This window comes from Ipomoea nil, unplaced genomic scaffold (genome assembly GCF_001879475.1).
Source record: "Ipomoea nil cultivar Tokyo-kokei standard unplaced genomic scaffold, Asagao_1.1 scaffold2283, whole genome shotgun sequence".
Lineage (NCBI taxonomy): Eukaryota > Viridiplantae > Streptophyta > Magnoliopsida > Solanales > Convolvulaceae > Ipomoea > Ipomoea nil.
Window position 1 is genome coordinate 1,801,186 of NW_017618711.1, and position 144,179 is coordinate 1,945,364.

The following is a 144,179-nucleotide window of genomic DNA, read 5'->3' on the forward strand; positions in this document are numbered from 1 at the left end:
ATTACTTTTTAAGTGTCTTGCATACTTTTTATTTTTTCTTAAATGAAAAATAATAATTATAAATTTGACTTGTATTTGTATATCTATGTTAGAGTATGGATCAAGTGGGATGGTCTCCACGAAATGTGATATTTACAGTTACGGCATAATGTTGATGGAAGTGTTTACCAAGAGGAAGCCAAATGATGAAATGTTCACCGGAGACCTTAGTCTAAGGAGTTGGGTTTCTAATTCACTTTCTCATACTCTTGACGAAATTGTGGACTCAACTTTAATGAGGCCCGAAGAATTGAAATTTAGACAAAAATTGCAATGCATATCATCTATTTTGGAGCTGGCTTTGAGTTGCACAACCGAGTCTCCCGAGGAGAGGATGGATGTTCAAGTTGTCCTGACAAAACTAAACAAGATCAAACGTGAATGTCTCACAATTTTCTGAATTTTGAGGTATGCTACTCACATTTGTTAAATTAAGTGCTTTCAATGTATATGGATTAATAGCGTTTAGTTTATGTTTGCAGGTTGGAAGAGGTGAAAGAAATATTTAAACACCATCTCAATTTAACAATATAATGTAGTAATAATGATTTCCTTTTCTTTTCTTTATATGTCTCGTTTGCATAATTGTGTTATTTCAATATGCATGATTTAATATTTGAGATGATTATGTACTCATCTTTTTAAAGAACTCTTAAATGGTTGTCTTGTTTTCTTATTAAATGGGTTATTTAAAGTCAATTCTTAATTAAAGTATACCCTAAACTTAAATATATATGATATGAATACCTATTTGTTGTGAAAATTTTTCGTATTCTTATGCATATATATTTCAGTCAATATATATATATTTTTGTAAATATTTATGAAAAAAATAAAATTGTTAGGGGTCGGAACATTCCGTTGTGTTTACAATGGCACATTTGGAAATGGATTATTCTTAGCAGTCAGGGTCTTTAATTTGCAAGTTGAAGATGCATTTAAGAGTTTTGCTATTGAATGTGAAGTTTTGCGCAATCTCCGTCACAGATATCTCAAGAAAGTGATAAGTGCTTGCTCTAACATGGATTTTAAAATACTCATACTTGAGTGCATGCCTAATGGTAGTTTAGATAGCTGGTTGCACTTTGATGGCAGGCAATCTTTGCACATCATGCAAAGATTAAACATAATGATCCATGCAGCATGTGCATTAGAATATTTGCACTATGGTTACTCAAGTCCAATTGCTCATTCTGATTTAAAGCCAACCAATGTTTTAATTGATGAAGATATGGTGGGACATGTAAGTGACTTGGCATTGCGAAGTTGCGTGGAGACGATGAATCGGTTGCTTATACCATATCCATGGCCACAATTGGATACATTCATGTAGGTGATGATTAGCCTACTATATTTTATTTTTGTTTATTGCTTTTTATGTGTCTTGCATACTTTTCAATATTTTGTCATATGAAAAATAATGATTATAATGGATTGCATAGCGGTGTAGAACGTTGACAGTGGGGTGGATGTCACAGTCAGAGGAGATGGCCTTGACGCAGCAGAGGAACCAACGGGAACGGATAAGAACGAGGTAAGCGAGCAAACTGGTCTGATAATAAACATTGGTATGAATGTGATATTGGGTTCAGTGCTAGAAATGTGCAATGATGTTCATTTCTATTATGTGATTAACGTGACTAGCAGCCTGCCGTTTTGTTTTGGTTACCTTGTTTTTTATTGGTTTATGTGCAAATTTAACTCAAGCAAGAAATAGTTATTGTGCCCCCACCTGAGCACCAACATAGCGAGAGAATGATTCAGACTATAGAACACCTCCGATCCACCCTAGCTACATTTGGTTGGTGGCATTTTTAAATTTGAATTGTGGAGGTGTATTGACTTGGTTATCATATCACACAGAGCCCTACCACTACTTTGTTGAGTGCATCAGAAGGAGTTGCACTACGCATGGCGCCTTTGAAGGAGTTGCGCGCGCGCGCACATATATATATATATATATATATATATATATATATATATATATATATAGAATCGCACTCAGGTGCGAATGCTTCGCCTAGGCGCGAAATAGGAATAATTCTGTTCGTCCACATGTCTAGATCTAATGGATGAGAAACACTGATTTTTTTAAAAAATGCGGTGGTATTTTCGTAAATAATTGAAGATCTAAGTGCAAGTAAAAATTTACACTAAGAATCAATACTTAGTTGCACCTATAGTTCTAAGTAGTTGCACCTATAGTTTTAAGTAGTTGCACACATAGTTATAAGTAGTTGCACATAAGTGTATGAATGTTTGCGAGTGGTTTTCAGGGGTATTACTACCCGCTGAACTCAGATCAATGAATGTTAACAAGGCAAAATTACATGCACTTATTGGTGAAAGTAGGTGCACCTATAGTTATAAGTAGTTGCACCTATAGTTATAAATAGTTGCACATATAGTTATAAGCACACCAGGTGCATGAATGTTTGCGGAAAGTGAATGCTAACAAGGCAAAATTACATGCACTTATAGGTGAAAGTATGTGCACTTGTAAGTGATTTTACTTGCACTTCGATGTTCAATTATTTACGAAAATGCCACCGCATTTTTTTTTAAGTTATTAGATCTGGACACGTGTCGAGCGCTGATTCGTTCGCATTTCCCTCCTGAGCACTTATTCGCACCTGAGTGCATCCCTATATATATATATATACATATATATATATATATATACATACATATATATATATATATATATATATATATATATATATATATATATATATATATATATATATATATAGGTAATTTTTTAATTAAACTTTTTTACAGGTTTAGAGGATTGAAATGAAACTTTTTTTACTTAGGGGATTCAATTGCACTATCGGCTTGATTTAGGGGGCCAATTTGACCCTTTTTCCAAAAAAAAAAAAAAAAAAAAAAAAAAGTAATGTTCTCTTCATCTCATTTTATTTGACTAACTTGTACAACGAAACTTCACTTAATTAATTTATAATTTAATTTTTTGTAAAATTTAATTCAGTATTAGTTAATACTCTCTGTGTGTTCAACAGTTCTATTAAACACAAAAAGTCAAATTTGATAATTATAAGAAATTTTTTAGAAAAATAAAAAGAAAGAAGATTTAGTTTCACCAATGCATATATACTTAATGAGTCATATAAAATGGGATTGGGGAGTATTTGATTATCTAGATAATTAAGAAGAAAAAAGAGACTCCTACATTTAAAAAACAATCAAAATGTAAGTAATTTGAACAGAAGTTGTCCAAAGGAAATCATCACTTGCAGGAATTGAACTCAAGTTATCCCAAAATTATCCCACACAAAGAAAGCTTATTTGCCACTTGAGCCACCCTATTGGTTATTTGAATAATTTTGTTTATAATTGAATTAGACTTCATAGTAATAATTTTAAAAATAATAACAACGCTACTATACATTTCATTCGTGAGTTTATCTTATATCGGTAACTCATTAACTCTATAAAAGTTTGAATAACCGGTAAACATTTAAAAAACTCTTTAAAAGTCTGGATCGAATACCGGAAAATTTTTAAAAAGTTTTTAAAAATTTAGATTGAATACAACTAAACATTTTAAGTCATTAAACATTTATAAAATTCTAGATTGAATACAACCCTTTTAAACATTAGGTTTGATAGATATTCACAATCCAATAGTCTTCTACGTGTGTCCAACAAACATGCTAATTTTCAATTGTTGATGTAGTCAAGTTGAAAGCTATTGGCTGAAGACTCACAAGTCAAGACTCGTGCTCTACGGATGACCAAGAAAAACTGAAGTCTTCCATTTGTGTTTGATGGGATGGGAAATAGTTGTAGGTGGTGAAATTTTCAATTGAATAAAGGGTTTGTGGTTAGGTAGAATGAGATGTGATGTAGCATTAGAGTTTACGCTTGATGAATATCCACAGCCCGTTTGGTTCACAGAATAGGCCGAGAATGACATAGCATTCCCAGTAAAAGGCCTATTCCTTTGTTTGGTAACCATTTCTATTATCAGGAATAATATTCCTGGTAATAGCCTATTACCTAAAATAAGGTAATAGCTATTACTAGGGGCCCCCCCTGGTATTAGCCTATTACTGAACGCTCAGGAATAGATTTTAGAATCTATTTTCTTTTTTACCCCTTTCTTTAACCTAATTTTTTTTATCCTATATATAAATTTATATCCTATTTCACCAATGTCGTCGCCACCACTACCATCACCGCCGCCACCACCACCACCACTGCCACCGCCACCACCACTACCACTACCACCCCAGCACCGCCGCCACCACCACCGCCGTCGCCGCCACCACCACTACCGCCACCAGAACCACCACACAGCAGCACCACCGCCACCACTTGCACAACCGTCGCCGTCCCCACCACCACTGCCACAACCGTCACCGCCCCCACCACCACCACCGCCCCCACCACTGCCACCGCCACCACCACCACTACCACCCCAGCACCACCACCGCCACCACCACCATCACTGCCACCACCATCGCCGTCGCCGCCGCCGCCACCAGAACCACCACCCAGCAGCACCACCGCCACAACCGTCGCCGCCCCCACCACCACTGCCACAACCGTCACCATCAACGTCACCACCGCCACCGTCGCCCCCACCACTGCCACCGCCACCGCCACAACCACCACTACCACCCCACCACCACCACCACCACCACCACCACCACCATCACTACCACAGCCACCACCATCACCACCACCGCCACCATCATATATTTTTATAAGGGTATTTATGTCTTTTAAAACATATTTCATTTCTATTCCTTAAATCAACTAAACACTGTAATATAATTCATAAAGTCTAGCGAACCAAACAATAAAATACAATTCATATTCTATTCCTTGTCTATTCCATTCCTTATGCAATAGCATTCCTATTACCTCAAAATTCATTCCGTAAACCAAACGTGTTGTTAAAGTCTTCTATGAGTGCCCAACAATTACAATATGCACTCAAATTTTCAATTTTTGATGTAGTCAAGTTGAAAGCTATTGGCTGAAGACTCATTACAATAAGCACTCAAATTTTTAATTCATTGAAGAAACACTAGTCTTCCATTAACGTATGGCATTTAATAATTCGTGTGGCTTTTTTTTTTTTTTTTTTTTTTTTTTTTTTTTTGCTGAGTTCAATAAATTAACTTAGAGTTAATATTGAATTGTCCGGTTGGGCAGCTCAACGCCTCAACTGATTATAGGGGTGAAATTTGGAAAAAATAATCAAAGATCGAGTCTCACCAGCGACAGTGTCACAGCAATCTCTAAAAGTGAGGGAGGTTTTGGTCACTCGATTAATAAAATTTTACCACTTTAATCCTTGACTATCAAAGTTGCTAAATTTAATCCCTAACTATTCAAGTCCTTTTGAGAAGAGTTAATACTGAATTTGATCACTCGATTAATAAAATTTTACCGCTTTAGTCATCGACTATCAAAGTTGCTCAATTTAATCCCTAACTATTCAAGTCCTTTTGAGAAGAGTTAATACTGAATTTGGTCACTCGATTAATAAAATTTTACCACTTTAGTCTTCGACTATCAAAGTTGCTCAATTTAATCCTTAACTATTCAAGTCCTTTTGAGAAGAGTTAATACTGAATTTGGTCACTCGATTAATAAAATTTTACCACTTTAGTCCTCAACTATCAAAGTTGCTCAATTTAATCCCTAACTATTCAATTTTACCTATAATGGTCTTTCAACTATTAAGATTTCACCACTTTGGTCATTGACTCTCTAAAATGCCAAAACTAGGGCTGGACATTTCAATTCGGGTTACCAGAACCAAACCAATTCGGTTCGGTCTCAAACCAAAGTACCGATCGGTTTGAGGAAACCAATCGGTTTTCTGTTTTTTTTTTTTTTTTTTTTTTTTTTTTTTTTTTTTTTTTTAATAATAGATATATAATGTATTAAATGTCCAAGGTGAGATTTAAACCCTTAACCATTTAATTATAAAGTAAGAGCTTTACCCATTAAGTTATAACCACATTTGTGTTAATACTTACATTTATATACTAATAAAGGTATACATTTTTCATTAAATGTTGTACACTTAAATTATAATGGACAAAATTGTCCCTACTACATTCTTGTTAGACAAAAGTACTCTTACACCGTTATAACGCCATTACTATTTAATTCTAACTCTCATAACTCTATCATTATTATCATACACATATATCTTTTTCCTATTATTTAATTATCATTTTTTTAAAATCATTATATAATTACTTTAATTGTTGATTATATTTTAATTAAATTTCTATGAATGGGAAATCATATGTGTGTGTGTGTGTGTGTGTGTGTGTGTGTGTATATATATATATATATATATATATATATATATATATATATATATATAGAGGCACATGCACACACCAATATATGCGACCGGGTACTAGATTAGTATTATAGATATTTTATTAATTTATTGTAAAAACAAAGTATAAATTATATCAAAATTGTTTATATTATTAATCAAAAATATAAATTTTGTTCATCTCTGTAGTTTTCAAATACGATAATTAAAATTTTCTACTTCAAGAAATTCTGAAATATAATTTGAACTATAGTTTGTAATTATTTGCATTTATCAACTTTTTAATGTTGGGCAAAAATTTTCGCGCACCGCGCGTACAAAATGCTAGTATTATATATAAATATTATAATAATTAATAATTTCAACTCCTCAAGTCCTTAAACCTCAACTCTAAGTCGTAAGTCTCAATATTTGGTGATTTAATAATTTTTATTTTTCAAATATTAACTATGTAGATAGATGATTCTTCATCTTGTCATCAACAAAACACTTCAAGTGGCATTCCAAGTGAGCCAATTGAACAATCGATCAGACAAAAAAGCAAACATTCAAATAGTGGACTTCTACCAAAATCGAACCGAATACCGAACCGAAATCGAAACCGAATCGAATCGAACTTTTTCAAACCGAACCGAACTCTATTGTTAAACCGAATGGTTTAATTTTTTTAAAACCGAAAAAACCGAACCGAAACCCAAATGCCCAGCCCTAGCCAAAACGGTCCCCAAATCCACACTAAACTTACATTTTAGGTTAATATTTGCATAGTTCGAGACTAAATTGAACAACTTTGGTAGTTGATAACTAAAGTGGTGAAATCATTATAGTCGAGGGACTATTTTAGGTAAAATTGCATATTTAGAGACTAAATTGAACACTTTTGTAGTTGATGATCAAAGTGGTGAAATCCTAATAGTCGAATGACCATTTTAAGTAAAAATTACATAATTAATGACTAAATTGAATAACTTTGATAGTCAAAAATCAAATTGATAAATTTAATAGTTGAGAGACTAAATTAGGTATTAACTCATTAACTTATTTACAAATAATAATTAGAAGACACGCAGAAGATGCATATATAGAGCCTCAAGAGTCAAGACTCCGAGTTGACATTAAACTTGAAAGCTACGACCCCATGCCTCAATTATGGAAAATTTTAATGTGGGCCACGGTCCACAGAGTTGTGTGGGCCATATTTCACACAGTTGCGTGGATCATGATTTAAAATCGTGCTGTTTTTTTTTTAATGAAAAGAAACAACACTCGTTCGATGATTTATTCAATTTTATTTTATATACTGATATACACTACTGTAGTTTTATTATAGCACAGCTAAATATAATAATCACAATTTCTTAGAGAAAGCTAAGGATGTAATTGTCAATTAATATGGAACTAAGAATAATAAATAGGCTTCATTACTGGGATCAATTGATTTTTACATCTCTATGAGGATCTTCCATATCACTACTCATCAATACGATACTATTGCTCTCAATTTGCATACGATGTTGAAGCTAAGTTTATCATTCTCTTCTCTGCTGTTATTGTTACTATACTCCATAATTGTTTGCTCGGGCATGAATATTACTACTGATGAATCCTCTCTTCTTGCTTTGAAATCAAGCATTAACATCAATTCTCATCTGATGACCAACTGGTCTAATGCTTCCTCTGTGTGTGAGTGGAAGGGAGTTACATGTGGCACTCGAAATCGACGAGTGGTTGCTTTAGACATCTCCGAAATGGGCCTTTCTGGAACCATTCCCCCACAATTTCGAAACCTCTCATTTCTTGTTTCTTTCAATGCAAGTGGCAATAATTTCAGTGGGAGTCTACCTTATGACTTAACTCATTTGCGTCGGTTGAGAGTCTTTGATATCAGTGTCAATAATTTCACTGCAGAAGTCCCTTCATGGATTGGGTTCTTATCCAATCTTCAAATATTGATTCTAAAACACAATCTCTTTACCGGATCTATTCCTCCTTCATTTCGAAACTTGTCAAAGCTAGAATTCATGGACTTGAGTTTTAATCAATTCAGTGGCTCTATCACATCTATAATCTTCAATAATGTTTCCACTTTTGATAGTTTAAGAATCATAGAAAACCATTTTTCTGGTACTATTCCCTCAGATTTGTGTCTTCGACTTATAAATCTGAGATATTTCGTAGTAACCAGTAACAGTTTAAGTGGGAAAGTGCCAAAGAGTTTATCCATATGTTCCAAATTAAGATATTTGGTATTGAATTACAACGGTTTTGTGGGAACAATACCGCCAGAACTTGGGAACTTAACAAGTCTTGAATTACTTCTTCTTGGGGGTAACAACCTTGGAGGTACGACATAATCCTTAATTCTTTGCTAACATAATTGCTATATCCCCTTTGAGTGTTCCATATATATATTGTTGATTGAATGGGACACAGAGGTTAATAAGCTTATTCCTACCAGTTATATCTTTATTGAATTTAAATTGTCTCATAATTATTTTGTCAAATAAAGTATTTGTTTTCTCAAAGAAAAAAAAATTCGGTATATTAAATTCTAAGCAAATATACACGTAGGGAACAAATACAGTGTCAATGTTCTATATTTATTAATTTCTACTAGTCATACTATTTGATGAACGTTGCTAATAGACCTGAACTTTTATAGAGAATAATGAGATTGTCTCACATTTTTGTTCAGAAACTCTAAATAATGATGACTTATATATATATATATATATATATATATATATATATATATATATATATATATATATATATATATATATATATATGTATGTATGTATGTGTAATTTTATACATTTATTTATTTTTATTTTTATTAATTATTTATTTGTTTGTTTTGATTCCAATTCATAGTTATTACCAAACAAATTATCCTTACTAAATATTTGATTTTCAGTACCATTTCGATTCTAATATTTGAACCAAACACACCCTAACTAATACTTGTAAATTTTTTACTCTCTCAAATTGCAATATAATTCTGGAATACCACTTTAGCTAGTTGAACAAGATATATTACCTTCAGTTACGTTCTACTTATCTTCAATCTCTTTTATTAAACAAGTGCTCTAATACCCAACCGTGTTGATGAAATTCAAATTTTTTATTATGAATATTAAAGAATGTTTCTACTAAAATTTCAAAACTGATATAATTTCTTTTCTCAGGAAGAATACCTAAAGAAATTGGTTGTCTGCATGACTTGAAGCAATTAGGAATGGAAAACAATCACTTAACGGGCTTACTACTACCACACATGTTTAACATGTCTTCACTGCAATGGTTAAACTTGAACACCAACAACATATCAGGTAATTAGCTATCCAATATTAACATTTTGCTCTTTTATTGGATAATTGGACTATGCTAATTCTCATTCTATATACGAAAAATGCGTATATTTTCCATTTCATATCTATATTTAGATCAGCTATATGGAAGGCATGATTGTTGTTTGAACCAAAACAATCGATTATGTCCAAACTAATTAGTATAAGAACGAAATTGATTCCTAGGTGATCTTCATTAGTTCAAGCTAAGTCCCTATAATTTTGGAAGCAAATTTTTAAAACAAGATAATTAAAAGTTGGGAAAAATATTTTCAAAAAAAAAAAAAAAAAGTTGGGAAAAATATATTACCTTGTTATAGTGTCGGGTCTACTTTAAAAGCTATGTGCACAAAAATATTGCTATTGAAAAATTGCATTGCATTGTTGAGCATATAACCATTAATGTGCAATCTAATTATTAGTTTAGGCTTTTAGTTGAGATGGAGCACATGTTTCAATTTGGTGCGACTACAGTTTACCGATCCACGTGTTGCTTGGAACCCACCGTACACGTGAGGGGGCGTGTTGAGCATATAGCCATTAATGTGTAATCCAACTATTAGCTTAGGCTTTTAGTTGAGATGGAGCACATGTTTCAATTTGCATAATGGATTGTCACTACTACTTCCCTCGCAAACTAGAAATTCATATATATACTCCTTGGCATAAGTACTTTGGTCTTGGTGCTAGAAAATATCTAAGACAACTATAGCACATATAGTATATATGATAACCTTCACTCTATGTCGACTTACTATACACCTTTCCACAATGTGTTTTCTCTAGCAAGTACCATAAAAAAATGACAATCATATTTGGTCAAAGTACTTGTAAAACTACCACATCAACATGATGTGTTGTCTCTAGCTTGTACAATAACAAATGTCAATTATATTTGGTCAAAGTATTGGTCCTGAGAGAGCAAAAAGTCTAGAGGGAAGTTGAATAAGACTTTTTTCAAAATTTTAATTTCAAGATTTTCAAAAACCATTTCAGTAAAAATTTGAAAAGGATAAGTTTTTAAACATAGCTTGCTACCTTGGTTAGCTAGTAACATGCAGCGGAAGACTTGGAAAACAATGTAGCATGTTTTTCTTTTCACTATGCTTACTTCCTTGTGATTGCTATAAGTTCACTACCGTTAACCATAGAGTTCTTTGGCTATTTAGTTGCCACATTCTACTTAAAACCAATTGGTTATAATTAGGTAGATATTAACTATTTAACCACATCCCTCCATGGTAAGCCATAACACCACGTCTCGAATCGATCAGGGGCTGAAATCTATTCTCCCATCCTTAACTTCCAACGAGGTTTACTAGTATTTTTATGCACAAAATACAAGTGATGACTACATAGTGTATCCACCAAACACAACTAATCAAGGATGATGCTCTCTATATCCGAATGTCCTCTCCTAACGATCTTCAACACCTGGGTTCCACTCCAAGGATTAGCCACAAAGTCACCTTGAGTAGAGAACCTTCAACACCAAACACAAAGGTAAGGGATTGTTGTTTTCCTTCACAAATTGATGGACGTGAAACTTGATTTTCACTCAATCGTGTTTTCGTTCGAGTCCTCTATTTATAGCATAGAAGAGATGTCAGATTTGAAAATCTTCTGAATCTTTGAATTTGACATTTGCCTCTTATTGTGATAGGTGCTCAATGTTGCCACAACACTCCAAATTGCCACAATTTACTATTTGTCTTCTTCCTTAACCACTCTTGTCCTTTTCTCCAAATTCAGCGTGAATTTGAAAACGAAACGTGGATCACTTGTCTTATCTTTACCAAAGGTTGGAAAAATGTCAAGTGTCATCTTCTCATAATTCTCCAAACTTCTGAAATACTTGATTTTCCTTTGATGAAGTGCCTTAGGACAATTTCCAAATTCCAATAAACAGCTTCCCGTCTCCACTTCTACTGATCATCAGCCTTCTGAGTCCGCTGATTTATTGTAGCAGCTTCTTCGGCAAGACCTCAACTAATACCTAGCAACTAATAAGCTCGAACAGACTCAACTGATTCAACAACGAAACTATGTCTTGATCGATCGACCTTAACTAAGAAGTAAGAAAGACAAAATTGGTGTGTCTAAAGTCCTAATACATTTCGTAACATCATCAAAATCCAAGTTACAATGATTCCTAACACAAAGTACTTGTAAAACTACATACCACATTAACTACTTGTATTACTCAACAAAATATAATAAGTAAAGACCATCTTAGAATGAGAGATTTAGCATTGAGTCTATAAGAGGCGGCTAGGGGGGGGGGGGGGGTGTTTAATATAGTTTTAAAAACTTTTATAAGTTTGCGAGTTTTACTACTAAAGTCTTAAACTAGCCAAATTTTGTTTCTTGCTAGATTTGATTTGAACAAGTGAGTGTAGTCGGACCCTTTTCTCTAGAGGAGTTATCAGACATAGTGGATTTAGGACCAACAGGAGCAGCAAGACGATGAACATCAGAGGTTAAAACAACTAGATTTGGCTCATCAATATCATCAGACTTTGGCACAATGTTCTTAGCTTCAATCACAACAACAGGTTTTACGAACTTAGATATTTCAACAGAAGACAACAGGGGTGGATTATCAGATGCATTAGACTCTGCAGGTACTAAGAGCTTTAGAGACTCCGGATTAATACTAGACTTCTCAGTGGGTAGAGCAGACTCAACATCAACAGATACAAACTCAGAAGGTTTATTAGGGGAAATTTCAATAGGATTATCAGATGTGTTTGACCTGTTTTGTAGAGACTCTCTGCGTCGCTAAGCTTCCTCCTGGGCTGCTTGAAGATACAGGGGATGTGCTTCTGCCCATCGTCGAGAAATTTCTTCCCATTCCAAGGCCCTCTGTGCAAAGTATTTGAGGAATGTCCCTGCACGATTCCCGTCTTCTGGTTCGTCAATAGAGGCTGGGCTTATGTCATCATCTGCTTCAGACGGCATCACCAAAAGATTGCTTGTATTCTCATCTGACCATTTTTCATAGAACTCAGGATAGTCAGATATCACCGTGACAAGGATTTCATCTCGAAGAACAGGGTCCAACTTCAGTTTCTTCTTCATCGCTAGCTGGAGAAGCGTATTTACATGCTTACGACCACTTTCTGGTGAGTGATTCTTCATCCCCAACTTGATTATTATGTTTCTTACTGCATCGGCCATATCTGCTAGATTTTGAGAGAGAGGGTGAGATAAACCCTAGGCAGAGATATTTGGGAGATGGTTGACGGAGAAAACAGAGTTGTGTTGAGGATTTCTTTTTCCACTAAGGCGATCATACAAGAGATATAATACTAAGGGTGAGGAATGATAATCAATGCGGCTGACAAGATGCATGCAGCTATGAAGTGATTGACACAACGGTATAGCTTCTTTTTAGGGATAAACGGAAGATTTGAATTTTGAAAAAAAAAGAGCAATTTAATTTAGGTAAACTAGGTTAAGATTTTACTTAACAAAACAGAAGAGGGTTAAATTAGGAAATCAAATTTTGAAATATGACTCGAGGCTGAGAAAACCAAAACCCTTATTCTGATTTACCGTTCTGACTTAACAATCCATCCTACAGATCCCCAGAGCAGGTCTGAGAATCTCAAACCGATTTGCGTCCAGAGGCTTAGTCAGTATGTCTACCAGTTGCTTATCTGTCTGAATATATTCCAATTCTATCTCTTTTGGTTCAACTAAATCTATGATAAAGTGATGCCTTATATCAATATGTTTGGTCATGGAGTGTTGAACTGGATTCTTTGAAATGTTTATGGCACTAATATTGTCACAATAAAGTGCCATAGAGTCTTGAGAGAGACCATAATCCAGCAGCATCTGCTTCATCCAGACAAGTTGAGTGCAACACCCTCCAGTTGCTATGTATTCTGCCTCTGCCGTACTCAGGGATATTGAGTTCTGTTTCTTACTTAGCCATGACACTAAGCTTTTCCGAACAAAGAAGCATCTTCCTGATGTGTTTTTCCTGTCATCAATGTTTCCTGCCCAATCAGCATCACAGTATGCAATCAGACTCAGTTCACTGTCCTTGGAATACCATAATCCATACTGAATTGTACCCTTGATGTATTTCAAGATCCGTTTTGCAGCTATTAGATGTGACTATTTGGGATCTGATTGATATCTTGCACACATGCCAACACTGAACATTATGTCTGGACGACTAGCTGTTAAATAAAGCAAACTCCAAATCAGACTTCGATAGACTGTGAAATCTACTGACTGTCCGGCATCATCTTTAGACAGCTTAGGTAGAGTTCCAGTGAGAACATGTGCTTAGGTGAGAACACATCATGTGCATCCATCTAATATTTTTTAATGGTCTAGATTAGATTAAGTGTGTGCGAACGCGCATTAAATGTGTGCAAACACACTAAATTACGTTTGCACACATTTAATGCACGTTCGCACACACTTAATCTAATCTAGACCATTAAAAAATATTAGATGGATGCACATGATGTGTTCTCACGTTCTCACATAAGCACTTTTTCTCAAATGATCTTAAATCTATATATATATATATATATATATATATATATATATATATATATATATATATATATATATATATATATATATATATATATATATATATATATATAGAATTCGGATCAGGTGAGGACCTAATCTTAGGTGAGGACGTGAGGACTAATCTTGTGCATTTGTTTTTTTATTTGGATGGTCCAGATTTGAGTTCTTGAGATGACATGGATTGATCTTTTTTGTTAAAGTGGGATAATAGTGTCTTTTTCTATTTTTTTAAGTGTGAACGCATGTATAATCCTTGGCCAAATTGGTTTCCTATTTTCTTGGATCATCACCGTTGCAATTTGGAGCCGCGATTTCTTCATCATTGATTGAGTGTTCGCCCATACAAACTAATCAGTATTTTTTTTATTTTTTTTCACTTGTTCTTTTGAGTATAATATTGTCTATATTTGAATTGTCGTGTATATGTATAAATGCCTGGGTAGAACGATTGTGCATTCGTGTGTGCTGATTGTGCAACCTAGTGTTGTAAGTTGTGCACTATAGGCTAGGGAGTTGTGCATTATAGCACATAGTTCAATGCATCGTAGAAAATTGGATGTTCACTGTATGATTTTTTGGCGGGGTTTGAATGCACAACAATGAAGTTATTGATGCACAACACTCAGTATAGGAATGCACAACACTCAGTATAGGAATGCACATCTTTTAATAAGACTAATTTACCCTAAATTTATATATTTTAATATTTTAAAGGGATTTGTTTTCTTAATCTGTGTGATTTGTTTCTTTTAATCTCAATCATACATCATTCTGATTTAATGGTCTAAATTAGTCCTCACGTCCTCACCTAAGATTAGGTCCGCACCGGATCCGGACCCTATATATATATATATATATATATATATATATATATATATATATATATATATATATATATATATATATATATAATCGTCTTATTATATTTGTCCCTACAAAGTTTTGGGCCCGAAACATAAACTATTGCTTTGACAATTTGAAATCCCTCCGCGCAATGTTTACATTCTTGCACCCTGGAACATAAGAGATAAGGATTCTGAAGCTAGAGGTAATGGCAAAAGTGGAGGGTTCTTTTGGCTTGCACCTTCTTGATTGTGTCCACTATCTCCTGGAGGATGTGTCTTTCCCAATTCGCTTTCTCCTTTCAGAAGATGATCTTCATTACTCTGGCCTTGATGGGAGTCATTTGGTCAACATTACCAGTCATCCCTTCGATGCAAGTTTTGATGATCTTGAAGAGAGTTTGAATATCCATATGCCAGTTCTTCTTCTTATAGGCAAAATCCATTTCTACACTAAACTCCTTGTTGATGATTTTCCTCCACGACCATTTAGGATCTGTGGGTGGACATTTTAAGTCAATCGGGTCTTCTTTAACCAACCCAACGTTCTCCAAATCCTCCGCCTAACCAACACCTCTTTCCCATTTACCACCGCCTTGATCACTTCTTCTTGCACCACTGCCGGATTGTAAAATTCTCCTACATATCTATGAGAATAAATACGCGAGGGCGTTGATGAAAAAGCTATGGAGTTCAGTCTCTTTTAGACAATCTACAATCTACCTAACGTACCAGCTTGTTTTCAACATTAGAGATGAAAGTTGAGGTCTACAAGCTTTCATGAAGTTATCTTCATCTATAAGCTTTCATGAAGTTATCTTCATCCACGTCTCATGAGAGTGCATAAAAGTGCATGGTAGAGGCCATTTCTAATAGATGTGGATGAAAAGAAATAGAATATAATATTGGTTTTTCTTTAAGAGAAATTAAGAGTCTTGTGAGAGTTTGATGAGAAAAAAACAAACCCTAAATGCCAAGAGATTGAAAGGAAATGAGACTTTGGTTGAATAGATCGACTTTAAAGGGATTGAGGGTTGAATAAACTATATATATATATATATATATATATATATATATATATATATATATATATATATATAAAATTTTGGAACTTTTTAAGATTGTGAGTTTTGTAGCGAAAGCTTTAGACTTGGCCAAGTTTTGTATTTAGCTAGATTTAATTTAATTTGAACGAGTGAGTGTAATGTATGTAGTATGGATCGTTAGATAGATAAAAAGAGTGTAAAGTAAAAAGAGTGAAATATTTATAGTGGTTCACGAAATTCGCAATTCTACTCTTCTCCTTATTAACACAATGGGGGATTTGACAAAGTATTGTAAGAACAAATAAAAGTGAATGATGTTTGTCACAACACAACGCTACTTGCTTCCTCCGATGACATTCCTTGAATGTAAGTCACGAGCTCCTCGTCGACCTAATCTTCACTATATATCTTATCAATCTTCACAAAGGGTCCGCTACCAAGTCGCCATGCTCAGATGATCTTCCAACACCTTTCAAAGAAATAGATAATTTTGATATGATGTTGGACTATTAGAATATAGATGATTCTTTTGGCTTAGAATATAGTCGCTTGAAAGCTTTTGAATCTCTCTTATAATCTTATGAACTTGTAAGATCAGCTATACATGTTGGACAAACACCTTCACTTTGTGTTGGACTTACACCTTCGCACAGTGCATGTTCTCTAGCTAGTACCATAACAAATGCCAGTCATATTTCACTCTAATCTATTGGCACTTGATTAGTTAAGATGCGTAGGGATAATGAATCTTACATGTAGGTTTTTTTTATGAAAACAAAAAAAAAAAAAAAAAACAAAAAATTCAGTGGATAATGTGAACAGTGATTTGCAGTATATCATATTTGTGAATGATTTAGATGGAAGGTTTCATATTTTAGTACTGTCTTCAATATATTAATATGTTTTCATGATGTATTTAAGAATTGTATTCTTTTTTCTTGTACAATTTGGTAGGTACAATACCTCAAGAAATGAGCAATCTTGAAAAGTTGGAGTGCCTTTTTTTGCAATTCAACTCTCTTAGTGGTTCCATACCGTGGGGTATATTCAATATCTCTAGCCTAATTCAGCTATCTCTTGGGTTCAATCTTCTTTCAGGTAGCCTTCCCCCTAAAATGGGATATAAACTTCAAAATATCATAGGAATTAACCTCATTCTTAATAACCTTGGTGGAGCAATTCCAAGCTATATCTCCAATTGTTCTAAACTAGAAGTCCTATACCTCCAAAGTAACAGTTTTAGTGGCCCAATTCCTAACTCTTTGGGAGAATTAGAATTTTTGGAAGTATTGAAGATATTTGAAAACAGGTTGACAAGTGAATCCTCTTCTACAGGGGTTAATTTCATGACTTCATTGGCAAATTGTAGATACTTGAAAACACTAGAAATATCTAAAAATCCTCTGAATATTGTCCTACCAAGTTCCTTTGGTAATCTTTCGAACTCCCTTGAGCTCTTTCTTGCATTTGGTTGTAATATAAAGGGCAAAATTTCAAACGAAGTTGGTAATTTAAGTAGTCTCATGGCACTAGAGTTATCCCTAAATGAATTGACCGGAGTTGTTCCTAGAGGTATAGGAGGTCTAAACCAACTTCAAAAGTTGAACCTTGGATACAATAAACTAAGTGGGTGTTTGCCAAATAGCATTTGTAATTTGAAATACTTGGATAGTTTGTATTTAAGTAAAAATCAGATTTGGGGTTCTATTCCTGAGTGCATGGGGAATGCTACTTCTTTAAGAGAGATCTATCTACCATCTAACAGATTGAGTTTTAACATACCATCAAGCATCTGGAAGCTTAAAGACCTTTTGAAACTTGACTTGTCGTCAAATTTCTTGAATGGCTCTTTACATCTTGAGATTGGAAACATGAAAGTTGCAATATACATCAATCTATCAAGGAATCATTTTTCTGGCTATATTCCAACTACCATTGGAGGTTTGCAAAGTTTGATCAATTTTTCCTTAGCTAGTAATCTTCTACAAGGATCTATCCCTGATTCTTTTGGAAGCATGATTAGTGTGGAATACTTGGATTTGTCAAATAACAATCTCACAGGAGGGATTCCTAGGTCCTTAGAGAAGCTCCACTATCTCAAAGGTTTCAATGTATCTTTCAATAGGTTAAGTGGAGAAATCCCCAGCAAAGGTCAATTTGTAAATTTCACTTATCGATCTTTTCTGTCCAATGAAGATTTGTGTGGTTCTCCAAGGCTAAAAGTGCCACCTTGCAAAGTTCATTCGAATTCTCACTCATTAATAAGGAGAGCACTTCGGATTGTATTCATCTCTGTGGCTATGTTGATAGTGGGAATCTTAGTGATTATACTTTTATTATGGAAATGTAAAAGAAAAAATTCCACAACCAATGAGGTTGACTCTTTAAAAAAAATAGTGCCATTGAGAATTTCATACTATGAACTTCAAAGAGCAACACAAGGGTTTAATAGTAATAACTTGCTAGGGGCCGGAAGCTTCGGTTCTGTTTACAAGGGCACAATTGGAAATGGATTACTCTTTGCCGTCAAGGTCTTTAATTTGCAAGTTGAAGATGCATTTAAGAGTTTTGCTACTGAATGTGAAGTTTTGCGCAATCTCCGTCACAGAAATCTCACGAAGGTGATAAGTGTTTGCTCAAATATGGATTTTAAAGCACTCATACTTGAGTACATGCCTAATGGTAGTTTAGACAGCTGGTTGTACTCTGACGACAGGCAATCTTTGCACATCATGCAGAGATTAAACATAATGATCGATGTGGCGAGTGCATTGGAGTATTTGCACCATGGTTACTCAAGTCCAATTGCTCATTGTGATTTAAAGCCAACCAATGTTTTAATTGATGAAGATATGGTGGGACATGTAAGTGACTTTGGCATTGCGAAATTGCTTGGAGATGATGAATCAGTCGCTTATACAATAACTATGGCCACAATTGGATACATTGCTCCAGGTGATGATTCGCCTACTATACATTCTATTTTTGTTTATTTCTTTTTAACTGTCTTGCATATTTTTTATTTTTTCTTAAATGAAAAATAATAATTATAAATTTGGCTTGTATTTGAATACCTATGTTAGAGTATGGATCAAGTGGGATGGTCTCTACGAAATGTGATATTTACAATTATGGCATAATGTTGATGGAAGTGTTTACCAAGAGGAAGCCAAATGATGAAATGTTCACGGGAGACCTTAGTCTAAGGAGTTGGGTTTCTAATTCACTTTCTCATACTCTCGATGAAATTTTGGACCCAACTTTAATGAGGCCCGAAGAATTGAAATTTAGACAAAAATTGCAATGCATATCATCTATTTTAGAGTTGGCTTTGAGTTGCACAATCAAGTCTCCCAGGGAGAGAATGGATATTCAAGTTGTCCTGGCAAAACTAAACAAGATCAAACGTGAATGTCTCACAATTTTCTAAAATTTGGGGTATGCTACTCACATTTGTTAAATTAATTGCTTTCAATGTATATGGATTAATAGCGTTAGTTTATGTTTGCAGGTTGGAGGAGGTGAAAGAAATATTTAAACACCATCTCAATTTAATAATATAATGTAGTAATAATGATTTCCTTTTCTTTTCTTTATATGCATGCCTAGCTCGTTTGTGTAATTGTGTTATTTCAATATGCATGATTTAATATTTGGGATGATTATGTACTTATCTTTTTAAAGAACTCTTAAATGGTTGTCCTGTTTTCTTATTAAAAACGTTATTTAAAGTCAACTCTTAATTAAAGTATACTCTAAACTTAAATATATATGATATGATTACCTATTTGTTGTGACAATTTTCCGTATTCTTATGCATATATAATATATATATATAATATATATATATATATATATATATATATATATATATATATATATATATATATATATATATCGGTCAATATATATTTTCATAAATATTTATGAAAAAAAATTGTTAAGAGCCGAAACCTTCAGTTTTGTTTACAATAGCACATTTGGAAATGGGTTACTCTTAGCAGCCAAGGTCTTTAATTTGCAAGTTGAAGATGCATTTAAGAGTTTTGCGCAATCCCTGTCAACAGAAACTTCACAAAGCTCGTGATAAGTGTTTGCTCTAATATGGATTTTAAAACACCCATACTTGAGTACATGTCTAATGGTAGTTTAGATGGTTTGTTGTACTCTGATGACAGACAATCTTTGCACTTCAAAAATTGGTCACTAATTTTATTAGTGACCAAAATTGATATTTTTGGTGACAACTTGTGTTGTCAATAAATGCAAAATTTCTTGTAATGATCTATTTGACATGTGCATTACAGTATTTTCACCATGGTTACTCAAATCCAGTTGCACATTGTGATTTAAAGCCAACCAATATTTTAATTGATGAAGATATGGTGGGACACATGAGTGCGGTAATTTGGGCTAAACAAATAATACCCGGAGTATTCGGGTTGTCGGGTACTAATCACTAGATACTAGGTTACTCATATGAAACTAGTTCGAACAAAACTTGAAGGTTGGGTAATTGCATAATAAAACAAGCAGAATAAAATAAATAACAAGGTTTTGTAGACAATAGAGCAAAACAGGATTCTTGGGATCACAATGTTTAATCACCTAGTGCCAATTATCGTTTGTAATATTTGGTTTGGAATTAAGATTTGTGTGGGAATGAAAGGTGGAACAGAATTACTCTTGTAATCTCTATTCCTAGTGAATTTCCACTCTCGTGGCTTAACCTGTTGAAGCACAAAAAGTCAATACCGCCTCTACTAGGGCTCGAGCCCATGACCTCCCATTTGGGAGAGTCACTTCACTTCATGTGAGTGTGTGTGTATAGGAAAAAATTCAAATGCGGCGAGACCTTCCCGTGCGGTTGTGCGACGATTTTCAGAATACACCAACAGTGTTAACAATATGCACCAATAGTGTAAGAGAAACACACAACAATGAAATGAAAAAATACACCAAAAAATACACAACACACCATAAAAAATACACCATATAACTCCCTACCATTAACGGTGTATTTCCGAACATTGTGTGATGCATTTAGTCATACCTAATGGTGTGTTTTTTGTAATGTGTACCTAATTTGTGTATACTTTTGTGGTGCATTTCTTAACGTTGATAGTATATATTTGTCTAACTATTGGTGTATTTTGAAAATCGCCGCACGGGAGGTTCTCGCCGCACTTAAACTAAATGCGCACAAACAATAATCTATGGATCTAAGGTAAATTTTGATCTCAGTGATTGATTGCGAGGAGATAGCCGGTAGCATGGTTGTAATTAAGTTGAACATTAGGTTATTGTTTGTTTTTTCAAATGCACATTAGGTAATTAAAATTGCTTAAAAAAAAGCTTTTTTTTTAAAAATCAATTTGTAATTGATACGCGAGGTAACTGAAACTTGTTTGATCAAATGCTAAATAGAGATTTGAAAGGTAAACAGAGCTTTGAAAATGAACCAATGGCAAAGTCTTTGTTGATTAGAATATATGATTAACAAAAGCAGTTATAAAAAGTAAGGGAAAAACCATAAAGCACTTATTCGCATTTTAAAAATAAAACAAGCGCTACATCTAAATAGACATTTTCGTGCGATGGCAATACGTGAGGCTCTCTCATGGCTACAGAATCACAATCATCACAATATTGTCATCTTGACGGATTGCGCAGTTCTTGTGGATAGTTTTCGAGGCAGCAGGTCTTATCGTTCGTATCTTGGCATTGTTTTAGATTCATGTTTGCGTTTGTTTAATTCATTCCCAGTTCATTCAATTCAGTTTGTTCGCAGAGGCACCAATTTGGTAGCTCATGCCTTAGCTAAACATGTAAGGGCGGTTCACGAACGTTCAGTATGGACCGAGTCCCTACCATCTTTTATTCCTTTCGAGTTAAGTTAATGCAATATATGAAGTTTTTGGCTTTCAAAAAATATGATTAACAAAAGCAGTTATAAAAAGTAAGGGAAAAACCATAAAGCACTTATTCGCATTTTAAAAATAAAACAAGCGCTACATCTAAATAGACATTTTCGTGCGGTCATGTCACCACCAGGTATGCAAGAATGCATCACTAAATGTTTATAAATGGCGCACCTGATAGGCTTAGCTTATTTTAATTAATTTTGCTTAGTTTATCTAAGTAAGTCGATGTTGGTTTTAGATTTCTTGTTTTGCGGTTATTATTTATGCTTTTTATGTAATCAGAGGTATGCTCCGGTATCACATGTATTTGGATTTTGATTTATATTTACATCTCCGATTTGATGTTTAGAAATGCTTCAAGGTGTGGTACATTTATGCATTTTACCATGGTACATTTCTGAACACGTAGTATATTTATGTATACCTAGTGGCAGTGGCGGATCTAGCATGGGGACAACTGCTCCCACCTTCACCCTATATATAACCCTTGTATATATATATGTATATATAGTACAGGTTTTACTATAAGTATAAAAAAAAAAAAAAAGATAAAAGTTAATAATAGATGATTAGAGTAAGTGGCAAAGCATGATATTAGCCTTAAGAATGGCCAAGTTTTGAATCTTATTATATAGTTTTATTCAACACAGCTTATTATGACTTTTCTTTTCAACACACAATTTCTTAATGACTTAAAAATATTAATTAATGACGAGATGCACACACACACACACATATATATATATATATAATGTGTTTTCTATTCCAATTATTTTATCAAATTAATTATGTTTCATATTTTGTTATGAATATTTTTATAAAATTTTGATGTGTTTTATTTTTCGCACATATCCAACAATATTTATGACTATACTTCTTAAATGTTTTTTTTTTCTTCACATTATCTCGATCTTTTATTATGTTTCACCCCCACTGGAAAAAGTTTATGGATTCGCCCCTACCTAATGGTGCCGCATGACTGCACGTTCCAAGGTTGTGCATTTTTGTGGTGCATTTGTGCATTGCCACCCATGTGTGCACAAATGATATGCCTACTTAAAACATAATCCCTATACTATGACTACAAAATTTCGAACATTGATCTCTTCTCCAAAATAATGTCTACTAACAATTTTAACTTCTTCGTTTGTGTCAATCTGGACCATGTGATTCCTTTTTGTCCAATGCTTTGTGTCTTTCCTAAGCATACTAGGAATAATTGCCTTCCAAAACTGATTACAAATTAAACATGTTTATGCAAAATAATTTAGCCAATTTAGTTTAAACATGCATTTACCATCTTCCAGGCCACTTTGAATTTTTTGGCAAGAACTATTTAAGCTCCCCCTAAATTTTAGAAATGCTCCCCCTAAATATATTAAGATAATTAAAATAAATTTTACCACATAAGTTACATATGAAAAATCCCTTAGAGTTTACAACCAATTTTTTTAGGGGCTACCCACTGTCTGACCAAGTATTCTAAGAAGGATTTCAACCATTCTTCAGCAAACTTAAATTTTATTCATTCTTCAAAAATTTTTAGGCTTCATTATCTAAATATTCTTCCAAGCACGTTCGATTTCATTCTTACCGTCCGATTGTTGAGGCTAAAGGACAAGGCTACCAGTCTACAATAGTTATTGCGTGGATTGTGTGTAGTGTGGACCACGGTCCAAAAACGACGTCATTTTGTTTAATTTTATTTTTTTGCGCGCCCAGTTGCAACATGCATTTTTATAACTCATAAGGTAATACATTATTTTAAAAGATAATGTACATTATTTTAAAACATCATGTACTCATTATATTCTAAATACGTAATGTAAATTATTCTAACGCATAATATATACAATGATATTTTGAACTGTGGTCCACACAGATGTGTGGACCGTGATTTGCCATAAGTGTATATATGCCGGTAGCAATTCGAGGTTTTTAAAAAAAAATAATAATAATAATATTACTGACTCTATTACATTGTAGTATTTGTTCATTTATACTTTCTCAACCTGTTGAAGCACAAAGAGTCAACAATAATTCAATTGAGTCTCGATCTCATAATTTTTTATATGAGACAATCATTACATGTCATCTGAGTATAAGGTGCTTCTAACATTTCCATTATGTCACCATTAAGTGGTGCAAGTTAATAGGTCATTTATCGCCATAATGTTGTGGTTTGAAACGGAAGTAACAGTTTCTATTACTTAACCTATAATGATGGCACGTAGGTTATATATATGTGTATGGTCCTCCCACTGCTCCTGTGACTTGAGACAGGACACCATCTAGTTTCTCTGGAGATCAAGTGGTAGACAAAACCTAGTTCTTCACTATTATTCAAGCAATGCAATAGGAGATCACAACTATCGCTGGAGATGCTCGATCATAAGCTTCCGCTATCAAGGTTAGATTTCATGTAATATAGTATATTTCTAACAGTGCTTGGCAGTAGCAAGTTGAGTTATGACTTAGAATGCCGTGTAAAATATGATTTTAATTAATACTGTAATGCTGCTAGAACACTCTCGCTAAGACATAAAATTTGGACTCTCTCAAAGTGCAATAATATAATTCTAGAATAGTCATTTAGCTAGCTGAATTCTAGAATAGTCATTTAGCTAGCTAGCTTGACAAGCTAGATATATTTCACTTATTTCTACGTCTCTTTAATCTCATTTATTAAACAAGTACTTAATATGGAACCATACACCACATAAAAATTATAGACAAATCTAGACTTTCCATTTAGATTATGTATGTGGCTATGATATTTATTTTTATTTTTTAATTTCAGTAATTTGCTCTCTAGCTTAGCTTTCTTCCTGTAGAGTTCTTTCTCCATTTTTCTTTGGAGATTTTCTTGTCCGACCTTTCTTTTATTCAACTATGAACTCAATTCATTTTTGTATTTTTAATTCTCCATCGTTTGAGTATATGGTATATTGTCTATATTTGTGATTGACCTATATGTGATTTTCACGGGCCAATTGTTAAAAAAAAAAATACGTGACAGGATAATAGGGCTGGCATCCGACCCGGATCATAAGTGGGCATCTGACCCGGCATCACATGGGAATCCAACGGACAAGACCCCAACGGACAAAACTCCAACGGTTAGGAGTTCCAACAGGTGCCACCTTTACTCTCATTGAAGCCAGCATTGAAGCCAGCATTGATGAGAGAGAATTAAAGGCTTAGGCTCCCCATTTATGTCCCATGTTGTTACCGTTAGGACTCTAGTATAAATGGGGCTCTCCTCTGCTAGCAAAGGGGACGTTCAATACTCTGGACAAAGACACACTGTACTTTCTATACTGAGACAAAAAGCAATTCAACTATTGTTACTCTCTTATAGCATTATTATATTATTATTACCGGTATCATCGGTAATATATATATAATATATTATATGAGGATTGTCAACTCGGTTACCATTCCAAATGGATGTTCATAGGTTTGAACCCCGGTGGTGGGGGACTGGGGGCTTAGATTCTTTGATTTTCTAGAAGTGGTCTGAGTGGAGGTCGTCGGCCGGTAGTATACTGTATATAAGTTCTGAATTTTGAAGACTGAAGTTCTTCATTAGGTAGTTTAATCAGGGGCTGGAGTAGTGGTTCAAGGTGTACAAAAAAAAGGCTTTTGGATGTAAATTGTAGAGCATTTTATACTCGTAGTGGTAGTCACAGTCTTAACTTGGCTTTGTGTGCAAGCTGTGGCAAAACAATGGATTCTTTTACAGTAGTGCAACGTATTTATACAATTGAACAACTATTATTTATATATGATGGATATATTGGACCCGGAATGAACCGACCCGGAGAGACGGACCCGAGGCGCCTCGGCCCAACCCCTTGGGCCGTGGCCGGGTCGGCCCAAAGCAACTCGGCCATGGGCCGAGCCCGGCCACGGACGAGCTCGGTACCATGGACCCAGCTACTGCCGAGCCGAGCCGGTCCATGGTGGACTCGGCTAGCCCGAGCTCAGCACATGCCCGGCTCGGCCATGCCGAGTCGCCCCGCTTTGGACCCGGTCCCGGAGGGGACGCGGTCAAAGCGGGACGATCTAACCACCCCCGGTTCTAGGGGTGCGGTTGGGGGTTGAGCTGGTATAAAAAGCTCCCTCCTTGTCCTAACAAAGGACCCTGATCATTATCTGACACAACATATTCTTGAACTACTATCTTCTAGCATTATTGTCCTAATCAAGTCTTGTAATAGCTTATTAGCGATAATTAATACAATATACGGTCCCTGCGACCTTACGACATCTCTGCGTTATATTATTTATTTCGTACACATTCTTATCCGGGTTTAATAATTCGGGCCACCCCGGGTGAATTAAATCCATCATTGGTGCTCTTGTTGAGAGCTGCTGTACTAGCTCAAGTGTGTTCTATATTCAGTGGTCCACCGCGACCAGCTACCATGATAAGGTCGAGATCCAACTCTCTACCACACCAACGGTTCCCGTGGCACCCAGCTCGCCGCAACTGAGAACGGCCCCAACGGGGCCCCCAGCCTCCAACCGGCCGCCTCCACTAGGTCGGGGACTTGAGAGATCACCTCACCAACCATCGCAGCGATGGGGTGCCATCTTCCATCGCCCCTCCTCCAAATCTCGCCCCGCTACAGGAGGGGGCGGTTACCCCTTAGCAATCGCTCACCTCACAGAGGGTCCCCAAGGAGGTGCGCACGACAGTCTGGAGGCCACATAAAGGATGCCGACCCCGCCTCCACCTCCCTCAAGGGGCACACCGGTCCAAGCACCCAGCTACCTCGGGCACTCAACACTCAAATCGAAGAAGATGTCAACTCACCCCGACCATCGGACACGCGGGGAGGGGGTGACATCCGCCAAGATCACCATCGAGAGGGTGATAGAGGGAGGTCGACCCATGTTAGGCCCGCCTTTAAAAGGCGGGGCATGCGCGTGTCGGCCCGAGATAGGTTGGGCACAAGGCCAACCCCTAACGCACTACAAGCGAAGGAATCATGTCCCCGAAGGTCGCCAAGCCGTGGGCCCCGAGCTCCGCCGCAACGCGAGTAGGCCTCCCGAGATGAGAGGTCGGGAAACAAATGGTTGAGCTCCAAGCACCAATCGTGACGAGGTCGAGCAGCTCCATAAGCGAATGAACGAGCTCCCAAAGGGGATGGTCGTGCCCCAACAAGCTACCACATTGTCGACCCACCCCGTTGAGGGGCTCCAAAGAGGTGTCCGAGCCCTCTTGCTTGGCCCCGACGTCTCTCGAGGGGTGCCTACATTTACCCCGCCCCTCCCAAGGGGGCGTGATAGGTCAAGCACCCGGCTCCCCCGAACCCAGGAGCTCAAATATTGACATATGTTCTTATTAACCCATGGTTGCAGTCGTGCGTACCGCCCCCAACCTTATCATTTACCTAACGGTAGTACATGGGGGATGCCCCACTCACTACCTAACGGAAGAACATGTTATGGGTTGCTTGCCCCTTGACAAGGTCGAAGTCAAGCCGGTGGGAAGAACCTACATAGTCCCCCGTGATATACACTACAAGAAGTCCTCCAATGACACCTTGCTACATTAGGTGTCAGTCATAGAGGAGGTCCACAAAGGGACCTGCCCGGTCCACCGGGGGTTCGTCCCCTGTAATGATGTTTTAAGAGGTGGAGCATTCCCTCCAAAGATGTTGCAAGAGGTGATCCGTCCTCTCCAATGATGTTTCAAGAGGTCATTCGTCCTCTCCAATGATGTTTCAAGAGGTCGTCCGTCCTCTCCAATGATGTTTCAAGAGGGGGAACGTCTCCTCGAACGATTTTTTAAGAGGTGGAGCGTCCCCTCCAAAGATGTGGCAAGAGGTGATCCATCCTCTCCAATGATCTTCCAAGAGGTGGGACATCTCATCCTACAACGTTTTAAGAGGTGGAGCGTCCCCTCCAACTATGTTGTAAGAATTGAGTACTCACCCGACCTCCCCAAGCGTACCCTAAGGGGGCACGAGGTCCGACCTCGCGTACCAACCCCGACGGGAGAACCCGATGGCTTAGTCCGGCAGGACTTGGCTCATGCGGGTAGCGTACCCTAAGGGGGCACGAGGTCCGATCTCGCGTACCGACCCCGACGGAAGAGCTCGGTGGCTTAGTCCGGCAGGACTCGGCCCAAGTGGCTTGCGCACCCTAAGGGGGCACGAGGTCCGACCTCGCGTACCAACCCCGACGGAAGAGCCCGGTGGCTTAGTCCGGTAGGACTAGGCTCAAGCGGCTAACGTACCTTAAGGGGGCACGAGGTCCGACCTCGCGTACCAACCCCGACGGAAGAGCTCGGTGGCTTAGTCTGGCAGGACTCGACCCAAGCGTCTTGCGCACCTTAAGGGGGCACGAGGTCCGACCTCGCGTACCAACCCCGACGGAAGAGCCCGGTGGCTTAGTCCGGTAGGACTAGGCTCAAGCGGCTAACGTACCCTAAGGGGGAACGAGGTCCGACCTCGCGTACCAACCCCGACGGAAGAGCTCGGTGGCTTAGTCCGGCAGGACTCGACCCAAGCGTCTTGCGCACCCTAAGGGGGCACGAGGTCTGACCTCGCGTACCAACCCCGACGGAAGAGTCCGATGACTTAGTCCGGCAGGACTTAGCTCATGCGGGTAGTGCACCCTAAGGGGGCACGAGGTCCGACCTCGCGTACCAACCCCGACGGAAGAGCCCGGTGGCTTAGTCCGGTAGGACTAGGCTCAAGCGGCTAACGTACCCTAAGGGGGCACGAGGTCCGACCTCGCGTACCAACCCCGACGGAAAAGTCCGGTAGGACTAGGCTCAAGCGGCTAACGTACCCTAAGGGGGCACGATGTCCGACCGCGCGTACCAACCCCGGCGGAGGTACCCGGCGGCTTAGTCTAGGGAGACTAGGCTCAAACGGTTAACATAAGGCATTGTGCTAAAAAAAATGAATCAATAAGGGAGAGCTGATTGTCCATTCAAAACGCCAAGTCAATACAATGTGCCCACCTCCCAGAGGGGAAACATAAAATGTGCCCACCTCCGGGAGGGGAAGCATGTTTAACGAAGCAAAGGCAAAAGGAAGTATCTCCCGGAGTGGAGACATAAAAGGTGCCCACCTCCGGGAGGGGGAACATGTTTAACAAAGCAAAGACATAAGGAAGTACATCCCGGAGGGGAGACATAAAATGTGCCCACCTCCGGGAGGGGAAGCATGCTTATCGAAGCAAGGTACAAAAGGACACACCACCCGGAGGGGAGCCATAAGATATGCCCACCTCCCGGAGGGGAGACATAAAATGTGCCCACCTCTCGGAGGGGAGACATAAAATGTGCCCACCTCCCGGAGGAGAGACACAAATGTGCCTACCTCCGGGGGGAGAGGCATGTTAGGAAAAGTACAAAGTGGTGGAGCGGAAGACGGAACCCATATGATAAAGAAGGGATGACGCTAATCAAGCCGCTATCAAGTCTAATCCTTGACGTTGGGGTCCGTCACGTTGGGGTCGGCCACATTGGGGTCGGCCACGTTGGGGTCGGTCACGTTGGGGTCGGCCACGTTGGGGTCGGCCACGTTGGGGTCTGTCACGTTAGGGTCGGCCACGTTGGGGTCAGCCACGTTGGGGTCGGTCATGTTGGGGTCGGCCACGTCGGGGTCGGCCACATTGGGGTCGGCCGTGTGGGGCTCAGACCCATGGAGTGCGACTCGTGTTTAATCTCCTTCATTAACGAACCTCGGCCCAAGACGCCTCGACACAAGGCACCTCGGCCCAAGAGAGCCTACCTCATGAGCTCACCCAAGAGGAGGACGACTACCTCATGAGCTCGCCCAAAAGTGAACTCAGAAATCAAAGTCTCATACACGATGCCAGGGAGTCCAAGACTTGTTAGTGTTCTTGCGAAAGAGAAGAAGTCCCGATTGCGATGGAATCACACCAAAGTTGGCCAAAGAGGAATGCGGAAGAGAAGAAGTCTCGCTCATGATGGATATATTACAATTGGAGCAAACCGACCCAGGAAAGAGGAACAAGGAAGTATGGAATAGACCCGGGGCATCGTGGTGGGGGCCCGTGCTCGGCCCAAGGTGCCTCGGTCATGGTGAGCTCGGTCACAGGAGGTCGGCTAATTATCAACTCGGGGCAATCGCGTGGGAGTCGGCTCGCAATGTGTCTACTCTCTATCGTTGTCGACTTATCACAACGAAGAGGGTGGGGGACTCGTGATGGATATATTGGACCCGGAATGAACCGACCCGGAGAGACGGACCCGAGGCGCCTCGGCCCAACCCCTTGGGCCGTGGCCGGGTCGGCCCAAAGCAACTCGGCCATGGGCCGAGCTCGGTACCATGGACCCGGCTACTGCCGAGCTGATAATTATATACAATGTCAATTTTTTTAACATAAGACACATGATAATTAAGGATAATGAATATATTAGTGATTGTATAAGGCGTATGTTCTTCTCAAACTTCACCAACCAACTGAGCTGTCCATGCGGGCTTGTATATGGTGGTCATATGCAGGGCCGTCCCTGGGCATGATTGCCCAGGACACTTGCACATTTTGGGGGCCCCAATTAGAGAACATATATATATATACATATACTATACAGAGCCCACTTCGAACCAGAGCTGCTCCGTGAAGAACTGAAGAAGAGCCCACTTCGAACCAGAGCTGCTCCGTGAAGAACTGAAGAAGAGATGATGAACTCTTTCTTTTTGGAGGAGGCGAGGAGCTATATGGGAAGAAGAAAAGATGTAGACATGATTGACATGACTTAAGTAGAGTAGGAATTGATTTTTTTTTCTTCTTTTGTGTAAAGTTCCAAGCTATAATTATATAGGTTTAGCTTCTTCTTTTTTGAAAATATAATTATATCTAAATTGTCATTTGTCCCTCAAAATTGGCACCCTGCTGTATAGTATGTGTATATATAAATTTTTTTTTTAACAATTGGCCCCCAAATTTAGGGGCCAATTGTTAAAAAAAAAATACGTATATACATATATAATATATTATATGAGTTATATATTTATATATACTGGTCATATTTGGTAAAATAGTTAACTTATCTATTAATTTTGACTCATTTGATTATTTTTAGCTATTTGACATGGTTAAAAAATTAATATAAGTGTTTGGTTAATCAGTTTTTTATAACTTTAAAAAGCTAATATAAAATTCAAAAAGATGCTCAAAGCAACTTTTTCAATTAGCTTTTGAGAAAATAAATTATACCAAACATCTATCAGCTAACAGTTAATTTACCAAACATTTTTCTACAATCAACTAATGTTATCAATTAGTCATACCTTCTAACCCAATCAGCTATCAGCTAACATCTATTTATCAAATAGGGCCATAATTTTTTTTACAATTGGGCCCCAAATTTGGGGGCATAATTGTAAAAAAAATTTAAAAAATTATATACTTATATACATATATTATATGAGGATTGTCAACTCGGTTACCATTCCAAATGGATGTTCATAGGTTTGAACCCCGGTGGTGGGGGACTGAGGGCTTAGATTCTTTGATTTTCTAGAAGTGGTCTGAGTGGAGGTCGTCGGCCGGTAGTATATTGTATATAAGTTCTGAATTTTGAAGACTGAAGTTCTTCATTAGGTAGTTTAATCAGGGGCTGGAGTAGTGGTTCAAGGTGCACTAAAAAAGGCTCTTGGATGTAAATTGTAGAGCATTTTATACTCGTAGTGGTAGTCACAGTCTTAACTTGGCTTTGTGTGCATGATATTACAAATAGTTGTGGCAAAACAATGGATTCTTTTAGAGTAGTGCAACGTATTTATACAATTGAACAACTATTATATATATATATATGATGGATATATTGGACCCGGAGAGACGGACCCGAGGCGCCTCGGCCCAACCCCTTGGGCCGTGGCCGGGTCGGCCCAAAGCAACTCGGCCATGGGCCGAGCCCGGCCACGGACGAGCTCGGTACCATGGACCCGGCTACTGCCGAGCCGAGTCGGTCCATGGTGGACTCGGCTAGCCCGAGCTCAGCACATGCCCGGCTCGGCCATGCCGAGTCGCCCCGCTTTGGACCCGGTCCCGGAGGGGACGCGGTCAAAGTGGGACGATCTAACCACCCCCGGTTCTAGGGGTGCGGTTGGGGGTTGAGCTGGTATAAAAAGCTCTCTCCTTGTCCTAACAAAGGACCCTGATCATTATCTGACACAACATATTCTTGAACTACTATCTTCTAGCATTATTGTCCTAATCAAGTCTTGTAATAGCTTATTAGCGATAATTAATACAATATACGGTCCCTGCGACCTTACGACATCTCTGCGTTATATTATTTATTTCGTACACATTCTTATCCGGGTTTAATAATTCGGGCCACCCCGGGTGAATTAAATCCATCAATATATATGAAATACTTGAAAAGGGGTCCAAATTACAATGTCATACAAGACCTCCATTTTTATTGGAACGACCCTGATCATATGGGACGTAGTGATGAGGACGGTTTTCACGCATCCATCAAGTATCAAATTACAGTATAGAGTTTAAATATCGTTCCACTGGAGATGGCTCTTGTAATGTTAGGAATTGATGTAAAGTGGAGTTAAGCACAAGCTAAAACTACCCTTTTAGAAGTTAGACCTATCGATAAGGAGATGATTTGATATGATTAAGCTAATAACAAATAAGACAAGTAAAACAAAGGACCGGGACTTGGTTTATTCAAGCTAAGATGCCAAATATTGTACTAAAGATTAGGGAATTAAACAAGGCATAGGGTAAGTGAGATGCACAAAAGTGTCCAAATACCACTCTCGTAGCTATTTGGACTTGCAACCTCACATTGAACTCCACTCTCGTGACAATTCAACCCAAGGATGCCCAAACAAGAACACAAGGCAAAGATTCCCCTTAACACCCAAAATACTCTCGTATTCGGTATTAAGTGTGTGAATGTGTGGCTAGTGTACAAGCTCTACTCTCGTAGCAACAAACACACTCCAAAACAAGCATATAATTGGGATCCAACAATCATACACAAATTTCTCAACAAACCCATTTCACACAACAACCCTAGATCACCCAAATAATCCCCTTTATGCAATACAACTCAAATAGGCATCAATAGCAAGAAATCAAACCAAATCCAAGTCCTAAAACACTTAGCTACTCATAATCTAACAATAGATACACAATATTAAAAGAGAAATTCAAAGCATAGATGAAAAGTAAAGAGAAGAGATGAATAAGAAAACTTCTCTATTGAAGCCTTGAAATCCAAGATTTGCAATGTTCTTGAGCTTGGAAATGGAAAGAAAACACAAATCTACACTAATCTAAGCTATTCTAAACTAACCCTAACTAAAGAAATGAAAGGGGAATGAAAGATGTGTTTTTGGGGTGAAAAATCCCCTTTTAAATGAGCAAAAATGGGCTGCTATGTGTTGCAGAGAGCTGGCCACGGGTGTGGCTTCACCCGTGGCCAGAAATGCAGGGCACACTGCCCAGTGGCCACGGGTGTGGCCACGGCCGTGGCCACACCCGTGGCCACAGGCAGTGTGCACTGCCTGTGCACTGAGTCCATCTTCTAGGCATATTTTCATCCTCGAAACGTTTGAATTAGCCTTTGTGGTCTTCATCAAAGTTGTAGCCCTTGAAGTTAGCTTTTCAATGATATAAAAATCACTTGATTTGGACACTCCTAGACCGAGATATGGTCAAAATACGGAGACTGCGCCAATCTGGGCGAGAAATGCCACCTTACTATCTTTTGCTTTGCCTTTGCTTTGAATTGCCTATATCATTAAAACCACTAAGGCACAAATATTTGGCACATGGAAGAGTGTTGTTCAATCTTCTTTTCTTCATTTTGCCTCACAAAAATATCCTCATGCTATGATGACTTGAAATCTTGATCAAATAACTCAATGTTTGGGTCAAAACATCATTTTCTTGTCAAGTCACCTAAGCACAAACAATCATTCCATAAGTTACCAAATTGGCTCAATAATATAATGATTAACAAGTAAAAATACCAAAATATACAAAGAAAAAGCATTAGCTTTAGACATTCATCACGTAGCATTAGAGTACATTTGATGGATATTAACAATTCCAATAGTCTTCTATAAGTGGCCAACAAATACTCAAGTTTTTAATTGGATACGGCGCTTGTGGTATGGAACGAAATGGGATGTAGCATTAGAGTTTACTTTTGATTTTATGAATATATTCACAACTCCAATTGTCTTCTAGCGGTGCCCACTGAAATTTTCAATTGAATAAAGGGTTTGTGGTTAGATGGAATGAGATGTAGTCAAGTTTAAAGCTATTCGTTGAAGACTCACGATCGAGTCAAAACTCAATGTTCTACAGATGAGATGCCCAAGAAACACTAAAGTCTTCCATGCATTAACGTATGGCATTTAATAATTCGTGTTGCTTATTCGATTTTTGTTAAGTTCAATGAATTAACTTATTTACGAATAATTAGATGACACCGCTTTCAAAAAAAAAAAAAAAGGGATAAAGTACAAATAAGTCACTGTATTATTTGGGAAAAAGTAATTAAGCCATCGAACTCAAATAACCCCCAAATAAGCCATTGAACCCGGAAAAAAAAAAGTAATTATCATTTTTAACAGGTTAACTCCAAGTTTTTGCTGACTCGATTGCCAAATGTTTATTTTATTTACGTTTTTTTTTTATTATAATCCACCTACATAGTAATATATTTTAAAGTAATTATAATCAAAGTAGTTTTGTTTTGTCTAGATTTAATTTATTTATTTATTATTATTTTGTAAACAAAAGATCCAGTGAAAAAATAATAATAAATAAATAAATCAAATCTCGACAAGACAAAACTATTTTTATTATAATTACTTTAAAATATAATACTATCCAAGCGGATAATATTAATAAAAATAATAATAAACGTAAATAAAATAAACATTTGGCAATCCAATCAGTAAAAACCTAGAGTTAACCTGTAAAAAATGTTAATTGCACTTTTTTTCAGGATTCAATGGCTTATTTGCTCTTTTTTTCTGGGTTCAATGGCTTATTTGAGGGTTATTTGAGTTCGATGGCTTAATTGCTGTTTTCCAAATAGTTCAGTGGCTTATTTGTACTTTATCCCAAAAAAAAAGGGGTCAGGTTAAATTTAAGTTGTATGTCAAAATCCGCTTAGAACCTCATCCGATTCACTATGTATATATATGTGACAATTAATATCATAGAACAGGACCTACATAGCATTATAGACCTTGGACTAAATTGATGATGTACAAAATTCATACTCGTGACGTACAGAATTGTATAATACAAAACACAAAAGATCACAACACAATTCAAAATACATACACATGTCATGTATTTACTTTTTTTTTCAAATCTAATTTATTTACATAATTTGTGTTCATAGCAATGTATATGTATTTTCAATTGTGTTGTGATTTTTTGAATTCCTAAAGAAATAAATCCAAGTCTCTTGATGCATGCTCCGCCTTTCAGTTCCTACTCTCACTGGTACCACTCTTAAATTTTTTTGATTTGATTTCTTTATGACTTGTTCTCTTTTTGCACTTTTGTTGTTTGCCGCAATTGTTCTTTACCTCACAATTGTATCTAACTTGAGTTATTCTTACAATATTCAATGTTTTCCTTAGTTTTATGTTTCTATGAATTTAATAATGTGCTTTAACATCATTCTAATTTTGATTTCCAGTGCACTGAAATTATTTTCTAGTACTGAAATATATTTCCAGTACACTGGCATGACGAAATGTGTCCAAAAATTAACTATACAGTACTTGACACTTGTTCTTCAAATATTAACTATACAGATAGATGATTATTCATCTTGTCAATAAAATATTCCAAGTGAGTCAACTAAAGAGTTGGTTATACAAAAAAGTCAACTAATGTTTGGTAATTAATACTTAGTAGTGTGTTTGAACTTGTTGTATAATATAATGTTTAGACTTTGGATTTGGATTATGTGATTATGTGAATATGTATTATTTGGTTGTATATTCAGAAAATTTGAAAATGTTGAAATTTGAGGATCTTAAACTGAACTGAAATCGAACCGTTTCAAACCAAACCGAAATCAAGCCGAACTCTAATGTTAAACCGAATAGTTTAATTTTTAGAAAACTGAAAATTCAAAATCGAAAAAAAAAAATGAACCGAAGCCCGAAATGTCCATCCCTAAAAGCTATAAGATGAATCAAATGATGAATGTAGTCTTTCCCGACTCAACTCCCAACCAATTGTCATCCCTAGCTAATAGATGCTCAATAATCAATTAAGACTACACCGTGTTCAAACTTGAAAGCAACGACGTCATGCCTCAATTAATATGGACAATTAATTGAGGACAATTAACAATTAATATTGATCGAGTCTCACTAACGGTAGTGTGGGAGCAACCTCTCAAAATGATAGGGAGTTCCTTGTGCGCAGTGAGCAAAGGTCTAGCCTTTGTGATTCATGTTCAGTTGAGTTACCATGATTTGCATCCTCCCAAATGCTCTGTCGGGTAGGGGTGTGGGGAGCCTTTAGGGTTGGGTTCAGTCTTTTGGAAGAATTAAGAATAACAAATAGGTGGCCATGCCTCAATTAATATGGACAATTAACAATAATAAATAGATGGCAAAAATCAATTGAATTTATTCATCCTGCCATATCACTACTCATCAATACCATACCCTTGCTTGCTCTCAATTTGCATATCATCATGTTGAAGCTAAGTTTATCATTCTCTTCTCTGCTTTTATTATTACTCTACTTTATAAGTGTTTGCTCCGGCATGAACATTACTACTGATGAATCCTCTCTTCTTGCTTTGAAATCAAGCATTAACATCAACTCTCATCATACCATAATGGCCAACTGGTCTAATGCTTCCTCTGTGTGTGAGTGGAAGGGAGTTACATGTGGCCGTCGTAATCGACGAGTAATTGCTTTAGACATCTCCCAAATGGGACTTTCTGGAACCATTCCCCCACAATTTGGAAACCTCTCATTTCTTGTTTCCTTCAATGCAAGTGGCAATAGTTTCAGTGGGATTCTACCTGATGACTTAACTCATTTGCGTCGATTGAGAGTCTTTGATGTTAGTGCCAACAATCTCACTGGAGAAATTCCTTCACAGTTTGGGCTCTTGTCCAATCTTCAAATATTGATTCTTGATCACAACCTCATCACCGGATCTATCCCTCTTTCCTTTCTAAACTTGTCAAATCTAGAAACCATGCACTTGGGTTTTAATAAATTCAAGGGCTCTATCACATCTACAATCTTCAATGTTTCCACCTTGAAAAGTATAAGAATCTTAGACAATCATTTCTCTGGTATCATTCCCTTAGATTTGTGTCTTCGACTTATAAATCTGATAAGATTCGACGTAACTAGTAACTTTTTAAGTGCGGAAGTGCCAAAGAGTTTATCCATGTGTTCCAAAGTAAGATATTTGGGATTGAATTATAACGGCTTTGTGGGAACAATACCACCAGAACTTGGGAACTTAACAAGTCTTAAAATCCTTCGTCTTGGAGGTAACAACCTTGAAGGTACGACATAATCCTTAATTCTTTGCTTACGTAATTGCTATTTCCTTTGAGAGTTTCATATATTGTTGATTGAATATAATGGTACACAGAGGTTAGCATATTCCTACTAGCTAGTTATATCTTTATTGAACTTAGGGGCGATTGGTTCACGGAATGTTATATTATCTTAGTGAATATGATAGATTGCTGGGAATGTTAGATTCATGTGTTTGGTTTAAAACTAATGTATGTAATAGAAATCTATTTGGTTGAAGAGTTATTTTTTATGGTATGATGATTATTTTTACTTGAATACTATTAACCTATTTTTATGTATTTTAATAAATTTAAAATTAAAATAAATAAATAAGACAATGGTAAAATATAGAAGTAAATGATTTAAAATTAATTAAGAGTTTGAACAATAATTAACTTAAACAATGGATTAAAATGACAAAATTAGCAATAACCAAGGGAATGTGAAAATACCTAAGAAAATGGCTAAAAACCTTATTTGGAGGTTATGTTATTCCCGAGAGAAAATTGCATAACTTGAACTAAACATGAAAATCTTATATTACCAAGCAAATATAACATTAATTATCTTATATAACCTAAACCAAACACCCCCTAAAGTGTCTCATTATTTTTATTATTTTGTGATATAAAATATCTGTTGTTTCAAAGAAACTTACAAAAAAATTGGAACGGTATATTAAATTCTAAGCAAATATACACATAAGGAACAAATAGATTATATGTCAATGGTCTATATTTATTAATTTCTAAAATCAGAATTATTAAGTCAAAATAAAACAATAAACAAAAATTGTGAAATAATATATAATTTTAATTACTTGTTAAGAAAATTGAAAAATCAGTCGTTTGTTGAGTTGCATCTATCGTCTGCTGTTTGCGTCAATTGTGTGCTGCCTGCTGAGATTTGCGTCAATTTTATTTTTTTGAAAATAATATTGGCCTGATATTAAAAATAAAATCTACCAAAAATTGATATCAACTATCAAGTTCAAAAATTCTGATGTTGATCAAACCAGAATGTCATAATAAATTAAGGAATAAACGTTAAATAAGCCACTCAACTGCACACCAAACTGCAATTAGGCCACTGAACTCAAAAAAATATATATAATTAAGTCATTGAACAACATAAAAACATACAATTTAGCCCAAAATGACTTGTTTACCTGATGTAGCAAGTTACCAATTTTTAAAATAATTTTTAATAATTAATTAAAATTAAAAAAAAAAAAAAAAAAAAAAAAAACTACCGGTGGGCCGGCTTCGTCTCCATGGCCGGAGACAAACCTCCGTCTCTAGCCATGGAGACAAAGGCCTTCGTCTCCATGGCCAGGAGACGAAGGTTCCTTCGCCTCCCTGGCCATGGAGAAGAAGGTCTTTGTCTCCATGGCTGGAGACGGAGGTTTGTCTCCGGCTGGCAGTTTCTGTTTTTTTTTTTTTTTTTTTTTTTTTGTAATTATTTATTATTTATTTATTAAAAATTATTTTAAAAAATTAATTTTAAAATCGATAACTTGCTACATCAGGTAAACAGGTCATTTTGGGCTAAATTGCATGTTTTTGTGTTGTTCAATGGCTCAATTGCATTTTTTTTTAGTTCAATGGCCTAATTGCATTTTGGTGTGCAGTTGAGTGAGCTATTTGATCCTTATTCCATAAATTAATAATCTTAAAAGTTGAACATGTAGTGTAGATGGTGTAGTGCTGATGTGTTGTTCAATGCCGGTCGCCAATTAGGCTTGCGTAGTTGCGTTAATCAATTGGTCTCTGTTGATTAGGCTTGTGCAGCAATAAAAATCACTAGCTACGGTTAGTTGATTAGGGTAATAGGGTTTGAATTCTGAAATTTCGGGACTACGCTGATCGAACGAATTACGAATGTATTATCCTGTATACATATTTTTTTTTTAAATATGGGGCCTCAAAAAATTGAGAGCCCTGTGCAAAGGGCAAATTATTGTGTGGTCCATGGTCCAACAATGTTATGTGGAGCATAATAAAAAATACAATTTCAATATACTAAATGTATATTATTTTTGTACTGAATGTGCAAAGGCTCTGGGCATACTTGCCCAGGGCCGACCCTGGTAAAAGACAAGACCAGTAGTGTTTAAATTGAGATTGAGTTATAAGTCTTATAACTTCGAATGCCATGTAAGATCATATTTTTACACTATTACATTGCAAAAATACTCTAGTTAATAGTTTTTTTTTTTTTTTTTTTTTTTTTTTTTTACGCTCTCAAATTGCAATATAATTCTAGAATAATACTTTAGCTAGTTGAACAAGATATATTGCGGCCTTCAGTTCTACTTATACTCAATCTCTTTTATTAAACAAGTGCTCTAATAACCAACTGTGTTTATGAAATTCAATTTCTTTTTATTAAGAAGATTAAAAAATATTTCTACCAAAATCTAAAAATTGATATAATTTCTTTTTTCACAGGAAGAATTCCTAAAGAAATTGGTTGTCTACATGACTTGGAGCAATTAGAAATTGAAAACAATCACTTAACGGGCTTACTACCACCACATATGTTTAACATGTCTTCACTTCAAATGTTGAACTTGAACACCAACAAGATATCAGGTAATTAGCTATTGAATATTAGCATTTTGCTCTTTTATTGGATAATTGGACTTTCCATTCCCAATATATTTTATGAACCAAACGTCATGTTAGAATTTTGTGCTATGTTCAGTCTGACCAAGTCAATTGATCTTTTAGAACAACCAATACCACTAGTTGGTCTAGGCCCTAGGGAAAGTGAAAAGTTTAAAGGGTGTGGGTTGAATAGACTTTAAAAAAAAAAAAAATGGAACTTGTTGTAGATTGAGTTTTGTAGCGGAAGTCTTTAGACTTGGCCAAGGTTTTTTTTAGGTAGATTTAATTTGAACAAGTGAGTGTAGTGTGTGTTGTATAGATCGTTAGATAGAGAAAAAGAGCTAATCCCACATTGTGTGAAGGAGAATAGTAGAGTAGGGAATTTTCCAAACCACTATAAATCTTTCACCCTTTTTACTTTATAAGAACAAATAGAAGTGAATGAAGTTTTTCACCACACAATGCTACTTGCTTCCTCCAATGACAATCCATGAATGTAAGTCATGAGCTCCTCATTAATCTAATCTTCATTGTCTTATCAATTATCTTCACAAAAGGTCAGTTACCAAGTCGCCTTACTCAGATGATCTTTCAACACCTTTCAAAGAAAGATAGATGATTTTGATTTGACGTTGGACTATTAGAATATATATAGATGATTATTTTGGGTTAGAGCACTAAATATCATTTGAAAGCTTTTGAATCTCTCTTATAATCTTATGATCGAACTTGTAAGATCAGCTATACACGTTGGACAAATACATTCACTCTATGTTGGACTTACACCTTCACATAGTGCATATATGCATGTTCTCTGATATGATCTAGCTAGTACCATAACAAATGACAATCATATTTCACTGTGATCTATTTTCACTTGACTAGTAATGATGTGTAGGAATAATGAGTATGTAGGTCTTTTCTTTTCTTTTCTTTTTTGAAATTCCACAGCAGACAATGTGAAAAAGTGCTTTGCAGTATATCATATTGATTGCTATGAATAATTTTAGATGGAAGATTTCATCTTTTAGTAGTGTCTTCAATATATTAATATGTTTTCATGATGTATTAAAAAAAATTCTTGTACGATTTGGTAGGTACAATACCTCGAGAGATGAGCAATCTTGAAAAGTTGGAGTACCTTTATTTACAACTCAACTCTCTGAGTGGTTCCATACCGTGGGGTATATTCAATATATCTAGCCTATTAGGACTAGATCTTGGGTTCAATCATCTTTATGGTAGCCTTCCCTCTAAAATGGGTTATAAGCTTCAAAATATAATAAAAATTGGCCTCAATGTTAATAACCTTAGTGGAGCTATTCCAAGTTATATCTCCAATTGTTCTAAACTAGAAGTCTTATTCCTCGATAGTAACAGTTTTAGTGCCCCAATTCCTTACTCTTTGGGAGAATTAAATTTTTTGGAAGAATTGACAATATCCGATAACAGGTTGACAAGTGAATCCTCTTCTACAGGGGTCAATTTTTTGACTTCATTGGCAAATTGTAGATACTTGAGCACACTAGTGATATCTAATAATCCTCTGAATATTGTCCTGCCAAGTTCCTTTGGTAATCTTTCCAACTCCCTTAAGATCTTTGTTGCATTTCGTTGTAATATAAAGGGCAAAATTTCAAACAAATTAGGTAATTTAAGTAGTCTCATGGGAATAGACTTATCACAAAATGAACTGACTGGAGTTGTTCCTAGAGGCATAAGAGGTTTAAACCAACTTCAAAGGCTGCACCTTGGAAACAATAAACTAAGTGGGTGTTTGCCGAATAGCATTTGTAGTTTGAAATACTTGGACAGTTTGTCTTTAAGTGAAAATCATATTTGGGGTTCTATTCCTGAATGCATAGGGAATGCTACTTCAATAAGAGAGATCTATCTAAGCTCTAACAGATTGAGTTTCAACATACCATCCAGCCTTTGGAAGCTTAAAGACCTTTTGAAACTTAACTTGTCTTCAAATTTATTGAATGGCTCTTTACATCCAGAGATTGGAAACATGAAAGTTGCAATATACATCAATCTATCAAGGAATCAATTTTCTGGCTATATTCCAACTACCATTAGAGGATTGCAAAGTTTAATAAACTTTTCCTTAGCTAATAATCTTCTAGAAGGACCTATCCCTGATTCTTTTGGAAGTATGATTAGTTTGGAATACTTGGATTTGTCAAATAACAATCTCACAGGAGGGATTCCTAGGTCCTTAGAAGAGCTCCACTATCTCAAAGGTTTCAACGTATCTTTCAATAGGTTAAGTGGAGAAATCCCTAGCAAAGGTCAATTTGTAAATTTCACTTATCAATCTTTTCTGTCCAATGAAGATTTGTGTGGTTCTCCAAGGCTAAAAGTGCCACCTTGCAATGTTCATTCTAATTCTCATCCATTAATAAGGAGAGCACTTCGGATTGTATTCATCTCTGTGGCTATGTTGATAGTGGGAATCTCAGTGATTATACTTTTATTATGGAAATGCAAAAGGAAAAGTTCCACAGTCAATGAGGTTAACTCTTTACAAAAAATAGTGCCGTTGAGAATTTCATACTATGAACTTCAAAGAGCAACTGAACGGTTTAGTAGTAATAACTTGCTAGGGGCTGGAAACTTCGGTTCTGTTTATAAGGGCACATTTGGAAATGGGTTACTCTATGCTGTCAAGGTTTTTAATTTGCAAGTTGAAGATGCATTCAAGAGTTTTGTTACTGAATGTGAAGTTTTGCGCAATCTCCGGCACAGAAATCTCACGAAGGTGATAAGTGCTTGCTCTAATATGGATTTTAAAGCACTTATACTTGAGTACATGCCTAATGGTAGTTTAGACAGCTGGTTGTACTCTGACAGGCAATCGTTGCACATCATGCAAAGATTAAACATAATGATCGATGTGGCATGTGCATTAGATTATTTGCACCATGGTTACTCAAGTCCAATTGCTCATTGTGATTTAAAGCCAACCAATGTTTTAATTGATGAAGATATGATGGGACATGTAAGTGACTTTGGCCTTGCGAAGTTACTTGGAGACGATGAATCGGTTGCTTATACCATAACCATGGCCACAATTGGATACATTGCTCCAGGTGATGATTAGCCTACTATATGTTTTATTTTTGTTTATTTCTTTTTAAGTGTGTTGCATAATTTTTATTTTTTCTCAAATGAAAAATAATAATTATAAATTTGACTTGTATTTGTATATCTATGTTAGAGTATGGATCAAGTGGTATGGTCTCCACGAAATGTGATATTTATAGTTACGGCATAATGTTGATTGAAGTGTTTACCAAGAGGAAGCCAAATGATGAAATGTTCACGGGAGATCTTAGTCTAAGGAGTTGGGTTTCTAATTCACTTTCTCATACTCTTGAAGAAATTGTGGACCCAACTTTAATGAGATCCGAAGAATTGAAATGTAGACAAAAATTGCAATACATATCATCTATTTTGGAGTTGGCTTTGAGTTGCACAACGGAGTCTCCTGAGGAGAGGATGGATGTTCAAGCTGTCCTGGCAAAACTAAACAAGATCAAACGTGAATGTCTCACAATTTTCTAAAATCTGCGGTATGCTACTTACATTTGTTAAAATAAGTGCTTTCAATGTATATGGACTAATAGCGTTAGTTTATGTTTGCAGGTTGGAGGGGGTGAAAGAAATATTTAAACACCATCTCAATTTAATAATATAATGTAGTAATAATGATTTCTTTTTCTTTTCTTTATATGTCTACCTCGTTTGTGTAATTGTATTATTTCAATATGCATGATTTATTATTTGGGATGATTATGTACTCATCTTTTTAAAGAACTCTTAAATGGTTGTCCTGTTATTCTCAAAAAAAAAAAAATGGTTGTCCTATTTTCTTATTACAAACATATTTAAAGTCAACTCTTAATAAAAGAGTATACCCTAAACTTAAATATGTATGATATAAATACCTATTTGTCTGGAAAATTTTTGTTTACAATGGCACATTTGGAAATGGATTACTCTTAGCAGCCAAGGTCTTTAATTTGCAAGTTGAAGATGCATTCAAGAGTTTTGCTATTAAATGTCAATTTTTGCACAATCTCCGCCACAGAAACCTTACAAAGGTGATAAGTGCTTGCTCTAATATGAATTTTGAAGCAATCATACTAGAGTACATGTCTAATGGTAGTTTAGACAGCTGGTTGTACTCTGACAAGAAATCTTTGTACATCATGCAAAGATTAAACATAATATAATGATCGATGTGGCACGTATGTTAGAGTATTTGCATTATGGTTACTCAAGTCCAATTACTCATTGTGATTTAAAGCCAACCAATGTTTTAATTGATGAAGATATGGTAGGACACGTAAGTGACTTTGGCATTGCGAAATTGCTTAGAGACGATGAATCAATTGCTTATACTATAACCATGCCCACAATTGGATACATTGCTCCAGGTGATGATTAGCCTACTATATTTTATTTTTGTTTATTTCTTTTTATGTGTCTTAGCTTGCATACTTTTCAATCTTTTTGTCAAATGAAAAATAATAATTATAATTTTAACTTTTTTGTATTTTGTATACCTATGTGTGAGTATGGATCAAGTGGGATGGACTCCACGAAATGTAATATTTATAGTTATGGCATAATGTAAATGGAAGTGTTTTACCAAGAGGAAGCCAAATGATGAAATGTTCACCGGAGACCTCCGTTTAAAAAGTTGGGTTTTTAATTAACTTTCTCATACTCTTGAAGAAATTGTGAACACAATTTTTTTTGAGGCCTGAAGAATTAAAATTTAGACAAAAATTACATTGTCTGTCGTTTATTTTTCAGATGGCTTTAAATTACATAACCGAGTCTCCTAAAGAGAGGATGGATGTTCAAGTTGTCCTGGCAAACCTAAACAAGATCAAACGTGAATGTCTCACAATTTTCTAAAATTTATGGTATGCTACTACTCACATTTGCTAAATTAAGTGTTTTCAATATATATGGACTAAATGCATTAGTTTATGTTCGCAGGTTGAAGGTGAAAGAAGTGTGTAAACACGATCTCAATTTAACAATATAATGTTGTAATAATGATTTCCTTCTCTTTTCTTTACTTTATTTGTCTCGTTTGTGTTAATTTCATTATGATTTAATATTTGAGATGATTATGCACTCATCTTATGCGTACCAGTGTTGCTAACTTGCTATCTTATTAGCCAATAACTTTATAATTTAGTGTACGAAGCGACTTTCTCAAATGAGAGGTCATAGAATTGAGTCTCAATGGATGCAGTATTAATTCTTTGTGTTTTAATAGGTTGAGAAGTAGTTATGAACTAATAATGTATTGTAGAGGAGTTAGTAGTATTCAAAAAAAAATTGATATCTTATTAAAGAACTCTTACAGGACGTTTGGTTGGAGATGGGGAATAACGTGGGAAAGGAATTGCAATTCCATGGGAAATGAATTACTGAGAATAAAGTATATACCTAATATGATATGATGATGCGTACAATTTTTGTTTGAGTACTACTGACTTCTTTTTTTTTTTTTGGTTTATCCAGGGTTTCCACTGTCGGACATAGTGACTAATCTCCTTGCTAAATTGTAGGCATCTCTTTTGGGCGGGAACTACTGACTTTATTACAATGTAGTATCTGTTCATTAGTTCATATCTATTTTCTCAACCTATTGAAGCACAAAGAGTCAATGTCACTTCCACTAAGGCTCGAACCCATGACCTCCCATTTGGAAAAGTCACTTCACTTCGTGTGTGTGTATATATATATATATATATATATATATATATATATATCAAATGCAATGCTTTTTCCAGATAAAAAATCCGCACAAATAATAACCTTTGGATCTAAGGTAAATTTTGTTCACGCTATTGCAAGAGATGCACGTTCCCATACTAGCTCATCTTGTTGGTTTACAACTAATTCTCATTGTATTGAAAATATTTTTTAATGAAATTTGCTTCCATTGATTTTTAAAAAAAGGTAAATTTTGATCTCAGTCATTGATTGTGAGGAGATGGGCGGTAGCATTGTTGTAATTAAGTTGAACTTAATTACCAAGTTTCCCTCGTCTGAGGGTAAAAGAGTAAAAAAAAAAAAAAAAAAAAAAGAACGAAACTCAAAACAACAGTACTAACGTCTCCCTTCCTGCCTTTTTTCATTCTCTGCACTATATCGCGCTCACCTCTACTAGCTACCCGCCTTCCCGTCTCCACTCCATAAATAACCTATCTTGCAAGGTTTTGAAGATTTTGGATATCTTCACTTCTCTGATGCGAGGATAAGAAGGCAACTTCAAGCATGAAGGAATTGTGTGTGCAACTATAGAGTAGCAACCAGAGTAACTATGGTTTCCGAGAAGAATGTCGTGCAACCGCAACAACATTTTGTTCCTTAAAGTGCATATTATCATGAACTATATCAATTCAAAAGAAAAAAAGCTATTAAAAAAAAAAAAAAAAAAAAAAAAACAATGTCATTTATTTATTCTTTCGAGTGCACATTTTTTGGCCTTCGAGTACATATTTTTCTATCTACGAGTGCACATTTACTTGCATTCGAAATTTGCCTTCTAGTGAACATTTTTGTGCTTTCTAATGATTCTTTTTCTTTTTTTTTTGCAAGTGTACATTTTCCTGTCTACAAGTGCATTTTTTCCTACTTAATGTGTATTTAATAATGAATTATATCATTTTAAAAGATAAAGTCTTTAAGAAATATAGTAAATACCTTTTAGTTTTAAGCTCGCACATTTTATGCCTTCGAGTGCACCATTTTGTTTCTTCAAGTGCACATTATCCTGTGAACTATATTAATTCAAAAGATAAACTGCTCAAAAAAAAATTTTAAAAACCAATGTCATTTGTTTATTGCTTTGAGTGCACATTTTTTTGTCTTTGAGTATATAGTTTTCTACCTACGAGTGCACATTTACTTGCCTTCGAAATGTGTCTTCTAGTGAACATTTTTATGCCTTCTAGTGATCCTCTTTTTCTTCAAGTGCATATTTTTCTGCCTACAAGTGCATTTTTCCCTACTCATCAATGTGTATTTAATAATGAACTATATCAATTTAAAAGCGAAAGTCTTTAAAAAAAAAAAAAAAAAAAAAAAAAAAAAAAAAAACAGTAAATGCCTCTTAGTTTTAGGCTCCGATATACATTTTTAGCCTTCGAATGCACCATTTTGTTTCTTCAAGTGCACATTATACTTAACTATATTAGTTCAAAAGAAAAATTGCTCAAAAAAAAAAATCAATGTCATTTATTTATTTCTTCGAGTGCACTTTTTTTGTCTTCGAGTATATATTTTTCTATCTACCATACGAGTGCACATTTACTTGCTTTCAGAATGTGCCTTCTAGTGAACATTTTTGTGTCTTCTAGTGCACAATTTCATGTTTACAAATGCATTTTTCCTACTCAATGTGTATATTTAATAATGAACTATATCAATTCAAATAGAAAGTCTTTAAGAAATAGTAAATTCGTCTTAGTTTTAGGCTCCCACTGCTCATTTTTAGCCTTTGAGTGCTCCATTTTGTTTTTTCAAATGCACATTATCCTGAACTATATCAATTCAAAAAAAAAAAAATTACTCAAAAAAGCTTTTTAAAAACCATCAATTTGTAATTGATACGCGAGATAACTGAAACTTGTTTGATCGAATGCTAAACAGAGATTTGAAAGGTAAACAGAGCTTTGAAAATGATGAACCAATGGTGAAGTCTTTGTTGAGTAGAATATGATTAACAAAAGCAGTTATGAAAAGTAAGGAAAAGACCATAAAGCACTTATTCGCATTTTAAAAATAAAACAAGCGCTACATCTAAACAGACCTTCCCGTGCGATCATGTCACCACCAGGTATACAAGAATGCATCACTACGTGCTCAAAAATATAATGCTCCAAGGTGTGGTACATTTGTACATTTCACCCTGATACGTTTCTGAACACATAGTATATTTATGCATACCTAATAGTACATGACCGCACGTTCCAAAATTATGCAGTTTTGTAGTGTATTTGTACATTTTCGCCCATATGCACAAGTGATCTACCTACTTAAAACATAATTTCTATACTGTGACCATAAAATTTCAAACATTCATCTTTTCTTCCGAATAATGCCTACTAACAATTTTAACTTCTTCGTGTCAATCTGGAACATGTGATTCCTTTTTGTCCAATGCTTTATGTCTTTCCTAAGCATAGTAGGAATAATTGCGTTCCAAAACGGATTACAAATTAAACATGTTTTTACAAAATAATTTAGCCAATTTAGTTTAAACATTTACCATCTTCCAGGCCACTTTGAATTTTTTGGCAAGAACTATTTTAAGCTCCCCCTAAATTTTAGAACAGTTGTTATATTATAGACCGCGGTGCATAATCGATTATGCACCGCGGTCCATATACGGCGCCGTTTCTTTAAGTAAAGAAACGGTCCGCCGTTAGAGTTAACGGAGTCCGTTTGTTTGGTGTATTAAACACCAACTGACACTACAGTATATCCAAACCGACACTGTAGTTATATCAAAATGATACTGTAGTTATAGTGAAATGAAACTGCAGTGTATATAAACTGAAACTGAATAACATTTCACATATTTGAGTGTATATTGTACAATGAAGCTGTAATTATATCAAAATGATCATGTAGTTGTGTTTTAATAAAACTATAGTGTATATAAAATAAAATTAAATAACATTTTCACATATTTGAGTCTATAAATATCGAATGAAACTATAGTTATATCGAATGAAACTATAGTTATATCGAAATGAAACTGTAGTTGTGTTCAACTGAAACAGCAGTGTATACAAAATGACACTGAATAACAGAGTTACTTTTTGCAAAAGGATGCGAAACGGCGGAAATAAACACGGTTAATTTTCATTTTTAAAAAAAAGACGCGCGGTGCATAATCGATTATGCACCGCGGTGCATAATATAATTTGCCATTTTAGAAATGCTCCCCCTAAATTTTAGAAATGCTCCCCCTAAATATATTAAGATAATAGAATAAGGGTCAAATAGGCCATCCAACTGCACAAGATAATACAATTAGGCCACTGAACCTAAAAAATCAACAATTGGGTCCCTAAACTAACAAATTTCAAACAAATCTTCCAATTTGTAGGTTTCCAACAGGTTAACAGGTCATCCTCCCAAATTAATTATTTTTTAAAAAATAAAATTTTAAAATTAATTATTTAAGTAATTAAAAAAAAATAGAAACGGCCGTGGAGACGAAGAAACTGGCCGGAGACGAAGAAGTTTCTTTGTCTCCGGCCATTTCTGTTTTTTTTTTTTTTTTTAATTTTAATAATTAATTTTTAAATTTTATTTTTTAAAAAATAATTAAGTTGGTTGTTGACCTGTTAGAAACCTTCAAATTAGATGAATTGTTAGGAATTGGTTAGTTTAGGGACTCAATTGTTGGTTTTTTGGGTTCAGTGGCCTAATTGTATTATCAGGTGCAGTTCGATGGCCTATTTGACCCTTATTCCTAAGATAATTAAAATAAATTTTACCACATAAATAACATATGAAAAAATCCCTTACGGGACATTTGGTTGGGATGAGAGAATTACGTGGAAAAGGAATTGCAATTCCATGGGAGATGAATTACTGGAATAAAGTGAGAATTTAAATTTCAGTGTTTGGTTTACAAGAATAAAATTACTGTGAATTTCAATTCCAATGCTTGGTATACATGGGAGTTGAAAGAGAATAAGTAGTATAAAGTCTAAAATGCCCATTATTGTTGTCAGACAGGCATCAATTTTAGGTTAAAAAGTGAATGGTAATTTTGTCTCATCATTATCTTTTTTCTTCCCAAGATCCATGGAATTAAAATCCTAAGGGGGAACATGGGATTTTAATTCCATGAAAATGATGGAATTGTAATTCCATGGAATTGCAATTCCTTCCAACCAAACTAAGGAATTTAGTGGTCTTTGGAATTATGTGGGAATTAAGTGTGAATGGAATTTAAATTCCCTCTAACCAAACGCCCTGTTAGAGTTTACAACCAATTTCTTTTAGGGGCTACCCATTGTCTGACCAAGTATTCTATGAAGGATTTCAACCATTCTTCAGCAAACTTTAATTTTATTCTTTCTTCAAAATTTTGTAGGCTTCATTATCTTAAATATTCTTCCAAGCACGTTCGATTTCATTCTTACAGTCCGATTGTTGAGGCTAAAGTGTTGGGAAGAAAACTCGCAAGAATATATAATTAGCACAATGAAAATAAATAAACGGCACCAAGAAGAACACCAAGAATTTTAACGTGGAAAAACCTCCTCAAGGCAAGGAGTAAAAAACTACGGGCACAAGCCAGTAAACCTTCCACTATATAGATAATGGGTACAACAGAGGAGGCTTCTCTAATTCAACGATTAGAGGCAACACAAAATACAAGAGAAAATAACATACCCCGAGGCACAAGAATTTCTACGAAATCCACCAACTTCTTCTCGGCTAATTTTCTCACACTTGTATATCTCAACAAATTTTCTCTCCTCTCTTTTTCTTCTTCTTGAACTCTCTCATATCCAAGGTAGCCAAATCTATGGCCTTTATATAGGCTTTACAAAGCCAACTCTTTTGTCTTTTCATTTGCCCACTTTAATCTCCCATTAAGTGGACATGAATGAAGCCATTAATCAAAAAACCTTTCACTTCATCTTCCAAGCTTAATTGTTAAGCTTTTGGTCACCACCCTACCCACATTGGTGGGACCATCTAGCAACAAACTCCCCCTCACGCCAATGTGGGAGGGACTTGCATTCCTGCAGCTGAACGACAGATCTCAAGCTTTTCCCTTGGTAATGACTTTGTTAACATGTCAGACCCATTTTCATCTGTATGGATCTTTACAAGTTGTAAGTGGTTCATCTCCGAAACATCTCGTATCCAGTGATATCTTACATCGATATGTTTCGATCTTGAATGGAAAGAGGAATTCTTACCAAGGTGTATAGCACTTTGAGTATCACAAAATAACTCATATTTGTCTTGTTTGATCCCAAGTTCTTGAAGAAATTTCTTCACCCATAGCAACTCTTTACAAGCTTCAGTTGCTGCAATAAACTCAGCCTCTGTGGTAGAAAGTGCAACACACTTTTGTAACTTAGACCCTGCCATGATACTGCTCCCTCTGCAAATGTTATCAGATACCCCGAAGTCGACTTTCTTGAGTCAATGTCACCTGCCATGTCTGCATCAGTGTATCCAACCAACATAGACTTACTAGAACCAAAACATAAGCATAATTTAGAAGTACCTCTAAGATATCTGAAAATCTATTTAACAGCCATCCAATGTTCCTTGCCAGGATTAGAAAGGAACCTACTGACAACGCCAACTGCATGAGCAATGTCTGGCCTTGTACATACCATAGCATACATTAAACTACCAACTGCTGAATTGTAAGGGACTTGTTGCATACTTGCCTTTTCTTCCTCTGTAGAAGGACTTTGCTTACTACTTAATTTAAAGTGATTAGCAAGAGGAGAACTAACCGCTTTAGCATTGTCCATGTTAAACCTGCAAAGTATTTTCTCAATGTACTTCTCCTGAGACAACCACAACTTTCTGGCATTCCTGTCTCGTGTAATTCTTATCCCAATAATCTGTTTTGCTGGCCCAAGTCTTTCATAGCAAAAGACTTGCTCAACTGTTCCTTTAGTTGATTAATTCTAGAAGCACTCTTGCCGAAGATCAACATATCATCAACGTACAACAGAAGCATAATAAAATCATCATCAGAGAATTTCTGAAAGAACACACAATGGTCAGAAGTAGTCTTCATGTAACCTTGTTGCGCCATAACTGACTCAAACTTCTTGTGCCATTGCCTTGGTGCCTGTTTTAAGCCGCTTTTTTTTAGCTTACAGACATAGTCCTCTTTTCCCTTGACTTCAAAACCCTCTGGCTGCTCCATGTATATTTCTTCATCTAAATCACCATGAAGAAAAGCAGTCTTTACATCCATTTGCTCAATTTCTAAATCTAGGCTGGCTGCTAGTCCAAGAACAACACGAATGGAAGACATCTTAACCACTGGAGAAAATATATCATCAAAGTCAATACCTTTTCTTTGGTTGAATCCCTTGACAACTAGTCTAGCTTTGTACCGTGGCCGTGAAGAGTGTTCTTCCTGCTTTACTCTGTACACCCACTTGTTTGTCAAACCTCTCTTACCTTTAGGTAGCTTTACTAACTCAAAGGTATTATTCTCATACAATGATTTCATCTCATCTTTCATGGCTTCAATCCACTTTTCCTTGTGTTCATCCTCCACAGCTTCTGCATAACATTCTGGTTCACCATTATCAACAAAATTAATTTCATAAATATCAGAAGAGTACCTTGTGGAAGGCTGTCTAACTCTTGAACTTCTTCGAAGCTGAGGTGGAGTTGAAGCTTCTGGAACTGGGAGTTCATCATCATTAATGGAAGCATCAGTAACATCTTGCTGCTCAATTTGGTCCTCCTCTCCAACCTCTTCAGGAACCACTGTTGGAGGTACTATCTCAGTATCAACTGAATCACCGTTATGAGATCCCAATTCTTTAACCCGGTCAATATCCTCTATGGTTTGATTCTCCACGAACACAGTATCTCGGCTTCCCACAAGCTTCTTTTCAACCGGATCATAAAATCTGTAGTCAAAGTCATCTAGACCATAGCCAATAAACACACACTGTTGTGTCTTAACATCAAGTTTTGATCTTTCATCTTTCGGAACGTGCACAAATGCTTTGCACCCGAAGACACGTAGATAATCACAGGAAACATCATTTCCTGTCCATACCCGATTTGGTATGTCAAACCTTAAAGGAGCACATGGTGAGAGATTCAATACATGCACAACAGTACTTAGTGCCTCAGCCCAGAATGTCTTTGGTAACTTTGCATGTGACAACAAACATCTAACTCTCTCAATCAAAGTCCTGTTCATCCTCTCAGCAACACCATTTAACTGAGGAGTCTTTGGTGGTGTTTTCTTATGGCGAATACCCTGCTCTACGCAATAGCTATTGAGTGGCCCAATATACTCTCCTCGATTATCTGACTTTATGCATTTTAGCTTCTTCCCAGTCTGTCTCTCAACTAGGGCATGAAATTGTTTGAATATGTCCACAACTTGACTTTTATGCCTCAAAGAATAAACCCATAATTTCCTTGAGCAGTTATCAATGAAGGTAACAAAATAGCGAGCACCACCAAGTGACCTAGTTTTGAAAGGTCCACCCACATCAGAGTGTATCAGTTCCAATACCTCTGGTTTCTTCTTAGTCTCAGCAGAACTTTTAAAGGATACTCTATTCTGCTTCCCTGCTAGACAATGAGCACACCTCTTCAAATGAACATTGTTCAACCCAGCTAAGCTCTTTTTTCTGACCAGCATGGACATCCTCTCCTCAGATATATGTGCAAGCCTCTTATGCCATATATCATTCATATCATCGTTCTCAACCGTATTGACAATATTTCCTGAGATCTTGGCCTGTAAAACATAAAGTGTAGAACACTTTGTGCCTCGAGCCACAACTAGAGAACCTCTTGTGAGTTTCCATTGGCCATTTTGGAAAGTATTACAATACCCTTCATCATCTAATTTTCCAGCAGAAATTAAATTATACCTGATATCTGGAACATGCTTCACATTTTTCAGAAGCAACTTGGTGCCATTGTTGGTTTCTAACTGAACATCGCCAACACCAACAATCTTTGCATTACCATCATTGCCCATTTTCACAACTCCAAAATCACCTGTTGCATAACTAACAAAAAAATCATTTCGAGCTGTAGCATGAATGGATGCACCACTATCAATTACCCAGTTTGTATCATGACTTGCCAAATTAATGGCATCTGTGTCACCATCATAGAAGATAAGAAAATCATGTTCAACTGTACACTACAAGAAAAATCGCGAATCGCGACGGAAAAATTCCGTCGCGAATGGGCAAAATTCCGTCGCGAATCGTGTTTAGCGACGGAATTTATTCCGTCGTCTATCGCCTTGTCGTATTTCAATAGACGACGGAATAGTTCCGTCGCAAAAGTTGGCAACGGAATTCGCGACGGAAAAGTTCCGTCGCCATTTTGCAACGGAATTTTTCCGTCGCAATTCGATCGCAATTTTCGTAACAAAAATGTTTCCGACGCTAATTCCATCGCTATTTCTGACTCAAATATTCCGTCGCGATATTATCTTTTCCGTCGCAAAATTAACAATAGAATTGTTTTCCGTCGCGTTTTTTTTTGAATTCTTCTTTTAAGAATTTATTTATCATTATTATTTTTAATGGTAATATGAACTATTAAAATATTAATATAAAACTGCAATGACATACTAAAACACAATTAATTATAAAAAATAATATAATTAAGTTTAAGTAATAATACATTATCAATCAGTGAGTAATAATAATCAATTGAAGTCTAAACAATAATATAATAGTCTTCACAAATGACAATCTACACTAAAATCAATTGGTTTGGGACGGAGGTGATGCTGAAATGCCAACTCTCCCGCCATCAATCCACATTTGTTTCTCCTCAACACCCGTCAATCTCCAATAACGACAAACAGAGATAATAATTGCCTCACATGTCACATACTGGGAAGCTGACATGTTTAAAAGAAAATGAGATTAAAAAAAAGCGCTTAAAAAAATGTCAGAAGTTAGAGTAAACTCATTACCCTTCATCCATAAAGTCCAATTGATCTATCTGTTTAGCCTCTTGTTCCTCCTCACCCACAAGAACAACAGTCTCCCCCTACAAGAAGCAACATCTATAAAAAATAATAATAATAATAATAATAATAATAATAATAATAATAATAATAATAATAATAAATAACATCATCCATCTATACATATATAAATAATAATAATGATAATAATAATAATAATAATAATAATAATAATAATAATAATAATAATAATAATAATAATAATAATAATAATAAAACAAAATAATTAAATCTCTCTAATTTTTTAATAATGTGAACATGGTAGGCATGGCAGTTTTGAGGTGCCAACCAAAACTCTAGGGATCATTCATTCTCAATAGTCAATACTATCTGGAGATTTCTTGTGAGCTCCAACAGCATTCCAACAAAGGGAAGTAAATAAAGATTAAACACCAAAGCAGTGCACTTGTAAACATCTATAATGCCTTGCAAAGCAAGGGGACTCAAGACCAAACCACTTGAACTGCTGAAACACACTAAAAAGCTGTTAAGTATTCCTATAAAATGTTAGCCTCCCAACTCCCAAGACAAGGCTAGTTAATCACTAAACATTTGTTTTAGAAGCAATTCAGATCCAACAAATCCCATAATCAACTTTAACTCAAATGATTAGCTTCTATATTCAACTTGAATCTCCAGATTTCAAGTTTAATCAAATAACTAGCTGCCATAGTAAAGGCTCACATTAGTTCAGTAGTACTACATCAACTAACAGAACTACAACATGGCGACGGGTAAATGCTTGCGACGACACACCACTGAGTTCAACAAACTTTAAACCCAGATTCAACTAAACTTCAAATAACATGACATAGTGGGCAACCATGATTGTTTTTGGGTACATTAGCTACTACAATTATCTATGAAGGAGAAATGCATGCTCAGCAATAAATATACACCAAAAAAATTCCGCTGAAGACCACGAAAATTAGAGTAGCACATCACACATCCTGATATCCACATAAATGAACAAGGACTGCATAGTAGAGAACGTTTAATTCAATTCCAATTTCCAAATTCAAAGCAAGGACAAGAATAACACTACAAATCAGCCAATCAGAAAAACAATAGTTATCAATAGAGACTATGATTAACCAAGATTTCTTGTTTATTTCAACCAAGTTGGGAGGAATTCATCAAAATTAAAATTCTATCTTTATCAAATTAAACCATTTCTAAAAGCACACTATTTTTCATACCCAGAAAAAAAAAATGCTAGGAGATTCTGATAGGCATGATCATCAGTTGCACCTAACATACCCACATACTTTCTAAGCAGAATGTGATAAGAAATAATCTAATAAAAACTATAAAAATGATAATTATAAGAAATAATTTTAACTATAACCTGAAATAGGATTAGAATTGTGTCAATGAAATAGGATTGTAAAAACTATAAAAATTAACAAATCTAATCTAATATTTATTAAAATGATAATTATAAGAAATAATTTTAACCAAAAAAAAAAATACCTGTAGCGGCACGACTTCAGTTCGGCGGACCAGCAGCGGCGCCGGTGGAAGTCGCAGAAGCAGCGGCGGTGGAAGTCGCAGAAGCAGCGGCAGCGGCTGAGGAGAACTGTGCCGGTGGAGACGGCGGTGGCGGCGTTGTGAGTGGATGATCTGTGGTAAGGGCCGGAGATGAGGCGTTACATTTTGAGAGCGAGATCGAGGCTGAGGTGAGGGCGATAGCGGAGAGGCGGTGTCAGCGGTGTGGTGGGGGATGAGGGAGGCGGTGTCGACGGCGGAGGTCTGGTGAGGGCTTACGATGGCGATGAAGTGTGGTGAGGGCGGATCTGTTGTGAGGGGGATGAGGCGCAGGGAGATCGATCTGATGGCGGAGGGTTTTCTTTTTGGGAGGGAGATGAGGCGCAGAGTTGTAGCGTTGGCAACTGGATGAGTAGGGTTTGAAGTGTTCAATATTCATAATTATTAAGAAAAAATAAAATGATGCCCGTTTTGAAATAAAAATAAAAATAAAAAAATTGCGACGGAATAAATTCCATCGTTAATTCCGTCGCAATATTTGTTCCTTTATCAAAAAATTCCTTTCTTTCACAACGGAATAAAATCCGTCGTAATTTTTATCGCTATTTTGCGATGGAACGTGAACCCGTCGCCTTTCCGTCGCTAAATATACGACGTAACTTACATCCGTCGCAAATTCTATCGTAAATATTTTATCGTCAAGATTTCGCGGGTTTTATTTTCTCTTTGCGCCAAAAGTTGCGACGGAATTAATTTCCGTCGCGAATTCCGTAGTTAATTTGCAACGGAAACTATTCCGTCGCAATTCCGTAGCTATATTGCGACGGAATAGTTTCCGTCGCGATTTTCCGTCGCAATTCGCGATTTTTCTTGTAGTGGTAGCAGCTACACTATCATCATCACTACCATTATTCTTTTCAGAGTCTTTATTTTTCTGATTTTCTTTCTTCCGTAGTCGGTAAAATTTCTTAATATGCCCCTTTTTGTGACAATGATAACATTCAACATTAGCAAATTTATTAGATTTACCTCTACTGTTATCTCTGTTTTTATCTTTACTCCTTGGACCCTTGCTTTGACTTCTCCCCCTATTTGTTGTAGCCAAGACCTCTGAATGTTGAGAGGAGGTACCTTGTGACCTTCGTCTCATCTCTTCATTCAGGACACCACTTTTAACAAGTTCTATCGTTACAACACCGTTAGGAGCAGAATTAGTCAAAGAAATCTTTAAAGTCTCCCAAGAATCTGGCAATGATGCTAATACCATAAGAGCAAGAACCTCATCATCAAATTTAACTCTCATACCTGACAATTGATCAACAATCCCTTGAAATTCATTCAAGTGATCCGCAACAGAACTACCCTTGTTATATCTCAATTGCACCAATTTTGTGAGATAAAACAATTTGTTGTTGCCAGTCTTTGAAGCATATAAATCTTCAAGTTTACTCCACAGTGTCCTTGCGTGGGTTTCACTACAAATATGATTATACACATTATCTTCAACAAATTGCCAAATAAAACCACATACCTGTTCATGCTCAAAGGCCCACTCTTCATCTGATTTATTTTCAGGTTTCTGGGTAGCAAACACGGGTTAAATGCAACTTCATCACATATAGTAGATCTTTTATCTTATTTCTCCATATGTGATAATTTGTGCCATTCAAACTTGTAATTCTATTGAACTTTCCTTCCATAGCTTCGCACTTGAACAAGGCTCTGATACCAGTTGTTGGGAAGAAAGCTCACCAGAATATATAATTAGCACAATGAAAATAAATAAACGGCACCAAGAAGAACACCAAGAATTTTAACGTGGAAAAACCTCCTCAAGGCAAGGAGTAAAAAACCACAGGCACAAGCCAGTAAATCTTCCACTATATAGATAATGGGTACAACAGAGGAGGCTTCTCTAATTCAACGATTAGAGGCAACACAAAATACAAGAGAAAATAACATACCCCGAGGCACAAGAATTTCTACAAAATCCACCAACTTCTTCTCGGCTAATTTTCTCACACTTGTATATCTCAACAAATTTTCTCTCCTCTCTTTTTCTTCTTCTTGAACTCTCTCATATCCAAGGTAGCCAAATCCATGGCCTTTATATAGGCTTTACAAAGCCAACTCTTTTGTCTTTTCATTTGCCCACTTTAATCTCCCATTAAGTGGACATGAATGAAGCCATTAATCAAAAAACCTTTCACTTCATCTTCCAAGCTTAATTGTTAAGCTTTTGGTCACCACCCTACCCACATTGGTGGGACCATCTAGCAACATAAACGACAAGGCTACCAGTGTGCAATATTTATTGCGTGGACCGTGGTTCACACAACAGTGTGGACTACAGTTCAAAAACGACGTCGTTTTGATTAATTTTATTTTTTTGTACGCCCAGATGTAATATACGTTTTATAACTCATAATGTACATTATTCTAAAGTATAATGTAGATTATTTTAAAACATCATGTACATTGTGTTACCCCATATAATGTTTCATTATTCTAACACATAATGTATACGATGATGTTTTGAATTGTGGTCCACACAGCTGTGTGAACAGTGATTTGCCACAAGTGTGTATAAGCCGGTAGCAATTTGAGTTTTTTTTTTTTTACTGACTCAATTACATTGTAGTATTTGTTCATTTATATTTTCTCAACCTGTTGAAACACAAAGAGTCAACAACACCTCAACTAAGGCTCGATCTTATAATTTTTTATATGGGAAAATTACTATATCTCATTTAAGTACAAGGTGCTTGGCAGTAGCAAGTTGAGTTATGACTTAGAGTGCCGTGTAAAATATGATTTTAATTAATACTGTAATGCTGCTAGAACACTCTCGCTAAGACTTATAAAATTTGGACTCTCTCAAAGTGCAATAATATAATTCTAGAATAGTCATTTAGCTAGCTGAATTCTAGAATAGTCATTTAGCTAGCTAGCTGAACAAGCTAGATATATTTCACTTATTTCTACGTCTCTTTAATCTCATTTATTAAACAAGTACTTAATATGGAACCACCACATAAAAATTATAGACAAATCTAGACTCTCCATTTAGATTATGTATGTGGCTATGATATTTATTTTTATTTTTTAATTTCAGTAATTTGCTCTCTAGCTTAGCTTTCTTCCTGTAGAGTCCTTTCTCCATTTTTCTTTGGAGATTTTCTTCTCCTACCTTTCTTTTATTCAACCATGAACTCAATTCATTTTTGCATTTTTTTTAATGCTCGAGTATATTATATTGTTTATATTTGTAATTGACCTAGATGTGATTTTCACGAGCAATTTATTAATGTGCATTGTGATCTTCGTAGCTGTGCATTTACACTGTTGTTCCCTGTTGCTAGGTTTTCATCATGTGTGCACCTCACCATGACCTAGTGTACACTTTGTGTTCATGTGATCGATCTGTGAGTGAATTGTAAACTTAGCGTTTGCGCATTATAGTACATATGCGTACGCATTTGCTTATAGTGGTGCATAATTTGTATGTGTGCATTTCAATGTGAACATGTGCACATTGCAATTTTAATTTAGAGTTTGCACAACGTAATGTATGACCGTGTTGAGTATATGCACAGGATTCTGGCGACATTCTACCGTGCACACGATGTTGTGTATGAGTGCACATAGTCACCTGGAACATATCACAACACCACGTATTTGGACATTAACAAAACAATCAAACTTTCATATATTTAATTTAATAATAATAATAACAATAACTTATATTATTGAAATGGAAGGATTTAATATCATAGAAACTCCTATTTTATGTTCACTTAACTATTTGAATGGTAGTTTAGAATTTTTCTAGGACTAATTTGCTCTTTAATTGATATTTATGAGAATTGAATTGTTGATTATGCGCATGAGTTTAGAATGTTGATGTTTAATCATAGCCATTGATAACTTATTTTCTATGACTAAGATTTGTCCTTAGTTTTTATGTGGGAGGGTGCACTACCAGAAGAAAAAAAATCCTTTTAACATCAGTTATTTTTGGCATACGACTTCAGTTATTATTCGACGTAGTTTTGCTTGACGTAATAAATAAATGATATGATATCAGAAAACCGACGTCGTAAAGATATATTAAATAAAAAAAATATCACGTCAGTTATTAAATAAATCGATGTGATATCTTATTTTAAAAATAATAATAAAAATACATGACATCGGGTTTTAGAAGAACTGACACCATATCCATTTTAATTTTTTAATAATTATATACCACGTCGATTTTTATTAAAAATCGACATAGTATGACTTTGTTTAGTTTTTTTAAATTTAAATTACAAACCACGTCATTAAAAACCGACGTGGTATGTATTTTATAAAAAAAATAAAACAAAATTGATACGCCGTTCGTTTTTCATTGAAACTGATGCCGTATCAATTTTTAAAAATTTTTTAAAACTATATACCATGTCAGTTTTTTTAACATGAGACACATGATAATTAAGGATAATGAATATATTAGTGATTGTATATGGCATTTGTATGTTCTTCTTAAACTTCACTCATATGATCAATTGAGCCCGCCTATGCGGGATTGTATAAGGTGGTCATATGGAACGTAGCATTAGAGTACATTTGATGGATATTATCATATTAAACAATTCCAATGTCTTCTATAAGTGGCCAACAAATACTCAAGCTTTTAATTGGATACGGCGCTTTGTGGTATGGGATGTGGCATTAGAGTTTACTTTTGATTTAATGAATATTCACAAATCCAATTGTCTTCTAGCGGTGCCCACTGAAATTTTCAATTGAATAAAGGGTTTGTGGTTAGATGGAATGAGATGTAGTCAAGTTTAAAGCAATTGGCTGAAGACTCACGATCGAGTCAAAACTCAATGTTCTACAGATCAGATTCCCAAGAAACACTAATGGCCCGTTTGGTTCACGGAATAGGCTGGGAATGGCATAGCATTCCCAGTAATAGGCCTATTCCTTTGTTTGGTAACCATTTCTATTATCAGGAATAGTATTCCTGGTAATAGCCTATTACCTCAAATAAGGTAATAGTTATTACTAGGGCCCCCTGGTACAGGAATAGATTTTAGAATCTATTTTCTTTTTTACCCCTTTCTTTAACCTAATTTTTTAATTCTATATATAAATTTATCATATTTCACCACCGTTGTTTCCACCACCACCACCACTACCACCGTCGCCGCCACCACCACCACTACCACCGTCGCCGCCCCCACCACCACTGCCACAACCATCACCGTCACCACCACCACCGTCGCCCCCACCACTGCCACCACCACCACCACCGCCCCAGCACCACCACCACCATCACCACCACCGCCATCACCATCGCTACCACTACCACCGCCACCGCCACCGCCACCATCGCCACCACATATTTTTATAAGGGTATTTATGTCTTTTAAAACATATTTCATTTCTATTCCTTAAATCAACCAAACACTGTAATATAATTCCTAAAGTCTATTCCTTCCGCGAACCAAACAATAGAATACAATTCCTATTCTATTCCTTGCCTATTCCATTCCTTATGGAATAGCATTCTTATTACCTCAAAATTCATTCCGTGAACCAAACGTGCTGTAAAGTCTTCCATGCATTAACGTATGGCATTTAATAATTCGTGTTGTTTATTCGATTATTGTTGCGTTCAATGAATTAACTTATTTACGAATAATTAGATGACACAGTTTTCTTTAAAAAAAAAAAAAAAAAAAAAAAAAAAAAAAAAAAAAACACTCTGTGTGTGTGACAATTAATATCATGGACCAGGATCTACAAAGCATTATAGACCTTGGACTGAAATGATGATGTATAAAATTCATACTCGTAAGGTATATAATTGTATAATACAAAATACAAAAAATCACAACACAATTCAAAATACATACACATGTCATGTATTTACTTATTTTTCAAATCTAATTTAAGTCCATAATTTGTGTTCATAGCAATGTGTATGTATTTTGAATTGTGTTGTGATTTTTTGAATTCCTAAAGTAAATGCAAGTCTCTTGATGTCTGCTCCGCCTTTCAGTTCCTATTCTCACTGATATCTCTCTTAAATTTTTTATTTGATTTCTTTATGGCTTGTTCTCTACTTTGCACTTTTGTTGTTTGCCGCAATTGTTCTTTACCTCACAATTATATCTAACTTGAATTATTCTTACAATATTCAATATTTTCCTTAGTTTTATGTTATGTGCTTTAAAATCATTCTAATTTTGATTTCTAGTACACTTAAATTATTTTCTAGTATTGGAATATATTTCCAGTGCACTGGCAATGACGAATTGTGTCCAAAAATTAACTATACAGTACTTGACACTTGTTCTTCAAATATTAACTATACAGATAGATGATTATTCATCTTGTCAATAAAATATTTCAAGTGAGTCAACTAAAGAGTCGGTTATACAAAAAAGTCAACTGATTTTTGATAATTAATACTTAGTAGTGTGTTTGAACTTTGGATTTGGATTATGTGATTATGTGAATATGTATTATTTGGTTGTATGTTCAAAAAATTTGGAAATGTTGAAATTTGAGGATCTTAAACTGAACCGAAACCAAGCCGAACTTTAATGTTAAATCGAATAGTTTAATTTTTAAAAAACTGAAAATCCAAAATCGAAAAAAAAAAAAAAAATGAACCCGAAGCCCGAAATGCCCGTCCCTAAAAACTATAAGATGGATCAAGTGATGAATGTAGTCTTTCCCGACCCACTCCCAACCAATTGTCATCCCTAGCTAAGTAGTGATGGCAATGGGTCGGGGTGGGTCGGGGATGGCTACATTCATCACCCGACCCACCTTATATTTTCTCCACTCACTCCCACCTTCAATCCGCATCGGGTGGACTTTTTCAAAATCCACCCCCACCACATCGGGTGCGGGTGCCCACTACGTGTACCCACCACTTATCATCTTATTATTTTTTTAAAAAATAATATTTAAATTACTTACACATAATAAAATAATTAAATTCGTTAGTGATACTAAAACATAAAATAATAGAAATATTTAAATATAATAACTAAATTGTTAATTTTTAAAAATGAACTTAGTAGTTTAGATATAAAAATTGTAAAAAGATACGCGAAGTTATATAAACTTTTATAAATAACTACATACTAATACTTATTTTACTATTATATATATATATATATATATATATATATATATATATATATATATATATATAGGGAAGGGTTCATGTGCGGGTATAGCTTCCCGTGCAGTTGTGGGGTTAGATCTGAGCCGTTGATCAAATTTAGATCAACGGCTCAAATCAATAAAAATTAAAAAAAAAAAAAAAAACGCGTGTCTGGAAGAAAGAAGCATAAGCTAAAAATGATGCACCTTAAGTGATAGAAACACGCACCTTAAGTATTAGATCTTAAGCACAAACTCACACACATTAAGTACAAAACCCACAGACATTAAGCACAACCTCACGCACATTAAGCACAAAAACCACGCACTTTAAATATTAACTCACAAACTTTAAGTTTCAACAACTACTGACATTAAGCACAAACTCACGCACATTAAGTACAAAACCCACGCACATTAAGCATAACCTCACACACATTAAGCACAAAACTCACGCACTTTAATTATTAACTCACAGACTTTAAGTTTTAACAACTACTCACATTAAGCATAACCCCACGCACATTAAGCACAAACCTCACGCACCTTACGCACAAACCTCACGCATCTCATATACAAAACTCACGCATATTAATCACAGATCCGCTCACCTTAATTTTGACCTAGATGCAAAAATTACAAAATTGCCACCGTGTTCTTTTTAAAAAAAATTTGGTAATCCTGGACGTTGATTTAAGCGAGATGAATGGCCGAGATTAAACCGCACAACCGCACCTGGGCACCTTAACCGCACCAGAATCTAATTCTATATATATATATATATATATATATATATATATATATATAGACACATGGTGGGTCGGGTGTGGTTCTAGGCGGATTTTAATATAGAACCCGAATCCAACCCGACCTACCGTAGATTTACTTTTTTAAGGCATACCGGGGACCCACCACCCACCATCATCCAAAAAAATCAATCCATGCTAGGTAGATTCGGATGGATATCCACAAGGCGAATTGAAATTGTCATCCCTATAGCTAATAATAGATGCTCAATAATCAAGACTCCGTGTTCAAACTTGAAAGCAACGACGCCATGCCTCAATTAATATGGACAATTAATTGAGGAAAATTAACAATTAATATGGACAATTAAGAATAACAAATAGGTGGTCATGCCTCAATTAATATGGACAACTAACAATAATAAATAGTTGGCAAAAATCAATTGAATTTATTCATCCTGCCATATCACTTCTCATCAATACCATACCCTTGCTTGCTCTCAATTTGCATATCATCATGTTGAAGCTAAGTTTATCATTCTCTTCTCTGCTTTTATTATTACTCTACTCCATAATTGTTTGCTCCGGCATGAACATTACTACTGATGAATCCTCTCTTCTTGCTTTGAAATCAAGCATTAACATCAACTCTCATCATACCATAATGGCCAACTGGTCTAATGCTTCCTCTGTGTGTGAGTGGAAGGGAGTTACATGTGGCCGTCGTAATCGACGAGTGATTGCTTTAGACATCTCTCAAATGGGGCTTTCTGGAACCATTCCCCCACAATTTGGAAACCTCTCATTTCTTGTTTCCTTGAATGCGAGTGGCAATAATTTCATTGGGAATCTGCCTGATGAATTAACTCATTTACGTCGATTGAGAGTCTTTGATGTTAGTACCAACAATCTCACTGGAGAAATCCCTTCACAGTTTGGACTCTTGTCCAATCTTCAAATATTGATTCTTGATCACAACCTCTTCACCGGAACTATCCCTGTTTCTTTTCTAAACTTGTCAAAGCTAGAAACCATGCACTTGGGTTTTAATAAATTCAATGGCTCTATCACATCTACAATCTTCAATGTTTCCACCTTGAAAAGTATAAGAATCTTAAACAATCATTTCTCTGGTATCATTCCCTTAGATTTGTGTCTTCGACTTATAAATCTGATAAGACTCGACGTAACCAGTAATGTTTTAAGTGGGGAAGTGCCAAAGAGTTTATCCATGTGTTCCAAAGTAAGATATTTGGGATTGAATTATAACGGCTTTGTGGGAACAATACCACCAGAACTTGGGAATTTAACAAGTCTTAAAATCCTTCGTCTTGGAGGTAACAACCTTGAAGGTACGACATAATCCTTAATTCTTTGCTTACGTAATTGCTATTTCCTTTGAGAGTTTCATATATTGTTGATTGAATATAATGGTTCACAGAGGTTAGCATATTCCTACTAGCTAGTTATATCTTTATTGAACCAAAGTGTCTCATTATTTTTATTATTTTGTGATATAAAATATCTGTTGTTTCAAAGAAATTTACAAAAAAATGGAACGGTATATTAAATTCTAAGCAAATATACACATAAGGAACAAATAGATTATATGTCAATGGTCTATATTTATTAATTTCTAAAATCAGAATTATTAAGTCAAAATAAAACAATAAACAAAAATTGTGAAATAATATATAATTTTAATTACTTGTTAAGAGAATTGAAAAATCAGTTATTTGTTGAGTTGCGTTTGTCGTCTGCTGTTTGCGTCAATCGTGTGCTGCCTACTGAGATTTGCGTCAATTTTATTTTTTTGAAAATAATATTGGCTGGAATGACATAATAAATTAATAATAATCTTCTTCTTCCTAGTTGAACCCCAACCCTAAGGGCCCCCCTCAACTGAACATGAATCGCTTGGCTGGAATGACATAATAAATTAATAATAATCTTCTTTTTCTTAGTTGAACCCCAACCCTAAGGGCCCCCCTCAACTGAACATGGCTGGAATGACATAATAAATTAATAATAATCTTCTTCTTCCTAGTTGAACCCCAACCCTAAGGGCCCCCCTCAACAGACTTCTTCTTCCTAGTTGAACCCCAACCCTAAGGGCCCCCCTCAACTGAACATGAATCGCTCACTGCGCACAAGGAGCCCCCCTCACTGCCGCTAGTGAGACTCGATCTCTGATCATTCTTCCAATGTTTCACCTCTATGACCAGTTGAGCTACCCATGCGGGCAATAAATTAATAATCTTGAAAGTTGAACATGTAGTGTAGATGGTGTAGTGCTGATGTGTTGTTCAATGCCGGTCGCCAATTAGGCTTGCGGAGTTGCGTTGATCAATTGGTCTCTGTTGATTAGGCTTACGCAACAATAAAAATCACTAGCTAAGCTGGTCGATTAGGATAATAGGGTTTGAATCCTGAAATTTCAAGACTAGGCTGATCGAACGAATTACGAATATATCACTCTGTATACTTTTTTTTTTTTTTTTTTTAATATGGAACCCCCAAAAATTAGGAGTCCTGTGCAAAGGTTCTAGGCAGACTTGCCCAGGGCCCACCCTGGTAAACGACAAGACTAGTAATGTATATATTTAGAATGAGTTATAAGTCTTATAACTTCGAATGCCATATAAGATCATATTTTTACACTATTACATTGTAAAAATATTGTAGGTAATAGGTTTTTTTTTACGCTCTCAAGTTGCAATATAATTCTAGAATAGCACTTTAGCTAGTTGAACAAGATATATTGCAGCCTTCAGTTCTACTTATCCTCAATCCTTTTATTAAACAAGTGCTCTAATACCCAACCGTGTTGATGAAATTCAATTTCTTTTTATTATGAAGATTAAAAAAATGTTTCTACCAAAATCTAAAAATTGATATAATAATTTCTTCTTTCACAGGAAGAATTCCTAAAGAAATTGGTTGTCTACATGACTTGGAGCAATTAGAAATTGAAAACAATCACTTAACGGGCTTACTACCACCACATATGTTTAACATGTCTTCACTTCAAATGTTGAACTTGAACACCAACAAGATATCAGGTAATTAGCTATTGAATACTAGCATTTTGCTCTTTTATTGGATAATTGGACTTTTCATTCCCAATGTATTTTATATATGAACCAAACGTCATGTTAGAATTTTGTTCTCCATTCTTCAAAATCTTCTTGAGAATAATTAGGAATAAGATCCATACTTTTATGCATTTAAAAAAGTTTTAAGCTACAAAGGAAAATATTGTTCTGAAAAGATTACGCGCTATGTTCCGTGTGACCAAGTCAATTGATCTTTTAGAACAACCAATACCACTTAGCTTGTTGGTCTAGGCCTTAGGAAAAGTGAAAAGTTTAAAGGGCGCGAGGTTGAATAGACTTTTAAAAAAAAACTTTTGAAACTTGTATAAGATTGTGAGTTTTGTAGCGGAAGTCTTAAACTTGGCTAAGTTTTTTTTATAGGTAGATTTAATTTGAATGAGTGAGTGTTGTGTGCGTAGTATGGATCGTTAGATAGATAAAAAGAGCATAAAATAAAAAAGGGTGAAAGTTTTATAGTGTTCAGGAAATTCCTTACTCTACTCTTCTCCTTCACACAATGTGGGATTTCACTATGTATTGTAAGAGCAAATAAAAGTGAATGAAGTTTAATTTGTCACCACACAATGCTACTTGCTTCCTCCAATGACAATCCTTGAATGTAAGTCACAAGCTCCTCATCAACCTAATCTTCATTGTCTTATCAATCTTCAAAGGGTCAGTTACCAAGTCACCTTACTCAGATGATCTTCCAACACCGTACCTTTCAAAAAAAAAAAAGAGATGGTTTTGATTTGACGTTGGACTATTAGTATAGATCATATGATCGGATTCTTTTGGCTTAGAGCACTAAATATCGCTTGAAAACTTTTGAATCTCTCTTATAATCTTATGATTGAACTAGTAAGATCAACTATACACGTTGGACAAATATATACCTTCACTCTATGTTGGACTTACACCTTCGCATAGTGCATATGCATGTTCTCTAGCTAGTACCAAAACAAATGACAATCATATTTCACTGTGATCTATTTTCAATTGACTAGTTAAGATGTGTAGGGGCAATGAGTCTTACATGTAGGTTTTTTCATTTCTTTTTTTGAAATTTCAAAATGGACAATATGAACAGTGATTTGCAGTATATCATATTACAGTGAATGATTTAGATAAAAGGTTTCATCTTTAGTAGTTTCTTCAATATATTAATATGTTTACATACATATGTATTAATGAAGAATTTTTATTTTTTTTCGTGTATGATTTGGTAGGTATACTACCTCGAGAGATGAGCAATCTTGAAAAGTTGAAGTACCTTTTTTTACAATTCAACTCTCTTAGTGGTTCCATACTGTGGGATATATTCAATATCTCTAGCCTAATTGAACTAGATCTTGGGTTCAATTTTCTTTCAGGTAGCCTTCCCCCTAAAATGGGCTATAAGCTTCAAAATATCATAAAAATTAGCCTCAATCTTAATAACCTTAGTGGACATGTTCCAAGCTATATCTCCAATTGTTCTAAACTAGAAGGCTTATTCCTCGAAATGAACAGTTTTAGTGGCCCAATTCCTAACTCTTTGGGAGAATTAAAATTTTTGGAAGAATTGACGATATTCGTTAACAGGTTGACAGGCGAATCCTCTTCAACAGGGGTCAATTTTTTGACTTCATTGGCAAATTGTAAATACTTGAGAAAACTAGGGATAGCTGTTAATCCTCTAAATATTGTCCTACCAAGTTCCTTTGGTAATCTCTCCAATTCCCTTGAGCTCTTTGTTGCATTTGGTTGTAATTTAAAGGGCAAAATTCCAAACGAAGTTGGTAATTTAAGTAGTCTCATGCAACTAGACTTATCCCAAAATGAATTGACGGGAGTTGTTCCTAGAGCAATAAGAGGTCTAAACCAACTTCAAATGTTGAACCTTGGAAACAATAAACTAAGTGGGTGTTTGCCGAATAGCATTTGTAATTTGAAATACTTGGACAGTTTGAATTTAAGTAAAAATCATATTTGGGGTTCTATTCCTGAGTGCATGGGGAATGCTACTTTTTTAAGAGAGATCTATCTACCCTTTAACAGATTGAGTTTTAACATACCATCAAGCCTCTGGAAGCTTAAGGACCTCTTGAAACTTGATTTGTCTTCAAATTTCTTGAATGGCTCTTTACATCCAGAGATTGGAAACATAAAAGCTGCAATATACATCAATCTATCAAGGAATCATTTTTCTGGCTATATTCCAACTACCATTGGAGGTTTGCAAAGTTTGATAAACTTTTCCTTAGCTAATAATCTTCTACAAGGATCTATCCCTGATTCTTTTGGAAGCATGATTAGTTTGGAATACTTGGATTTGTCAAATAACAATCTGACAGGAGGGATTCCTAGGTCCTTAGAGAAGCTCCACTATCTCAAAGGTTTTAATGTATCTTTCAATAGGTTAAGTGGAGAAATCCCCAGCAAAGGCCAATTTGTAAATTTCACTTATCAATCTTTTCTGTCCAATGAAGATTTGTGTGGTTCTCCAAGGCTAAAAGTGCCACTTTGCAATGTGCATTCTAATTCGCATCCATTCATAAGGAGAGCACTTCGGATTGTATTCATCTTTATGGCTATGTTAATAGTGGGAATCTCGGTGATTATACTTTTATTATGGAAATGCAAAAGTAAAAATTCCACTGCGGCCAATGAGGTTAACTTTTTACAAGAAATAGTGCCATTGAGAATTTCATACTATGAACTTCAAAGAGCAACTCAAGGGTTTAGTAGTAATAACTTGCTAGGGGCCGGAAGCTTCGGTTCTGTTTACAAGGGCACTTTTGAAAATGGGTTACTCTTTGCCGTCAAGGTCTTTAATTTGCAAGTTGAAGATGCATTTAAGAGTTTTGCTACTGAATGTGAAGTTTTACGCAATCTTCGTCACAGAAATCTCACGAAGGTGATAAGTGCTTGCTCTAATATTGATTTTAAAGCACTCATACTTGAGTACATGCCTAATGGTAGTTTAGACAACTGGTTGTACTCTGACAGGCAATCTTTGCAAATCATGCAAAGATTAAACATAATGATCGATGTGGCATGTGCAATAGATTATTTGCACCATGGTTACTCAAGTCCAATTGCTCATTGTGATTTAAAGCCAACCAATGTTTTAATAGATGAAGATATGATGGGACATGTAAGTGACTTTGGCCTTGCGAAGTTACTTGGAGACGATGAATCAGTTGCTTATACCATAACCATGGCCACAATTGGATACATTGCTCCATGTGATGATTAGCGTACTATATATTTTATTTTTGTTTATTTCTTTTTAAGTGTCTTGCATAATTTTTATTTTTTCTCAAATGGAAAATAATAATTATAAATTTGACTTGTATTTGTATATCTATGTTAGAGTATGGATCAAGTGGTATGGTCTCCACGAAATGTGATATTTATAGTTACGGCATAATGTTGATGGAAGTGTTTACCAAGAGGAAGCCAAATGATGAAATGTTCACGGGGGACCTTAGTCTAAGGAGTTGGGTTTCTAATTCACTTTCTCATACTCTTGAAGAAATTGTGGACCCAACTTTAGTGAGACCCGAAGAATTGAAATGTAGACAAAAATTACAATGCATATCATCTATTTTGGAGTTGGCTTTGAGTTGCACAACCGAGTTTCCTAAGGAGAGGATGGATATTCAAGTTGTCCTGACAAAACTAAACAAGATCAAACGTGAATGTCTCACAATTTTCTAAAATCTGCGGTATGCTACTCACATTTGTTAAATTAAGTGCTTTCAATGTATATGGACTAATAGTGTTAGTTTATGTTTGCAGGTTGGAGGGGGTGAAAGAAATATTTTGGGCATAGTTGTGGCCCCTCACATGAGAGGTCTCAGGTTTGAACCTCATGTGGGGCGTTGACTCTTTTGTTTGAGTAGGTTAAGAAAACATGGTTTAGATTTGACCAACTGTGCACTTCACTTACACAGTTCGTGTTGCACCGTTGGCGAAATCCAACTCAAATAACATGATGGACTCATTTGATCACTAGTATATATATATATATATATATATATATATATATATATATATATATTTACAATATATCCCCATATATATATAATTACCAAATTCTAAGTCTCTAACCCTCTACTTGCAAAGTTCCATTCTAAATTATGATTGAACTATAAACATTACTGCTAATATAATCTTGTTATATAAGTGCTCTTATTGTTTAATTCTTTTATTAATTGTATAATATTTAGTGAAATGTCACAACTTAATTATGTGAGTTGATTGTTAATTATTTATGAGATTATATAGGAAATAAACAATAATATAATTGGATTTATTTCTAAATAAGTTAACGAGCATGCTGAAGTCGTGACTTATATTATTTTATATTTTAATGGTATTATGTTTGCATTGTGGTGATATACTTATATGTAATCATGTATTAGTTTTGTATTAGATATATTTCTTAAATTATTTAGATATACTTACTAAAGTTTTAAAAAAGTTTAACAGATAGGATTTAAATAGGCTCAAAGTAGGACCTACTTTGAAACTTTTTTAATGGCCTAAATATTAAACAGATTTTTAAAAAGATTTCAGGCAAAACCAGGTCAATTGTAGGCTCAGCCTTGAGCCTAACAAAAAGATTACATACAGGCTAAGGTCCAGTCCTAAACTTTAGATTTTCGTAACATAGAAGGTCATAGGTTTGAGGCTCTTTGTACTTCACTAGATTAAAAAAGTAATTATAAACCGATACTAGTATACTACATTATAATCACTAGTACTCCCAAAAAAAAAAAAAAAAAAAAAAGCAAAAGCTAACATATAACCACGTTTTACCCAAAAACGACTGAATTCTTCGAGGGGCAAACGGAGTTTGGTGCTTTTATCAGTAAAATCGTCCAAAATCCCTATCGCTCAGTTCCTTTATCGCCATTGCCACAATCCCCTCCCCACCCTACACCTTCGCCACTTCGCCCTTTGTCCCCTTCACTCACTCACGCAGTAGCCATCCGGCGGCCCAGTACCTGCAGCGACGTAGCAGACTCCAGCCAGCGCCAGCAGGGACGCCGGCGACGACTCACGCCCCTCAACGTCTGGTTAGTAAGCCCCTCTGAATTTGTAATTTGTTTTATTGAAAAAGTTATGAAGATTTATTAGGCTGTCTGTGAATTTGTTTTGCAACTTTGATTCAAGAACTCTGTAAGTATTCATGCAATTAGGCTGTTACTGTCTGCATTGTGTTCCCTTAAGCAACCAACAATGAACAAAAATTGATAATTAATCAAATTTTTGTACCTAATTTCCATTTCCTCTACTTCAATTCATTTTTGATTCAGTTGATACCCTTTGTCAGTCTCATTACCTGAGTATCTCTTTTGAATGTTCACTATTTTTTATTTTTTATTTTTTTCACTTTTCTGATGCTTGCAAGTTGTTTGGGTGCATAAATTTCAATATTTATCATGTAATGAATTCTCATTTCTTATTTCATTCAATTTAATTATGTAAGTAACATTCAGTTATGTCAGAAAGTTTGAAGGTTTGGATCCCCTGTCCTCGTTGGAGTTTTTGTGGGGATGGGGAATCCCACCCCCAGGTAATCCTGTAGATGTGGCCATGTCGGGATGGGATTATATTTCCCCTAAACCCGGGGACAGGGGTTGGGTTGGCTTGATTGCTTTCACCTGGTCTAGCAAGAGTCGATTAGCTCAAGTTGTGTAGGGTCTGGGGCAGGGACATATTCCTTTCCTGTTGCCATCCCTATTAAGCTATCACCAAGTGGCCCAGAGTCCCAAATTCCAATTCCTCTCCGCCTTTGCTGCTCCATTTTGCAGAATTGCAGAGGCTTCGGCATACCAAAACGGCGTCCAAGCTGAAGCTCTCATTGATACCATTTTTTCTTCAAATCCTTTTGGTATGCACAAATTTGCTTTTCTTCTTGTGCATTGGGAATAGAAATTTAGCAGTTATGGAGCATAAATTCTTGCTGTTTGTAATAGTGTTTTGTTCTTGTGAACGTGTAAGATTAAAATCCTAGCAAAATATCAAACCATGTACACCTTCAAACATGATATTAGTTGGTACAAGAAAGAGTTTTAGGCCAAAGTTTGAAGGGGATAAATGTGAATTAATCTGAAGAAGACTTATTGAAAATTGCAGAAGCAAGATAAGCATTCAGAGCTGCTTGACCACGGTAGTGCTCATTCAATCTATACCCATCACTGAAACCCAAGAGTTCGTTAACCAAGGGTGAAGAAGGATGTTGTTTCAGGTGGGTGGGCAAGGGACTCGTCCCACCTTCTTCGAGATGGCTGCTGCTCAGCAGCTCCCTTCTAGTCTACGAGCTGCACTCAGTTACTCTCTCGGCGTACGCTTTCTCTTCTTCACCCAAATTAGGGTTTTTAGTTTCTAGTTTCCCACCATTTTAAATTTTTAATGAGTTTACTTATAGGTTTTGGCTATGAGAAGATCCTTCCTCCACAAAATTCTCGATTTTGAGGATGAATTCTTTGCTTTGCTTATGCTTGTTCTTGAAACACACAGTTTGCGGACCTCTGGTAATGCAAATTCACATATGCTTGTTCAATTTGTTGTTTTATGAATTTGTTTGTTTAGTTTAGTTTATAATTTGCATTTGGATTCCATAAGATGCATCATTTGCGGAGTCATTGTATGGGTTGAGGAGGAGGGCCCTTAAGATAAGAGTTAAGAATGATAATAAACGTGTTTTGGAGTCCAATGAGGAAATTCATCACTCGGGTTTGGAGAAGCGCCAAAAGATTCTCTCCGTTGCATTTCTGGTAAAGAAACTTCCTTTATTTTTTTATTAGTTTTATTAATACTCTTTTTTTTTTTCATTTAAATGTCACGTTGCATTGAAATTTTGCTGATTATTAACAATTAATGAAAAATAGGTTATGAGACCAAGTAATTCATGTTGAAGTGATAATCTGGTGAAACTGCTTAGATTATTTTCTCACAAGTTCTGCAGGTATTGATATGAACTAATGCCTTTCTGTAGGTGATATTGCCATACCTTAGGTCAAAACTGCATGCTATATTCAATAAAGAAAGAGAGGTAGCACTTCAAGCTAGTTTATGGGGTGAAGGTGATGAGAGGTTCAACGCTGACTATCTTGATTCTGGCGCAAATTCCATTGTTTCCACAAGTAGCTCTGATACAGAAGGATCAGCAAGAGAACGGTTGAAAAAGAGAATTCAGAAGGTCATGGCTGCTTGCTACCCATGGATACATGCTGGAAATGAAGGTCTAGGAAGCTCAACATTTGAACTTATAAATATTTTAGGATTCCAGTGTGCTTTCTTTTTTCATTTATTTATAGTAAAATTAAGGTCCTGACCTAACTTCTTCCCCAGGGTTATCATTTTCTTATCAGTTGTTATATCTACTGGATGCTACTGGGTTCTACTCTTTTGGACTGCACGCATTGGGTATTCATGTTTGTCGAGCTACAGGGCAGGAGTTGGTATGTCATTGCAAGCAATTTCTTATTTACGACCTTTCACACAGTATGGAGTAATTGTCTTTAGCTTCGATCAGAGTCTACTTATACATAGTGTCCAAACTATGATTTGTAACACACTAACACCAATCTCCACCTTTAGTTTATTAACATTTTTGTTTTAGTTATCCTTAGTTGTGAAAAGCTTTTACCTTTGTATCTTGTGTATATTACTGTTTCATTTTAAGATTTGTTGTGTTCTTTTGTCAAGGTAGATGGATACTTCTTCTAGAATTTCTAAGATAAGAAAGCATGAACGGGAGAGACTGCGCGGTCCCCCTTGGCTAAAGGTATGCATTGAATTCTTTTCTGTTATTATTATTATTGTTGTTGTTGTTGTTGTTGTTATTATTATTATTATACCTTTATCATTTTTAAATAACATCTCTGTTTTTATTGCTGGATTTATTGTTGTTGTTGTTGTTATTGATATTTGCTTTTCTATTGGAAGATATTATTTTGCCTCAACCTGCCCCATTTGGATTTCCTAATTTCGTGTAGTTTTGCACACCTTCTATTTGTTTGGAGTGTGATGGGTTGTTAATCAATTGTGCAAAATATTGACCCTATTGCTCAAGCCATGTTGTGACAATGATATCTGGGCTACACTTTGGTTCTTTCGCTGATTCATTTATAATTGATACATTCTTGCATGAAATCTAGTTTCTTGTGCTCTTATCTCTTAAAATTTATCATTGCAATGACAATTCTCTAAAGCAAAACAACCTGACATACGTCAACATTACAGAAAGTACAAGGTGGATTGCTTAGCTGTGCATACGCTGTTCTTGACTATGCTCAAACTGGTCTAATTGCTGCAGTATTTTTCTTTAAAGTAAGTTTAATTTACTTTTAGTTACAGTTTTGACTTTCAGCATTGATATAAATGAACTCCTTGTCATTATCATGTTACTTCCCTTGATGTCTGCTGCTAGGTACTGTTTTCTTTGGACCATGTGACAAAAGAAGTTTTATGCTTTTGAACTCCTTGAACATTGAAATGGCTGAAACTGTATATACCAGAAAAATTAAAACTAAGTTACTAACCCTCTGATTTGGAAATAAAAGTTCCTCTTGTTTGCTGTAGACAAGCCACTTCATTTATAGCTTTTGGACATCATATTATATTATTATATTTCACGTATCAGAATTTTACTTGCTTTATTTGTTATAGTTTCAAGTGATGTTATCTCCCTTTCTTATCTAAATTACACTATGCGTGTCTTTTTTTTACCTACAAATTCAATTTTCTGTTTTCTGTTTGCAAATACTTAGATGATGGAATGGTGGTATCAATCAGCTGAAGAGCGTATGTCAGCCCCAACCATTTATCCTCCTCCTCTTCCACCACCAGCCCCAAAGGTGAGCAGATTTGAGTTGTTATCTGGCGTGCTGTTTATGCCAGTGAGCTAGTGAGTTATAACATTTTGAGCACATTCAGTGATTTTCTTTATCAATTAATTGTTGAGGATAAAGGTGCTCTTTTTTTTGGGTTTCTGGAAAAGGTGTCAAATAAATCTTCTAAGTCAAGCGAATAGTACAATTGAGCCCCTTAAAACTCCATTGGATGCCCTTAATCGGTAAATAGTGTTATTGAGTCAAAATGCTATTTTTCCAGTACTCCAGTATGTTATTGTTGATTTGGCGTTGACTAAACTTTCACGTGTATCCTTTCAAAAAAACTTTCACGTGTACTTTTTTAAATGTGGCTATGATCTGGCTTTACACATAAGATGAATTGGACAACCTTAAGCTTTCATATGGACTTTTATTGAGATAAAGTGATGGACTGTCTGTACAGTATTTATTGGGGCTAGCCATGGATTGTTTTGGTCTACTGATACCATATGAGAACAAAAATTTGTAGAGAGTTTTATTATTAATCAATCGTATCTAAAAAGTACATGAGGGATGTATTTATTAGAGATAGTAGGATTACAATAATATTCAGAGTCCTAATAAATATTGGCTGTCTAGAAAAGCATAGAAGATAGCTATGGCTGTCTTAAATAAATTTTAATATTATTTGGACAGTCATGGCTGTCATGAAGATTGGATTTGGACCTCATTTTTTTTAAAGACAACCATGGTTGTCAGTCAAGAAACAAGTTATAGATCTAGACCTTTGAGACGAAGGCATGCTTGCCTTCTTCTTGAGGGTTTAGATCTGGATCTTATTTCTTGACAGCCATGGCTGTCGTTTTATTTATTAAAAAAAAAAAAAAAAAAAAAAGAGGTCCATGGCCTATCACCTTTGTGATAGCCATGATTGTCTTAAAAATAAAATTATTTTATTTTAATTTTATTTTTAAGACAGTCATGGCTATCACGAATGACCGCCATGGTTGTCTTCTATGCTTTTCTAGAGTCTTAACAATTGAGACAGTTGGTAGCAATGTAGCATCAAAAGACCAGGTATTAGCTACATCAGTGTTAACATACATAGCAATTTGGACTCGGTTGTTTGTACTTTGTACTTTCTTGCCGGTCCTCGATGGTGCTTTTTTGGTTAGGGGCTCTATTGTATGCTATTCGCTTGAAGTTGGAGGCTTATTTAACATTTTTTTTCCTCTAGTAATGGATGTGTAAATTATATAGCTAGATTGGTAAATTAACAGCTCTCTGCTGTTATGGCCATAGGAAATCTCAAAATTTGAAATACTTGTAGGCAAGACATAATGTCTTTGCCATGCTATGATTTCATTTTCTCATAACTATACAGTGAATGGTGGTGGTAAAATACTAAAATCTCCACCAACCAGCTGTTGAATTAAAGATAAAGTTCGTAGGCAGTATTTGAGGGGAAAGACCAAGGTTCGAAACTCGGCAGTGGCAGTGTGGGGATTATGCCAAAAGTGGGCAGATCCCTTGTGCGCACTAGCATTTGGCCTTGTCTGCTGAGCCACTGAGTTACCGTGATTTACATCCTCCCAATACTCTGTCGGGCTGGAGTGTGGGGGCCCTTGGGGTTGGGAATTCAACCTTTTGGGGGAAGAATTAAAGATCAAGTTTAGGCTGATTATATTTATTCCTTCTTAGTTTGTATATGAGTTGGTTTACTACTCTTCAACAGGTTGCAAAAGATGGAATTCCTTTGCCTCCAGACCGAACACTCTGCCCCCTGTGTTCACAAAAACGAGCCAATCCCTCGGTAGTGTCTGTTTCAGGATTTGTGTTCTGTTATTCCTGCATATTTAAATACGTCTCTCAGGTAAATTTATGGTTGTTATTATTTTTATTTTTGAGAGATGGGAGATTAGTTTAAAGTAATGTTTTCAGTGTGGTTTTAACTTAAATTTGTGTTTTACTTGGCTACAGTACAAGCGTTGCCCTGTAACACTGATGCCTGCAACAGTGGATCAGATCAGAAGACTTTTTCATGATGTTTGAAAGTTGTGGAGTATGCCAATTACTTAGCCCAACTCTATACTTCAAGAAAGATAATAATAATAAGAAAATTCTCTTTTTAGGATTTTGTTTCTTGAATCTTGACAATATATTAATGATTGTCTATGTGGTAAATTTGGATTTAAGAACTGAATTAAATTGATTGGTACACAAACACATACAAAGAGGCTGAAAGGAAAATTGTTGTATTTTGAGAGGAGAAAAGAAATAACAAAAAATGGAGCCTCAAATTTGAGGGCATTCTTGTCAAAACACAAATTCACGGTAGGACATTTTTCGTCCTTAGTTGTGGGGAATTGTAATGTTTGTCGACCATGTTCACTTTTTGTCTCTAAGTTTTTACTGATGTTTTAATTTTCGTTTTTGACATACAGTTTATACTAGGACATGAACTTGAGAAAGCAAAAATGATAACTAAAATAGAACTCATCAAACTAAAGGGTGGAATACATCACTCATTTTCTAGACTTAATCCACATATACATAATAACTAACTAATGTTCCCAACTTGGCTATAATAGACTGATCATAGAGACTGGCTCAAAGAATGCCGTTGAATGCCTCAAAAGGAACAAAACAATGCATGTCGAAGGGAGCTAAGTCGATGCAACGAAGCAGAAGTCAAACACATATATTCACCGGGAACAAAACTACGTTGCTGATAAGATGGCAAGACTCTCTTACGAACTTTCGAGCAAAATCTTAAAGTTTCCACAACCTCCACCTAGCGTAATGATGAGCTTGAGAGATGACCAAGAAGGTATTCCACGCATAATGGGCATGGAGGAAAGCTAATAGATTCTCATGCATACTTGGGGTGTCCCCTGGATGTAAAAAAAAAAATACTAAGGCTATCCTTATCCCAGCAAATTTCTCACTTTTTAAAATAGGTCACACTTCCACCTCATCAAATTTTCAAATTATCTAGTATTTATTCTACATCCTTGCAATATTCTCTCACTTTCTAAAATGATCTCACTTTTATATTATATTATAAATATAATAATAAAATAATATAATAAGAAAGCTTGCTAGACACATGGTACGAAAATTAAAACAAAAAAAAAAATAAAATGCCACTTCAATGGCTATGTTATCTTGCAAGTGCTAACATTTTTGGGATGAGGATAGTCTTATAAGTTAATAAAAATAACGATATTCAACAAGCCCGTGTGAAATTGGTAAGAATTCAAGTATTTTGATTATTAATATGTTAAACAAACAGTAATAAACAACAAGGCCGTCTAGCTCAGTTGGTAGAGCGCAAGGCTCTTAACCTTGTGGTCGTGGGTTCTCGAGCCCCACGGTGGGCGTTTTGTGCTTTTTCCTTCCAACCGATTCCCCCAAAACTAAGCCCTCCACCGATGACTGATTTATCGCTCACCATAATATGTACACTAATACACGTACGTGTGTATTTCAAATTCATCACTATTTCTCACTAAGCATTTTTTGAAGTTGTTTTCTTTATTTTTTTATTTTTTTTTGGGCTACTCAAGAAGAAAAAATTCAATTAAAAATATCATTTTGATCAAAGTAAAGAATGTCTATTTTGATAAAAGGTATTTTTCATGATTCCTTTTGTCTTAACGTTAGAGCTGTTAAAATGGACCAAACTCGTGGGATTAAAACCCTTTAGTATGATTTTTAAGTGGGGTTGGTTGGATAAATTTTCAACCCGACCTTACTACCCATACTTGTTTAGCATGTGAGGTTACATAGGTTGGTTCATTTAATCTGATTTTTAGGAAGTCTGGGTTAGATAAATTTTCAACCAGCCTGTATAAGTCGTCATTCGAAGTTTATCCAAATATATTTCTAGTTTAATTGGTCAAATTTTATCTTGGACTAGGGTCCACTTTAAATTGTGGACCATGGTTCAAAACGACATTTAGATCGATGAGAATCTACGAACTACTGCATAAATGCACACAATTTACTCCATGAATACACATAATTTAATACTTCAGGTGCACAATGCACACAATCTACTCTAGGAGCAGATTGTGTGCATTCGTGTAATAAATTATGTGCATCCATGCAGGTTCGCAAGTCCAAATGAGAACATGATCTTTTTATAAAAAGTGAGGACTAATCTTAGTCATCCATCAGGATTCATTATAGTTGAGGGTTTTAGTAAAAAAACACGGGGTCAGTGTTACAATTATTGCAAACTTGAAAATTTAGTAATTGTGAGATATCCCAGCCTTTGATTTCTCAAGATGGAGAGTGTGGATGTGTCTACACTTTTTACCGAGAGAGATGTTCTCACATGAACCCTCCCCTATATAGCACGCAATCTCATATTTTAGTGCATAATGCACACAAACTACCCTTGTAATAATTTTTATGCATTTATGTGGATGCTTATGTGCACCTATGTTCGTTCGCAGGTTCTCATTTGAGCGTTAATATATATATATATATATATATATATATATATATATATATATATATATATATTAATAGAAATAAACAAAGAATAAAAAGTTGATTTGACCAATAGAATAAGTTGTACATATATTAAAATATTTCCTTTTATATAATATAAGATAAGATAGTAATATACTAATATATTATATATGTTGTAACGTGTTTAAAGTTGAATTGCATGTCCATTTTGGGAGTGAATTGGGACAGACAGATACCGAAGCATACTCATCAAATTACCATAAACGGACAGCTCTGTAGTTCTACAAAGTAGGCAAGAGAGAGAGAGAGAGAGAGAGAGAGAGAGAGGATGGAGGTACGAATAAGAGCACCAGCAAAAATCATACTGGCCGGAGAACATGCGGTGGTGCACGGATCCACCGCCGTGGCGGCTGCCATTGATCTTTATACCTATGTCTCTCTGAGCTTCCTTTCTCCCTCCGGTAACCAGTAATACATCGCAACACATCTCCTAAAATGTGTAACTTTGAACTCTGTAGTGTTTACGATTGAATTCAATTCTCAGAGATTGATTTTTTTTAATAAATTAATTTTCTGCTTCTTCATTGTTGCTACTTCATTATTAGGTCACCCTAAATTGAATCTTAATTAGTTGTATTTGGGAATTTAACTGAATTATTTTCATTCTTATTTTATTAAGCATGACTTTGGAAAGGTTTGAATTCGAGCTTCATTTTCTTGTTGATGAACAAACTTTCATTTTCGAACATCTTCATTACTTTTAAAAAGGATGAACCACTTGTTCGGTTGTTCTTGTTTCAAAATTTGCACCATTTGACATTGCTTCATGTGATTAGTTTGCGTTAGGGTTGACCAATCTACATGTGACTAATGAATATGAAGGGTTATAAGACTTCTCACAAGTCATGCAAACTAATGCAAGTTTTGGATGCAAATAACATTTTTCTTTTAGAAGTGGAAACATAAAGCCAATTGCTCTTTGTTGTTGATTAAGATTAGAGTGAATTTCATAAATTAAAGGTTATGGAATTGCAATGCTCTTAGTATTATTATCAAATACTAATAGGATTTTTGGCTACTTTTATTAAAAAAAATTCATTTTCATGATACATAATTGAAGAATCTGAGTCTTTTCATTCTACTTATTGCATTGGATGCTTTGGGACCAGAAAATGATCAAACACTGAAACTCCAACTTAAGGATGTGTCCTTAGAATTTTCTTGGCCAGTTGCAAGAATTAAAGATGCTTTTCCAAATCTTGATAGTAGTGTTGCTTCCTCTCCTTCATCGTGCTCATTGGAGACACATAAATCAATTGCTTCTTTGGTGGAAAAACAGAAAATTCTTGAGGCCAATATTGGACTTGCATCTGGTGTCTCGGCTTTTCTCTGGCTGTATACCTCTATTCTTGGGTGTGTAACTTTGCCTGCCTTGTGAACCTTGTTGTTCTCATTGTTTAGCAAAGTCATTTATGATATCTGAATCTTGTTCTTCCTTATTTGCAATATCAGATGCAAACCAGCAAAAGCAGTTGTTCATTCTGAACTCCCTTTGGGAGCAGGTCTGGGATCATCTGCTGCCCTCTGTGTTGCACTCTCAGCTGCCATGCTCTCTTTATCAGATTCTATTAGTATAGATTTCAGCCAACGAGGCTGGCAAATATTTAGAGACAGTGATCTAGAGTTGGTAAACAAGTGGGCTTTTGAGGGTGAAAAGATAATCCATGGGAAGCCATCAGGGGTTGACAATACAGTAAGCACATATGGTAAGTGATTGCAACTATTCTGGTGAATAAATTAGTTATTCTTTTTCTCATTGATGCAATGTTTTCCCTAATGAGTACAAAATGCTTCAACTTTAGGATCATAGTACCTATGCAACTAATGGATTTCATGTGAACAGGGAACTTGATCAAATTTAAGTCTGGTGATTTGACACGCCTCAAGACTAACATGCCAATCAAAATGCTGATCACTAATACAAGAGTTGGCAGAAATACAAAGGCATTAGTTGCTGGTGTCTCAGAGAAGACAATGAGGCATCCAAGTGCTATGGTTTCAGTGTTTAATGCTATAGATTCCATAAGCAATGAATTAGCTACCATTATCCAGTCACCTGTTGCAGATGATCTTGCAATAACTGAGAATGAAGAAAAAATGGGAGAGTTGATGGAGATGAACCAAGGATTGCTACAGTGCATGGGTGTAAGTCATTCTTCAATAGAAACTGTGCTTCGAACAACAGCAAAGTACAAATTATACTCCAAATTAATTGGAGCTGGTGGTGGAGGTTGCGTTTTGACCCTGCTTCCAACTTGTATCCTTTCTATTATCTGCTCATACATGCCATGCGTGCCTTTCCTTTTACTCTAAACACTTTATTGGTTTCTTTGCAATTCCAACTTGTTTCTTCCCCTTAATGACATTCTTTGGATCTGAATTTGTTTGTATTGCATAGCATTTTTGCTTGTGTATATATCTTTATCATGTAGATTGACCAGGGGGCTAGTACTATATCGTTAACAAAATGTTAGTTTTAACTCCTATTAAATATTTGCTTCCATCTCAAAAGCTTTCACTGTTTTAATAGTTATGTTCTTTTAAATCTGTTTTTTTATCTTTGTTTTATTTTAGGACTCAAAAGGGTAGAAATCAATGACAAACAAAGTGCTGTTAAATTTGAATATGAAACTTCACCCTAGATGTCCATGCATCATTGTAATAATATTTGAATGAAATCCCCCAAATGCATCTTCCATGTTATTTGATCCTATATAGTAAATCGAGGAAGTCCATCAGAATATAGTATATTGTTTCCCTGACAAGATTCAGTGCTATCTGGGACAGTTATAAGTAAGGTGATAGCCGAGTTAGAGACATGTGGGTTCCAGTGTCTAATTGCCGGAATTAGGGGAAAAGGCGTTGAGGTTTCTTTCGCTAGATCTTCGTGATCATACATATGCAGATCGACACTTCAATATATCTTACGGCTCAAGATTTGGTACGCAACTGCATCTAGTCTAGAATCTAGAATAATATATGTGGTGTTACTATAGTTTCTCCATGCTTTCTTGACTTTAGCTCCAGTTTGTATTTTTTTCCCCCAAATATTCAATTCTTCAATTTGAAACCACCAAATCAATTTATCTAATAATGTTTAATAAAGAAATTTGTTTTCTTATCATATCCATTCTTTCACGCTGGTTTGGTCTTAAGATTGCATTAATATTATTTTCTTCTTATTTTGGGTTGTAATTGGTTGAATCTCAGATTGTTACGAAATGCATACTGATTTTGCTATTTTACTAGATTTAGAATTTCACTCAGTGGATTAGTGAGTTGGTGAAGAATTGAAATAGTAGATGGCAGAGAAAATGACTAGAAGCAGAGGTGAAGCTAAGATATATTAAAGCGGGGGTGGGGTTTGGGTGATATGTTTAGCGTTGAATGGCTAGCCTGCGCGCAAGAGAGTTCATTAGTTCAAACTCACATTTTTTTAATATGGAGCAAAGACTCATTCCTCCATTTTTCTAACTTCATCAGTTTCATTACTTCTATATGCCACTTTCGTTCATACTTTTGTAGAATAACAGTTGTGTCTAGTAACTTTTTTCTAGATTTTGTGCTACATTACTTCTAAAATACATTTTTCTTAAACTTTACGGTGCAATAAGAGGGGTTTTTATTTTTTATTTTTTAAGTACAGCTGCTTCCATTGAGGATTTGAGGTAGTTGATTGGTCATACAGAAGACATTCTCATCTTTCTTATATTTGTATGGAATTCAAGTAGTTGATTCTTCTGAAAGGTTCTATCTTACTAGTCTTTGATCACTTTTAATCTCTTATGATGTTTTAGCTTTTTTGGTGATAAAACCCTTCTGCATTGTTCTGCCTTCTATTAAAACATTTATTCTATCAAATCACCTATTTTGCTGTGAACATCTTCTATTAGATAGTTTCTTTTTACAAGAAACCTTTTATGTTAGACTATTTCTTTTGGAAGTAAACCTCTTTTGTTTGCTAACATCTTCCAAACATATTTGTTTTTTTGTTTACTAACATCTTCCAAAAGTGAATTTATTCAGAGAGTAAACATCTTTTATTTTTCACAAGTCTTCTACTATATGAGACTATTGTTTTATATCAAAAAATATGAGACTATTGTTTAATTGAGGTCTTTTATTGACATCACTCTTGCCAAGAGAAGTCTTATTTCTTTCTTTGCTAAATCTTCTACCATTGCAGATTTAAATGAAATAGAAATGGTATAACTATAAATAAGTAGAACTTCGAATGACCGCTTTACACTTTTACAGTTACTTTTATGCGCTTTTAGAGTTTCTATTGTGCTCTTTTAGAGATTTTGAAGTGCACTTTTAGCATTAATATTATGCACTTTAAAATTTTTTGTAATGCACTTTTACAATTTCAAATTTTCCCTTTTATAGTTTCTTCTATACACTTTTAGAGTTTCTGTTATGCACATTTAGATATTATATTGTGTACTTTTAATGTTTATACTTTGCACTTTTAGATTTTGTATTTTGCACTTTCAGTGGTTATACTCTACAGGTTTAGATATCATATTGTGCAAAACACTTTGTACTTTTAAATTTTGTATTGTGCACTTTTAGTGATTATAGTATTATACTATGCACCTTAAGAGGTTATATTTACGCACTTTTAGATATCATATTGTGCACTTTTAGTACTTATACTTTGTACTTCTAGATTTGTGTTTATACTGTACGCTTTTAGATTTTGTATTGTGTACTTTTAGAGTTTTAGCGTTCATATTCTACACTTTTAGATTTCATATTGCGCTTTTTAAGTGTTTATACTTTTAAAGTTTTTCTCTTGTACTTGTAGATATCATATTGTGCAACCTCTTTTTAAGAAAACAAAAGAGAGGATCACCTAAAAGCAAAACAAAACAATTTTCCTGTCCCTCGAAAATGATCATGTAAAAATAGTTGTTCATATAAGAAATGAGGATAAATCTAGTCATCCATCTCAAAATAATGCATGCATTGCATCGGGATGAGATCTATACTTAATTTTTTTTTTTTTTTTAAATGTGATGACTATTTTGTTAATTTGTAAAACTTTTATTGCATAATTGAAGATAAAAATAATACGGAGTATCATTTTGAAAAGAAAAAAAAAAAACATAAACTGTTTTGAAGAAAAACATCATTTTTTGCAGAAACCAGTTAAAGTACATATGAATTCAAATGAAAGATGCAAACATTTTTGTAAAGTATAGAAGCTTTACTTTACATCATTTTGGAAAAAAATTGCATATTTTTGAAAAAAAACATCATTGAAGAGAAAAATCTGCACTGTTTTAAATTAAATACACATGATGAATACCTAGATACACATTGTTTTGGGAAAATTATGCATATTTTTATACGTATTTTTTAGAATAAATATTTATGGTATAAACATGGATTTTTGTTTTTAATTTTTGGGTTAGACTGGACTGTCAAGTGGCGTACCTGAAGTTGGGTAGTTCTTCACCCAACCATTCTTATGTTGGCTGTGTCCTTAAGGATTGCAATACTTTAAAACGACATTTTGATTTTATGTCGTTTCATTATGTCCCTGGATTAGAAAACAAGTTTGCTCATACTTTGGCTAGAGCAATGTTGTCTCAGAGATCAAAAATACCATTTTTTCAAAGATTTATATTTGACTCAAAGTTCTAATCATGTATATGTATATTTTAAACTTAGGGATTTTACTTTGTATAAATCGACCAGCACTATATCATACATTATATTTATATGCTAATAATGTCAAATATATATCTCTTCACTAAGCACTAAAACATCAACTTTGAGCAAGTGATAATACCTAGCACGTAGCATGTATACAAGAGCGAGAATACGATGATGAGAAAACAAATTAAAGTTACTACTTTTAAGAAAGATTTGAATTCATGTTTACTTGAAGAGATATGTAACTTAATTACCAATAAGTGACACCTTAAACTCCATTTGGAAACATCATTGACAAAACTCTAGCTTGAACACTAAATAGATGGATTTTGTAAACAAACAAACAAACAAACAAATAATTGAAAAATGTAGTGCCTAAAATAAAATTCATGGGATCAAATTATTGGTGATATTAATTGTAATTCTATGAGTCACCTTTTGCCGCAGCATTTGAAGATCAACACTTGTCTCTTGACTACCCTGCAAGAACATAATATAAATTGTAAAAGCTTGAAGAAGCACAACAAGAATCTACAACTTGAATGATTTTATTAAAAAAAAAAAAAAAAAAAAGAAGAAGTACATATTAAGGCATGCGCATTATATTATGACTATGTTTGGTACACCTGCTAGCTAAAAAACTAGTTAAAAGTTGAAAGGTGAAAAGTTAGTAGCTAATAAGCTAACTAATTGAAATTAAAATGTTTTTGGTAAATTTAGTTGTTGAATAAGTTGATAACTGTAAAAGACATAAAAGGATAAATTGATATATTAGAATTTTGATTAATGAATGGTAGGTTGTGGCATTTTTATAAGTTAATAAGGATTAAAAAAAAAAAAATTTAAAAGTCAATAGCGTATTATTTTAAACTCTTCATGTTTAACCAAACAAAGCTTATAACTTATTTGTAATTTAAAATAGAGTTAATTCCAGCAGAGATCGCCTTTTGTCTTTGCTGGCAATTCCAAATTTAGTTTCAGACTATCATTTTTGTCCTTTAATATTCCGAATTATCATATTGTGAACACTTATAATTCTACTGATGACATTTCCCGTGAAACCCTATTTTAGGCAATACATTTTCGTCTCAACAATTTTTATTTTATTTTTTTCATCTTCAACCATGGATTGCACCTCCTTCATCCAACTCTTGTCTTCATCTCCTTCACCCGAAAAGCAGTCACAGAATCAAATAGAAACAATAGTCATTGGTTGCATACTTCTTACAAGCAGAAGTACGTGCTTCCTAATAAAAGAACTAACAACTCAATTGGATAGTCCTTTGCATAAATTACAAATACAAATCAATAATTAAAATTTCACCAAAGCAACGAACAAAAATATGAATGTTTTTTAACCAGACCATACACAGATACCTTAATGGCACTTCCTAGTAGTGATCAACCTCTATTTACAAAAATTTGTCTATAAAAATAAACAAAAAAAATTGCCACAAAAAAAAGGTTAATTTTACTTTCAGGTCCAAAGTTAGAGTTTGTTCTGCAATTGTTACCCCTCACCCTTTGATTGAATCAATTTCGTAGTAAAATTCAAGACAAAACTTAATCAGACTGACTATCGAGAGAGCAAGTATTGAAGAATTAAACCGTGCAAGTAAATTAAAGCATATATATACAAACATATATACTTTGGCAACATAGTCGAGGTAAGCAAACTTGAATGTGATGCCGAGGCAACGGAAGAGAAGGGAGACAAGTGAACTGGCGTGAGAGAATGTGTTGGGACCGGGTGAAGGAGATGATGTAGATGAAGACAAGAGCGAGTGAAGGAGGTGCAATCCACGACTGAAGATGAAAACCGGAAAAAAAAAAAAAAGGAAAAAAAAAATGAAGAGACAAAAATAATGTTATTGTCTAAAATAGGGTTTCACCTGAAAAAATCATTGAAAGGACAAAGTATTCAAAATATGATAGTCTGAAATGTTAAATGGAAAAAATAATAGTTTAAGACTAACTTTAGAATTGTCACCAAAGATAATGAACATCCGCTTAAATTAACTTTTTTAAAATAAGTTTTATCAAATAGAGCCTGTATTGTACCTCAGCTTGGATGGAATAGAGAAGGTTTCCCTCAACTCTACAGCAGAAACAGCTAACTGCATCAAGCCCTTCTTCATGAAGTAGTTCAAGAACACATGATACTCCAAACCCTAGTTTTGATGGCCCACAATTTATCAAAATCTCAACAACACCCTCTCTGCTTGACTGGATTTTGACCATTATTGAAGGTGAAGTGTCTTCACTCCTTGTGCTAATAATTCTTACTTTATTGGGATCTGAAATTACATCCCTCTTTAGCTTGTCTCTCTTGGCTTCTAATTCTCTAATGCTCTTCTGCTTCTGCTCTATATACCTCACTGCCTCCCTAACATGATCAGATATTGAACGTTTCCCCTACCATTAAATTAAGAAAAGGGAATTGAAATTGATACGAATCCAGACACTAATTAATAACATAGTAGCGTACTAGGTCGGGAATTCAAACCCCCTTTCGTATGAAAAATCAATGTGACCAGCACTTTGTCCCTTATTTGGATCGGCCGAGTGCGAATAAGTATTAGTCTAGTATGATACGTGCTTAAAGGCGCCTCCTACAGGGTCTGCTCAGGACACCTCATGGCCTGAGATACCCTAAACCTGAGGGCTCCTCATCAGGTTGCATAGTAATATCTGTTCAAACATACTTTCTCAACCTAATGAAGCAAACAGAGTCAACAACGCCTCTACTAAGGTTCGATCTCATGACCTCCCACGTGGAAGAGATCACTATGGCCCTGTTTGGTAAAAAATTGGCCTATAGGTCAATTTTGGCTTATTTGACCACTATTAATTGTTTGATTTAGTTAAAATATCAATACAAATGTTTGGTTAATTAGCTTTTTGCAACTCCAAAAGGCTAAAATTCAAAATGCTACTCCAAGCAACTTTTTCAATTAGCTTTTTGAGAAAAGAAATTATACCAAACAGCTATCAGCTAACAGCTAATTTACCAAACACTTTTCTACAATTAGCTAATATTATCAACTATTTATACCCTCTAATTAACACAATCAGCTAACAACTAACAGCTATCAGCTAACAGCCATTTTACCAAACAGGGCCTATATGTCATATGAGCACAAGGTGCTTGGCTTGGAGATTTGAACTTAAGCATTTGCTAGGATATTACTTCCACATTCAATTTTTTGACCACTGAAGTATACTCTAAAAATAAAAACGAGCGCACACAAACACACATATATTATTGTAATAGAAAATGAAGGAAAGCCAAACCCTAAGGTATTCAAGAGGGAGTTCATTGCGAAGGGAAGCATAAAGGGTAGCCATTTCTTGTCTTCTTCGCCTTTCAATCTCCCTATGATCAGCTTTTCTTTGCTTGTCACCCTTGGCATTGCTGTCACCTCCAACGCCACCATTGCCGGCCGCCGGGGACTCCGGCAGCTGCTTCTTTCCCTTTCTGCGTCTCCCCGCCTCCGCCTCCGCCGCTAACGGCACATCTGGATTGAGTAGCGGCGGAAGAGAGTGTTGTTGTTGGAAGACAAAAGAAGGGTCAAAGGGCTCAAAATAATCATCATCATTAAGTTGTAAAGTAAATGATGATGAAGGAAAAATGTTGTCCATTTTGGCCTATTCTACTCATTCCTAAAGTGCATATAAATAGACTAATTAAATTAGGTAAACAAAATAGGAAAAATCTTGAGAGCCGGTGACAAATTATTGTGCGGATCATAATTCAGTGTTGTGTGGACCATAATAAAAAATACATACATTTTTAATATATTAAAAGTACATTATTTATTTACACTACTGCAAATTATGGAATTTCCAATCATCTGAAAGTGATCTTAAATCAAGTCGAAAGTCTTGTTCCGACCACTTTTGGTATCCAGAAAAACATTTATTGCTATTTCCTACCACTTTTTACTTTCAACTTGATTTAAAATTACTTTCAAGTGGTCGGAAATTCCATAATTTCCAATAATATTACTGAATATATATTATACAAAATAATATACTTTCAGTACTCAAATAATACTTTTTTTAAATAAAATATACATTTTAATATATTATAAGTACATTATTTGATAATATGATTCACACAGTTTTATGGAGTATGGTCTAAACAATAATGATTGAGAACTGGTGAAGGTGGATGATAATGGGCCTCTCTTGTCGATATTTATTCTAATTCGCAACGTGGAAAATTGTGGTGCGCTAATTGCACGCTGCCACTTGGTATTAACCTAATTAAAAATATATGATATCATTAAAACATGCACAATATCTCATTAAATAATTATAATAACACATTGCAGGGTGAAGCCCTACACTTGCCTAAAAAATTTTACTTTAATAATTTCTTAACTCTTCATATCATATCAAATCATAAAAAAAAAAATGTCAATGGACCAGTCTAATCATGTGCAACCGGTGTGATGACACATATTAGAGGCCCTACATATATATATATATATATATATATGCGCGTATGAATCATTATTTGTATACTTAGGGCATCCCAAACGGGGATTTTGGGGAGATTTTGAAACAGCATAATTTTCTTTGTCAAGCTTTTTACAAATGAGAAGACGAGATTTTGATGAATTCTTCTTCTTACACCAGCTTAAAGTGTCTATAAAGTGTCCTTCCACTTGCATAGTTTGATGTGACTCCATAAAATGGGAGAAGATTGATGGTTTCGGCCCCATGTGGCTGGGATAGGATTCAATTCCTAAAATAAATAAATAATTAAAGAGTTAATACCATTTGAGGTCCTCCGAGTATAGTGGTTTTGCCACGTTTAGTCCTAAACTTTCAAATCGACCATTTGTGGTCCTTCGCCTTTTAAATTTAACCATTTGTGGTCCAAGTTAACCACCAATGGTCCTTCAACTATTAAATTTTGACCAACCATGGTCCTTTTAAGAGGACTACCACTGGTTAAATTTCGAAACTTGAAGGACCATGAGTGGTTAACTTGGACTATGAATGGTTAAATTTGAAACTCGAAGGACTACAAATGGTCAATTTGAAAGTTTAGGACTAAACGTGGCAAATCCACTATACTCGGAGGACCTCAAATGGTATTAACTCATAATTAAACTATGGAGACAAAATAGTGGGTCTACAAAAAGTTGTGAAAAAACTTAAAATTAATAGGAAGAAGAGATTTTGTGATTGGGTGAGATAGTAGATAATGAGGTGGATGTTGAGGTCCACAAAAATGTGGAGTAAAATCCTCAACTATTGAGGATGCCCTTAGTAATTATGTTTATAGAGTCCATGAATTCGTTTTAATTGCAATTGGAAATAAAACTTGAGAAGAAATTGATTGATATTGAAAATTTGTTGTAGAGTTCACTATACAACAAATTTAATACTGAATTTATGATGTTAAAAGTATAGAAACGACTTTGTATTATTGTATATAGTTGTGTGAATATGATATGAATGGAAATTAATCAGAGCATAATACAAATTTAATATAAAAAAAATATAGGCCAGGTGTGTGAATGTCCGAATGATATCAATCTCTCCATTCTGTGGATGGAAAGCCAACCGATTTGGTCTGAAATGACGTGCCATTTTGAAGTAGTTTTCACTTTTCATTGAAATGATAATAGTACTGTACCCATAACGGCTTTTGTTTTCTTTGTTTTGGTGGGTAGATATGTATTCTTAAAATATTAAAGCTTTTAATTCAAAATTATTGAACATGTGCTTAAAACTTGATTTCACTACTACAGTAATATATAATAGTATAATATTACGGAGTACTTACCAAGAAATAAAATAATGAACGAGATGTAGAGAAAATAAATATTAATAAATATTAAAACATACATACACATATAATTGAAACATGTGTTTCATCTCAACTAATAGTTGGATTATATATATTATATACTCAACACGTCCCCTCCCGTCAGCCGGTCGATTATTTTTTGATGGGCGTCAAGCAACACGTAGACCATAATTTTTTTATCGGGTGACGTGAAGATTTGAACCCATGACCTTTGGCATAGATTGACATACCAAATTAAAGCATGCGCTTCATCTCAACGGAAAGTCTAAACTAATAGTTTGATTGCACATTTATGTTTATATGCTAGTATTTTTTTTTATGCGCGATGCACAAAAAATATGTGTCAATATTAGTATTTTATATTAAAATTTTAAATTTATTTAGATTTTAGATATTTAAATTATTGTAAATAATAATAATGTAAAACATTTTTATAAATTTGATATTTATATTTTAAATCTAATATATAATTTTTTTTGGGTATACCCTGGGTTTCCACGCACTATCGGACACCGTGACTAATCCCCTTGCTGAATTATAGGCACCTCTTTTGGGTGGGACAGCTGGCTTGGAGATTTAAGGTGTTCCATTCCCAAAGCCAAGGATCGAACTCTTGACCTTTGGTAACTCCAATATATAATGTTTATATATTATTATTATTTTTCCAAGAGGCTGAACCCCAACCCTAAGGGCCCCCCACACCCCGATCCGACAGAGCATTTGGGAGGATGTATATATTATTATTATTGAAGAAGATAAGAAAATATAAGGTGAATGCATGTGCATGGTAATAATAGTGGAAAAGATAACGGAAGTTATAACGGTATATGTATATTTGTCCAAAATATTGTAAAGTACAACTTTTATAGCATAATGTATTAAAAAAAATTAACGAAAAAACAGACATAAATAAAGGGTATAACTTTCATTCACATTTATTATGTTTTTAGATTTTAGATTATATATGCTCAACACATATCATTATGTCAACTTAGATGGATTCATTCTGGAAAATTATAATTTATGTCCATCACAAATATAACAATTATCAATATCACCCCTGAATTATTAGTGGTGTAAATGTTTTCCTTCAATTTTTAAAACATGACATATGTTGCCCCTCCCCTGAATTATTAGTGGTGTAAATGTGGTTATCTGTCATTTTCTCTGTTCGAAGACCACGTTTTTTTCCTACAATTTCCTTTCTTCATTTGTTCTCTTCCAGCTGACAACAATATAATGTTTCTCCTTCTTCCTATTAGGGAATGGATGGGCAATATATATCACATTTTGAAAATTAAGGAGCAACATTTATACCACTAATAATTCAAGGGTGACATTAATAATAATTGACATATTTGTGAGGAACGTAAATTACAATTTTCCCTTCCTATATATGTATATATAATCAATTGTTTAAATTAGAATAGTATTGTTTAATATATGATAACATGTGATCGAAATCTTCACAAGTCATATATTATGAAACACTAGTCCCTGTATTCCTCCTTAGGGTTTGGACCACGAACTTCTAACGCGATGCTTTCAACATGTGCAAGTTTGGGAATAGTAATTTATACATAAAACAAATTAAAAAGAAAAATAGATTATGTCCCATGCACAGTTGGCACGAGCAATATGAGAAAGCCTATCCGAAATTCATTGTTTATATGATCGATAATGTTTTGTTTATATATATAGGGTTAGACTTTTGTGGTGGGTGAAAATTAAACCCTAATTCAACTTTTAATTGGTTAGGTTAGGATATTAGGTACAATATAACTGAGAACCCTAGCTACTTCTTCTAATCTTTTAATTCAATGTTGTACAATAATTGAATTAAGAGCCACCTGCCAAAAGAATAATGTATGCTAGTGGCCCGTATATGCAGCTTAGTTGGTCGATCTGAGATCGAGTTTCAACAGCGACAGTGTGAGAGCAATAACCTCTCAAAGTAAGAGGCTCCTTGTAAGCATTAGGTAAAAGTCTAGTCTCTGTAACAGTTAAGCTGAGTTATCATAATTTACATCTTTTCATCTGTCGGGTTGGGGATTCAGCCTTTTGAGAACAATGTATGGTAGGAAACCATTGGTATTACCTTAATCAACAACTTCCTTAAATAGGAAAACGGAAGTTTGAAGAAGGAAAAGGGAAGTTCGAAATTTCATTTCTTTTAGATAACTCATTTTGTGTACGTAAATTACTACATAAATTTAAGATCTGATGTGGAATAATTAACAACCAATTTTTTTTTTTTTTAAAGCACTTGATTAAAAATGATATATATGTAGTTTCAGAGAGACTGGAGAGCATTTGGTTAAAACATTGGAATCGAAATGTTAATTAAAATCAAATACTTCTTCTCTTAAATACTACCCTACTACCCTACTAAATAAGTGAGTTAAGACCAAATACTTGATATTGGCCTTAATGAGTTCAAGTAAAAAAAAAATTTTAAAAAAAAAATCGCTTTAATTTGTTTGATAGTAAATAAGAATTTGAATCAAAATAAATAAATAATTATATATATATATATATATATATATATATATATATATATATATATATACTAGCATTTTATACGCGCGATGCGCGAAAACTTATGCCCAATATTAAAATATTTGTAAGTAACAAAATTTTAAAAATTAGTTAAAATTATGTTTTGCAATTTCTTAAAGTGATGATACTTTTGAATTATCATATATTTGAAAAATATAGTGATCAAAACAAAAATAAATAAATTATATTTTGATATAATAATAATTTACAAATAATACTAAGCTAACACTCACATATATGATATATTGATATGGATACACAAATAATATATATATATATATATATATATATATATATATATATATATATATATATATATATATATATATATATATATATATATATATATATATATATGATACTATACACATATATAATTTAACATTCATATAAGTATTTAATTAAATTAATTGTTATATGATAATTTTAATAAAATGATAATTAAAAATAGGAAAAAGATATGATAGATGTAGGTGTATGGTAAGATTGGTAGATATATTAAAAACTAACGGTGTTATAACGGTGTAAGGGTGATTTTGTCCAATGCAAATGAATGTACAACAATTAAAGCAAAATGTATATATTTATTAGCATATAAAAAAAGGGACAAAAATCAAGGATATAACTTGTATTGACACTTATTATGTTTTTAGATATATCCGGATGGAGACTTTGACTACGTGAAAATCCCCTAGCCGAGTAGTCAAGGTCTCCATCCGAATGTGTACCTCCCGCATTTAAGGATGAAGTCTTAGAAAAATTTAAAATATTTAAAGTGGAGGTTGAATTGCAAACTGGACCGTTTGTAAATTTTTTACGTACTAACAGAGGTGGTTAATATAATAGTCCATTATTTTTTCAATCTGTGGGTGTCATTAATGAGACCACAACTCCTTATACTACACCACAAAAAAAAATGGTATTGCAGAAAGGAAAAATAGGGTACTCAAGAAAATAGTAAACTCTATGTTATTTGTTTACGGTCTGAGTAAAGGTGTCTGTGGAGAAGCAATGCTACGTTCTCAATAGAGGTCCAAACAAAAGAAATAAGGTAACTCCCTATGAACTTTGGCATAAAAGAAAACTCAGCCTAAATTATTTAAAGGTTTGGGGATGCATAGCCGTGGTTCGGTTGTCGGAACCTAAACGGAAGGCTATGGGAGAAAAAGGCATAAATTGTATATTTATAGGATATGCAGAACATAGCAAAGCATACCGATTTTATGTTATAGAACCAAATGATTTATTTCGGTTCATACCATAATAGAATCTCAGTATGCAATTTTTTATGAAACTCGTTTTTCATCAATAAATAGAACGAAGGACTTAATTCATTGTTTTAGTGGGTCCAAAGTTGATGATCAAAATTTTGATAATGCTGTTCCAAAGGAACCTGAGCTAATAAAAAAGTAAAAGAGCAAGAAAAGAGAAAACATTTGGTCCAAATTTCCAAATGTATTTGATAGAATGGTCGAGAGAGTCTGTGGAGACTAAGAATCTATATTATTTTAATATAGAAGATGATCCTAAGACTTTTGAAAAATCCACGAAATCTCAGGATGTTGCTTTCTGGAAAGAAGCAATTAACGATGAGATGGATTCTATAATGGGAAATAATATGTGGATTTTGACTAATCCACCGAATAGTTGTAAATTGATAGGTTGCAAATGAATTTTCAAAAAGAAAATGAAAGTTGATGGTACAATCGACAAATTTAAAGACAGCCTTGTAGCATAAGGCCGGCTTTAAGTAGAAAGAATGAATTGACTTCTTTGACACCTATGCTCTTGTAGCAAGAATTGTTACTATTAGAAATTTAATTGACATTGCTGCAATACATAATCTGGTAATTTACCAAATGGATGTTAAAACAGCATTCTTAAATGGTGAATTGGAGGAGGAGGTTTATATGAAACAACCAGAAGGTTTCGTGGTTGCAGGCCAGGAAAATAAAGTTTGCAAGTCAATTAAGTCACTTTATGGGTTGCCAAGCACCTTGTGCTCAAATGACATGTAGCGGCTCTCCCATATGGGAGGTCATGAGATCGAGCCTCAATGGAGGCATTGCGATAAATCGACTTAGACAAAGTCAAGGAAATTAAGGATTTTCTTAGTTCCAGTTGGAATAAGAATAATTAAAGTACGTGATGGTATAAGTCTAACACTTTCTCACCCCGACATTCCATATGCATTAGGGAAAATGAGTAGGTACACTAGTGATCCTAGTGTAATACATTGGATGACATTAAAAATAATTTTGAAATACTTGAATAAAACCATTAATTATGGTTTAGTATATTTAAAGGAAATTTTTATCCTGAAAGGATATTCTGATGCCAGTTGGATATCAAATCAGGAAGATTATTCCTTAACTAGTGGATATGTATTTCTGCTTGGAGGATGTGCTATTTCCTGGGCTTCTAAAAAGCAAAGTTGCATATCAGATTCAACTCTAAATTTATTGCATTAGTTTCGGCATGCAAAGAAACTGAATGACTAAGGAATTTAATTTTTTAGATTCCGATTTGGCCAAAACTAATGTCACCAATTTTGGTACATTGTGACAGCGCTAATACACTGGTCAAGGCATATAGCAATGTTTATAATGGCAAGTCAAGACAGATAGGTGCGAGACGCAGTTATGTGCGGGAGCTCCTAAGTAATCGTGTTGTAGCACTGGACTTTGTACGGTACCGATTTAATTTAGCGAATCTGTTTACAAAAGCATTGGCAAGGGATAAGATTAAAACATGTTAATAGCCAATGATGAAGGACAAAATCTGAATTGAAGATAAATGTGCCCATTAGCATGGCTAGAAGGAGTATAATAGGTATTTCGAAGAAGTTGGATATAGGGTATGAAAGTTAGTTTAAGAGGATAAGGGATTATGCTCAAAAATGTATTAACTCGAATTCCGGGAGTAATGTGGTTATTAGAACAAAAAGAATTGTTCCTAATGCTCCATATTATTTCCAAAGAATCTATGTTTGTTTTCTATAATTAAAGATAGGGTTTTTAGAAAGTTATAAGAAGACCGGTCATTGGGTTGGATGGGTGTTTCTTGAAAGATAAGTTGAAGGAGAGAGATTTTTACCAACAACCAAATGTATCATATTGCTTGGGGAGTTGTAGAGATTGAGAACAGTTCTTCTTGGATGTGATTTCTTGAACAACTTAGAGAATATTTGGGCATGTGGAATTGTCATGATTGGACTATCATGAGTGATCAACAGAAGGTAACTACATTCTGTTGCTTATTCAAATTCTGAAATCCAATACTACATTCTGAAATTCAATTCTGCTTAATAATATTACATTCTGCATTCTGAAATTCAATTCTGGTTATTCAATACTGCTTATTGAAATTACATCATGTTACATTATGCATTCTGAAATTCAATCTTGGTTATTAACTCAATACTGCATTCTAAAATTCAATACTGGATATTGTAGGGATTATCAAATGTAATTCAAGATTTATTCTCTGGAATTGAGCATATGAATTTTGCAAGACATGTTCATGTCAATTGGCCGGAGTAAAACTCATAAAGGAAAGGTGCTTAATAGGTATTTCTGAAAAATTGCTAAGTCCACCAATGAAGTTCAACTTGTAGAAAATTTTGAAGCATTACAGAAACTAGATGCTCATGTAAGGACAAACCTATATAAGTATCCAATTAGATATTGGTTGAAGGCTTATTTCAAAGAATTTGTGAAGTGTGATATTGTTGATAACAACTTATGTGAAATATTCAACAACACAAAGAATTGCCAAGAAAAAAGCTATTGCTGAGAAATTGAATGAAAAATTTATGGTGATTTTATTAGGAATAAGTTGAATGAAAATAATATGGAAAGTGTATGGTGGGAGGTTGATTTCAATGGTAATGATGGATTTGAGATCAAGAAGGGAAGAAATTAGTTCAAGGTGAGCTTTAAAAATAGTTAGAGACTAAATTGAGCAACTTTGGTAATCGAGGACCAAAGTGGTGAAATCTTAATAGTCGAGGGACCATTTTAGGTAAAAATTGCATAGTTAGGGGCTAAATTGAGCAAATTTGATAGTCGATGACCAAAGTGGTGAAATCCTAATAGTCGATGAATCATTTTAGGTAATTAAAAAAATGAATAGTTAAGGACTAAATTGAGCAATTTTGGTAGTCGATAATCAAATTGATGAAATCTTAATGGTCGAGGGACTAAATTGGATATTAAATCGCTTAAAAAAATAAAAAAAATAAAACATGATCTTGAAGGTATTGGAATCTAATAGGTATCCCATGTGCACATGCGATTTGTGCCATCTTTGATAAAGGTAGACAACCTAAACCTACATTCATGACATATACCCAAAGGAGATATACATGAAAACATATGCAAATGCACTCCTCCCAATGAATAGTGAAGCATTTTGGCCAAGAGTTCAAATTAAAAAAATTCATGCACCTGTTCCAAAGAAGATGACTGGGAAACTAAAAAAAATAAAAAATAAAAAAGAAACCGTGAAGAAAATGGGCCAAAAAATTCTGGAAAACACTTGTCTAAACAAGGAAGGAAAATGATTGTAGCATTTGTAAGAAAAAGGGTCATAACAAAGGATATTTCCCTACTGTCACTTCTAACCAATCTACTGTAGATCCATGAATTGTTGTGCAGGGAACATTTTAATGTTGTCACTTGTAATGCACCTTCTACTGTCACTTGTAATGTTGTGCATTTTGTAATGTTATAATTTGGTAATTATTTTGTAATGCTATATTTTGGCAATGATTGTAGTGGATTTTGTAATGCTGTGCAGGGAACATTTTAGCAATCCTTTTGTAAAATAAATGGTGTACAATCATTTTGCAATCAAATACATTTTACCATTTCTGTTGTGTTGAATCAAATACAGTTTAAGGTTTGGTTTCTAGAACTTGGAAGAGCAGAGTCAGAGAAGTACTTGGATGAGATGAAAGCAAATATGAATGTTTTTGCAGTTCTAGGAGAACATATACAGAGTTCAGGCACTCCCAGGCGTGCATCATGGAATTAGTTTTGCAGGTCTCTCCAGAGAAGTTGACATGGATGGTGCATCTAGCATTCATGGTCATTTCATGGAATCAATGAAAATAAGAGTGCATTATTCATGCAAGGAGTTGTATAGTGAAAATAAGAAAAGGTTTAGATTCTTATTGAAACAAGTCTCTCTTTTAGGGGCATCCCCAATAGGGCCGGGTTTGTTTGTGATTTTTGGTACAGTAAAAATTTGAAAGATTGGTTTTTAACTAATGTGGAGTAATAGTTTTTGGAGCTTGAGTCGCCTTGCAAATTGGAGGTTTTTGTCAGACTATTAAAAAAAAAATAGTGAGACGCAATTGTGTCTCACTGACCAACCGCCCGCTGGGGCACGGTAGAGTGGCTGCCGGCTCTTATGACCCGGCCAACAGTTACTTTTTGTTTTTTTTTTTTTCTTCTTCCCATGTCAAATTCTTTTTCCTTTTAATTTTTCTCTTCTTTTTTTTTCTCTTTCCTTTCTCTCCTAAACACCCACAAAAACCTAAAACTATTGGAGATGCCAATGTGAAACATTTTGCTGCTTTTAACATTGAACTAATAATTGTTGGGTAGTTTCTTGTTGGTATACCCCAAAAATAATAATCCTACAAAAAGATTATTATTATATGAAAATGTAAATAATTGGGAAGGAAATGGTGGATGATTCGGTTAGAGGTATGCACGAGTTGAACGAATTGTTCGTTTCTTTAAAACCTTATTTGCTACCTCCCACAAGTGCTAGGAGCGTTGTAGCCTAAGTTTCCCAGGATAAAACGTGCTACGATTCAACGTTTGAGCACCCAAACTTTGAACCCGGCGAACCAGAGCAAAGCTTAGAACACAGTAGGCTAAGAGAGGGGTAGAATCAGAGATTTTGGAGCTAGAAAATAATTGTCTATGTTCTGTATTTCACTGTAAAAATTCTGCTGCTACTACTACTACTTCTTATATAGGAGAAGATGGTGTAAATAGCATTTACTTAGGCATTCAAACCTATGTTCAAAACCTTCAAAACTAACCATTGAATATGAGGGTTAATTCTGGAATTCAAAATTGGAATTAATATGAAATTAATTTGGTAACAACTGAATTAATCCTCCCAACAGTCATCTGAACTGAACAGTCACGAACCGTTTCGGAAATGTGTACCGGCAGTATAGGTCCGTAGGTTCATCGTTCCGGAAATGTGTACCGGCGGTACAAGTCCGTAGGTCCGTATCGTACCGGAAATGGACGTGTACCGCGCATCGCATGTACCGTTCAGGAAATGGATCATGTGGCCGCGTATCTACTGTTGCGGTAGTAGCTCGTTGCGTACCCGAAATAGACGTGTACCGCACTGACATACCGCGTCATTGGAAAAATAGACGTGTACCGCACTGACATACCGCGTCAAAGGTTCCGGAAATGGATCGTGTGTAGGGTTGGCATAAATAGGCCTGCCAATTTCCGGATGACATTCGTGCTCGTGTACACGAATTTAGACTTCGATCAAGCTTTTTCAATCCCATTGCGTGCAAGAGAGCCTCTATGCTATACAATTCAATAAGTTTTAAAAGAGCTATTGTATAAATAGTGGGGCAAATCCACTTCCAAATTAATGTGGGACAAAAGCTTCACTTTTTTCTTTTATTTTTCCAACTCAAATGGATCTACTTTGAGAATCAATATCTCATTCACCCATTATCCGTTTTGAGCGTACAATATATCAATCTCTTCGTCTCACTACGAAGAACCCGAATCCACTTTGACCTGACTCAAATCGGAAGTGTGGACCCCACTGATATTTGTATCATAAAATAGCTACTTAAAATGTCAATTTATGCTATTTTTTTCAACACTAATATGGTATTTTATAAGAGTTAATACCCAAAATCGTCCTCAACTATAGTGGTTTTTCTCAATTTCGTCCTAAACGACTTTGGTGACTTAATATCGTCCCAGACTTTTGTGTTTCGCTCAATTTAGTTCCAGACTATTGTGTTTTTGCTCAATTTAGTCCCTCATTTGTTATTCTGTCCATTTGGTGTTAAATAAATAGACAATTCAGTAATTTTAATATTGGCATCTCTTTACTCATAGACATGTGAACTGCGAAATCCCTTTTTTTTTTTTACGAATTACTCCCAGAATTACTCCTAAAACTGCGAATATAAAATTTGATTTGTAGGTTCGGGAGTAATTCTGGGTGTAATTCATACAAGAAATAGGAATTTCGCACTTCACAAGTTGAAAGTAAAGAGAGATCAATATTGACATTACTGAATTGTCCCTTTATTTAACACCAATTTGACGAAATAGCAAATGGAGGACTAAATTGAGCGAAACACAAAAGTCAGGGACAATATTAGGTCACCAAAGTCGTTTAGGACGAAATTGAAAAAAATCACTATAGTCGAGGACGATTTTGGGTATTAACTCTATTTTATAATCATTTTGTCATTGCAATGTGTACAATCATTTTGTCATTGCCAATGTGTACAATAATTTTTCAATTTCGCCATTTCTGTTGTGTTCAAATACAGTTTACAATCATTTTGCCATTTTTGTTATTTCATTAGATTATTGTGATGGAAACATAACATTGAACTCAAAAAACAAACATAATCAGTCAATTTTACCCGGTAAAACTACACAATAAACAATTGTCTAACATTCAATTGGAAACATAACATAACATTCAATTTTCTACACACTACAGAGTAAACAAATTTTACCCAGTAAAACTAGAACAAAGAAGTCACACCCATATCTATCCTGAACCAATTTCTACCATCAAAATATAAGAAATTTGCAACAAAAATAATTATGAAAACAACTCTCACCTTCCATCTTTGACACCCATAAAATTTATTCTTTAATCTCTTGTTGTGCAAATTGGGGATTTCAACCCACATTTACAATACAATGGAGGCTTGTAATCTAAGTTTTTTCGAACATTTCATAAAGAGTCTGAAGACATTTCACTATTAGAAATTATGGAATTTCCGACCACCTGAAAGTAATCTTAAATCAAGTTGATATCAAAAAGTGGTCAGAAATAGCAACAAAGGTTTTTCCGGATACCAAAAGTGGTCGGAACAAGGCTTTCGACTTGATTTAAGATCACTTTCAGGTGGTTGGAAATTCCATAATTTCCAGTAGTGTTTTGGCAATGGAGATTAGAATGGGCGAAGAAGATTTGAACTTTTGGTGATGGAGATTAGAAATGGCGAAGAAGATGATGAAGAACTAGAGTTATTTGCAGGCAACATCATCCAAAATGTCCATATATATAACATGTCAGTTTTTTATTTTTCCATGTCAGCAAATTACATGAGCTACCGGTTGGAAACAGACTAAAAATGTTAGGTGAAAAAAATGGGAGTATAATAGTTTAGATTAACTATTTTAATTCAGGGTGACGGATGAATGAACTGTTATAATTAGTGCATGGGCCTATTTGACCTTTTTGCCTTAGCTTTTTCAAATTCATACTATTTGTTAAAAGCATTCATAACTTGTTGTAAAGCACTAAAAATCTTGTCTTCAAAGAGCTTTTCATTTATGTTCTTCCGTAAACTCTATATCACAAAGGCAAACTTGAATGTCCTTCTCCCAAAAAGTTAAATCCCCAACCCCAACAGAACATTTGGGAGGTGTAAATTACGCTAACTCGGTAAATAAGGAATCCCAACATCGGCGCGCGCTGTCAAGTTTTGAACCTTGGTCTCTTACTTCAAATATTGTCTACTAAATCAATGAGTTAGATCATATCCATGTAGACAAGATTTAAAACTTGAATTTCCTTTTATCATCTTGTATCTTATTCATTATTCAAGCTTTATAACTATCCATCAAAAAGAAATTTGGTTACTCTAATGCATGTCAGTGCCCACACTTGTCATGAGAATGTACAATCACATAAGCAATAGAAGAATAGACTACCCTTCAATTGCACATACCGAGCAGACATTGCTGACTCTTATTATCATTCTTTTAATAAGGTTGTCTCCTGCTTTAAGAACTTATAGGATTGCTCTCCATAAAAAGATTTTGATTTTTGATGAATTTTCTAGTCCCTTTTAAGTTTCTTGTCTTAACTAAAATCAGTATTTAACAGAACATGAAACACAAAATGAGATGAAATACATACCAGAATTTCTCATGGCCAATATTCAACTATCAGCTAATTTACCAAACATCTTTCCACAATCAATTAATATTATCAACTAATTAAACTCACTAACCTAATCAGCTAACAGTTATAAGCTATTTACTAAACACTCTCAAAGTCTTGAACAGAAGCAATTTCATTACAAGCAATTTGTTGTGCATCCAAATGAAGCCAATCCAATTAATTTCATTAATAATTATAATAAAATCCACTGATTGTTGTGCATCCCAATTCTACAAGCAATTTTAGAGAGAAAAAAATACAAAAGAATAGAACTTGGAAACAACTTTAAAAATAAAACATAATAAAACACCTACATCTTAGAAAGTTGGTAATTTCAAAAAACAATAAACCTATGTATCTTAGAAAGTCTTAATTAGGTTCCACAATGTGCAGCAGACACTACACTTTTCTTCATTATCCCAAAATTTATGTTCCATATATGATGGATGGAACAATTTCTACAATGAGCAGCGTGATAAACACAAATGGTATTCTTCACCATTTGTGGCCTCTTCCACCACCACCACCTCTTCTTCGATCAGAAAATCCCCCTCTTCCACCTCTCCCACCGGAAAAGCGGCCACCTCTCCCACCGGAGAACCCACGACCACCACCTCCAAATCTACCACCACCTCGACTCTGTTCCCTTTCTTGCAATGGAGGCAATGTTTTCACAACTTCCAGACTGACATCATATGCTTTTTTAGCACCTGCGGAGAGCAATATGACATGCTTAATCATGCTGAATATGAATGTTTTAAGGTATCACAACGAGTTCGTCCTATAAATGTAACAATGGAGGTTCTAATGAATTGCCAACTACTATGTAGTGTGATGGCATAGAACATATTATACTACATTGTAAAGAATCATGAGTTTTTCAACCCAAAAAAAAAAAAAAAGATATTGAAATTAATTATGACATTTTTTTGGGAAACTGTATTGTATAGGATTCTCATCCATCTACTACCAAAAGATCAACTAAAAGTAGAGAAAAACATACCTTCTATGAAGGTATCTACATCCTCAGTAGACACATCAAAAACTGCACCCGTCCCATCAGCTGTTAAAGTCAAGCCTTTGATTGATTCAGCTGTCTCTTCAGATAAGAACCTCTTCAAGACATTATATACAAAGCTGGCAAAGATTATAAACACAGGTTATGCAAGAGAATTAGCAATAAAGGCAATACACAAGATTCCATTATGAGAAGTTGAATTGAGCTTATATAAATCCTTACGAGGGTGAATAGACAGGCTTCCCACTCTCAAGGTGTAGAGTAACACAGTTCTCCATGGAAGTGAGAAGTGACCGGCTCTTGATCTCAGTATATCCCTGAACAGTAAGGCAGAAGGCTTAGTTATGGACATATTTGTGTTGCATTCCACAACAAAAACATAATGAAAGTAAAGCAAGAACTTACTGCAGCCTTAGCCAGTGCCTTTGCAAGCAAATCTGCTGGTGACAGATCAGAGGTGCTTAGCAGACTCTCAGCAGCAGCCTTGAATGCCGGTATTACACTTCACAAATTTAAAATAATTTATAAGTAAATAAGCACTAGTTACAGGACCTTCAATATTTATTAAAACAAAAATAAAATCACCTATCAGAAATTCCAGCAATTTGTTCTGCAGCTTCTTTACCAATAACTTTAGCAATATCAGCTGGCTGTGGAGCAGCAATATGCTCAAACTTAACACCAGATTCCCTTTCTATCCTAGAAATGTTGGACCTCTTAGGATCATAAAGCATTACAGCAACACCAGTATTTCCTGGAGAATATAGCAACTCGTGGTGGGTGAATAAAATTTCCCCCCAAAAGAAAGAAGAAAAAAAGATTATCCATGAAACAATAAGATAAGCAATTCACCTGCCCTTCCTGTTCTTCCAGATCGATGAATATAAGCTTCTACATCGCGTGGGGGTTCACACTAAAATAGTAATATCAACTTCAGTACACAACATGGAAATCTTAGTTAATCAAGCATCACTCTTATATCTTGTAAAGACAAACCTGGATAATTAACTCGACATTGTCAATGTCCAATCCACGTGCTGCCACATTAGTGGCTACTAATGCCAAGAACTTGCCTGATCTGAAACCAGCAAGTGTAACCTGGAAACAATTCAATGATCAGTATACTGTAACTCTCTTGCAAATTAGCACCAGGGAAAGTGAGTAATAGTGTTGAACAAAATTTTACCTCACGTTGGGACTGTTGTATGTCTCCATGCAAAGCCCGGGCCCCAGGCAACAAGCCAGCAAGCTCAGATGCATAACCCTTTGTTTCAGTAAAAATAATAGTGCGACCTCCACTAGAATAAATAATTTCATTTGATGAGCGAGAGAGAGAGAGAGAGAGAGAGAGAGAGAGAGAGAGAGAGAGAGAGAAGGGGGGATTTGAAATCAATCAACTACACAAGGTATCACTTTCCAGAATATTTAATGGATGGAAGTGACAAAATTGAAGGCAACCAACCTGCTATAGCATCGAATAATATCAGGTATAAGTTGAGATCTGGCTGAGATAGAGCATGGAATAATAATATGTCTGACACTAGTGCTAGCCTTCATTTTCTCATTGCCAACAATGTCTACCGTCTTCTTATCAGGCTTGAGGAACTTAGAGGCAATCTAGCCAAACAAAGAGAAGTATATAAGAGTCAAAGTATATATTAATACAAAGAACATGCAGAAGTTAAATTCAGAAAGTTAGACATCCCAAAAATTCCAAGGTCTTTCCACTAATTAGTCAATCTGCATCAATTGAACATTTAACTTAGGGGTGTAAAACTAGCGTAACTAGAACTAATAAGGATTTGTTAAAGCCCTCTTATTTGGTTTTCAGCTAGGCTCATTTACAAATCAGGCTTTGAAGTTTGAACATTGCATCCAAGTGGCTCAATTTGTTTAACATTCAGTGTTCTTTGTATTCAACTAAACATTAACTAAAGGTTGTCACACTTGATTTTCTCTATATAAAACCAATGCTTTAGGTTTATAGAAACTAGAAATAGAAATAAAAAATATTCATTTTATTTTAAAACTATAATAATTATTATAATGATAAATTCTACAATGCCAAAAAGGCACCTTGCCTACCATAATGACCAAACCAGTTTGCTTACATTGTAATCTAAAGGAGAGCACATACTCCCAGTGTTCTTGTTAATTAATAGTTTAAAAAAAAAAAAAAAAAAGTGAGAGATATTGGTAAAACTAACATGCTTCACCCAATCCTGCAATGTTGCACTGAAAAGGAGTGTTTGAACTTGTTTCACATCTGCCACCTTGCCTTTTAAATTTAAAAGGAAAAAAAAAAAAGATTAAGGATCAGGGATAATTTATAATCATTATTATACACAAAATATTAGAAAAGAAATGTAATGGACTCAAAGATCAATGAATATCTATGAACAAGATACTCCATAATAATAAACAGCACCCCAGAGAGAGGAATAATACACAAAACTGTTCCTAAAAATGATGAATAGTTGAATACCTAGAATAAATTCAACATCCTCAACAAAACCAATCCTCAGCATTTCATCAACTTCATCAAGGACACGAAACTTCAAAGAGGTCAAGTCAATATTTCCCCTCATTATATGATCCTGAACACAAGTATTGAAGCATTACTACTCATCAATGTTTTAATACATAAAAATAAGCAAAAATCCAATGCTGAATCCATGAAAAAGGGTACCTTGATCCGTCCAGGCGTTCCAACTACAATGTCAACTCCTCTTTTCAATTTCATTTCTTGTTGTGCATAAGGTGTATTACCATACAAGCAACAAGAAGTTAGCCCCAATGCCCCACCATACATCTCAAAGTCAGTAAAAACCTGTTTTGATCACCAAGTAAGATGATGGACTTTAATATAAAAAGAAAAAACTTCAAATAAAAAGATTTTGCCAGGTCAGACTAGGTTTCTTGGATCAAACCTGAAGAGCGAGCTCCCTGGTAGGTAAAAGCACCAGAACACTGGGAGGTCTACCATACCCGGTCTTCCGGGTAGCTTTAGCTGGACCATTAGTTAAGGACTCCAAAATTGGCAAAACAAAGGCCAGTGTTTTACCCTGTAATTTCCAAAAATAGACAACAGAATTTACTCAATTATGTTAACCCATCGAATTAAACAGCTAAATAATATATTGGAAACATTGTCAAGAAACTCCAAAGACTTGAATTTGTAAGCAAAAACAAATTATTAACGGGAAACTGAACAGTTCATACCTGACCAGTACGAGCCCTACCGACCATATCAGTACCATCCAAAACGGCCTCAAAGGTCATAGCTTGAATCTTAAACAACGACTCAATTCCCTTAGCTTTCAAAGCCTCTCTGAGAGGCTTCGAAATCCGGAAATTGGTAATCGCGTACGGATCCTCCTCCTCCTCATCACCACCAACCGCCTCCATCAACTTAGCCTTCTTTTTCTTTTCCGCCTTGAAGTTCACCGGCTCCACCAACTCGGAGCTCTCGCTCCCCTGCTCATCGCCGCTATCAATCTCGGCAGCCTTTCGCTTCTTCTCCTTCTTCTTACTCCGCTTCTTCTCCGCCGAGCTTCCCTCGGGATCAGACTCCGAATCAACCTTACTATGCCTTGACTTCTTCTTTTCAGAGTCTAGGGTTTCAGCGGCTGGTTTTGGAGTCTTCTTCCCCTTCTTCTTCAGGTCTTTTAGTGACTCTTCAGAGGCCATGGCTTCAGCAACAATGACGGAAGGCATTATAGGTTTAGGTATATAGCTTTGTGTAAAGGAAGGGAAGTTGGGTTAGTGAGAGAGAGAGAGAGAGGCAATGGTGGCTCTCCTGCTGTGAGAAGAATGTGGCAACGAGAAGCAATAGCAGGAGAGGAAAGAGGAAAGAGGAGGAAAAAGAGGTTTAGGGTTTGTGATTTATACTCTTTCGGCGTTAGACGCGAATCTGATTTTGGAAACCCGGAATGGGCTTATGGAAGTCCAAACATAATTTGGGCTTTATATTATATGTCTGCAAAAATCTATAGGTTGAGTATACCCAAAAACCACATATATAAATTTCAATTGTTATACTTATATACCATGGTCGGATCCAATTGTTATACTATGGATCGGGATTTATATTGCACTCTATGTAAACCTGGTTAAAAAATTATGTGTCTGTAGTTAACACATTTTGTACCTGTAGTTAATAATTTATGTATTAACATGTTATGGTATACAATTTAATTATTATGTACCTGCAGTTAAAAACGTATGTGTTTTTAGTTACATGTATTTGCAATTACTATGTTATGTGCTATCAATTTGTTTACATGTACAAAAAGGATTAACTGTGTGTACAGAATTTGAATGTTACTTTTGAACTATAATCCACAATGCAAGATAGATTATGATTCGTGGTATAATTTACTTCAGACTTCACCACGTGTAAGAATAGATCAATGTTTTTATTCTCCAACACAAGTCAAGAGCCTTCGACTAGATGTGAAAATGGTTAAAGTTGGCTTCTTTTGTCCACAACATCCAACTTTACAGCTACACTAATTTGTTAATTTGTTGTAGTTGAAGTTGTAACCATTTCTTGCATTTGAATGTAATTTATATTATTTTTATTCTTTGTCTTTTATGTAATTTTAATTAGTAAATCTTCTAATCTAAGAGTTGTATTATGTATGCATTATTATGTTATAAGAGTTGTATTATATAATATTTTTGTCAAAAGTATTTCTACCGTTATAACTTCAGTTATTTTTTCCAACTATTATTGTCATATACATGTATTCACTATATATTTTCTTATCTTCTTCAATAATAATAATATTTAGACATTATATATTCGAGACTTCGAGCACTATATAATTTTATTTTCAAAATATAAATATTAAATTTATAAAACTAGTTTACATTACTATTAGTATCATTATTATACAATAATATAAAAATCTAAAATCTAAACAAATTCAATCTAAAATATTAATATAGAATAACAATATTCAGCACTAGTTAATTAAAAAGAAAAAAAGTCAATAAAATAAAAATTTAAGGAACAAATCTGGCGTAGGATTTAGATTATGAACATAATAAAAACCGTTATTTCCCTTTAATCAATTATATTAGAGACCGTCTGCACTCTCAAGTCTCAAGATTCACTGCAGTTCTTGGCGAATCTGATTGAGTGAGAGTGAGAGAGAGAGAGAGAGAGAGAGAGAGAGAGAGAGAGAGTCGCCGATGGAGAAGCTTCGATGCCAGAGGATCGGCTGCAACGCCTTTTTCACGGAGGATGATAATCCAGAAGATTCCTGCACTTATCACGATGCGGTTTGTACCTCTCCTCCCTCTCTCTGAGATGCCTACAACTAGAATTTCTTTTTTGATTTGCTCGTCTGCAAGATTTGATCACAGACACAAAATCGAGTAAATTGAAAAGTTGTTTCTTTAAATCGGAAGCTTCATTGCGATTTCGAGTTCAATTCAGTGAAAAGACTTAGGCTTTTAGTGCTTGTAAGTGTTGAGATGCGATTAAGTGATTCATTATTTTTGCTAAGGATATGTTAAATTAAGTTTCTTTCATCAACATGTTGTAGCAAGTATTTAGAGAATTTTTGACTAACTGTAGAACTTGAGAAAAAGCATCAAGCTGAAGTTACCTTCTAATACCCTTCTGTGAAATTGTTAATTACTTGTGTTTGTATTTTTGGTGTAGCATCATTATATGTAGTTTTGGAAATTAAAATATGTAATCTGGGTTGCTATCATAGTATCATTTTATTTGTGGGATGAAAATTCACTAATAAGGGGTTGCTTGGAATTCCATTTAGTAGTAGTCTAGTAGATGAATATATTCTTTGATCTATTTGTTTCTTTCTATTCAACCTCCTCCCCCTCTTCCAGATCAAGGAATTTAGCTTCCAAGTGGCAAAATTAGGGCACTTGGTATTATGCAAGAATCTTTTGGATATTCTTCAGAAATATACTTACTTGAGCTCTTTTATGCATGTGTATGGTTTGGTTGCTGTCTTGCTGGGCATATACGTTTCATCAGGGTGTAAGTTAAATAAACTCGGCTCTTTAGTTTTATCTTTCTTTGAGGATGGCATGCTTCTAGGTTCATTCTTATCTAATGTAGAATTCGTATTTCGCAGCCCTTATTCCATGACGGGATGAAAGAGTGGAGTTGTTGCAAGAAAAGAAGTCACGATTTCAGTTTGTTTCTAGAAATTCCGGGGTATGGATTTTACAACCTTATTCTATGTGTGGCTTTACCTATGGGACTAAGAACAATGCTCCATTAAGGGGTTGTGATCCTGTAGATTACAAACACTAGTTGGCAAAATTTTAGTAATTAACCAATTTAAGAGCGATGTCCTCCTTCCTGTTGTGCAGAACAACATAGCTGAAGAAGTATAATCTACTTGCATGCACTTAAACAAAAGGAGTACAAATAGTGCTTTTTGCCTACTCCCGTTGTTGCTGAATAGTTAATTGGTAAATTATAGTCTTTGCTTTACGTGTAACATTTTATTGGCTTTTGTTACGAAGGTGTAAGACAGGGAAGCACACAACAGAAAAACCAGTTTTAACAAAGCCAGCTTCTGCCGCTTCAAATAGACCAGTTCCTGCTCCAACCACCACGCCCAGTGCATCATCCAAAGAAAATTGTGCTAGGTGCCGCCAGGGTTTCTTTTGTTCGGATCATGGTAAGATTTACATATTTCTAGATTGTATCTTTGGATGACGAGGGAAACCCCACAACCCTTTCGGGTGTAGGTTAAGTGTTAACCCCACCTTATGACCCATAAGGGCCATAAGGAAGTAAACCAGCTTAGGTTACCCGTAGCTGACCGGTTCAAACCAAGGGGGCAAGGATTCAAACTCGTGACCTTGTGGTTACAAGCGTGGATATCTTGCCATCTTGGTTGGGGTTACCCCTTCTAGATTGTATTTTGTTGTATGAATATTTATGCCACAAACAATTTTTCATGGTTTCTAATGTATCTACTCAAGTGGTTCCAAATTAAAAATGACTGGAGATGCAGTCTGTCAATCCCATGTGGGGGTAACTATTTCAAAACCTGAATTCTAATGTTACTGACATTCTTAAAGGTTCTCAACCCAAAGAGGTTAATCCAAAATCATCAAGTACAGTAGCTTCCACGTCTAATGAAAGCAATCAAGATTTACATGAGAGCCATCCACCTCCTCCAAAGAAGATAGTTGATATAAACCAGCCTCAAACTTGTAAACATAAGGGATGTGGCAAGACCTTTACAGAGAAGGAAAATCATGACACTGCTTGCAGTTACCACCCTGGCCCTGCTATATTCCATGATCGGATGAGAGGGGTGAGTCAGTATGGTAAACCTTTCTTCTTTTCCATGTTATCGTTCATGTCTTTTGACGTTGTTTATGGTTTGTAATTTTGTGTTTTATAACTTTGCAGTGGAAATGCTGTGATATTCACGTGAAGGAATTTGATGAGTTCATGGCAATACCGCCTTGCACCAAGGGATGGCACGATGCTGATCCAGTGTCGTGATTGGGACACGTGCTGGGAAGAGACAAGGCAAGACGCATCATTTGTGTTGTTCTATCGATTTTGATGATGCTGTAACGGATTTCTTTTGGTCGACTTTCTTATGCTTCTACAAGTCTTGAAACTAATTTGGCTGAGTTGGTGTGGCTTCATTTCTTTGTCAGAACTGCAAACCCAGTCCATATTGTGATTTTGTTGACATTACATTTTAGTTTTTATGTAAGGGGAACTTTTGGATGGCAATTGGCAAATTGTATCACCCTCACTCAGGTTTACATTGAGATGACTTCTACATCTTTTTTGAGTCTTTTTGGTACAGTTTTGTTATCTCAACAGGGAAGCAGTAATAGGGCGTTTGGTTGGAGAGATTTTAAATTCCCTTCCCACTTAATTCCTACCTAATTCTAAAGGTCATTAAATTTCGTAGTTTGGTTGGAGGGAATGGAATTGCAATTCCCCCATTTTCATGGAATTAAAATCACATGTCCCCCCGGGATTTTAATTTCTGGGAAAAAAAGATAGTGATGAGTTAAAATTACTCCTTCCTTTTTTAACCTAAAATTAATGTCTAACAACAATAATAGACATTTTTAACTTTATACTACTTATTATTCCCTTTCAATTTCCATGTATACCAAACATTGGAATTAAAATTCCAGTAATTCTATTCCTGTCAACCAAACACTGGAATTTAAATTCTCACTTTATTCCCAGTAATTCAACTCCCATAGAATTACAATTCCTTTTCCACATAATTCCCCCCTCCAACCAAACGCCCTGTAAGGGCATCCCATCAAGGCATCAATGCATTTTTATGTGTTTTTTTTAGAATACAAGGCTTATGTGGAGGAGAGAGGGTGGGGAGCGAGAAGAAAAAAAAAAATCACCTTACAAAGCATTAGTTTTTATTATAAATGTAGGACTCAACAAGGAAAATATCCCTGGTCGAGTGAAGCACAACACAGCGTCCAACCAAGCGCGTTAATGCTGCTTTTTTTTTTTTTGGGTTTTCAACTTTCTTTTGCTTTTTTTCCCCCTTTTTATGTTCTCTTCCATCTTCTTTTTCTTAGTCACACCTGCAAAAATTATATATATTGAGGATGTTATAAGAGAATAAGCATATGATGAAAGGAGATATTTTATTGACATTGTGGTGACTTTTTTACAGAGCTAAATGCAGAAAATAAAGGACTATGTATGAGAGGAGGCTAGAGAGATAGTGTATAACCTCTACTAATAGAGTAGCACAACTGCGAATGAGCTGTGTATACTGAGGAAGGAGTGATCACTTCACTTGCTTCAATACTGAGGGAGTGGTTTCCTGTTTTTTCCTGTTTTATTCTTCAATACCTCCCTTAAGTTGGGGCATACAAATCTTGAAGACCCAACTTAGAGCATCCATAATAGTGAAAATATTTTGTGATTTTTGAAGAGTTTTTGCAAGTGTGATTAAGAAAGATAATATGGGAGGAGAGATAAAAAAGAGAAAAAAAATAAAAGAAAATTGATTTAAAAAATATTAATAATAAAGAAAGTCAGGCGCGCCTGAATCGCCACCATGTGCACTACACGCGCATAGCAGGCTCTCTCTCAAGGAGTTGCTCATCTCTCTCTCTCTCGCATCTCTCTTTGCCATGTTGGCATTCTACCCTAAAAACCCGTGAATAAACTTCAAGAGATCTGTTGATATTGATGCTCTTAGAAGTAAACTTATGGAATTCAGGTGATATAAAAGACTGTTTGGCCCTCTTTGGCAATACAGTTTATCAACCAATATATGAGTGTTTGGTTAATCAATTTTTTTTAACAGTTTATTACTTCATAACACTAAAATTCTAAAATAGCTTTATCGATAAATTTTTTGAGAAAATAAATTATTTTCTCCAAAACAATGTAGATAAGTTCAATAGTGTTGCCAGTACTAGATAACGGGGTGTTTGAACCCGTCGACGAGGCTCATAAGTCTGTTGCCTAGCACCGTGAAGGTAATTAGCAACGGGACATGTGATTAGTGCTCACGGGTTTCCGAAGCCCGTGAACATATATTTATTTATTATTTTTTAAATAAATTTTATAATAATAATATTGTAATATAATAATAATAACAACAACAACAACAATAATAATAATAAATTCGTATAACGGGTGTAGATGCGGAATGGTCTGAGTGTTTAGCGTGATGGCCATTGAGAAGTAATGAAGGTGGAGTTAGCGGTAATGATGAGACAGACCGTTGGAGGAAATGAAGGGCCATCACAATGATTAAATAACATTTAAGATTTATAGCTTTTACATCTATTGCATTAATGAGTGGCTGAGTGCAACGGTCACTTCGGCTTGTATAAAAAAGCCTGCGAAGACACCTTAGAAATGGTTGAACATTCGGAATATACGCGAGACCTGAGAGTACTTTGCTATTTTTGACAATCTCCTTATATTTTCAGGTAGTGTTGGCACGCCGATAAACTACTCCAATAGATAGTAGAAAGGTGTGCAAACGGTTAAAACAGGCTCTATGTGTCTGTTTTAATCCATAAAGTGACATTTTCAATAAGCAAACATGATCCAGATAGTAAGCATCAATATACCCAGGTGGTTGTTTCATATACACAATTTCAGAGAGATTTTCATTCAAGAAAGCATTATGAACATCCAATTGCTTAATAGACCACCCAGATGATAAAGTCAAGGAAAGAAGTAACCTGACTATGGTTGGTTTAACCACTGGACTGAACGTGTCAAAGAAGTCCTGACCGGGCACCTGATTAACTCATTTTGCTTCAAAACTTGCCTTATGCCTCTCAATGGAGCCATCAGCTTTTTGTTTTGTACGAAAAACCCACTTACACCCAAAAATGTTCTTGATCCATTACCTCACGCCATTTTGAATATTTAACGGCTTGAGTGTAACATGTAGGATCCTAAAGACAAACTTGAACAATTAAAGTTGACGGTGGAGCCTAAGACCGGCTCCGAGTGTGCATCTCATGAGTTTGAACTATGGACTTAACCGTCTTCCCACGAGGGCGTTTCACGGGCTGGTTCGCCTGGTCATGCTGCTCGCGCTCCGGCGAAGCCGAGTGATCAGCGGTTGCAGCATGCGGCGATGGAGGTGGCACGGGATCGTCGTCGATGTAGCTGGGTCGGACGTCGGCCGTGCCAAGAGACGGAGAAGCGGTAGCCGCGGGGCGAAGAACAGACTCAGCCCACGGGTAATGTTGCGCCGGTTAAGATGTCTGCACGGTATTTTTAGTAGCAAAAGGATAAACTGTCTCATTAAACCTTACATACCTGCACACATAAACTTTGTTAGTCTGTAAGTCCATACATCTATACCCCCGAAACGACTCAGGATAACCTAGGAAAACACATGGGGAGGACCGGAATGAGAGTTTGTGACGATTGTATGGCCTGAGATACGGATAACATAGACACCCAAAGACACGAAAAAAAAGAGTATGAAGGATTGGAATTATGCACTTTAAAATGGGGACTGAGATTATTTAATACAACATATGATATTTTGTTAATTAAATAAACTGCAGTTTCAAAGGCAAAATCTCAGAATTTATATGCAACAGAGGCACGAGCTAGAAAAGCCAGACCAATTTCAACTATGTGTCTATGCTTTCATTCGACACGACCATTTTGTTCATGAGTGTAGGCACATGATTGTCTATGAAAGATGCCTAACTGAGTAAAGAAATTATGTAATTTTTTGTATTCAACTCCTAGATCAGACTGAATGGCTTTAATTTTTCTGTTAAAAAGTCGTTCAACCATTGTGCGGAACTTATCAAAGATGACATACAAATCAAACTTTAATTTCATGGGAAAATACCAAATGTAGAGAGTATAATCATCAACGAAAATAACGAAATGACGATAGCCATCAATTGACAAAAAAACGGATTGGACCCCAAATGTCTGTGTATACTAAATCAAGAACACTAGAACTGGAGGACCCAACATGTGCCAACGGGAATCGAGAAGATTTTCCCAATTGACACGCATTACGCAAACTAGAATTACATCAAATAAAATTATTAGACCCACTAATCGAACACGACTGAAGAATACAAAGTAAAATATGACGATGTGTTATCCTAAACGATCATGCCACACTGACAGAGATGTACAAGCTGTAAGAAAAGCGAAGGGAGACGGTATGACAATTGGAAGTCTATGAAGGCCCTCATGACTATTGCCTTTAAGTAGAATTTCCTTGGTATTGATATCCTTCACAACAAAAAAAGACGTGTGAAACTCAAAAAAACACTTTATTATCTATTGCAAATTTTTGAACAGATAATAAAGATGTAGACAGATTGGGAACATGAAGGATATTAGACAATTGGAAGGAACGAGATGGGGTATTAAAAGAAGCATGACCTACACGACTAATAGGAAGTGCCTTACCATCATACACACGCAATGTGTCAGTGTACTCTTCCGATGTAGATAGGGCCTCAATATCTGGAGTTACATGATTGGATGCTCCAGTATCCGGAATCCAAGCCTGAGAGCCATTGAGATCTGAGTGGTCATTCTGATATGTCAAATTTGTTTGTGGAGGATGATCATAACGATTGTAACAAGCCAAAGTTGAGTGCCCCGTACGACCACAGATCTGACAGACCGGCGGTGCGCCATTACCACCATTGCCGCTGCGCCCACGCTGACCGCCGCCCCGGCCAGCCTGCGACCTACCGCCGCCACCTCCACGCTGGCCACCGCGACTTTGGTTCTGCCTGCCGCGGTTATTACCGCAGCCTCCTCGGCAGGTTTGCTCGCCTCGCTGAACAACGAAGGCCGCCAATGGTGCGCTAGGAGCCGTTCCTCGGATGAACTCCTGAGCGCCAAGAAAGTCGGCCAACTCGCCTAGGGTTTCGGTACCGCGGACAGAGAGAGATGCGGTTATGTTTTGAAACTCTGGCTGTAAACCCCGAAACACATAAAGATTCATCTCGTTTAACCCGACCGGCCTACCGGCGAAAACAAGATCCTCCAAAATAACACGCGCACGACCAATATAATCAGCAATCGTAGAATCTCCCTAGCTTAGAGACTGGAGTTGGCCAAGGAGATTTAACGAGCAGGTGCGAGATGCGGAAGCCAAAGACTGTTCAATTGACTCCCAAACCTCCCGTGACGTACAATGTCCAACGGCGAGGTGCATGACTTCTTTACTGAGAGAAGAGATCAACATCAACATAGACATAAGAGCCCGATCATGCCGAAACCGCATTGCATACTCGGGATTTGGGGCCGGCGACGAGTCGCCGTCGACGGCGAGGAGGAAAGGCGCTGGACTGGGATGAGACCCATCTACGAACGACATGAGACCATGTTTGTCAAGAAACGATACGACTTGAGTTCTCCAAAACAGATAATTTTTATGGGTAAGCTTAACAGTGAAAAAGTGATGAGCAGTAGAAAGCGAAGTAACAACAGAGCTAGTGAAAGACGTGATAGCTACATTGAAAATAGTCTGTTCGGAGGAGTTAGCAAATTCGTCAGCCATTGTAATTATAAATAATTAAAAAAAAAAAAAAACCCTAACTTAACTGATACCAGATGAGAATGGTATGAAACTGTATATTATGAACCGTAGTTACAATGTACATGTAAGGGGAATATATATACAAGAGAAATCATAAGGAGATTAGAATAGGGAGTCATACTATGACTCAAATACAAGTATCTTAATACTAGTCCTAATAGGTGCAACACTTGAATGTCTCATGAACAGAAGATGACACAATGCCTGGCAACAAGGATCTCCATCATTTAATGTCGCATAGAGGGGGTCAAAGTACCTACAAGGTCCTTGTACTATAACGTTTTATTCAATTTAGTCCTTATACCTTTATTTTGTTCAATTTAATCCATATACTTTAAAAAACGGTGTAATTAAAGACAATAGTTAATGATGTTAATATTACGGCTAACTTAGGTTACGTGACGCTGACGATATTTATATTCTTACTCATATATTTCTTTATAAATATTTAAAATTAATTATTTTTACCACCAATATATTAAATTAGTATGTCTAAAATAAATAATTAAAAGCATGTTCTTAATGAGATTTAGACAGACAATTGTCCTTAGTTTCACCACTTTTAAAAGTAGATGGACTAAATTGAACAGAATAAAGGTACAAAGACTAAATTGAATAAAACACTATACAAGGACTTTATTAGTACTTTAAAAGGTACAAACATTTCTTGCTCCTCAGCAAATTCCCAACCTTCTGTCCAACAGAATGTTTCTATGTTAAAATGCACTAGTATGCTTTCATTTCATGTTTGCAAAATACTTACGCTCCGTTTAGAAATCTGAAAAATGTTTTTTAAAAATATATTTTTTGAAAAATATATATTTTTGAAAAATATTTTAATTTTATAATGTTTGGGCAAAAATATAAAATTGAATTTTTCTATTTAACTGAAAGTTAAGAAATTGAACATATTATTTGTTATAATAATAATAATAATAATAATAATAATAATAATAATAATAAGTGGTGTGGTGGTAATAATAATCGAAAACTAACTTAAAAAGATATGTGAAAATAAAAAAACTCAGAAAATAGACAATTTCACTTCTTTTTTTTGGTTGACGAAAATAGGTATTTTTCTTTTGATTTTATTTTCTTTGAATACTCAACACGGAAAAATCTAAAAAATGACTTCCAAAAGTCATTTTCCAGACGTTTAAACGGTAATGTATCAGAAAAATGGTAGAATGTTTTGGTGCGACCTGTTGACGCTGGGATGGCGTACATTCTTGGAAGTAGTCCTCCCTACTCCACTGTGGTTTGGTTTCCCAGCACTTTTCTGCATTTGAGATTAACAGTAAGAAAATAAATTTGATTTTTAAGTCAGGAAAAATCTTGAAAGTGCTGGTATTGCTTGCTTACTAAAGATTCATGTCGGAAGGGATCTGGAGCGTTCTCTTTCATGCCCTAGTTTAAGAAAGCATGCATTAGACATAATAACATATGTTTCATTAGACAGAAATAGTCCTCAAATTTCAGTTATATAAATTCCACCTTTCCAGAAAGACGCAATTTTGGCTGAGGTATTGCAGCAGCAGTGTCTATTTCAGGTACAAGGGACATCTGGGAAATAAAATAATGAATCATTTTCCTATTGAATTGATGAATAAGTTGCTAAATCCATCCAAAAGTTGTTGGCTAGATATAGATAGCTGGTAACTCTGGTAAATACATCTAGAAGTAATTCCAAGAGGATAGAAAAGAATTTGAATTAACTTGATACCTTGTTAAATAATTCTGTTGGAGGATGCTGCAATAGTCTCAAATTATTTGAAGATTCGAATTTCTGCAGAAGAGTAGTGAAACTGTTTAAGGCTAGATAATAGAACAAGGAGAAAACAAATGAAATAATGCTTTACTCTATTGAGTGTAGTCTCTTCGCTGGTATTTTGACATACATCAACAGCATGGTGTTCCCCATATGAAAGTTTCTGGCAACAGAAAATACATTTTAACACTAGCACTAAAAACAATCACAAGAGAGGGTGAGAGAGTGATAAGAATGGTTATGCCCAAAGTGGGTAAATCCCGATATTTGGTCCTGTCTATTGAGTCACCGTGATTGGGTGTGGGTGCCCTTGGGGCTAGGGATTCAAACTTTTGAGAGAAGAGATATGAATGGTTAAAAAAATGAGTAAATATCAACATTACCCTATTAGATAGGCGAGAGTTGGTCTGGGGTGACCTTTCACTTTTCTCTTGCCTCATTGGACTTGGAGCTTTTGGTCTGAAAAGAAATTGTTGAGAATGTAAGAATAATAAGAAAAGTGAAGTATGGGGGATACATTTCAGATACTTTGGGGTGCCATTATTATTATTATTTTTTATTTTTTGGTTGACGAGGGAAATCTACAGCCACGATCCGAGTGTGCCATTATTGTGTAGATGAGAAAAATGGTGCAGTTCTGATAACAATGAAGCATTCTCAAGCAGCACACAAGAACGGACATAATTTTCAGATACATTTTTTAGATTGTAGCATAAAGAGTTCTTCTAAACCAGAAGGGGCATTTGTGAAAGTGATGTCAAGCATAAAAATGAATTTGAAATTTGGTTCTTTTCATTCAATCATGGAGAGATCAGAGTCAAGTAATCTAACCTTTTGGGGTAAGTGGCTGTTCTTTGTACAGCAGAATTAGCAGTATGATGACTTGATAACTGAAAAAGCTAGAATGAGAAAACAGAAATTGCAGAATCAGAGTAAACCATGACATTATTAAACTAGAACTTTCTTCAGAAACATTAATAACTTGGCATAATTAGTAATCATTTTAAAATATTACTTGCATCAAGCTATTAGTAACCCACATTATCAGGGGAATGTATCTTTGCCCTCTCCATTGTCTTCAAGTGAAATTCCTGAAAAGCACAAGAAGAAAGGACTTGGTATCCCTACAGGAAGCCTGATCTTCTATTAATCAAGCATAAGGACAATAAAATTAGAAAGAGTTGCATAATACTCGAAAATTTGGCAATTTCTGTTGGCTCTTCTTAGGTTGGGGCTTCAGACAAGCCTCAGGAATCTATAAAGAGCACAAGAGGGTCTAAAGTAATAATTTTTGCTAATTAGTACATAAAATTGAAATGTTCTTCTGATAATGTTCAAAGAAGTACCAACTTTTTTGTTCAATGGCAGTGCTTTAAGGGTATTAGTTTTCTGTTTTTCATACTCGCTTGACGGCAAGTCACTCTTGGATCTGAAACATGTAGGTTAGACAAATGCATGTGGAGTTAATCAGTCCACTAACAATATCCTTTTGCTGGATGGAGGATAAGGACATCAATAATCAGAAAGACCTTATTTACCTCCGGATTTGCGCTCTATGCAGTGTTTTCAATTCAGGCTGTTTGGGAACAGTGACCTTTAATTTATAGTTAACTAAGTTATTGGAAACAGCAGATCCACCCTGCTACATCAATTTTAAATGCATACATTATTATTATTATTGAAAAATTGTCAAAGACTACTAGGATCATCATGAAAACACAAAAGACAGCATTTCCTGTGTACCTTTTTGGATAATTTGTGTAACATCTGAGCTTGATGCTTCAGATGAGAAACCTGGTCAGCAAGAGGAAAATGATGATTTGGAATACTCACCAAGGGTAGATAACCAAAAGCAAGGTGAATAACACAGACAACAAAAGATGAAGCATAGGACAGTAAAAGATACACAAAAGTTTCCGTATGACTGCAACATATTAACTGATCCAACAGACCTTACACAAGTAACCAGTCTCTAGTTTTTGTCGTTTGGTAGCTAGATTATCGAATCCAGAAGAACTTTGCAGACATTGATCATCAGACTTATTGACTGCCTTCAGTGATCTAGTGAATTCAATAACAACAATGAATGCAAACTATTAAATTATTAATGGTAAATGTAGAGCATAAAGGGTTATTTTGAGACTACTTTACCAGTAAAGTTAACAGAGCTGAGGTAAAAAAAAAATTACCAGAACAATGAGTACAAACATAAGATGATACTAGTTCTTGGAAACAATTAAAATTGTGAAAAACATATGATAAGGGATGAAAGTAAACCTTTCACAAATGTTAGTAGAATATACTTTCTGAGCATGCTTTAGCTTGGCCAGGTGACTAGCAGTGGGTTTCATTAATGTTGAAATCCTGTGTTTGGATAATTTGGGTGCTGATTTTGGTTTTGATTCTGGAGTTTCTTGAGACATGCTACTATCACTTAATGTTCCTGAAGTAGTAAAAAGAAAATAACATGTAAATATGCCTAGATCACTATGTTACCAAAAATAAAACTTTAACTACTACAATAGTTCCAAAAGTAATTTAAATATTAATTAAGTTGATTTAATCTCTATACTATTAACAACTATGGAAATTAGATAAAATTGTACATTAAACATACTTATGTACCTAGTTAAAGTGCCTTTATGTTAATTTTTAGAGGGAGATATTAAAAAACCGTCTAGTTGTAGGCTGTCCTCCCCAAACAAGCCCTAACTTTTTGCCATTTTCCTGCTTCATTTCTTTTCTTAAATTTATCCTCCACTTTTCTTAATCCAGAAAATTTGAAAAACAAGAAAATTATAATGGGGTCTAAACCCGTTGGAGTTGGAGAGCGCAACCCGAATACAGTTTTATACGTTACTTTTTTTTTTTAATTATTTTAAAATATTAGAAACATCACTTTTTTTTTTTCTTTCCCCCTATAAAACAGGGAAAAAATGAAGTGAAAATGATAACTGAAATTACTTGAATTTTGAAGTATTAAAAATACTAATAAATTCAGTATAGTTTAATGATTCACATTAGTTCCTATTTTTAATTTTAAGTTTTTATCAAAGTTTATTTAATCCAAAAAATAAATTAAACAAACATGAAAAAAAGTCATACCTGATGTCTTCATTTCTAAAGAAGTGCCACTCCCGCATTTAGACTTGACAATTAAAGCTAAAGATTCAAAGGTGAGAAAACACACAATCACCTACTATCATTATGAACCATCAAATCAAACTGAACAAAATCATCAAAAGAGGAACTCTACTGAATCAAAAATTGAAAATTACGCATTATAAAATAGTAAAATCTCCTCCATTGCAGAAACCAGAGAGCAGAGATTCCTGCTTTCCTCATTCATTCATCATGAGTTCATGGCTCAAAGCAAATGCAAATAATATGGACAATAAACGAATAATGAAAACAAATACATACATACATATACATATACATATATATAATCACGCATATTCAGAGAGAGAGAGAGAGAGAGAGATTTTGTCGAAATTCTTACGAGAAGCCGGATAATTGCCGGAGGCTTGGAACCAAAGCTCGGCTTCTAGGATCTCGGAGATTGTCTCCGAGCGGGAGAAATCGAAGAAACGAGCGGCGTCATACTCGTAATCGAAATCAATCTCCGAAGGCTTGGAGCATTCATCCTGCTCAACTTCAACGAAATACTCCGTATCTTCGTCCATTTTCCTCGCCAAAAAGGTCCTCAAATCCGCAAAAAAACTTACATAAAACCGATAAACAAAAAATCAGAAGAAAAACTCAGAGGAAATGATTAACGTCCCAATGGTTCACTTCAGCTTCCTCATCCCCCGCCGGACGACCCCTGTTGTCGTCTCAGGGGCCGCAAGGGTTTAGAATGCGAATCTAAACCCTTAGAATAGAAGAGGAGGAAACGAGAGAAGGGGATTTTCCGTGTCGCGATGGCCGGCGAAATTCTCGTATGCTTCAGCGGCCGGAAATTAGCGCAACGAACAGAGCCGTACGAGTGATCATCTCCTTTATATATATCCATTGAGAAAGAGGGAACAGCGCGGAAATTTGAATATGTGGTGTGGTCCGCTCTGCCTCTGTAATTACCAAAACACCCCTGTATTTTTGGATTTTTCCCTTTGTCTTTTCTCACCTTAACATGCTTTGGTTTGTTTCCATTTGGTATTTTAAACATTTTGCCAACTTAGATTTATGCCACATTTTGTTCAAATTTATTTATCACTAAAAAAAATAGTTGTCAAGTTGGTTAATTTATGCGGGTGTTTGATAATAGCCGTTAGCTGATTGGATTAGTGGTTTGACTAGTTAATAACATTAACTTATTGTAAAAAGATGTTTGGTAAACTAGCTGTTAGCTGGTCGTTGATTACATGCAAAATGACTTTCTCAAAAAGCTAATCGGTGAGCAGCTTTTTTAATTTTAACATTTTAGAGCAATAAGATGTTACAAAAAGCTAAGTAATCAAACACTTAAGTTGACTGTTTAATCAAGTCAAACAACTAATAGTTGTCAAATAAGTTAAAATTGATTGATAAGCCAACTATGTTACCAACCAGGACCTATGTAAAATAGTTATACATTAAAATTAAAATACAATTATACAAAACTATAAGGGTAAAAATGATTTTTTATTAAAGTTGTGATTTTTTTTTTCCAAATATTATGAGCCGTGCTTATAAAGAACTATAAATAACAGATTTTCAATAGTTGGAATGAACAAAACAGAATTAATTATTACTATATTAATTGAATATTTTCATTTCTGTCACTCACATGAATAGTATTGCAATTTGAATATCACGAGATAAGTTATAAATATCTAATTATGATTACTACTCTGTAATAAAATTTGATACCATTACCTGTCTTGGTGAATGTATTAGGAATTTAGGACTCTAGGAGTGATTAGCACAACAAAAGAATATAATATTACCTTACAAAATTATAAATATGTTTTTTTTCTTAATTTTTTTTTTTTTGGTGAGTAAGGAGGAGCTAAACGCTCCAGAAAGTTAAGAGATCCTTCTAGTAGCCACAGAATGGCTGTCACGAGCAAGGAGATTGTGTAATCCCTCCGGTGGTTGTGGCCAAACCGTAGTCCCCCAAGTAGTGATCTGGCCCAAGTTGGCTAAAAAATCTGCACATTGATTTCCTTCTCGTAGGACATGGATGAGCCGGCAAGCTTGGAAGCTTGTCATCAAGTTCTTACAGTCAAGAATTAAGGTATCAGCTTCCGGACTAGACCCCGAGCAGTTAAGGATGGCTTGCACTAGCGCTTCCGAATCAGATTCCGCCACGATCTTATTGAAACCTCTACTTTTCGCAAGGCGTAACCCCTCGCGCATAGCCCAGAGTTCGGCAATAAAGCTGTTGGTCGGGCCTATTTTAGTAGAGAACCCGGTGATCCATCCACCATGCCAATCTCGGATGAGCCCACCAGCGCTAGCTAACCCTGTGGCAGATTTCCTGGCTCCATCCGTGTTAATTTTGAGCCAGTCTTGCGAAGGAGGTGTCCAGTGGATCCATTTCTGCGTGCCCCCTCGCATATCCGCAAGCCTAAAAAGGTATCTCCTGGCTTCCTCGGCTTCAGCTTTAGCCTGTCTGATAATGTCTGTTGCCCCGACATCCTTGGTGTTGAAGATAAAATCATTTCTGGCAATCCAAAGGTTCCAGATGATGTGCGGGAAGAGGTTGTTCCAGGGTATGCCCAACACGTTTCTCTCTTGCCCAACACAGTTAAGCCGCACCCAAGTCTTCAGAGGAGTGATGGCAGAGGGATCGAAGGAGGCTGGTGCTCCAGCAATGCTCCAGCAGTCCACCGCTTTGTCACAACGACGGAAGACGTGGTCCAAGGATTCGCTGACATCAACGCACCTCGGACAATTGCCATCTATTGCCAGCCCGCGTCTCTGTCTTTCCTCGTTGATCAGGAGCCCATTGTTCATCATTTTCCACAGGAACATCTTGATCTTCTCCTTACATTTTAGAGCCCACATCCACCCAAGGTTGGTGGGTTCGTCATGGTAACCTGCAATCAAAGCATGAGCCGAATTAACAGTAAAGGAACCCGTACCTGAGTGAGGCCAAGTTATGGCATCGTCCTGCGTTGCGGCGTAGCTGAGCGGGACTGCTCGGATGGCGTCGACGATATCTGCCGGCAGTAACGTTTGGATGGCGTTAATATCCCAGGTATTGTCCCTCGTAATCATGCACCCTACAGTTGTCGCATGGGCGTCCGAAGGGATAGTAATATTAGGTAAAGAGCTGATTGGTCCCGGGCCCATCCAGTGATCATGCCAGAAGTTAAGAGAGTTGCCATTCCCCACCTTCCACCTGATACCACTTCGAAGAGACTTGGCGCCCTTCATGATGCTTTTCCACGGCCAAGAGGAGTTTGTGGTAGCTGTCGTGTTAAAAAAGCTGGAATCTTTAACGTATTTTTCTTTAAGGACTTTGACCCACAGTTTGTTCTGATTGGTTGCTACTTGCCAAGCCATTTTGGAAAGGAACGCCATATTACAATTTTTGACTTGACGAAGCCCCAGACCACCACAATCCCGAGGCATGCAAACGTTGTCCCAGCTGACTGTGTGAATTTTCCTAGTGTCTTCCGAATGACCCCACAAGAAATTCCTGCAAATTTTATCTATGGAATTGCAAGTACTTACCGGCATTCTCATGGATTGCATCGCATAGGTTGGGGTCGTAGCAAGGGATGACTGGACTAGGACCCTTCGGCCAGCCATGCTTAGGACGCTGGCTTTCCAGGTAGCCAACTTCACTCACATGAATAGTATTGCAATTTGAATATCACGAGATAAGTTATAAATATCTAATTATGATTACTACTCTGTAATAAAATTTGATACCATTACCTGTCTTGGTGAATGGATTAGGAATTTAGGACTCTTAGGAGTGATTAGCACAACAAAAGAATATAATATTACCTTACAAAATTATAAATATGTTTTTTTTCTTAATAAAGCTATAAGTCTCATTTATTAACGATATATTATTTATAACGTTTAATTTGTAATAATTATTTAAAAATTAATAGATCATGCCTTAAGAAAATGTTTACCAAATAAGCAAATCTATACAAATGTTACGTTAATGACGTATCCCCTTGCAAGGGGAATAGAGATTCCTGGCCCCCTGGTATTAGGCTATTCTTGAGTTCTCAGGAATAGGTTAAAGTTTCTATTTCCTATTTTACTTCCAGTTAAATTTATTTTCTATTTCACCATCGTCGCCGTCGCCTCCACCACCCCAGCACCGATGCCACCACCAGCACTACCGCCACAACCGCCATCGCCGCCGCCACCACCAGCATCGCCACCCCCACACCGCCACTACCACCGCTGCCGCCGCCGCCGCCACCAACGCCACTGCCACCACCACCACCACCATCGCCACCATCACATATTTTTATAAGGGTATTTTTGTCTTTTAAAACATATTTCATTTATATTCCTTAAATCAACCAAACACTGTAATATAATTTCTAAAGTCTATTCCTTCCACGAACCAAACAATAGAATACAATTCTTATTCTATTCCTTCCCTATTCCATTCTTTTTGGAATAGCATTCCTATTAGCTCAAAATTCATTCTATGAACCAAACATGCTGTAAGGAGGTTTGGTAAATAGTTAATTGGATTAGTTAGTTTGTAAAAACATATTTGGTAAATTATAGTTTTTTGGCTGCCCAAAGGTATCCCTCCAGGATTAAACCCCCAACCTCATGCTTAAGGACAAGGTGCTGAATCACCACACCAACCATATTGGTTAGCTATTAGTTATAGTTGATTATATGTAAAATGACTTTCTCACAAAGCTGATTGAAAAAAATTACTTTAAACAGTTTTTTGAATTTTAGCATTTTAAAACAATAAATTGTTACAAAAAAATTAATTAATCAAACTTACATATTAATTGTTTAACAAAATCAAACAACTAATAGCGATCAAATAAGTCAAAATTAACTGATTAGCTATATTACTAAACAACCATTATATATATTCGTACATCATAAAATGTTAAAGCCTAAAATACTGAAGCCTCAACAAAATAAAATAAGGAAGTTGACAACCAGATAGAACCTTCTCCCATGATCCCATCATTGTCTATTTGTCTATCAGGCTTTTGAATTTTAAATTTAGCAAAATTTTCATCTCTATTTAATGATATATCCAATACAAAAAGTTTCTATATGAAAATTATCAATAAATATTGACTACTGTATATAACATGTAATTATTGTATTACATTTTTAATATTTAATTATAATGTGATTTTTCTATTAGTATTCAACAAAAATAAAGAATTAAAAATAATATTACAATACTAATTTTAGTAAAGAAAATAATATTTTTTTCTTCTGAAGCCACTCTTTAATATTTATTATGGACATAACATTATATATAAAAGTTTAATTTTTTTAAAATTCAATTGTATCTTTTATACATGAAATTACCTACATCCTTTCTACGTGGTTTGTGAGTAATTTAGCACTATGTCATTTTTTTTTTTAGGTGAATTGTCACTTATAAGAATTGAACTTAGGTGAATTTATGTTATTCCTGTGATCATTACCATAATGAAACTAATTTGTCACTTGGACTACCTTTTTTTTTTTTAATTATTGACCACCCATTTGGAATAATAATTAATGTGTCATCACACTACATAATAGTTGATAGTATTACTCCGATCCATCTAATAATAGTATTTCACACTCTTGAAGAGTACTTACGATTTTCTTTTATCACTTAAAAAACATACTATTTTGAGCAATGTTGCAAAAATCACGCCTAGGCGCCGGCTGCGGCGAGGAAGGCCGGAATCGGCCTCTTCCGCGGCCGGACGGCCGCCTAGACCGCCCAGTTGCGGAGGAGGCCGATACGCGGCCGGCTGAACCGATCGTTTTTTTTTTTTTTTTTTTTTTTTTTTTTTTTTTTTTTTTGGTTTAGGGTTTAGAAACTTTGTCAAGGCATAACTTTGGACAAATTTTTTTTCAAAGGCGCTTTGCCACACCAATTTCTCAAAAAAATGCTTCTTTTGCTCTTAATTTTAGTTTTTTTTTTTCAATGTATTTAGATGGTTTAGACAATATTTTGAACAAATTTACAACCACTTACGTAAATAGTTTGTAAGAAATAACTATGGGAACCTTATGTTTTATTAATGAATTTTACAATTTTTAGTTTAAAATTTTTTAAATAAAAAAAATAAAAAATAAAAATTAATCAGGCGCCTAGGCGCCTAACGTATTTTGCAACCTTGAATTTGGGTGACTAGGGAAACTTGCAATCACTACGCGATGTCTGATGATATGCAATAGGTAAACCAATTTATGTTGTCTATATTTGATTGATTCAAAGAAAAAAAAAAGTCAATATATAAGTCGATCTTGCTAAAGCCAAATTTGATTGATCAACTTGACAGGAATTCCCTTTGAAAAATTATTTTATTCACGTAGTACACGTGAATTAGTTATAGAAAAAAGTACGTGAAACCATATTTTTATTTTTATTTTCTCTTGAGATATAGAGTAACATAATATATTTAAAATTAAAAAAAAGTGTTAAATAGATCACTAAATTTATTACTTTTGTGTAATTAGATCATTAAATTTAATTTACCATTCACATTATTTACTGCTTATAAAATAATTAAAAAACGAAGAAACCCCACATGACATCGGACGAAAAAGGCTCACGCTTTTAAGCCGGTGTTTATGAGAATGATGGCTTTATCTATGATTACTGTTGGCAAGACATTTGCCATTTTGTGCTGTTCAAAGTTGCAACAGAACGCAGGAAACGCTCCTCCATTTCAGATTTACAGTAATGACAAAACATTAATTTACGTGTCATTTCAATTCGCCTTCCAGTTATTCCATTTCTACCTTTGGTCCCAAATTGCAATATCTTTAATTTTTTTTTAATAGAATATTTCTGAATGTGATAAAAAAAATGTAAAAAAAAAAACATAAAAAGAGGCACTTTAATTTTGACCCATCAATTATAGTGATATAGTCATGTTTCTACCTTTATTATAGACACACCACATTTTTTCCCTTAATTATTCTCCAAGTGATTAATTTGGGCATGTATTAGCCTTGTTTGGACGATTAGCAGATTGTGTTAGCGATTGACAAATAGTGATTTATATTAGTGAATTTTTTGACTAGCAACAACTAGTAAAAAGATATTTGATAAAATTAGCTGTTTAAGTTAGCTATTAACATGTAAAATCACCTAAAGAGTGTACATATATTTCATAATAATAATAATAATAATAATAATAATTACTATTTAATTAAAAGAATAAAATTTAAAAATTTTAAAAATAAAACATAAGGGAAGCTGGTTTGACCCTTTAGTTTTGCTACTTATCGCCACATCAGTGGGAAAAGTAGCACCGACCAGTGAACCAGCCAAACTGGCTCTTGCATTCACGGAGTCGAAATGGCTCCATAGTAAAGTAATAAACTTTAAAAAAAAAAAAAAAAATACAACGGTCTTTGCAAATGCTGATAATTCATTTTTAGTCTTTTTTTAGAACATCACCTTTGGTCCTAGTATTATTGTGACATGATCATTTTTGGTAATCCATCAACAAAATTGTTTAAATTTTGTAAAATATAATGACACTTAGGTATTCAATTATGATTTTTTTAATAAAATAAAATAAAAATATAGCGTGTCAATCCACTTTGTATGAAAGATAGTGAGTTCGAACCTTAGTGGATGTGTTATTGGCTCTTTATGCTTCAGTAGATTGAGAAAATAGCCATGGACAAATACTAGATTGTAATAGAGTCAGTAGCGTTGAAACAAAAAAAACAAAAAAACAAAAAAACAAAAAAACAAAAAAAAAAAACTCTTGTTTTAATGTGATTTTTTAAAGAAAAATTTTATTAGTTGGCCTCTTAAATAGAAATATTCGATTGAAAAGCAATTGCCCTCAAAGAAATAAAAAGAACCGCAACCAAACTAACGCCGCGTATATACTCCGAATGAGTGCAATGACATGACAAAGGTATGAGAATTTTTTTGCACTTTTAGTCCCACGACTATAGTGGCACTAGCAGAATTGATTCACGACTTTTGAACCTTGCAATTTTAGTCCACGATTATTGATTTTTTTGCAAAAATGGTCCTTCCGATCACTTTTCTGTCAAAATTTCATTGGGAAAAAAAAATTCTCTATTTTTATCCGGGTTAAAATTGACATTTTACTTATCTCAACAAATTAAAGAAAAAAATTGATATTTGACTACATACAATATTACTGGGCTACATACTACTGCCCCAGGCGGCGGAGTACATGTGCCACTCTAATGCTGCTGCCGGATAACCCAACTAGCCCGGGGAACGCCACGGTCGCTCCGCCGCTTATTGACAGCCTTGCCTGCTCTAGGAATTCCGCCGTCTGGGGCAGTAGTATGTAGCCCAGTAATATTGTATGTAGTCAAATATCAATTTTTTTCTTTTAATTTTTTGAGATAAGTAAAATGTCAATTTTAACCCGGCTAAAAATGGAAAATTTTTTTTTTCCGGTGAAATTTTGACGGAAAAGTGACCGGAAGGACCATTTTTACACAAAAATCAATAGTCGTGGACTAAAATTGCAAGGTTCAAAAATCGTGGATCAATTCTGCCAGTGCCACTATAGTCGTGGGACTAAAAGTGTAAAAAACTCAAAGGCATGATAAACTATTGACTACATGTGTGTTCACACGTTCTTATTTTATAAGTTTTTACATCTCAAAAATCATTATTGTAAAAATTGGCTACGCACGAGGCCAGGCGCCCTTAGGCCGGCGATTTCAATTTTAGGTAACTTTTTAGTTGGCTGACCGACTAATTGGTTGACTAGGCAATCTCGGCACCGAGTTAGTTTGAGCGCATAACTCAGTCAAGTCGGGTGCCTAATTCGATTGAGTTGGCACTCAACTAGGTCGAGTGGTATTTTTGCTTGCTCGATAACTCCTCTTCTATATTTCTCCAACCATGTATTCAACTAATCATATAACATATGAATTTGACTAGTTTGAAAGATTATAACAATTTAACAACTCCTAATCTTGATAAGAAAAGTGGAGACAATAACTCGAATTACTCAGCCACCTAGGCATTCTAGACGCACCCTGAGCGCCGCCTAGCGCATTTTGCAACATGTCAAAATTACTTTGAATATGCATGTTTCTATAAGCTAAGATGTTTCTTCTACATGTTATAGTAATAACACTTAAATCGTACGTATTAAAGTGTAAGGATGTGCCAAGGACTTTGTAGTCCAATGACACCGAGTTGCTCCCTTATAAAGGAAGTTGTGGGATCGAACCTCAATGGATGCGATATTGACTCTTCAGATACTGCACTCTAATAGAGTTAGTAGTATTCAAAAAAAAAAATGTAAGGATATTGATGATTGCACTATGCAAAGGATTTAGATTGAAGATCGATTAGAATATTAGATGGCGGTGAACTATATGAAACAATTAAATTGAAGAAACCTCAAGTTATTGCAAAGCAAGATTATATTGTAAGTACTAGAATATGGCAGTAACATAGTTTTAATTCCTCTGTTGTGTTTTGTATGTAATTGAAAATTTTGTAGTTTTTGCTGTTAGTATTTTTAAGTTTGGAATCTTGTTGTTTGTCTAACATCTTTGGAATATTCTTTATAGAATTTTGAATTACTATCATTTTTTGAGTTGAATATCATTAATTATTGATATATAAAATGATTTATTATTATTTTTAAATAAAAAACTATATAACATCAAGTAATTAACATTCAAGCTATTCTATAAAACTCCAACTAATATATGTATAGTTCTACTCATAGTTTAATAATGATGGTTTTGTTAGAACCGGTTCACCATAACCGGGTATAGAAATGACAAAACGATGGTAAGAAAATAGTAACTTAATACCTACTAGTCTAAAACGACGGCCCAAATAATAAAAGCTATAGCTTAGCTTAATAAATGGTAGCTACTAGGAATCAAACCTGGTGTACGAGTTGAAGGTTAGGAATCTATACCATTGGACTTGGGAATTAAGGGAGGAAAGGGTGCCTATTTATAGTCTAGATTAGAGGCCCCCCAGATGCTCGACAAATGCACGACACCAGATTGCTTTCATTCATAGCCATAGACGTGTCCCTCACTACTTGATGTCATCGATATTCACACGGGTAAATAGAGCATCCTACCTTATAATATATAGGATGTGCGGTAGCTTGGTGGTTTAGAACTTGTGTTATTATGTTTGAAGTCGTGGGTTTGATACCATTTGGTAATAAATCTTTTAACATTTTACTACATGTTTCCTTCTTCACCTCCTCGGACCAAGACTTATTTAATAAAATGGACCTCGAGTCCCATATCCCTATCAAATAATATTAATATTATATTAGAAAAATGTTGATTTTGGTATTGAAACTTATGAAAACCATTAACTCTATAAAATATAGAAATTATCAACTCCAAAAATGATATAGTAGAAAATTAAGGGATTGAAAAAGTTACTGATATATAGAGTTGATGAAGAATGCACGTTTTTATTTAAGTTGGACATCTAGAGGTATTATTTTTTAGTTCGATAGGTGATGATAATTTCTGATATTGTGATTATTCAATTCGATATATTAAACATATATTTCTTTAACGTAACCCTTTTAAATATAGTACAAACATTCGAATATTCATTCCTAGCTTAGCTAAATTGCATGTGTTTCTAATCTCGAATGTTGTGATTATATGTAATGAAAGCTTTACGAAAAAAAGTTTGCGAGAGCCATTTAAATTATGAAGCTCTAAGCTAGCAGTAAGGCATTGGCACAAGACTATATTAAGCTGGCAAATTATGCCCTGGACCCGTGTCCACAATGCATTATGGACACAAGTCCAAAACGACGTCATTTTTAAGAAAAACGCGTCATTTCAGTTAAAAATTTTGATTTTGTATCGCCGTTAACGGCGTTATTCGTTTGTGTCATTATGAATGTACAGTTATGGGATTATGAATGTATAGTTATGACATTATGAATGTACAGTTATGACATTGTGAATGTAAGTTATAAAATTATAAACACAGAATTCTGACATTATTAACTTACAATTATGAACATATAGTGATAAAATTATGAACAGAGCTCTAAAATTGTGAACATGGAGCTTCGAAAACTATGATTTTACAATTATTGAATTATGAATGTACAGTTATGGAATTATGAATGTACAGTTATGCAATTATGAATGTACAGTTATGCAATTATGAATATACAGTTATGGAATTATGAACACAGAGCTCTGACATTATGAACTTACAATATGAACATATAGTGATAAAATTATGAACATAGAGCTCTAAAATTGTGAACATAGAGCTTCGAAAATTATGAAGTTACAATTATTGAATTATGAATGTACAGTTACGGAATTATGAATGTACAGTTATAGAAGTATAAATGTACAGTTATTGAAAAACATAGAGCTCTGACACTATGAACTTACAATTATGAACATATAGTAATAAAATTATGAACATATACTCCTATAACGAATCTGAAATTTAAAAAAAAAAAAAAACAAAAAGGAAAGAAAGATAACAGTGCCTAACGACACTGTTACCCGTGTCCAGCATGCATGTTGGACACGGGTCCAGAGCATAACGATTGTTTTAAGCTTGTATGAGCTTAATTCAATGGATCAGTAAACAGTATCTGAGAGAAGAGATCAATGTTTAAAATTTGACAGCAATAATGTGGGAATTATGTTCAGTTTGTCGATCCACCGAGGGCAAATTATGTTGTGGAACCGTGTCTACCTTGCAAGGTAGACACGGTTCCAAAATTGTTCATAATTGTGAATATAAAGTTAAAAATAATGAACATAGAATTCTATAATTATTAACATAAAGTTCTATAATTATGAACATAGACTTATGTAATTATGAATATAGAGTTCAATAAATGTGAATATGAAGTTCAAAAATTATGAACATAGAGTTCAGTAATTATGAACATAGAGTTCAATAATTGTGAATATGAAGTTCAAAATGTTAAATATAAATAATCTAACTATACCGAATAATAGTATCGTATGAGTGGAAGCGGTAGCCGTGTTGATCTCCAGCCACAGTTGATGTTCTTGTTGTGTTACCTCTTGGTAGACCGTTAGCCATAAATCCATAATGTGTTATCTAATCAATAATCCTGTTTCCCATCAATTCAGGTTTATATTAGGCACAAAGTCTGATTGACTAACAATTTCTAATAATTAAGTCTAACCAAACTACTTAATAAACCTAGTCAACTTGCACCACTTAATTAAGACCTTAATATATAATATATATTATTAGGGAAAATCTTACACAAAAATTATAAACATAGAGTTTTATGATTATGAACATAGAGTTCAAAGTGGGCAAATCACGATATTTGGCCATGTCTGTTGAGCCATTGAGTCACCGTGATTGGGTGTGGGTGCCCTTGGGGTTGGGGATTCAACCTTTTGGGAGAAGAGATATGAATGGTTAAAAAAAAGGAGTAAATATCAACATTACCCTATTAGAGCATCCACAATGGTTGGGGAGAATTGGGGGATAATGTAAGAGTGATTAGGAGAGAGAATGTGGGAAGAGAAGAAAAAAAAAACAAAAAAACCAAAATAAAAACAAAACAAAACAAAAAAAAAAACAGAAGAGTCAGGCGCGCCTGACGCTCCCGTGTTGGCTGGCTGCTGTGCGCAAAACGCGCACAGCAGCCCATGTTTTGTTTTTTTTCTTTTTCTTCTTTTTCTGCCATTATCCCCAATTTTGCCGGAGAATTCTCCCCAAGTTTATTCTCCCCTACATTAGCTATAAATTTGATGTGGGTGAATTAATACTGTAATCTCCCCATATTATCTACTGATGTAGATGCTCTTAGATAGGTGAGAGTTGGTCTGGGGTGACCTTTCACTTTTCTCTTGCCTCATTGGACTTGGAGCTTTTGGTCTGAAAAGAAATTGTTGAGAATGTAAGAATAATAAGAAAAGTGAAGTATGGGGGATACATTTCAGATACTTTGGGGTGCCATTATTATTATTATTATTTTTTTTTTTTTTTGGTTGACGAGGGAAATTTACAGCCACGATCCGAGTGTGCCATTATTGTGTAGATGAGAAATGGGTGCAGTTCTGATAACAATGGAGCATTCTCAAGCAGCACACAAGAATGAACATAATTTTCAAATACATTTTTTAGATTGTAGCATAAAGAGTTCTTCTAAACCAGAAGGGGCATTTGTGAAAGTGATGTCAAGCATAACAATGAATTTGAAATTTGGTTCTTTTCATTCAATCATGGAGAGATCAGAGTCAAGTAATCCATCCTTTTGGGGTAAGTGGTTGTTCTTTGTACAGCAGAATTAGCAGTATGATGACTTGATAACTGAAAAAGCTAGAATGAGAAAATAGAAATTGCAAAATCAGAGTAAACCATGACATTATTGAACTGGAACTTTCTTCAGAAACATTAATAACTTGGCATAACTAGTAATCATTTTAAAATATATTATATATTGCTCCATCAATATACTCTTAGATGGTCAAAATTTACCCTTAGATGGTCAAAATTTTAAGGGTAATTGGAAGCTTATTACCCTTGGATATACACTCTATATGTGAAATATGTTATTTAATTTCATTTTATACATAATGCAGTTTCATTTTAGCACAAGTAAAGTATCACTTCAATTAAACTACAATTTCATTTAATAATATACACTCAATATGTGAGACATCTTATTCAGTTTCATTTTAGATATACTGTAGTTTCATTTTATTACGAGCACATCATATATACGGGATTTGTTACAAATAACGATCGTCATTTCTTTACTAAAAAAGTGACATTATTTTTGGACCATACTTCATACTTCATACAGCTGTGTGGATTATGACCCACTGTATATCAATTATCACAATATAAAGTAGATATTGATCCAGGATATAGTGACTGGCACATGAGATATCATTAAACCCAATTTAGACTTCCAGCCCAAAACTTATAGCGCTTTGATAGTTGGCCGACTGAAAACACCCGTTTTGGCCCGTTGAACCTAATAATCGATCCAAAATAGCGCAATCCTCTTTCTTTGTATAATGGTTTCTTCTTCCTATTCTGGCAGGTCTTTCTTCCACCGATAAGGGTAAATTAGGCTTATAGTTTCCGCAACCACTTGAGTGCGCCCGGTGAATCAAGTTCGACGATTGAACTTCTTGCTGTCTTCTCCATGTCTCTGGTAAACTCTATCAATCTCTTGCAATCTCCTTCCTTTGCAAATCATATCGTTGTTGGAGTGCAAAAATATTCTCGGTAGCTGGTGTTTATTGATTAAAATATGTTTCAATTGTTATACATATATACTAGCATGGTACCCGTGCAATGCACGATCAATAAATTATATTTTAATTTTAGATATTGTTATTGTAATAAACTAAATGACTGTGCAATATGTTATGTAATAAAATACACATTAAATGTTAAACAGTTTGTCAAGTATATTGCATTGACACATAAGAAAATGACTAAATTGCAAATTGGTAATTTATTTACAAATTATTGAAAACTTCATGGTACACAATATTAGTTGTTGAAATACAACTCTTGTTAAGCTCATTACAAATTAGAATCTTTAGACCCTTAGGATTGCTAACTCTAGACGCAGCAAGATACAATTGACCATGTACAAACACTGGTTTCTTCAAGAGCAACCCAACATGAGATAGTGTTTGACCTTGACTTTTATTTATTGTCATTGCATATGACAACATTAATGGGAACTGTCTCCTTTGAAATTTGAAAGGCAATCTTGTATCTGATGGAGACATAGACATTCTTGGTATCAACACCGAACTCCCGGCATTGTCACCGGTCATTATTTTAGCCCCAATAACATGCTCGGACAATCTTATAATAACCAATCTCGTACCATTACATAAACCCAATGAGTGATCTATATTGCGCAACAACATTACCGGTGATCCAACTTTCAATGTTAATGCATGGTTTGGAATTCCAGATGCACGCAACCCATTAAGAAACTCTGGAGTGTGGACTTCTCCAAGAATACCGCTTGCTGAGTCTGACTTACAAACACTATCACAACTGAAGTATGTCTTACTCTTTGCAGTATGCAATTCAGTCATATACTCATTTATGGAGTTTACAACATCTAGTATTGGTGCTAATATCGCACGACTTTGCATGTAATCGTGGTCGCATCTACCATTTAAAAAATCTGGAAAAATTATATCAACAATGGTTTTAATAGGGTCACCGCCACATGGTAGTATCAATCCATTTGGAATCTCAAACTCTGCAAAACCATCATTTGGGCCACCAATTGTCCCATCACCAATCAAAGAAATCCAATTAGCAAACTCCTCAATTTTAGCTTAGTCAACGCAAGGTTCAATACTATTCAAACGAAGATTCTTTGTCAATCGCAAAACTCTACAATTATTCCATAAATATGAGGAATTTATAGTCGCCCCAACAATATCTTGCCTTGTGCCTTTTGGAATCACAGGCAATATTTGTCTAAAGTCTCCACCAAATACTACTGTTTTTCCACCAAATGTTTTCTCAGCACTTAAAGGATTGTTGAATCTAAGCAAGTCTCTCATTGTCCTATCCAAAGCTTCAAAACAATGCTTGTGCATCATAGGAGCCACATCCCATATTATTAGCTTTGCCTTTATAACCAACTCAGCAAGGTGACTACCATGTTTGATGTTACATGTTGAATCCTCATTCACTGATATGGGTATTGAAAATCGTGAATGTGCAGTCCTACCACCGGGTAAAAGCAAGGAAGCGATACCACTTGAAGCAACATTAATGACAACACCACCTTTAGAACGCAACGATGCTGATAACGCCTTCCACATAAAGGTTTTTCCAGTACCACCATAACCATATACGAAGAATAAACCACCATTACTTATTTGAACATCTGCAATTATAGTGTCATATACAACTCTTTGTTCATCTGTGAATTTGGAAGTTAACATCTCACTCTCCTTAAACAGAGCTTCACGATCATAAGACAATTCCTCCAACAGCAATCTATTAATAAGTAATGACCTATCAGCTAAATTTGGTAATGGCATGGGTGGGAAGTCTTTTAAAGACTTATTATACGCTTGTAACAATTTCTCAATTTCCATCAAAGCATAATTTTTTTTTCGATTCCTCCGGCAACATCAACTCTGTAATCATGATTATTAATGTTAGACAATTATAGTAAACCTATGTTTCATAATGAAAATATATATTAAAACATAAATTATAACAAACCGGGATTTCCAGCAACTCTTCGATGGTGAAATTCAACATCTTCAGAAAGTAGTTTCCATGTAACATTCCAAACTGATTCTGGCCTCGACATTGAATTTGATGTTAGCAGTATGACAAAAAGTTTTCTTAATGAGTGTCCAGACGACCAATGGCTAGCCTCATTGATTGCATCAATGTATTCCTTGTCATCATCTAGCAAGCCGCGGGCGTAACATGCATCCTTGAACATTAAGTGAGTTACACCGTTAAAAGTCTTGATCTCTTCAAAACTTATTGGACCACGTACTATGTTCAACAGACACCTTAAGTAATATATTTCACCACTGCCTGGTGGTACATAAAATATACGACCAACAGAGTAACCCCTTTTCCTTGGATGTCATTCGCGAACATTTCTTTTCCACACAAACTTATTTGGCATCTCAATGTATGTTAAAAGTCTTGCATCTTGGTATTTCTTGTTAGTTTCAAACCATGCAGTAAACATACTCTGGGCTACTGTAAGACGACTTAGCACGCGTTCAATACTATCATCGTCATCAAATATCACATATTGACAGTCTGGCAAATGAAAACTTAATCTTTCCACTAGGGGTGTGCAAATTTTGGAGAAATTTCGGTTAACCGACCGAACCGACGAAATTCGGTTAACCGTTTTCGAACCGAAATATTTCGGTTCGGTTAATGGTTAAAGGTTTTCCTAAAATTCGGTTAACGGTTAATTCGGTTCGAAAGTGTCGGTTAACCGAATTAACCGAACGGTTAACCGAATTTTAGAATATATATATAATATATAATATATTAAATATTAAATATATAATTACTAAAATAAAAAATAGTCAAAATGTCAAATAGAATACATAATAATATGAATTTATTATGATATGTATTTTATTTTAATTGGAATTATTATTTTAGGAATTATTTTATGGATTTTAAATTTTAGGGTTAAAAATTTCGGTTAATCGGTTAACCGACCGATTAACCGAAAAAAGTTCGGTTCGGTCAATTCGGTAGAGTAAATTTCGGTTCGGTTAACGGTTAAAGCAAAAAAAAGTTCGGTTAATTCGGTTCGGTTAAAACGGTTCGGTTAACCGAACGGTTAACCGAATGAACACCCCTACTTTCCACAGCTGGTGCTCTAAATTGGACGTCAAAGCTGAGAAGTCGCCATGTGGCCTCGCATGCAGACACGTAACGACAGTCATAGCACTTGTCAATCTCATCTATAACCTCAGCAGAATGTTCATCCACTGTACTTTTATAAAACTCAGCAGTCACCCTATCATTACCCTAGTTGACATACTTGAAAAGATACTTGATAGACCTTGATTGGTTACACCACTCAACATTTATGTGTGCATTGTATTTCAAAAGAAGGTACCTATTATGGGGGACTACATATTGATTGTCCAATTGCGTACCATTCTTCAATACTATTCGACCATCATCACATCTCATATACTTTGGGTAACCATCCTCATCTAAGATCGAACAATCTACAATTTTTTTGGGAAAATGCTTTGAACACTTTCCGTTGACCATGCATGGAGACTTCTTATTTGCATTACCACATGGACCATGAATCATAAATTCCCCAACTACATTAAAGTAATTTATATCTTGATCTTTGTTGGGAATCTCTGCTGATATAATACTGTCCATGTAAGAAGTGGATAATTCAGCCCGTTGTCTTGCCAAGAATAGTAAAATATGAGCATGAGGCAACCCTCTCTTTTGAAATTCAATTGTATATATAACTGAAAAAAAAATTATATAACCATCTCATTATAAAATGTAATATGTCCAAACTGAAAGCATGATATTATTAGTTACAAACCTGAATTCACCTCCCCAAATAATTGTCCCATCCTTATTTCCTTAATAAGGGAATCCAACTTCATTTTAAAAATTCGACAAACTATGTCGGGTCTATCCTCAGCATTCAAACACCGTTTCTTGATATAGCGTTGTATCTCTGGCCACTTGGGATTACATGTAAATGTAATAAACGAATTTGGGTAACCAATCCACTGACAAATAGCCATGGCATCTTGATAATTTTGTATCATGTATCTAGCCCCCCCAGTGAAACTTGATGGTAGCACAATTCGCCTACCTTGAGTGGTAGGGTCCACTTCACCACGTGTCAAAGCATCTGTCAACCCTTTGTATGCTTCACACCTCAACGACTTTTGATTTTGCCGGATGTAAGTTAGTCTACTGGATTCCACCATTGTGTACGCATCTACCAGAAACTGTTGTAGTAGTCTCTTGGAAAACAGGAGTGTGTTGACCTCCTCTATCATCTCATGTATACGGAAAGCGAAAAACTCTCTTTGTGATATTCGTTGCCTTCCCATTGTAGAGCTTGAAGTTGTTACCGTGAATTGTATATCTTCACGATAACCATCCTCACCGTATGGGAACAAAATCGGATATTGTAAGGGTAGATAAGATGGATTTAGCTCACTTATACTCTTCAATTCTCCACATTTAGACTCAACCAAAATATCTCTTTGACCTAACATTGGATCTAAATCACCCACTATTAGAGCTGCAACTTCAGAAACTGTTGGTAAGTTATATGTTCTTGCATCAGTACTTCTTTTGCCAATAAGCCTCATCTTGACTTTGACTCGGGGGTTAGCCTCAATCTCTCCCTTAGCCATACGAAATGGTTTAACTAACACATTATGCTCATCTAATACTTCTTTTATGTCTGCAACAACCCCTTCATGAATTCTGTATCTCCCCTCGTCATTACTACAAAAACGTTTAAACATGTATACTTTATTCAATTAATATTACAATTTTTCACATAAAATTGTTTAGTAGCTAAGTGTAAATTATTTTTGACACACCACCTGAATTTGTTGACGCGATTGTTGACCTCGTTTTGAGTATCATGTATGTAAAGCTGGGCAAATTTTGGTTGATTACCATCTAAGGGTAATAAGCTTCCAATTAGATGAAAATTTTGACCATTTATCCTGAAAATTGGTGGGGCATTTCCACAGTTGATAGACTTATCAACTTTACCACCCATTGAAGTAAAACAAAACATACTATTATATGTCCTAATGTGTTCTAAGAAACTTGTCCTCTTGTCACCCGGAAGAAATAAAAGGCCATGTAATTTTTTTGGAGGTACTATCATTAACGGTAACTTTATCTTGCCATGACCACAACATACTAAATATATCGGCGATTTGCTAACAACCGATTTGTTAACCCTCTCTTCATGCCAGAAAATTGCATTGCAATGATCACACTTGTAATCTGGATCGCCTAAATCTGAATATTCGACTACAAAAAAATCAAAAGAAAAAAAAATTGATTTATTATCCAATCGGTTTAGAATAATTTCATATTTCTAAAAATTGTCTATACAGTTAATCAAATTAAAATGTTTAAGCCTGACCAGGAGTACAACTCTCTTCCATTCCATTTGGCTGGGAAACATTTTCGAAATCTTGAGACAAATTCCTCGGAATGAACATGGGTTCTGTACATGTTTCATGAGCTAAATCCATTGTCAAACTTGAACCATTCTTTTTGCAATAGTGATCTTTTTCAGCTGTTTTTAAAATGAGAATATATTAAAATGCTTATATGAATATTGAAGGTACTTAGAAATATATATTAAGAATTATGTAATTGTGTATATTCAAAAAAAAAATGTAATTGTGTATATACTAATATACATATTTGATTATTTCCAGTCGCAGCAATGCTAGTAGTGTTGTATAGAATAATTTGATTAGACCGTGTATGTACTTGATTTCTTGTCATGCCGTTTGAACCACCTTTAAATTTGAAAAAAAAAATGATATAAAACAGTTACCAATAAAAAAAACAAAGAAAAATGTTATATATTTATAAAGATCGTTAAAATTTTTAATACATACAATTCGTAATATCACTAAGCGGTATAGTTGAGTACAATGGCAATTGAGACTGGACATCATTCCCCATGGATGTATGAAAAGACCTTTTCTTTAAAATTCTGTCGTTCCCTACATTGTCAATAAAAAATTTGATAAAACAAAAATTTATTAAAAATTTGGTGACCCAAAATTTTAAAAAGATTTGCTATAAAATTAATTGCAATTATAACAACTCTATGCTATTAGCAATAATAACTTACCAATTGTATCATTAGTTACATGAGAAATATTTGATCTGCCAATTGATGATGCTATATGATTATTACTCGTTATTGACGACTTGACTAAACTCCCATCTATCGAAGAAATAATATATGAAAAAGCTTACAAATCTCATACGGTAATAATATAATCATGGAAATTCAGTTTTGTTAAAAATAATTAAGTAAATAAGTAAATTCACTATTAACACCATAGACTTACTATTATATACAATGAGGGTGTTTGACAAATGGTTGATAGCTGGTAGCTGATAGCTAATAGCTGATTGTGTTAGTTGGTTTGACTAACTGATTGTATTAGCTGGTTATATAAAAATGTTTGGTAAATTAGCTGATTAGTGTTAGCTTATTGCATGTAAAATGACATTTAAAGGTATGAGTGTATTGTATTATTTTAAGTTACAAATATAACAAAATATATAAACTCTTATTGGTAAATGATTATAAAATTTAAATCAACATCTATACTTTTTCTAGGGCATAAGTTAATTATTTTAGTTTATTTAACTATAATTAAATTATATTTGAAAAAATATTATTATTAAATTATTTTAATTTTAAGAATTTAAAATTCAAAATTATTTTTCTCTGCAATTATTATTATTATTATTATTATTATTAT

At 35.1% G+C, this 144,179-nt stretch overlaps 12 protein-coding genes and 2 long non-coding RNA genes across 30 annotated transcripts in view; 8 read left to right on the forward strand and 6 right to left on the reverse strand.

The window, feature by feature from the left end:
* The window catches only part of LOC109151165 (probable LRR receptor-like serine/threonine-protein kinase At3g47570), a 3,513-nt gene extending 1,876 nt beyond the window's left edge, over positions 1-1,637 (forward strand). The window contains exons 2-6 of the mRNA XM_019299084.1: positions 93-416; positions 522-531; positions 1,135-1,282; positions 1,490-1,573; positions 1,632-1,637. Of these exons, the coding sequence (XP_019154629.1) occupies positions 93-416; positions 522-531; positions 1,135-1,282; positions 1,490-1,573; positions 1,632-1,637 (572 nt within the window). The remainder of the gene's footprint in view (positions 1-92; positions 417-521; positions 532-1,134; positions 1,283-1,489; positions 1,574-1,631) is intronic.
* A 13,697-nt stretch (positions 1,638-15,334) lies between these two features.
* LOC109151166 (receptor kinase-like protein Xa21) lies at positions 15,335-19,717 on the forward strand. Its single transcript, XM_019299085.1, has 4 exons — positions 15,335-15,623; positions 17,270-19,126; positions 19,255-19,609; positions 19,683-19,717. The coding sequence occupies exons 1-3, from the start codon at positions 15,335-15,337 to the stop codon at positions 19,599-19,601; spliced, it is 2,493 nt and encodes an 830-aa protein (XP_019154630.1). The 3' UTR covers positions 19,602-19,609; positions 19,683-19,717.
* Positions 19,718-36,946: 17,229 nt separating this feature from the next.
* LOC109151167 (LRR receptor-like serine/threonine-protein kinase GSO1) lies at positions 36,947-42,776 on the forward strand. Its single transcript, XM_019299086.1, has 4 exons — positions 36,947-37,634; positions 40,101-40,244; positions 41,357-42,561; positions 42,669-42,776. Exons 1-4 carry the CDS (start codon positions 36,947-36,949, stop codon positions 42,774-42,776), a joined length of 2,145 nt encoding a protein of 714 aa, XP_019154631.1.
* A 209-nt stretch (positions 42,777-42,985) lies between these two features.
* On the reverse strand, positions 42,986-59,305 carry LOC109151243. The gene is made up of 3 exons (XR_002049269.1): positions 59,294-59,305; positions 53,211-53,216; positions 42,986-43,278 (listed from the first exon to the last, which is right to left on the reverse strand). It is a non-coding gene; the product is annotated as an uncharacterized LOC109151243 (long non-coding RNA).
* Positions 59,306-68,939: 9,634 nt separating this feature from the next.
* Positions 68,940-70,790, forward strand: LOC109151168 (probable LRR receptor-like serine/threonine-protein kinase At3g47570). Its single transcript, XM_019299087.1, has one exon. It carries the CDS (start codon positions 68,940-68,942, stop codon positions 70,788-70,790), a length of 1,851 nt encoding a protein of 616 aa, XP_019154632.1.
* A 1,562-nt stretch (positions 70,791-72,352) lies between these two features.
* LOC109151398 (peroxisome biogenesis protein 12) lies at positions 72,353-78,609 on the forward strand. 3 transcript variants are annotated; one of them, XM_019299414.1, is made up of 12 exons: positions 72,353-72,618; positions 73,357-73,436; positions 73,682-73,889; positions 73,974-74,079; positions 74,171-74,322; positions 74,544-74,790; positions 74,900-75,009; positions 75,261-75,335; positions 75,794-75,880; positions 76,321-76,407; positions 78,119-78,256; positions 78,364-78,609. In XM_019299414.1, exons 3-12 carry the CDS (start codon positions 73,782-73,784, stop codon positions 78,433-78,435), a joined length of 1,182 nt encoding a protein of 393 aa, XP_019154959.1. In that variant the 5' UTR covers positions 72,353-72,618; positions 73,357-73,436; positions 73,682-73,781; the 3' UTR covers positions 78,436-78,609. The 3 variants fall into 3 exon arrangements, with proteins under 3 accessions (XP_019154959.1, XP_019154960.1, XP_019154958.1); XM_019299415.1 differs by lacking the exon at positions 73,357-73,436 and having other exon boundaries at positions 72,353-72,622; XM_019299413.1 differs by lacking the exon at positions 73,357-73,436.
* A 1,083-nt stretch (positions 78,610-79,692) lies between these two features.
* On the reverse strand, positions 79,693-90,304 carry LOC109151298. The gene is made up of 3 exons (XR_002049283.1): positions 90,292-90,304; positions 85,585-85,590; positions 79,693-79,773 (listed from the first exon to the last, which is right to left on the reverse strand). It is a non-coding gene; the product is annotated as an uncharacterized LOC109151298 (long non-coding RNA).
* Positions 81,063-84,735, forward strand: LOC109151295 (mevalonate kinase-like). 7 transcript variants are annotated; one of them, XR_002049282.1, is made up of 6 exons: positions 81,064-81,326; positions 82,035-82,278; positions 82,378-82,631; positions 82,769-83,182; positions 83,698-83,866; positions 84,567-84,735. XR_002049282.1 is itself a non-coding variant. In XM_019299232.1 (5 exons), the coding sequence occupies exons 1-5, from the start codon at positions 81,194-81,196 to the stop codon at positions 83,814-83,816; spliced, it is 942 nt and encodes a 313-aa protein (XP_019154777.1). In that variant the 5' UTR covers positions 81,063-81,193; the 3' UTR covers positions 83,817-84,049. The 7 variants fall into 7 exon arrangements, 2 of the variants coding, with proteins under 2 accessions (XP_019154777.1, XP_019154776.1); XR_002049279.1 differs by having other exon boundaries at positions 84,572-84,735; XR_002049281.1 differs by lacking the exon at positions 84,567-84,735 and adding an exon at positions 84,136-84,450.
* Positions 86,814-90,253, reverse strand: LOC109151296 (transcription factor bHLH120-like). The gene is made up of 3 exons (XM_019299233.1): positions 89,884-90,253; positions 88,651-89,004; positions 86,814-87,069 (listed from the first exon to the last, which is right to left on the reverse strand). The coding sequence occupies exons 1-3, from the start codon at positions 90,229-90,231 to the stop codon at positions 86,977-86,979; spliced, it is 795 nt and encodes a 264-aa protein (XP_019154778.1). The 5' UTR covers positions 90,232-90,253; the 3' UTR covers positions 86,814-86,976.
* Positions 90,305-104,442: 14,138 nt separating the features above from the next.
* Positions 104,443-109,061, reverse strand: LOC109151294 (DEAD-box ATP-dependent RNA helicase 7-like). 2 transcript variants are annotated; one of them, XM_019299230.1, is made up of 15 exons: positions 108,414-109,061; positions 108,122-108,256; positions 107,881-108,021; positions 107,677-107,788; positions 107,399-107,469; positions 106,654-106,808; positions 106,378-106,489; positions 106,188-106,289; positions 106,044-106,104; positions 105,777-105,945; positions 105,597-105,693; positions 105,414-105,508; positions 105,177-105,310; positions 104,775-104,883; positions 104,443-104,702 (listed from the first exon to the last, which is right to left on the reverse strand). In XM_019299230.1, exons 1-15 carry the CDS (start codon positions 108,906-108,908, stop codon positions 104,669-104,671), a joined length of 2,022 nt encoding a protein of 673 aa, XP_019154775.1. In that variant the 5' UTR covers positions 108,909-109,061; the 3' UTR covers positions 104,443-104,668. The 2 variants fall into 2 exon arrangements, with proteins under 2 accessions (XP_019154775.1, XP_019154773.1); XM_019299228.1 differs by having other exon boundaries at positions 104,443-104,883.
* A 1,220-nt stretch (positions 109,062-110,281) lies between these two features.
* LOC109151297 (cysteine and histidine-rich domain-containing protein RAR1) lies at positions 110,282-112,989 on the forward strand. Of its 2 annotated transcripts, XM_019299235.1 has the most exons (7): positions 110,282-110,335; positions 110,366-110,480; positions 111,205-111,207; positions 111,305-111,387; positions 111,702-111,859; positions 112,266-112,504; positions 112,603-112,989. In XM_019299235.1, the coding sequence occupies exons 2-7, from the start codon at positions 110,391-110,393 to the stop codon at positions 112,696-112,698; spliced, it is 669 nt and encodes a 222-aa protein (XP_019154780.1). In that variant the 5' UTR covers positions 110,282-110,335; positions 110,366-110,390; the 3' UTR covers positions 112,699-112,989. The 2 variants fall into 2 exon arrangements, with proteins under 2 accessions (XP_019154780.1, XP_019154779.1); XM_019299234.1 differs by lacking the exon at positions 110,282-110,335 and having other exon boundaries at positions 110,336-110,480.
* Positions 112,990-118,422: 5,433 nt separating this feature from the next.
* Positions 118,423-123,996, reverse strand: LOC109151231. Of its 4 annotated transcripts, none has more exons than XM_019299151.1 (18): positions 123,529-123,996; positions 123,132-123,188; positions 122,304-122,469; positions 121,979-122,087; positions 121,770-121,820; positions 121,565-121,668; positions 121,377-121,455; positions 121,219-121,281; positions 121,067-121,117; positions 120,858-120,925; positions 120,410-120,485; positions 120,118-120,189; positions 119,982-120,044; positions 119,753-119,821; positions 119,621-119,665; positions 119,461-119,537; positions 118,921-118,951; positions 118,423-118,514 (listed from the first exon to the last, which is right to left on the reverse strand). In XM_019299151.1, exons 1-17 carry the CDS (start codon positions 123,710-123,712, stop codon positions 118,933-118,935), a joined length of 1,353 nt encoding a protein of 450 aa, XP_019154696.1. In that variant the 5' UTR covers positions 123,713-123,996; the 3' UTR covers positions 118,423-118,514; positions 118,921-118,932. The 4 variants fall into 4 exon arrangements, with proteins under 4 accessions (XP_019154696.1, XP_019154697.1, XP_019154694.1 ...); XM_019299152.1 differs by having other exon boundaries at positions 120,858-120,916; positions 121,377-121,461; XM_019299149.1 differs by lacking the exon at positions 121,219-121,281 and having other exon boundaries at positions 120,858-120,916; positions 121,377-121,461.
* A 13,207-nt stretch (positions 123,997-137,203) lies between these two features.
* Positions 137,204-144,179, forward strand: part of LOC109151313 (nuclear pore complex protein NUP98A) — an 18,679-nt gene continuing 11,703 nt past the window's right edge. The window contains exon 1 of one of the 4 annotated variants that reach the window (XM_019299267.1): positions 137,204-137,326. The gene's annotated coding sequence lies outside the window, so the exon portion shown is untranslated. Of the gene's footprint in view, positions 137,401-144,179 lie in introns of all 4 variants that reach the window. The other 3 variants (XM_019299266.1, XM_019299262.1, XM_019299263.1) reach the window with 3 other exon arrangements.
* LOC109151169 lies at positions 139,376-142,172 on the reverse strand. The gene is made up of 3 exons (XM_019299088.1): positions 141,227-142,172; positions 140,511-140,639; positions 139,376-139,713 (listed from the first exon to the last, which is right to left on the reverse strand). Exons 1-3 carry the CDS (start codon positions 142,170-142,172, stop codon positions 139,376-139,378), a joined length of 1,413 nt encoding a protein of 470 aa, XP_019154633.1.

Coding starts and splice junctions, on each gene's coding strand:
- LOC109151169 (XM_019299088.1), bottom strand. CDS start 142,172: ATGTTTAAACGTTTTTGTAGTAATGACGAGGGGAGATACAGAATTCAT. Junction 140,640..141,226: donor ATTTGGGGAGGTGAATTCAG/GTTTGTAACTAA, acceptor ATAAAAGTACAG/TGGATGAACATTCTGCTGAG. Junction 139,714..140,510: donor TAGAGCACCAGCTGTGGAAA/GTAGGGGTGTTC, acceptor ATGTACCACCAG/GCAGTGGTGAAATATATTAC.
- LOC109151167 (XM_019299086.1), top strand. CDS start 36,947: ATGGCCAACTGGTCTAATGCTTCCTCTGTGTGTGAGTGGAAGGGAGTT. Junction 37,635..40,100: donor TGGAGGTAACAACCTTGAAG/GTACGACATAAT, acceptor CTTTTTTCACAG/GAAGAATTCCTAAAGAAATT. Junction 42,562..42,668: donor TCCCTAGCAAAGGTCAATTT/GTAAATTTCACT, acceptor TCCATTAATAAG/GAGAGCACTTCGGATTGTAT.
- LOC109151398 (XM_019299415.1), top strand. CDS start 73,782: ATGTTGTTTCAGGTGGGTGGGCAAGGGACTCGTCCCACCTTCTTCGAG. Junction 74,791..74,899: donor GATACATGCTGGAAATGAAG/GTCTAGGAAGCT, acceptor CTTCTTCCCCAG/GGTTATCATTTTCTTATCAG. Junction 78,257..78,363: donor TATTTAAATACGTCTCTCAG/GTAAATTTATGG, acceptor ACTTGGCTACAG/TACAAGCGTTGCCCTGTAAC.
- LOC109151168 (XM_019299087.1), top strand. CDS start 68,940: ATGGGCTATAAGCTTCAAAATATCATAAAAATTAGCCTCAATCTTAAT.
- LOC109151231 (XM_019299151.1), bottom strand. CDS start 123,712: ATGGACGAAGATACGGAGTATTTCGTTGAAGTTGAGCAGGATGAATGC. Junction 122,088..122,303: donor TCTACTAACATTTGTGAAAG/GTTTACTTTCAT, acceptor TGAATTCACTAG/ATCACTGAAGGCAGTCAATA. Junction 120,190..120,409: donor ACTCTCGCCTATCTAATAGG/GTAATGTTGATA, acceptor TTCTGTTGCCAG/AAACTTTCATATGGGGAACA.
- LOC109151295 (XM_019299231.1), top strand. CDS start 81,194: ATGGAGGTACGAATAAGAGCACCAGCAAAAATCATACTGGCCGGAGAA. Junction 81,327..82,034: donor GAGCTTCCTTTCTCCCTCCG/GTAACCAGTAAT, acceptor CTTTGGGACCAG/AAAATGATCAAACACTGAAA. Junction 82,279..82,377: donor CTGTATACCTCTATTCTTGG/GTGTGTAACTTT, acceptor TTGCAATATCAG/ATGCAAACCAGCAAAAGCAG.
- LOC109151297 (XM_019299235.1), top strand. CDS start 110,391: ATGGAGAAGCTTCGATGCCAGAGGATCGGCTGCAACGCCTTTTTCACG. Junction 111,388..111,701: donor TTGTTTCTAGAAATTCCGGG/GTATGGATTTTA, acceptor TTTGTTACGAAG/GTGTAAGACAGGGAAGCACA. Junction 111,860..112,265: donor TTTCTTTTGTTCGGATCATG/GTAAGATTTACA, acceptor ACATTCTTAAAG/GTTCTCAACCCAAAGAGGTT.
- LOC109151294 (XM_019299228.1), bottom strand. CDS start 108,908: ATGCCTTCCGTCATTGTTGCTGAAGCCATGGCCTCTGAAGAGTCACTA. Junction 105,946..106,043: donor TGGAAGAACAGGAAGGGCAG/GTGAATTGCTTA, acceptor TATATTCTCCAG/GAAATACTGGTGTTGCTGTA. Junction 105,509..105,596: donor AGGCACTGGCTAAGGCTGCA/GTAAGTTCTTGC, acceptor CTTACTGTTCAG/GGATATACTGAGATCAAGAG.
- LOC109151166 (XM_019299085.1), top strand. CDS start 15,335: ATGGCAAAAGTGGAGGGTTCTTTTGGCTTGCACCTTCTTGATTGTGTC. Junction 15,624..17,269: donor TCCACGACCATTTAGGATCT/GTGGGTGGACAT, acceptor ATCTTCTTTCAG/GTAGCCTTCCCCCTAAAATG. Junction 19,127..19,254: donor AATTGGATACATTGCTCCAG/GTGATGATTCGC, acceptor TACCTATGTTAG/AGTATGGATCAAGTGGGATG.
- LOC109151296 (XM_019299233.1), bottom strand. CDS start 90,231: ATGGACAACATTTTTCCTTCATCATCATTTACTTTACAACTTAATGAT. Junction 89,005..89,883: donor TCCCTCTTGAATACCTTAGG/GTTTGGCTTTCC, acceptor ATTTAATGGTAG/GGGAAACGTTCAATATCTGA. Junction 87,070..88,650: donor TCTATTCCATCCAAGCTGAG/GTACAATACAGG, acceptor ATGTTCTTGCAG/GGTAGTCAAGAGACAAGTGT.